Genomic DNA, 144,179 nt, shown 5'->3' with positions numbered 1-144,179 from the left:
CTAAAGTAGTAGTGTATGTATGCTCTTTCACTGGTGAGATTTGCATTTTAGGAAGCTCTCTCTGGCAGCTGCATGAAGAATGGGCTCAAAGCAGGTGGATACTAATCTGTTTGAGAGGATCAAATTAAGATGTCATCGTAATGTAGAGGGGAGAACAGACTCACGAAATTCTTAGGTAATAGAAATAATCTGATTTAGTGGTTAATTATAGAAGTTGGGGGAAGTGAGAGAGAGGGAAAAGAGATGAGGATTGGCTCACTGGTTTCTGGCTTTGGCTACTAGAGGTGAGGCACTAACGAGGACAGGCAATAACTACAGTAGTAGCAAAACAAGAATATAAAACATTAGTTTGATTTTTGATATGTTTTTAAAAATACTATGGTTTCTATGAATAAAGTGAATTCATTTTTGAATTTTAATTTGTTTCCCCTTCTAAAATTTTTGCTTTGTTTTTTTATAGTATAATTTCTCTTTTTGGCTAGTTCAACTCTAGATGTGCTTACATATTTTCATTCTTGAACATTTCTTCTCTCCCACATAATATCTCTAAAACCACAATACTATTTTCATTTCTCTTGTCAAAGAATTTCTATCTATAACTTGTCCATTCTTTCCCATACATTTTTCTACATGTCATCAACATCTTTTTCTTTCATATATCGAGAAGTTTATATATTCTGTCTCTTCTTTAGCTCTTCTTTTGCAGTAAAATATTATGTGTGAAAATTCTGTATTCTTTTAATTATCCTATAGTTTCTGAAAAATCTTTTAAATTTCCTCCTCTTACCACCAATAAATTCCTATTTTGTGGATATATAATTAAAACACCATCTCCTATTATTCTCTTTCCTTCTTTAGATCTGCACCTGTATTTTCTACTCTAATAGATATAAGTTCATTTAACTGTCAAGCCATTTTTGCTTGATTTTACGTAGAGCCCCTTCTACTGGGGAATGATATGAACTATCTCTTGACACAGATCCCTGTATAATTCCAGGTCATAAAAAGTCAAAGAATTATCTATGTATCTGGTTGAAAAAATTTATATAAAATAAAACATAAGAAGACTTATGGCAGAAACAATTTAATCTGTGTTTAATTTTTCTAATGAATTAAAAATATTTCCCATGCTTCTTACATATGATCCTTTAATTTTAATTTTCTTCCTTTCTGTGTCTTTTTCCTATTTGACAAAAGTTATCCAGCCATATGTCTACCTTTACATTCTTAATATGTTCATTTTTGTGCTTTTGTTGTATTCTTAGGACTCAGAAAAAAGGTCTCTTTTAATTTACCATGAATTATATGCTCAATATTTTCAATATTTTTTCTATATTATCAAAATAATATGTCTGCATATGCTATGTCAGGATCAGCTTACACATCTCTTTTTTTTTAGCATCCAAATGTCTGGAAATCCAAAAAGTGACGTTCTTGATGTTTGATATGATTGCCTACAGCTGGAACTATATTCCCTCTCATGAGCGCTTTTACTTTTCTCAGTCACAGCTGATAACTTATTGAAAGCCACAGCTCTGTCTTAACTTTAATGCACCTGTAATGGTTTATTTTGAACATTATAAATGTAAATGCCCAAGATAATAAATTAAGTTCAAAATTGATATCAAGTAAAGGACAGATGTTCCTTTATATTGATGTGGTTTAATTGATGCAATATGTAATTGTATCTTTATTAATTAGATAAAGATGGCCATGGGGATTCTCCATTATTTTTCCTTAAGTCTTCCTTTTGGTCCAAACATCAAAATACTCATCATGAAATCTTTGAGAATGAAATAAATTCTGAGCATTCCTCTGATGACTCTTTTGAACCAGTTTCTCCAGAATTCCATGGAAAAGAAGCCATAAGGTAACTAAGAAATTATGTACACTTATAGGTAAAAGCTTAATAAATGAAGCTGCAGGTCAAATGTTGATACAGATGATGTGTTCTTTTCTTTTTTTTTATTCTCTGCCATCATCTTAAATTCCTCTCATTCACCATTTTCAAAGTAAATACTGTTGATACTATCAACAGTAAAATTTGAGAGACCTATCATTTTCTTGTCTCTCATCTTCTGTCTTCCATCTTATCATCTCCCACCACTTATACTCCCTCTCTGCTTTGTCTTCTAACACACACATACATCTGTGTTATGTATATGTATACATATGCAGTATGTAAGTATATATTATACATGTGTTTCAAACAGGCTATCTTCCTTTAGGGAGTATAGGGACTGAAATTTCGAAGTCAAAAGGTCTCTTCACAATTTAATAGCTTTGTGACTTTCAGTTAAACTATATGAACTATCTAAGCTTCTTTTTCATTCATTTCTAAGAATATATGGCCAGGTGCAGTGGCTCACACTTGTAATCCCAGTACTTTGGTAGACCAGGTGGGCGGATCACTTGAACTCAGGAGTTTGAGACAAGCCTGAGCTCAACATGACGAAACTCTGTCTTTACAAAAAATACAAAAATTAGCCAGGCATGGTGGTGCATGCCTGTAGTCCCAGCTACTGGGGAGGCTGATCGTGGGAGGATGGCTTGAGCCCAAGAGATGGAGTTTGAGCCGATATGGTACCACTTGCACTCCAGCCTGGGCAACAGACCCAGACCCTGTCTCAAAAATAAATAAATAAGTAAATAGAATATAATGCCTCTCTTTCATCTTTAATAATATAAATAATCAATAAGATAATTAAACGTATATGCCTGTTACATTATAGGGACTGCATAAATGTTAGTTGTACATTCAAACTGGTTTGATTGACTGAAAGTATACAAATAAGAAATAATGCAGGGAGAACTATCAGTAAAAGATTCTGCTGTAATTTAGTGCATACTTCCCTAGGTGTTTGCTTATTTTATTCAAGATTTTTGGGCAATATTCTTAAGTGGCATTCTATTTATGTAAAGGTATCTTTTTAAAAGTATTTTTTCAGGAGACAGTAGATCATAGTGATTATGATATAGTCTGTAGATTTAAACCAACTGGTTTGAATCCTGGCTTTTCCCCTTTGCATCAGTTTCTTCATCTTAAAAATGAGCATAACAGTAATACACAATTTGTCGGTCGGGCACGGTGGCTCACGCCTGTAATCCCAGCACTTTGGGAGTCCGAGATGGGCGGATCACGAGGTCAGGAGATCGAGACCATCCTGGCTAACATGGTGAAACCCCGTCTCTACTAAAAATTAAAAAAAAAAAAATTAGCTGGGCGTGGTAGCGGGCGCCTGTAGTCCCAGCTACTGGGGAGGCTGAGGCAGGAGAATGGCCTGAACCCGGGAGGCAGAGCTTGCAGTGAGCCGAGATGGTGCCACTGCACTCCAGCCTGGGCAACAGAGCAAGACTCCGTCTCAAAAAAAAAAAAAACAATAATACACAATTTGTCATAAAAAGTCAATGAGCTATCACATGTAAAGCTTTTACATGGCTCATTGCTAGGTATTCAATAAATATTAGCTATTAGGAATATCCCAAATATACTAAATCAGTTAGACCAATATCAATTCACCTTATTTTGAAACAGATATGTAGGTGATTGATGAAAGTATCTGGGAGCAGTGGGAAATGAGGAAGGAGACAACAGGAGAAGGAGAATACTATAACCTAACATGAAAAGATCAAGGTGAAAGTTCTCTATTCCCTGGAGTTGAGGAAATTTCTCAAATTCTATAATTTTTAGTAGTCTTTCAAGTCCTATCTCCTGCATGAAGACTTTTACAGTTATTCTGTAGCTATAGTTTATCACTTTCTTTGCTATTAATTTTTTTTTTTTTTTTTTTTGAGACGGAGTTTCGCTCTGTCGCCCAGACTGGAGTGCAGTGGCCGGATCTCAGTTCACTGCAAGCTCTGCCTTCCGGGTTTACACCATTCTCCTGCCTCAGCCTCCCGAGTAGCTGGGACTACAGGCGCCCGCCACCTCGCCCGGCTAGTTTTTTTGTATTTTTCAGTAGAGACGGGGTTTCACCGGGTTAGCCAGGATGGTCTCAATCTCCTGACCTCGTGATCTGCCCATCTCGGCCTCCCAAAGTGCTGGGATTATAAGCTTGAGCCACTGCACCTGGCCAGCCTATTAATTCTTATAGTAATTACATTGACAACAGAAAACTTAGTATTGTTGCACATAACAAATTAAATTAGGACTAAATTATATTATTTCCTCCTTTGTCAGGCCAAAAGCTCATCTTTTAGGGCATGGTTCAATAAATGCCCAGGATCATGAGTTTGATCCATATTCATCCAGTGAACAATGGAGATGGTGTGGTTGTATGGTGTGAAGAGAGGTTATTTGGGTCTCCTAAGTGGTTGATGTTAGCCATCCTATTCAGTGGTCTTAGGTCTAATTTGCCCTTGTGGCGTTAATGTGAATTGAGTATATTTTCAGGTAAATGTGACAGTTCTAGCCTGTCTAAACCTGCATACAGTGTCATCTACCTTGATTTTCCCCCTGTCTGTACCTAGAGATACAGGGAACATCCTATAGGAAGTGGCCTAACATACCTGAAACTAGCAACTCTTTGATCATTCTGGACCAGACTGTTCCTGCTGACAAATTAATTACTTTGTTAATTTATTCATCATTAATCAACCCCTCTGCTAGAATTAGGATACAGAGATTAATGATAGTCTTTAACCTCAGGAAGTGCAGAGTCTAGGGAAATAGATACTAAAATAGATAACTGATAAAAGAAGTAGTAGAGATGGACACAGATAATTAAAAGAAATAAAGAAGGATCATCCAACCCAGTGTAGTGTAATGGGGAAAGTCAAAAGGAGGTGACTCTTAAGGTGAGTCTTGTGAAAGAGAAAGATCTTGGTCATATAAAGTATGGTGGGGTATGTGAAGGTCCTTCCATACATGGGATATGGCATAAGCCACCTAGTAGAGCAAGAGACAGTGTGTATGTCTAGGGAACACAAGGAACTGACATTTCTGACCTTAAAGTACAAGAAAAGAGAGAGGTAAACTTTAAGAGGTAGGGACCAAATCAGATCATGGAAGATTTTGCTTGCCAAGGTAAGGAGAGTAGGCTATTCTGTATAGTGTGGGGAATCACTGAATGATTTTTAAGGAGGCAAATTAGGTAACCAGAACTTTGATAGATCACTTTGGCAGCTTTATGAAGAATGGATTTGAGGGTGATTCAACTGGAGAAATGGAAATATGTAGGGTATTTTATCAGTCTAGGTCTGGTCAGGAAAAGTGAGTTGCTGAAAATATTGTGGGAGTAAAGTGGTTTAATACAGGGACTAGGGATTCACAAATATACAAGAGTTAGAGGAGAGAAGGTTAAGTTACAGCCAGAAAGTCGGGAAATAGCCACCGAGGACCTTACCCTGATGCACAGAAATGGGTGTTTTTCAAGAAGTTTGCTAGTATTACTGCTGCAAATGTCAGGGATTTTCTGGGAAATCTCTCACCAGTTATCTTAATCTGCAGTAGCAAAGCAGTACTTGTCAAGAAATCTGAGAAGCTGCTGCAAACCTCAAGCCTGCAAATATGCGCTTGGCTCACCTGAACCGAGAATAATGACCTTGCTTCATTTCTGCTCTCCAAATCTTGCCCACGTCCTTCTCATTAGCAAAATCTGATACTGAAAAGAGGGTTCTGTGAAATCTAGTCCCTGGTATGTCCTCTGCATTGCAGAAGAAAAGAGATTGTTGCTGATAGAAAAGGGATAATTAAAAATCCAGCACAGAGGTCATAGCCCTGGTTGAGGTGAAAGATGAAAAGAGCCTGGGCAAGAAGGTAAAAGAAAAGTGGTAAAGAGGTAAATTCAAATAGATTTATAAAGTTAAATTCCTAAGTTCTTGAAGTTAAATTGTAATAATTTTGTAGGTCACAGGATGGGGTGAAAAAGGGAGAGAGAGAGTTAAGGATGCCTCTCAGGCTGTTAGCTTGAGTTCCTGGGTAGACAGTAGAAATGCTAACTGAGATAGAGAATGGCAGTGGGCCGGTTTAGAGGAAAATATAATGCATTTAGTTTGATATCCAAGTGCAGATATATAGTAAAAAGCAGAATATCTGAAACTTTGAAGAAATCTCTAAAACACAAATTTGGGAATCATTAGAATTTAGGTAGCAGTTGAAGCCACGAGAGTGGGTAAGATTGTATGGCAAAGGTTTGAGAATAAGAAAAATAGTTGGTCAAGTATAGAATCCAATTTAAGGAGTCCATAAAGTATGCCAAAATGGAATAGTAAGAGGAAGATGTGGAAGCCAAAGTGTAGAAGCCAGGGAAGTAGAGACTTATGAAAAGAGTGAGTAATAGTTTAAAACAGTGATAAGGGATATCAAATAAGGACTAAAAAGTGTTCATTAGATTTGATAACTAGAATGGTCATTGATGAATTTCACTGTGAATAGTTTTTTGTGGAGTGGTAAGGTGAGAAGCTCTATTGTCTTAGGCTGGGAAATAAATGTGGGATAAAGAAATGGAAATAGGGAGTAAAGATTATTATTTCAACGAATTTGCCTGTGAAAGATAATGATTGAGAGGGTTTCAAGATTGAGGGAAAGCCTCTCTCCCTTTTTTCTTTCTCTCCCTTCTTGCCTTCTTCTCTTTTTTTTTTCAATTTTAGCTTTCCCTTATTCATTTGATAACTTAGAGAAATAGCTGGAATATATGAAATGCCAAGTTTTATAAGAGTATTAGCAGGTCTGTGTAAATCTCTTTTGGGAGTGGTGAGGGGAGGGCTTTTTCTACTGCCCTCCTTAGATCCCATTGAGAGTGATACTCTTTACTGTGAAGGTCAGACTTAGTTATGAACTGTAATCTGTGTTATTAATATTAGAAAATGCATTTACCTCCAAATTACTTCATCTTCTTTCAGAATCAGAAATGTTAAAAAAGAATATAATGGAAAGACTGGAAAAGTAGAAGCATTGCAAGGTAAAAAGAAAAACTTCATTGCTTGATAATGTTTTAAATTAAAACACAAAGACATTTTTGTGATCTGAAAATATAAATAATTATTGTGGAACATTAGAGAATAAATATGGAGAAGATAAAAAAATTAAAAATATGTTTCTACCATGAAGGATAATCACCAATAATATATTATCTTTTTTCTTACATTTATATATAAAATATTTTTTCAAAAATAGGAATGCACGGTTTATACCGGTTTATAATCTTTGACCTGACTTTCTCAAACTAAGCTTGAAGTATCAGTGAAATTGGTTTTACTTTCATAGAACTCTTCATTGTCTATTTTGGGCTGTGGTTTGCCTGATTTTTGACTCTCTGACAATCTTATTCCCTCTGTTTTCTGTCTTCAGAGAATCTCCTAAAATTTATGGCATGCTAACTGAATTCTTGTTTTCTGATGGAGCTAAGTTTTCAAACATTAAAGAAAAAGTTGTCAAGCCTTAGGCACATATATGTGAAAATGCCTGTGACATGTCTTAGATCCCAGTAGATATTTCTAAATATCATGTCCATACTTTTGTGATATAAAGCAGAATGATGACCAGTACCAGGAGATAGTTCACCAATGTTCTCCTTACCAATTCTACCTCCCTCCAAATATGAAATAAACTCACCCCCTTTTCTCTACACCCAGACTTTCTGTTTCTAGCTCTGCAAACCTCAGGGAGACAATTTCTTCTTAAGCCACACTGCTTTCCTTTGCCTAGGAAGCAAATAAACTGTTTTGTTTTTATTCCTAGTAGTCTTTGCTTTATTAAATATTAAATGTACAGATTATTTGACATTCAAAGGATTTGAAGGAAGCAAGAAGGTAGGAATTTATATTCCCAGTCTTGATCCAATTTCTCAGACAAATTGAAGCTTTGTCTTCATGAATACATCACTTATACAATTCAATGTATAATTTAATAGGGGATGTATTAAGATACCAATGAAATGAAATGCTGACATATATTTTACTTTTCCAATTTTAAGGTCCATTCCATCTGCATATAATCCAAAATCTAATTTCCACATTTTATTCTAAAACAGGCATATTTTTTGACATATATGAAGGACAGATCACTGCAATACTTGGGCATAATGGAGCTGGTAAATCAACACTGCTAAACATTCTTAGTGGATTGTCTGTTTCTACAGAAGGTGAGAAAATAGTTTTACAAAGTAAGTTGGCTGAAAAAGCAAGTTGTAAATTGATTTGATTGTGTAAAAATTATTTCTGTATATTGGACTTGTTACACAATTGAATAATTTAGAACAGGAAATATTTATCTCATATGTACATAAATTCATGAAAACATTTGTATCTATATTCCACTATTACTTGACATTCCATGTCAAGTCCATTGCTGTGGACACAGATATTTACGTTAAGAGTAATCTGAATTATTCAATGTATTAATTATGCAATTGGAAAATGTGAAGTTTCTTTAATAAAAACAAGTTTTTTGAACAAAATCTAAATACTGACATATATTATCACTGCATAGAATTAGCATTCTGGCAGTAAAGCCTTTTAATTTTCTATTTATAGGATCAACCACTATTTATAATACCCAACTCTCTGAAATAACTGACATGGAAGAAATGAGACAGAACATTGGATTTTGTCCACAGTTCAATTTTCAATTTGACTTCCTCACTGTGAGAGAAAACCTCAGGGTATTTGCTAAAATAAAAGGGATTCAGCCAAAGGAAGTGGAACAAGAGGTAGAGGAACACATTAAAATTGATGGCTTTGGAAATAATTTACTTTTGACTATATTTTTTTTGTTCAGCTATTACTTTACTCTTTGATAGGTAAAGCTTAATCAGTGAAGTTCTACAATAAATTCTTTTCATTTTTAGAGAGTAAAAACTGCTTAAAGTAAAATATTTGGTATTGCTAACACAGAGTTTTTTTTGATAGGTAAAAAGAATTATAATGGAATTAGATATGCAAAGCATTCAAGACATTATTGCTAAAAAATTAAGTGGTGGACAGAAGAGAAAGCTAACATTAGGGATTGCCATCTTAGGAGATCCTCAGGTGAGAGAAAAAATGTATTTTTATAATTAATTTAGATTGGAGGATATGCAACTATTATTAAAGTCCAACTTCTACTGTAGTTACCAAATGTGAGGGAAAATTTATAATAAAGTACCAGTCAAGCTTGTTAGGTGTCCGTGTGAAGAGACCACCAAACAGGCTTTGTGTGAGCAATAAAGCTTTTTAATCACCTGGGTGCAGGCAGGCTGAGTCTGAAAAGAGAGTCAGTGAAGGGAGATAAGGGTGGGGCCGTTTTATAGGATTTGGGTAGGTAAAGGAAAATTACAGTCAAAGGGGGGTTGTTCTCTGGTGGGCAGGAGTAGGGGGTCACAAGGTGCTCAGTGGGGGAGCTTTTTGAGCCAGGATGAGCCAGGAAAAGGACTTTCACAAGGTAATATCATCACTTAAGGCAAGGACCGGCCATTTTCAATTCTTTTGTGGTGGAATGTCATCAGTTAAGGCAGGGCAGGGCATTTTCACTTCTTTTGTGATTCTTCAGTTATTTCAGGCCATCTGGGTGTATATACGTGCAAGTCACAGGGGATGCGATGGCTTGGCTTGGGCTCAGAGGCCTGACATTAGGGATCTGGTGGAGGACTGTATTTGAGTCTAGAAATCATACTAGTTTTCATGGTGCTTTCTGAAGATCCTCACTGTGAAGAGGAAGATGCTTTCATATGTTTCCTCCTCTGTAGGTTTTGCTACTAGATGAACCAACTGCTGGATTGGATCCCTTTTCGAGGCACCGAGTGTGGAGCCTCCTGAAGGAGCATAAAGTAGACCGGGTTATCCTCTTCAGTACCCAATTCATGGATGAGGCTGACATCTTGGCTGGTGATTCTTGGCTTCTTTATTCCAACTAGTTATTTAAAGATTTAACATGAGAGTTATTTTTAATAGCCTGTTTTCAAAAGAAGAAAATCTTGTTTGCAGTTTATTTGCAGGAGCCCATTTCAAGCCTCCACATGTCATTGACTACAACAAGTCACATGGGGTGTAACCCTGCCGAGTTACATAGCAAAGTATGTAGACAAAGGAAGAGGCGAAGAATCAGGCCATCCTTGGAAAGTTTTGTGGCACTTGATTAGCTATGGGGAATGCAGTGAATTTCTGAGGCCTGTTTCACAATAGGCATGGGGATTAGAAATGATACTGCACCCAGGGGCTTAATGACATTACAGTTGTATTGATCTTGCAAATTTCATTCAGTGTTTTGGTATCCAAAGTAGAGAATATACCATGTAAGGAATTTTCTTCACATAATTTTTTGAATCTTCCTTTCTGCTCAGATAGGAAGGTATTTCTGTCTAAAGGGAAGTTGAAATGTGCAGGATCATCTTTGTTTCTGAAGCGAAAGTGGGGTATTGGATATCATTTAAGGTATGTATTCTAGGTGTGGTTATTTCTAAATGAGCATATTAATATGAGGGTAACATTTTATAGAAGCCTTTAGAAATGTAAGAAAGGCAAGTTAACTTTTGGTAGAAATTGTTTTGCAATAAACAGCCCAAAATGTCTCCCTCATTAACATTTCCTTTGTTGGTTATCTCTTGGTTTTAAGCATGCTAATTAAAAAACAAAGTATACTTCTCAAAACAATGTTTTTGTTTTTTTTTTTTTTTGAGGACGGAGTCTCGCTCTGTCGCCAGGCTGCAGTGCAGTGGCTGCAACCTCCGACTCCCTGGTTCAAGGGATTCTCCTGCCTCAACTTCCTGAATAGTTGGGATTACAGGCATGCACCACCACACCCAGCTAATTTTTTGTATTTTTAGTAGAGACGGGGTTTCACCCTGTTGGCCAGGATGGTTTCGATCTCCTGACCTCGTGATCCACCTGCCTCGGCCTCCCAAAGTGCTGGGATTACAAGCGGAGCCACCGTGCCCAGTCTGTACAACATTTTTAAGCCAATATTTATATAGAAAAAATTATCTTTATGTCCTCAATAAGCCATTGATTAATTTTAGCAAAACACTTTGCACTAAAATTCTGTAGTTATATTCCAAATCTCATTGATAGAATGGCAGAATATCACATGGGAACATTTTAGAAAGCATCAAATACTCACAAATAAGCTCTGCAAATAGAAGTTGTTGACATTAAGAGAAACCACTTACTGCATAGAAAACAACTGTTTATTAAAAACCTTATTAATTTTCCATTTATTAAGAAGCAGTGTTTCATGTATTTTATATCCTATCATGATTTTTTTATGTATATCACACATATAGCACAATTGTGATAGTTTTATATATGTATATATATGTGTATATATGTGTGTGTTTGTGTATGTGTGTATGTATGCTAAAATGTCACTGCTTTAATTACATTTAGAGGAATTGGTGTTGATATGTACTGTGATTTTTCCATTTAAAATAATGCAAAATAGGCTACCAATTAGCACTTTGAAGTTGAATTAGCAATTTGAAGTGGAGTATGTGATTTGCAGGAAACAATTACTACAGTTAAGTAGAATATGCCTGTAATACATATAAACTGTTTAATAAAAAACTATCTTTTCATGAGTAGTGGTGTTGGAAAAGAATTCAAGAGACTTATGGCTCTTTTGAAATAATAGTTTACACAGGAATGAAATGTGTGACACAGAGAAAATCACATCCCTTATTAAACAGCACATTCCTGATGCCAAGTTAACAACAGAAAGTGAAGAAAAGCTTGTATATAGTTTGCCTTTGGAAAAAACGAACAGATTTCCAGGTAACTTACTGTGTAATCACATAGAATATATGCAAGTGTTCATGATTATGCTGACTGCATTTTCTGTTGTTCTATAAATCGAGTTCTAAAGCTTATAGAAAAGGTTTCCTTGGATTATTGTGATTGCTTTAATATGAAAACATTTGTAGACATCTTTTTTGAGTAACATTTAGACATTAGTATTTTAATGTACTCATTGATACTTTTAATTGCATTGACTTATTATTATTGGCCTTTTAGATCTTTACAGTGACCTTGATAAGTGTTCTGACCAGGGCATAAGGAATTATGGTGTTTCAATGACAACTCTGAATGAAGTATTCTTGAACCTAGAAGGAAAATCAGCAATCGATGAACCAGGTATAAAAATGTGTGTCTAGCAGAAAATTAAGAAAAAAAAAAAGAGAAGAGAAAAAGATGATATTCTAATTCATGTTTGTAGATTTTTATGTGGATTTCTACCTATAATATGCATTAGACAGAAAATAGCACTGTCCACTTTTAAAAGTATTATAATCATTTTGTATCGAATATAATCAGTCTTGGTGCTAGGCAAATTGCTTTCCAACATCTGTCTGCTTTCCATGTCAGTGACAGACGCATCTCTTTGCAATGACCACTTCTTCCTTATCATCAAAACTCTCTGCTATAGTGATGAGTTCTGATACTGCCTCTTACGTGCCATTCCTTATAAAAATGTGCTCTTAATTAGCTAATAAACTAATTATAATTAATGTATTAACAAGAAGTAATAAAATGTTATTTCCTTAGTTTACTTTGTAATAATAATTAGAAGAATTAGGAGGCTACTATACATAGACCAATGGAACAAGTTAGAGAACACAGCAATAAAGTCACACACCTACAATCATCTGATATTCAACAAAGCCAGTAAAAACAAACAATGGGGAAATGACTTCCTGTTCAATAAATGGTGCTGGGATAACTGGCTAACCACAGGCAGAAGATTGAAACCAGAGCCCTACCTTTCACCCTATACAGAAATAAACTCAAGATGGATTAAATACTTAAATGTAAAACCTAAGACTATAAAAACCTGAGAAGAAAACCTACAAAATACCATTCTGGACACTGGTTCTAGCAAAGACTTCATGATGAAGACTCCAAAAGCAATTGTAACAAAAAGAAAAATTGACAAGTGAGTCCTAATTAAACTAAAGAGCATCTGCACAGCAAAAGAAACTATCAACAGAGCAAACAGACAACTTACAGAATGGGAGAAATTATTTGCAAACTATGCATCCAACAAAGGTATAATATTCAGAATCTGTAAGGAGCTTAAACAAATCAACAAGCCAAAAACAACCCCATTAAAAAATGGACAAAGGACATGAACAGATACTTCTCAGAAGAATACATACATGCAACCAACAAGCATATGAAAAAATGCTCCATATCATGAATGAATAGGGAAATGCAGATCAAAACCACAAGACACCATCTCACACCAGTCAAAATGGTTGTTATTAAAAAGCAAAAAAATAAATGCTAGTGAGGTTGTGGAGGAAAGGGAATGATTATGCTCTGTTGGTGGGAATGTAAATTAGTTCAGCCACTGCAGAAAGCAGTCTGGAGATTTCTCAAAGACCTTTAAATAGAACTATCATTCGACCCAGCAATCCCATTACTGAGGATATAGCCAAAGGTATATAAATTATTCTACCATAAAGATATATGCAGATATGTTCATTGCAGCACTATTCACAATAGCAAAGACATGGAATCAACCTAGATGCCCATCAGTGGTGGACTGGATAAAGAAAATGTGTTGGCGGGGCACGGTGGCTCAAGCCTGTAATCCCAGCACTTTGGGAGGCCCAGACGGGCAGATCACGAGGTCAGGAGATCGAGACCATCCTGGCTAACACGGTGAAACCCCGTCTCTACTAAAAAATACAAAAAAAACTAGCCGGGCGCCTATAGTCCCAGCTACTCGGGAGGCTGAGGCAGGAGAACGGCGTGAACCCGGGAGGCGGAGCTTGCAGTGAGCTGAGATCCGGTCACTGCACTCCAGCCTGGGCGACAGAGCCAGACTCTGTCTCAAAGAAAAAAAAAAAAAAGAAAGAAAATGTGTTACATGTACACTATGTAATACCACGCAACCATAAAGAATGTGCTCATGTCCTGTGCAGCAACATGGAGTAAGCTGGGAAGCCATTATCCTAAAGAAATTAACACAGGAACAGAAAACCAGATACCATATGTTCTCACTTATAAGTGAGAAGTAAACATTGCGTACACACGAATGCGAAGAAGAGAAAAACAGACACCAGGGCCTACTTAAGTGTGGAGGATGAGAATTGAAAAATGACCTCGTGGGTATTATGCTGATTACCTGGATGACAAAATTGTCTGTACACCAAACCTCCAAATCCCCATGACACACAGTTTACCCATGTAACAAGCCTGCACCGAAAATAAAAATTGGAAAGGAAAAAAAAAAAGAATTTAGGAGACTACTATATACCAGCCATTGTGCTCAGTTCTTGAATTATATTGTTTTTAATTCCCATAATAACATCAAGCTGCCCATGAGAAAACTGATATTTGAAGTTATGTCATTAGCCAAAATTGTACAGTTAAAGTGTGATGTATGTGGGACTCAAACAGGAGGACTTTCCGTGGACTTTCCATCGTTTGAAAGCACAATGTCTTGAACTCATTACTGAGATGTCAATCATCAGTGTTGAACTAATCCTGTAGGGGAAATTCCAGATGGCAGAGGAGGCCTTGTGGAAACTCAGCTACATAAATTTGTCTTTGTGCTTCCGCATAAAACTTGCTCTGCAAAAGTATCCCTTAGTGAAGAGCTGCTGTTATTGGTATGAAAGAATAAATGCTTGTTAGGAAGCCTCAATCATCCTCAAAAATTAATTTACTGTCTCATTGGAATTGAATCCATTACATATGTTTGAAGGAAAGATTTTTAATGTAAATTTTGATTGTGGATATCAGTAGCTGAACTTGTTAGAAGTGCTGTTTCAAATAGTCAAACATCATTTTCAAAGTTTTTAAAGAGAAAGTGCAGATAACATAGCCTATTAAAATGTTTTATTACATGATTGTAGATTTTGACATTGGGAAACGAAAGAAAATACATGTGACAAGAAATACTGGAAATGAGTCTAAAATGGAACAGGTTCTTTGTTCTCTTCCTGAAACAAGAAAGGCTGTCAGTAGTGCAACTCTCTGGAGACGACAAATCTATGCGGTGGCAACACTTCGCTTCTTAAAGTTAAGGCGTGAAAGGAGAGTTCTTTTGTGTTTGTGAGTATCAGATTATATCTATTTCGTCAATATATGAAAAAACATTCAAATATTAAGAAAATAAATACATTAATTTATTCATTCATTTAACAGTTTTTAAATATCTTTACCTATCCTGCTGTTACTGAGGAAAATGTCACTGCCTCATGTGCTAGAAGTCAATACTATGACACTGGATTTTTGAGAAAAGATTTTTATTGCAAGTTGACTCACAAGGAGACAGGAAGTCAGCTCAAATCTGTCTCCCTGTGCTGACTTTAAGGCAATAATTTTATTAGAAAAGGTTTAGAGAGTGAATTCTGGAATTAAGCATGATAGAAGAAAAGGAGAGGTCTGGAAAGTCCTCAGGCATGCACAGATATCTCTTCGTGCCTCCTCATGTATCCCTTGTGCAAATTCAAGTGCAATTGGTATGAAATATATGGTGGAAATTCAGACTGTGAAGTCAGCAGGATGATTTTGGACAGACTGTAATTGGCCATATTGGTTCCAGCGGATTTCAGCCAGTTTTATTATCTTACAAGCTGAGGGAGTTTCAGTGTTTCAGCAAATTGTTTCTTGTTTTTTTTTTCTTCTTTCAATCTGGCACCCTACGAACTCAATGATTTCTGCTAGTCATTGGTTTCTTTAACTCTTTGGGGCACAGTTTTACTGCTGTAGTGAACAAAATTGATAAGGCCTTTAAACTTGTTCAATTATATCACAAATCTTTATTGAAGCCTGCTATGGTATACTAGGCATTGTTCTAGGAGTTTGGTTGTATTAGTGAATACAAATGGCACAGATTTCTACTCTCATGGTGTTTACATCTGGTTGGGTGGAAAAGATGAAAAATACTGAATATAAAACTAAATAACTTATATGCCAGGTTATACAAAATAGAGTAGAAAAGGGGATAGGAAGGGATGACAGGAGTTAGAGGTACATTACAATTCTAAATAGGTTTGTTGGCATTGGTCTTATTGAAATTGTTACATTTGAGCCAAGATTAGAAAATATGGAAGGCTAATAGCAGTTGAGAAACAAAAGCATCCATTGAATTTGGCAAAAGGGAAGTTATTAAAGGTTTTATCAAGAGGTCTGAAAGTAGGCAACTCTTTTGTGGTGCTTGACTATGGAGGGGAGTAGAAAGAGCAGAAGCTAAAAGGCAATGTGAAGTCGAGAGGAAAGTTGATTTTATAATGAATGAGAGATACACGGAGGGTGGAGAGTTTGGATTCATTACAGTATTGACAAGGACTGACCTCTTTGTTAGGAGCAAAGATCTATTATGTACTTCAACAGAATAAAAGAATGAGAGGATGACTGAATCTGTGGATGTTTTCTTTTCTTTTGGCAGCAATAAGATGAAGGAGTTTCTGTCCTATTCCTTTTTTTTTTTTTCCTATGAACTATAAGGCTGATAGGGAGAAGAAGGTAGAGTCTCAAGTCTGATGGGAAAGTAGTCATTGCAGAGTGGACTCATATGCTTATTAGAGAAACAAAGATTGCTTGGAAACATTTCACTTGCAGTTTGAATTGGTGGGATGACTTCTAGATATAAAAATAGTGTTTTAAATGTTGCATTTAGTTTCATGAAAATTAAAATATTTGTAAACTAACAATTGAAGAAAGTTAAAATTTTACTTGCAATTGTGCACATAGCAAGCTTGAGGCTGCAGTGTAAAATAGGGCTTCTTTCTCATCAAAAGTACCCAAGCAGGCAGTTTGAGGCCCCTGTTATCTCATAAAATCATTTCCTGTGTTGTCCTGGTAAACCAGCATACTGACAGAGGATTATCCCTGGGTTCCACCTTTTCTCTTGATGCTCTGTTACCCTTGAATATCTTCCAATGTGATACAAATTATGTAATTTTTTTGTGCCAATTCTCAGATTACTGTCACTGTATGTTTCATTTTATCTAACTAAACACCACACATGCATGTGGAATTTCCATAGTTAGCACTTATATAGCATCTTTGTGACTTAAATAATCAGAGGAAAATTGCTTCAGACTCATGTTATAATTTTGTTTTACTTAGGTCACTAGTACTTGGAGTTGCTTTTATCCCCATCATTCTAGAAAAGATAATGTATAAAGCATTTCGTGAAACTCATTGTTGGGAGTTTTCACCCAGTATGTATTTCCTTTCTCTGGAACAAATCCCGAAGACGCCTCTTACCAGCCTATTAATCATTAATAATACAGGTGAGAAACGGGGCTGAAATATAGTGTCAATTTTTATTATCAAAGATCTTTGGAAAGCACATACCTGAGAGACAATTGAAAACAAAAATGGTGTCTGTCCAGCTTGCTCCATTTTCAAGTGAAGGAAACTAATGGGTTAATTTTCTTTTTAAATATTTTTTATTTTTTATTATCTTTATTTCAATAGGTTTGTGGGAAACAGGTGGTGTTTGGTTACATGTATAAGTTCTTTAATGGTGATTTCTGCGATTTTGGTGGACTCATCACCTGAGCAGTGTACACTGTACTCAATGTGTAGTCTTTTATCCCTCAACCCCATCCCACCCTTTCCCGAGTCCCCAAAAGCCATTGTATCATTCTTATGCCTTTGTGCCTTCATAGCTTAGCTCCCACTTATGAGTGAGAACATATGATGTTTGATTTTTCAATTCCTGAGCTACTTCACTTAGAATGATGGTCTCCAACTCCATCCAGGTTGCTGCAAATGTCGTTATTTCATTTCGTTTTATGGGTTAGTAGTATTCCAAGGTGTGTGTGTGTGTGTGTGTGTGTGTGTGTGTGTGTGTATGTTTATAACTTTTTTAATCCACTCATTGATTGATAGGCACTTGGGCTTGTTCCATATTTTCACAATTGTGAATTGTGCTGCTATAAACATGTGTGTGCAAGTATCTTTTTCATATAATGACTTCTTTTCCTCTTGGTAGATACCCAGAAGTGGGATTGCTGGATCAATCGGTAGACTTACTTGTAGTTCTTTAAGGAATCTCCACATTGTTTTTCATAGTGGTTTTACTAGTTGACATTCCCACCAACAGTGTAAAAGTGTTCCCTTTTTTATCACATCCATGCCAACATCTATTATTTTTTGATCCATCTTCAGGTCTCGCAGCCGTGGGTACCAGCACCTGTTCTGGTGGAGGTAGCAGGGGAGCGAAGTGGACTCTGTGAGGGTCCTTGGTTGTGGTTTTGTGTAATGTGCTGGTATTGGTCAGCCTCCAGCCTGGAAGTGGCAATTTCAAGAGAGCATCAACTATGGTAGTATAGGGAGAATGCAAGCTTCCCCTAGGGTCGCCTGGATAAGTATTCAGGTTTCTCAGGTGGTGGGTCAGGGCCATAGAACTTCCAAGAGATTATGTCTACCAGAGTGGGTGGAGAAAGACCAGCAGGTGAGGGTAGGATTAGGCATGTCTGAGCTTAGACCATACTTGGACAGGGCTTGCTGCAGCTCCTGTGGGGCGTGGCGGGTGGAGTTATGATCCCATGGAGATTATGGCTGCTTCTGCTGCATCATGTAGGTCGCCAGGGAAGTGGGGAAAAGCTGGCAGTGACAGGCCTCACCCAGTTCCCACACAGCCCACAAGGTGGTCTCAATGCCCCTACAACAGAACTGAGTTTGTTTCCAGGCAGCTGGTGAGCAGGACTGAGAATTCACCCTACTCTACAAGACTCCCTTTGAGAAAGCAAGCAAGGCTCTCGGGTTATGTGCCTTCCCCCTGCCATGGCTTCTGTGCTCGTGTCTGCACTCCCTGATGATGCCCTCCCCCAAGATTCTGTCTAGGAAACTATGCATTTGGCTGAAATTGTTACAAAGTTCAGCTGGAAGTTTCCTTCTCCCTGTGGTCTTTCCCCAATTCCACTGGCAACCCTCCCCAAGGACCCCTCTGAGACAAAGTCAAAAATGGCTTCCCTAGGGGCTGAGAGTGCCCACAGGGTTCTTCCCACTGCTTCCTCTCCCACTATATTTCGCTTGGCTTTCTAAATTCATCTTAGCTCCAGGTAAGGTAAAATCCTCCCGTGATCTGGACCTTCAGGTTCCCCAGTGAGGATGTGTGTTTGGGGTGGACATTCCCCTTTCTCACCTAGGACACTCAGTTTTTCAGCTGTCTCATGGAGCCTGCAGCTGCAAGCCGCCTCTTTCAAAGCGTCTGTGGATTCTCTCCCTGATGGGTCATTTTAAATCCAGAGCTCCCTTGGTGGGGGGTGGTTGATTCACATGTGGAGGCTGCATCATAGCTTGACTTCTCCCTCTGACCAATGTGACTTCCTTTCCATCTATGATGGAAGTCAAGTCACAAAACTTAATGGGCACAATGGCAAATATCAAGTTAACTTAATTTCGTAAAGATATTTTGAATGGGTTACTTGTACTTTAAATATCATGGCAAGGTTAGTGCCATTTAAGGTTGATAGGATCACTAGGACAAGCCTGGGTCATGAGGTATATTTTGTATGTATTATTCATAATTACAAACATTACACGGTTCTGGTAAAGTTTATAAAAGTCACTACTAGCAAATTTCCTTCCTGTGAGAATTGCAATCTTCTTTTCGTAAACTCTTTTCACCTGGTGAGAATTGTAAGCTAAACGAATATATTTCTGAAAAGAATGAAGGAGCCCGTCACAGTGAAGATGGTAAATGGAACTTAATGTCGTAGCATCAGAATGAATAGTATCGTACTCCTAAAGAGCAAGACTCTTTACTAAGCTATTCTGGGCTTTTCTTAACACGATTGGGAATCATTATTTTAAGCTTTGACTTTGAGTTTCTTGCTTTTTTTTTTTTTCATGTTGCCTTTCTTCCACTACATTAGGATCAAATATTGAAGACCTCGTGCATTCACTGAAGCGTCAGGATATAGTTTTGGAAATAGATGACTTTAGAAACAGAAATGGCTCAGATGATCCCTCCTACAATGGAGCCATCATAGTGTCTGGTGACCAGAAGGTATGTTTGCTTCAATGCACTGTTTTATGATGAGTGGTTTTTTTTTTTTTTTTTTTTTTTGGCCACATCCTAATACTTGGAACGATAGGGAATTTAAATATGTTTTCCAAATTGGCATCATATTAGAGGAGGCTTGAAACTTTATTTGTCACATAAAATGTAAATATTTGACATCTTTTCATGTTAGTAAATGTTAATCCATTTCATTTACAAAACAAGTCACTTGAATTACAAAAATAATGCATCCTTGTCCCAATTCAAAGGAGGCAGAAGCGTCAAAGAAAAATTATAGTCTCCTTACTCTAATTCCACTCTGGTTATATACAAAGTATACAATAAATATATTTACTCTAAGAATTTAGAACTTATATTTGTGTACTTTTTTTTAAGGATTACAGATTTTCAGTTGCATGTAATACCAACAAATTGAATTGTTTTCCTGTTCTTATGGGAATTGTTAGCAATGCCCTTATTGGAATTTTTAACTTCACGGAGCTTATTCAAACGGAGAGCACGTCATTTTCTCGTGTAAGTAGAGTATTGATTTATATAAGAGGCAACACAGCAGAGGGATAAAGGATGAGGGCTCTAGAGTCTACCACGTGAGTTCAAATCCTGCTTCTGCCACTTAACAGCAAGTTTGTTAGCTACTCCTTGCCTTTGTGTCTTCATCTGCAAAATAGGGAGTGTAATAGTACCTACTTTATAGAATTATTATGAAGATTAAATGAATTTACTGAGTACCTAGAACATAGCATGGTGCATATATATATATATATATATATATATATATATATATATACACACACACACACATATACGTATAAATATATATACCAATTTAAATTTATTCAATAACTACTTCCCGAGTGTACTATTTGCTGGTACTTCTGATGTTGAGAATACAGCATGAATAGAATAGACAAAAATCTCACCCACACAGAGCTTACATTCCTGTAAAGGAAAGAGGAAACATTCAAATACACGTTTGCTATTACTTATTCTGAAAGATCAAGAGTCTTTCAAGTACTTTTATGTTTAGTCTAATTAAATTTTTAAAATTCAAAAGTTTTATGGAAAAATTTAAGTATGTAATTCTTAGTAAATTAGATGTAACCTATCACTTCCTAACCCTTATCCTGATCTATTTTTTCCATTACATTTATTAAGACTTTGTATTCTGTTGAGTTATGTTTTATGGCTGGCCTCAACCCTCTAGTTTAAAATCTTGTCTGATCAAGAATTACAGCCCAACACGAATATTAGAAGAACCAAGATCCAAAAGGACACTGCAGAATTTAAAATAAAAGATAAAATATCACAGGACTGTTGAAAACTCATAATTTTGACTTTGGTTTACCATATACAACTTACTAGGTACTCAATGCATGTTTACTGAAATCAATGAATGGATTTGCTTGGAAATGAAGAATACCAGAGATACCTTAAACCTAAATCCTTAATTTTATGTCAGATTGTCAGATTTCCCTGGAGAATTAGATGAATATAAGACATATACACTGATTAATGCAAATGCAAAAGTGTGACTGTATTTATAGACACCCACATATGTCTATGTATATCTCTACCACAAAGGGATTTATGATAAAATATGGTCTAATCCTGAAATTATGATTTTTTAACAGTTCTATTGTTCTTCATTTTAAATTCTGCAGTGCCTTTTTGGGTTTGGCTTCTTTATGTTTTACAACTTAGGGTGTGAAGTGCAATTTTTGATCAGATGCAATTTGGTTATCCTTTCTAAATTGTCAAATAATTCCTAACCGATGTGTTTAATTATGATAGATAAAAAAGGGAAAAATTATAGAAATCATGTGGATGTTAGCGAGAATATGCATAGTGGTTTTAGATAATGAAATTTTATTGGAAAATTGCATAATAAGAAATTAATACTGTATAATGCAAACTCTAGTTTTCTGCAAATGAGATAGGGTGATTTAATTGTAAGTGCAGAAACTATCTAATATAAAACAGTACACTGTCTCTCTAGATGGTAATAGCAATGTGCTACCAGTTCAGAGCAAAAATAAGAAAAATACAATCAAAACTTAGTTCTAGTAATTCCTCAAGAGTGATATCTAATATAATTTCATCTATTTCCCAATACTTCCAGAGTTAATCGTGCCTTTATTTAGTCTTGTTTACTTTTAATATAGAATCAATGTTGTCTCGCCTTTTTTTTTTTTTTTTTAATCAACCTCCTTCTAACATCCTCCAGGACTTTTCAGCAGATGCTTTAATGTTTAAAGACCTCCTAATTTATTTTTCAGTGGAACTGAGTTCAGACTGAGTTTGTCATTGTTTTTCAAATATGAACTTCTTGAGAGTAATAAATATACTTGACTTATTTCTAGCACAAAGGATGATGCATTGTATGGAGCAGAAGCTCTATAAGTGTTTGTTGAATGGATGAATGAGTGGGTAGACTGGATAACCAGTCATGCTGTGCACCGTTTATTACCATTACGGCACAGCTTTCTCTTCTGCAAGATGGGAACTACAAGCAGATAATCTGTAATAGTCCTATTTAAAAAAATTTTTTATTTTAATACTTGTTTTTTCTACCTCATAAAGTAGATGTAACATTCAACTAAGATATTATTTTCAAAAGTGTTTAATGTATCACACAACCATGAACCATTATTATAATTACTGTGAAGCATGTTACAGTTAGCCTTTGTCAGACAAACTCTTCACTCCATTACAGTAAAGACATAAAAATTATCTTGCAGCTTTTAAGTAATATTATATAAAGGGTTTTTGGATTTTTCAGAATTAAATGTATTCTGGGTTTACTGAGTGCAAACCGCTGTAGTTCACCCTGCATTTAATAAAAAAAACTTTCCCTTTCTGTAGGGAAAGTAGGTCTGGCTGAGCATGAGACAGCTCTGGAGGAAGAAAGACAGTATTTGGCGTTTTCCCCTCAATGGTAGCAGGAAGCTTGCCGGGGCCTCTGGGTGCTGCCAAAGAGAATTCCATAGAGAATATCAAGATAAAGAAATTCTGCGGCCGGGCGCGGTGGCTCACGCCTGTAATCCCAACACTTTGGGAGGCCGGGGCGGGCGGATCACGAGGTCAGGAGATCGAGACCATGGTGAAACCCCGTCTCTACTAAAAATACAAAAATTAGCCGGGAGCGGTGGCGGGCGCCTGTAGTCCCAGCTACTCTGGAGGCTGAGACAGGAGAATGGCGTGAACCTGGGAGGCGGAGCTTGCAGTAAACCGAGATTGTGCCACTGCACTCCAGCCTGGACGACAGAGCGAGACTCCGTTTCAAAAAAAAAAAAAAAAGAAAGAAAGAAAGAAAAGAAATTCTGCTCCTGCAGAAAGTAGCCTGGGTTGACCCTCCTTATCACCTGCAGTCTGATAGAGGGTACCTTTCCTTTTGACTCTTCTGCTTCTGCTTCTTCCTTCTTCCTTTCTTTTTCCCAGTGTTTTGGGGAATGTTATGTTAATCCTTTGGTGGAGTAAATAGAAATGGAGCTGAGGAAAGAAGTTACTGTGGAGGCTTTTGCTTCAGATGCAATGAGACACACATTTATCTTTTCCAGGTAGACTTTCACCCTGCACAGAGCTGAATGGGTCTCAAGTGGCCAGTGGGCCCCAGGGGGACCCACCAGTTACCTGAGTTTAGTTTCTGAATCTGCTTACTAAGATTATTACTCATGAACTCACAGAATATTTGTCTTAGCATATTACCGCCAGACATCAAATACATTCATTGTTGATTGCTCCAACATGTTAGGTAGGTCTCTTACATGGGGTTCTTATTCTTCCCTTTTGACGAGGTTCGGATAGAGCTCTCTCTCTCTTTTTTTTTTTTTCTTTGAGATAGAGTTTTGCTCTTGTCACCCAAGCTGGAGTGCAATGGTGTGATCTCGACTCACTGCAACCTCCACTTCCGGGGTTCAACAGATAGAGCTCTTTAATTTACTTTTTTGCTAAACCGAATCAGAAGACAGAGGAGACAATGCATAGATACATAACTTTCTTCTCTTGCAATGTATATCAATCTAGACAAAATTAATGTTAGGAGGGCTTGTCAAGGAAGCAATTTGGATATTAAATTGTCTCCTGTGGATCCAGGGAAGCTGAGTTCTCTCTTAGTCCCTCATGAATAACTTTTAAAATATTCAAATGGAAATTATGTTTCTTTAGGAAAGATAAGAATTTCAGTCTTTTTCTAGTTGTTGCATTTTTGCCAGAAACAGGTATTTTCTTTTGAAAGAAAACCATAATTATTCATTCTTTTACTCATGCATAGCCAAACAAAATAATCAATTATAGTAAGAATAGGGATTAGTATAGTATATTTTATTGCTCACCCACTGTGGAGGATAATTTATTTTTATTTTCAGTCATAATTTCCCTTTTACTCAGATTTAATAACTTCCTTTCTCGGGGACAGCTCGAATCTTGGGGCTGATTTATATCCCAGCAGAAGTCATAGACCAGAGGTGCTTCCACTTTAACATACACTAGTATCACCTGCTGGGCTTGTTAAAACAGATTACTGGACACCATCCCCAGAGATTCTGATTTAATGAGGTCTGAGAACTCACATTTCAAGGGAGTACCCAGGTGACGTTGATGCTGCTGGTCTGGGACCACACTTAGAGAACCACCAGCATAGAAGAGTCACTAGCTCCACAATTCTGTGAGGCTCCCGTTCCTCTAGATTTGGCTGTACATTGCCTCTGATTGCTGCAGGTGTTCTTCTAAAGCTGTCATGACTTCTTTTAATAACCTCATTTTCACACTATTTTAAAATTATGCCATTTTTATTTCTTATTATCCTTCTAGACTTTGAAATGTATACTTCACTAAGCTAGTTGTCATCTGTTCCTTAGCTACTTGTTGGTTCTTGCCTGATATTGCTTCCTGGTCTGTTTTAAATTCTAGTGCTTTCATCCTTGCTTTCATCTTCAAAATGACTCTTCTTAGTTATTGAGCACCTCCCATATAGTAAATGCTACATGTAGCAAATAAAAATATTAGTATTTCACTATATATATAATATATAAAAATATATATATATGTATATACACATTTTGTTTTTGTTTTTTTTTTGAGACAGAGTCTCACTCTGTCACCCAGGCTGGCATGCAGTGGCAAGATCTCGGCTCACTGCAACCTCCGCCTCCTGGGTTCAAGTGATTCACCTGCCTCAGCCTCCCAAGTAGTTGGAATTACAGGCATGCACCACCACACCCAGCTAATTTTTTTGCATTTTTAGTAGAGATGGGGTTTCACCACGTTGGCCAGGCTGGCCTCAAACCCCTGACCTCAGGTGATCCACCCGCCTCAGCCTCTCAAAGTGCTGGGATTACAGGTGTGAGACACCGCATCTGGCCTCAGTATACATTATTTCATTTAGTCTTCACTAGTGCCTCTGAAGTTGATATACTTAAGTTGCAAATAGAAATATACTAAGGAATGTAATTGGACATTCACAAGTTAAGTTCTAATATGGCATTGGAATCTCAATGATGAAGGGTTCCAATGTCTGTATTAGAACTCTGCCTAATAATGACTTTCATTGGTTAGCTCTGACCTTCTGTGTATCTGGACCCCCAATCTTCCTATCATATATTAATATTCAAATGCCAGTCAAGGACCAACAGAAGCTAACAAAAATGTCTGAACCAGCATACAGGAAGAGGAGTAAGTGACAAAAGAAAAACTCATGTGAATTTCATAGAATAGTAGCATTAAATGGCAGATTGAAAGAAGTGTAAAAAAGAGTTATGCATGTAAGAAGACAATTTTGTAGCTTAGGAAATTGAAACAGTAACAAAACTGATAGAAATGGGGAAGTGGAAAAGGAAAGTTTATTTGGAGGAGATGCTAGTATTAGTTTTTGACTTAGTATATTAGATAAAGCAGAGTATACCCAAATAGATACTTTCTGTAGAATATTTTAAAAGCAAGGAACCCAGAGAAGTAGATAGAGATGATGCATACTTTGGGAATCATTAGGATGAAGGAGAGGATACGCAGAAGAGAGATGGGGGAGCAAAGAAAAGCAGAGATTTAGGGTAGCAAATTAAGCTGTACCCCCAAGTAGAGAGTACAGGATATAAAGGAGGAAAAATGTATCTATTTAGTTGGACCCAAACTGCTTGTACACTGTAAGTACAGTAGTCTCCCTTATCCCTGATTTTGCTTTCTGTGGTTTCAGTTACCCTTGGTCAACTGTGGTTGAAAAATATTAAGTAGAAAATTCTAGAAATAAACAATTTATCAGTTTTAAATTGCACACTGTTCTGAGTAGCACGATGAAATCTTGTCCCATTCTCAGAGAGGAAAACAGATATGTGCATCAACCAATGACATTGGTCCATTTAATATCAGGCAACAGGATCAACAAGATGGGTAATACCCCTTCCCAGGGGTGATACTGGGAAGCAGGGATATGGAGTCTCAAGTGTTCCCCTTCCCTTACACTGATGATTGTGCATTTGTTTAGCCCCTGGTAATCTGGTTCTTCCCACGTCTTTACTAATGCTCTTAGAACAACCTTTTCATTGCTTCTTTTTTGCCCTTCCACCCGCACCTGCATTTATGACAAAAACTTATCTTTTCTGCACTCCTTTTCTTTAGCTTTTTTTTTTTTTTGTCATAATAATAATAAATTACAGCGTCTGGAAAAAAACGTAAAGACCCCTCAATGCCTTGACAATTGTTTAATTTAAACAATTCTAGAAGTCAAATTGTTTAGGCAGGGAAGATTTGCTCTCTTCTAATTACATCTGGCACGTAGGTAGGCATAATGCCTAAGCGAAAGTCCAGCTTCACAACAGTTACTATTAGAGGCCAACTTGGAAATAGAGAACTGGAACAAATGACAGTTTAACTCAGTGCTTCAGAGATGATAACTGTAGCTCCCTAAAGTATCAGATGCAAATGTAGAAGAGAAACTGCTCATGCCCTGTAAGTACAGTAGACCCCCTTCACAGTGATTTTGCTTTCTGATGTTTCAGTTACCTTTGGTCAACTGTGGTTCTAAAATATTAAACAGAAAATTCCAGAAATAAACAATTCATATGTTTTAATTGCATGCCGTTTTGAGTAGCATGATGAAATCTTGCCCTTCCTGCTTCACACCCAGGAAGTGAATCATTCCTTTGTTTGGTGTGTCCACACTGTATAGGTTACACATTAGTCACTTAGTAGCCATTTCAGTTATCAGATTTAAAAAAACATAATATGTATAGGGTTTGGTACTATCGAGGTTTCAGGCATTCACTTGGGGTCTTGGAATATATCCCCTGTGGAAACAGAAGACTACTATATATATACATATAAAACTGAGATTTTGAATTTCTTTTATATCATCCTGTTCCTGGGAATGGAACCTGCCACTAAGTTTAACAAAACATGTTTGCTTGTCTCTTTGCTTCTTAAATCAGGTGAATGCTTCCAGAGTTTTTCATTATTTCCCAGAAACGTATCGTATAGTGTTTGTATAATTTGTAACAATTGCAACAACTTACTGATGTGTTTTCATTTTTCAGGATGACATAGTGCTGGGTCTTGATTTTATAGATGGGTCCATATTTCTGTTGTTGATCACAAACTGCATTTCTCCTTTTATCGGCATGAGCAGCATCAGCGATTATAAAGTAAGAAAGAGAGAGAGAGAGGAAATCAGAGAGATTGAGATTGATTTTATCAGACTTTAGTAATTGGAATTTTATTGTTTCATACACACAGGGTTGTACTTTGGTTAATGTGTTTACACATACATTAAAATCTAATATCATTATAGATTATAGTAAACACATGATTTCAAAGAAGTCAGAAAGTTTACCATTTAGCACAATAAAATTGCCTCAGCTGTAAGGGAAACCATGCTAAATAAACTTCAGAGATGAAGATGTGGTACTGTTTGATCCATGCAGTTATTTCACAGTTCCAAAGGGAATTTAGATTTTTAACTATGGCATGAAATGTCAGCCATACAATGTTTCCAATTATTTAACTATGCTTTAATAAACTGGGCTTTAAAAATATATAGTATAGTCATCTTCATTAATCTGTACCAATGGGTAAATGAACTTTAAAAATAGCTGAGACTTTCATGTTGAACCAATAACTACACATTTCCATTGAGGATGCTAGACACTTAGGAGAATGCTTTTTGTCACACAGACACTATAACATACTATTTCTAAAATTTATTAAACTTTTTTTTTTTTACATAACCACAAAATCTTTTCAAACTAAGATCCCTTTCTCTATCCCTTCTATTTCTTTGTCAGAAAAAAGTTCAATCCCAGTTATGGATTTCAGGCCTTTGGCCTTCAGCATACTGGTGTGGACAGGCACTGGTGGACATTCCATTACACTTCTTGATTCTCCTTTCAATACATTTAATTTACTACTTCATCTTTCTGGGATTCCAGTTTTCATGGGAACGCACTTTTGTTTTGGTAAGTCATCACTTTTTCCCCAGGCCAATTATAATAGTAGAATCAAAATGAAAATTCATTTTCATGAATGTTTTCTCATTAGCAAAAGGCATGTAATATGCAAGAAAATAAGAAAATTGCCTTAGGCAGCTTTATGACCTGATTCTCTCCCCTTCTCTTTCCGTCTATGACTTGCCATTTCTAATCTTGCCGTTGATCCTTATTCTTTGCAGGTGGTATGCATAATTGGTTGTGCAGCTTCTCTTATATTCCTCACATACGTGCTTTCATTCATCTTTCACAAGTGGAGAAAAAATAATGGTTTTTGGTCTTTTGACTTTTTTATTGTAAGTATATATAGATGCATGCACATTTATATTAAATTTTCTTAAAGTTTTTTAAAATGCAAATTCAAATATAAATACTTTGCCTAGAAGAGAATGGTTTTTTGTTTGTTTGTTTTTCTTCTGTACTTTCATTATTGTTGTACCATGTTTATGGGTTCAGAATGTTTTGTTCATTTTATTTCCTTTATTTTCCATTTGTTCTTTGAGGTTTCTCTTTCAGAACTCTGTTTCTTTGGAAATAAGTAAAATATTTGTAGAAACCATGGCATGTCACAGCTGAAAGACTAGATCATTTGGGACGGTTTCTTCATTTTACAGAGTGGGAAAAACTGAAAAGAATCAGACTTAAACCCAGGCCACTCAACTCAGTGAGGTTTTTCTCTTAAATAATTCTCTTTACTTAAAAACAAACAAACAACAAGCATGATAGGTGGCTATATAGACTAATAACATAAATAATAAACTGTTTTCTTAATAATTTACTTATTACTTCAGGCATACGCTACTGCATCTCCTTCCCTATCACTAGCTGATATCTTGAGCAGTTGCTTATAGCTTTCTGACCATTTCAAACATTCCAGTTTGTTAAGTACAATTCACTTAAAGAACTAAAAAAAATCTGAAAGATTGGTCAATCCAAATCATAACTTTCTTAAGCAGTATAAAACTCTCTCCCCAGGCTCATCTTAGGCATGCCCTTAGTTTGGGGATCAGCGGTGAGAAAACAAGGTCTACACTTTGACTCTGTCTTTTTATTTTCTTCTGGATTTTCCTTTCTCTTTCTGTGGACAGGGTGGAGGGATTAGGGTAAAGGGACCAAAGTTTAACTTCACTGGAGCTGTTATAGTTACATTAGTTGACCTTTGTGAGTAGTATCTAAAAGTTGGATTTAGTATAAACAGGAATATCACAAATACAACCAGTTGTAGAATTCAGTATGCCAGCAGAAATCCTAAAGGCTATTAAATTGCTTCTAAGCTTCTAAATCTCATCCCTGTGACAGCTAATCACATAATTCATTGGGCCAGTTTTATCAATGGCTGTTCTGCAATGGTCAAATGTCATAACCAAGGGTAATGTCTTCTGAACCATCGGTATTAGTCATTGATCTTTACTTTTTTTCTCTTCTAATTCCATTATAAAGGTAGGCTTGTCAGTTTCACTTTTTAATTTAATCCAATTTTGCTTTGTATATTTTGAGACTATTTTGTTTGGTGCATTGAAATCTGGAATGCTTATACACCAACCCTATTTATTCTTACGGTTTTTGGTCATAAAGTCAAATGTGTCTCATATTAATATAGGTACACAAGATTTCTTTTGTTCAGTATTTGCTTGATAAATCTTTTCTGCCATGTGTGTTTTCTTTTAACTTTCATTGTTCTTATGCTTTAATGCCTGTCTCTCGTAAAAGAAATATAGTTGGATTTTATTTGTTTTTTAATTCAGTCTGACAACCTGCTTTTAATTTAGTGAGTTTATTGTGATTTTTGATATTCTTGAAGTTACACTATTTTACTTTTTGCTTTGTGTATGTGATTTCTCTTCTTTCTTCCCTTTTTTGTTTGATTTTGTTTTTATTCCATGTTATTCTTTTTTCTGGTTTGAAAGTTATAATCTATATTTTATTACTTTGTATTAATTTGCCAGGGCTGCCAAAATAAAGTACTACAGACTGGGAGGCTTAAGGAACAGAATTATTTTCTCACAATTCTAGAGGTTAGAACTCCAAGGTCAAGCTATTGGCAAGGTCGATTTCTTCTGAGGCCTCTCCCATTGGCTTATAGAGGGCCATCTTCTTCCAGTGTCTTCTCATGGTCTTCCCTTCAGATGTGTCTCTGTTCTAATCTCCCCTTCCTACAAAGACAATAGCCATGTTGGGTTAGGGACTCCTGCAATGGCATCCTTTAAACTTAATTACCCATTTAGAGACTATTTCTAAATATAGTCATGTTCTGAGCTACTGGGGGTTAAAATTTAAACATATATATTTTGGGGAGGCAAAACTCAGCCCATAACACCCCTGAAAATTTTTTTACATGCTAAATTTAACAAAGCCTAAAGTTAATAAATATCCTAATTACTTCCAACACTGTATTTTGGGGATTTTATTATTAATAATTTCTTACCCTACTTACATGCTGTTGTCTAGTGTTTTGGTTTTCTTTTTTTAATCCCTCAAATAAGCATTTTTATTAACATTTTAAGAACTTAAAAAAGATTTGTGTACATTTTAAATCAATCCATTTGTTCACTATTCATAATAGGATTTTAGTCTTTTTTTCCTCCCTTTTGAGATCAATCATTTTTTTTTGTTTCCCAAAATGCATCATTTATACATTCTTTTAAGCAGGTCAGTTAGCTATAAATTCTCGTAGTTTAAAAAAAACTTTTTTCACCCTCATTCTTAAAACATAATTTAGCTGCTTATGCATTTCTAGGTTGACAATCCTTTTCTCTTACCACTTTGAAAATTCACTCTCTTATTGCTTACATTTTAACTGTTCAGATGTCTGCTATCAGTCAGTTGCTATCCTTCACAGGGGCTCTCTCATTGACTAACCTTTGACGTTAGCTTTCATTACAATGTTTCTAGGTGTGATTTTCTATTTATCTTTATTTTTATATAAATTCTGCTGCCTGGAATTCATTTCTGTCTTCAGTTTAGGAAAATTCTCAGCCAATACCACTTCAAATATTGCCTCTCTGACGTTAAGTCTCTACTGAGATAATATTAGCTTTTCATACTATTCTCTACATCTGTTAGCACTTCATTCAAATTTTCCATGTGCTTGTCCTTGCTGCCTTCTGGGGAAAGCTTCAGAAGTTTCTTCCAATTCACTTGTTTTAAATTCATCTGCATCTAAATTATCTTTACTCATTGACTACTTAAAATTTCCATTTTATTTTCCAAAACTCTTTTTGGTTCTATTTAAAATATGCTTAGTTATTTCTCATAATCTTTTTTTACTTGCTATTATTTTATATTTCATATTTGATTTATTTCAACATTTCATTGAAAACAATATTTCTACTTGTTGACAATTCTAGTCTCAAAAGTCATCTAGTGCTTATTGCCTTGTATGTTTGATAATTTTTTTTGTCGGGGAGAGGAGCTCATTCTTGGTTGACCTTAAAGTGTGGAACTCCCAAGACACTATATTAGAGATGTTTCATCCCCCAAAAATTTTCAATTATTTTTGTGAGAAGTGCAGTATAGAATCCATCTAAGATTATCTAAGCTAACTTAGAGTTTCATGCTTCAATATGGGATTTACAAGGCGCTCCCATCAAGAGGGTTCATTTGAATCTCTTAAAGTTCTTTGCAGGGAATGACTTTAAAGAGAACCCAAATCATATCTTCCTAACCCATGGTCTGATATGGGAACTTGTCCTCAGCGCAAGCAGATTTTGTGTTTACTTAATGGCCCAAGTTGGGTTTCAGACTTTGTTTTTGTCCTTAAAGAATTTCCTCACTTTTTTTTCCCCCTGAAATTAGCAGTGTATTTAAGGGACAGTTGTTTCAATTTCTCAAAATTTAATTGTACAGTATGGGTAAGACCCTTTAGGGTATCTGTTATGCCATATCTCTACATACAGATGTCTACAACTAACTTTGAGACTGCAGTTTTATAAAGCAGTGAATGTAGAATACAGTTTGTAGCAGATGGAAGAATAAATATAGAATGCAGAAGCAGAAACAGGAAGTATTTAATTACTCCTTACAAGGCCTTGTTGTTGCTATCATTGCTTGCCAGAAGGAATGGTTAATGGAAGACTTTTTTTTTTTTTTTTTTGATGAGTAAAACAATATAGATGGGGTAATTAGTGTAGTAAGATGACAAAAAGGAATGGAATAAAGATAAAAGAAGCAAGATGGTCAAAGATACATTCTTCACTTGCATAGTTAGATTTAGAAAATCTAACTTAATTTTTCCTTTTTTTTTTTTGAGATGGAGTATTACTCTGTTACCCAGGCTGGAGTACAATGGGGCGATCTCGGCTCACTGCAACCTCCACCTCCCGGGTTCAAGCGATTCTCCTGCCTCACCTTTCTGAGTAGCTGGGACTACAGGCATGTGCCACCACACCAAGCTAATATTTTTATTTTTAGTAGAGATGGAGTTTCATGATCTTGGCCAAGCTGGTCTCGAACTCCTGACCTCAGGTGATCCGCCTGCCTTGGCCTCCCTAAGTGTTAGAATTACAGGAGTGAGCCACCACGCCTGGCCAGAAAATCTAACTTAATTTTTACACAATACTGAAGACACATTGCTATGTATTTTGTTAGAGCAATACCTTTAATAATTACAAATACTATGACCTTTACATCTTTGAGGAGATTCTGAAATATACACAATGTTTACAAAATAAGCTGATGAAACCCTGAACTTATTTCAGTTTATATTGTTTATTCCTTCAGAAATATGTAAGAAACACTGTTTATATGCCTTTTTGATATGTATCATATTTATATATCCACTTGTTCATATCATTATTTCACTGCTTTGCAGTGCTACCTTTGTTATCAATCGAGACTATTTCTGGCCTTTCTGGTTTCTTCTGTTAATCTGTTTTTCTATTTATACATCAATACCATGCTGTCTTAATTATGCTAGCTTTATTTGAGAGAGCAAACCTTCCCACCTTGTTCTTTTTGAAGTATCTCAGCTATTTTTGATTCTTTGCATTTTCATGCACTTTTTAGAATCTGCTTGTCAAATTCCACAAGAAGTGATATTAATTGGGATTGCATTGAATCTATAAATTACTTTGAGGGAGAAATGATATCTTTACATAGTGAATCTTCCAGTTCACAAACATTGTCTGCTTCTCCATTTTAGGCTTTTAAAAACACCTGTTTTGTATATACAAGTTCATGGTAACCAACACATTATATATTGACTTGATGTATGGAGAGTTGACTGATACAGTATCTCCTTAGGAAAGTAAAGTGATTAAGAATTTTGGCTCTAGAGTCAGGTAGCCCCAGGTTTTAATCGGTAATGGTCTGGCACTTAATAGCTATAAGAAATTGAATACATTATTTCAGTTCTTTTGAGGTTCAGTAATTTAAACATCAGAATATATGTATAATAACAGTAGTACTTTTAGTGTTTTAGGATTGAGATTTTAAAAGAGTGTAAACTATTATAGTGCTGGTAAACTGCTCATTAAAATATTTGATAAATAGTAAATGCTCATGAGGAATTATTATCCTCTTCTGTATTAGTCTGTTTTCACACTGCTGATAAACATATACCCAAGACCAGGCAATTTACAAAGAGGCTTAATGGAGAACTCACAGTTCCATGTGGCTGGGGAAGCCTCACAACCATGGCAGAAGGCAAGGAGGAGCAAGTCCATCTTACATGGATGGCAGTAGGCAAAGAGAGAGCTTGTGCAGGGCAACTCCTGTTTTGAAAACCATCAGATCTTGTTGGTCCCATCCACTATCATGAGAACAGCACAGGAAAGACCTGCCCTCATAACTCAGTCATCTTCCACTGGGTTCCTCTCATAACACATGGGAATTATGGGAGCTACAAGATGAGATTTGGGTGGGGACACAGAGTCAAACCATGTCATCTTCCTTTTCTTCCTCCAAGTTTATTCCTGTAACTACAATAACTATTTAACAAAATGTTTTGAATAAGCTGGGCTCTTAATATGCTTAGTTTTTGATTATTTGGTGAATAAAAACAGAAAAATAGAAATCCTCCTTATTCTTTGTCCTTCCCAATATTTATTCGTGCATTCGTATTGATTGTATCTTCCTATGTGCCAGATACTTTGCTTGGGATATAACCATGAACAAAGCAAATTTTCTGCAATCAGAGTACTTACATTCAATGGAATATAAAAGAGAATGATTCCTGTTCAAATAAAAATATATTTGACCCCTGAACAATGTCGGAGTAAGAGGCACCAAACGCCCTGCCCCATGCAATTGAAAATTCATGTGTTACTTTTGACTCTCTAAAACTTATACTCATAGCCTATTGTTGACTGAAATCTTACTGATAACATAGTTGCTTAACATGTATTTTATATATTTATTATATACTGTATTCTCACTATAAAGTAAGCTAGAGAAAAGAAAATGTTATTAAGAAAGTCATAAGAAATATATATTTACTAATCCGTTAAGTAGAGATGGATTATCATTCTTGGTCTTCATTCTTGTTGTCTTCATTTTAAGCAGGCCAAGGAGGAAGAGAAGGTAGAGCAGGGGTTGGACTTGCTATCTTAGGGGTGTCAGTGAAGGAGGTGGAAGAGGTTGAAAGGGAGGTGGGAGAGACAGATGGACACATTTGGTGTAACTTTACAGAAATATATTATAATTTCTGTCTTTTTGCTTTTTTATTTCTCCAAAAATATCTCCATATAGCTCCATTCCTTTTTCCACTGTTTGCTTTAGTTTCAGTGCCTGTATCATAGAAGATTTCATGTCAGAAAATAAGTCAAAATAAGCCTTGAATAAACAGAATCCTTCATTCAGATTGTCTAATTTTCGGATTGTCAGTTCTTTTTCTGACACTGCTTCTTCTACATCTTCCTTCTCATCATCTGGCAATGGAAACCCTCCTTTCCATCAAATCGTCTTCTGTTAATTTCTCTGGTGTGGTGTCTATTAGTTATTGAATTTCTCCAAGATCCAGATCTTGAAACCCTTCACTCCCCAACCTATTTGCCCTATTTACAATCTCTTTTTTATTTCCTTGATTAGTTCTGTTGTAAATCCTGTGAAGTCATGTACAACATCTGGACACAATTTTCTTCAGCAGCAATTTATTGTTTCAGGCTTGATGGCTTTCACAGCTCTTTCTATAACAATGGCGTCCTCAGTGGTGGAATCCTTCCAGACTTTCATGATGTTCTCTCTATTGGGGTTCTCTTCTATAGTTTTGACAATCCTTTCCATACAGTACTGTGTGTAATGAGCCTTAAAAGTTCTTTTTTTCTTTTTATTATACTTTAAGTTCTAGGGTACATGTGCATAACGTGCAGGTTTGTTACATATGTATACTTGTGCCATGTTGATGTGCTGTACCCATCAACTCGTTTAAAAATTCTTATGACCCCTGATCTAGAGGTTGGATTAGAGATGCTGTGTTTGGGAGCAAGCAGACCACTTTGTTGCCATCAGTGTTGAACTCATGTTGTTCTGGGTTACCAAGGGTGCTGACCAATAGCAAAATAACTTTAAAAGGCAGTTCCTTACTAGCAAGGTACTTGGTGACTTTTGGGACAAAGCATCGATGGAACCCATCCAGAAAAAGGGTTCTCATTGTCCAGACCTTCTTGTATAACCAAAAGACTGGCAGTTGGTGTTTATCTTTTCCCTTCAAGGCTTGAGTGTTAGCAGCTGTATAGATAATGGCGGTACTGATCATCAAGCCAACTGCATTTGCACAAATAGCCTATCCTTTTCTATCTTAAATCCTGGTGCTTGATTCTCTTTTCTAATAATCACTGTCCTTTGTGGCATTTTTCCCCCCGAGAATAGGGCACTTCCATCTGTATTAAAAACGCATTCAGGCAAATATACTTACTCTTCAATGATTTTATTAATAGCAACTGGGAGCTTGTCTGCTGCCTCTCGATTGGCAGAAGCTGCTTTCTCTGTTATCTTGACATTTTTTAAGTTAAACCTCTTTCTAAAATTATCAAAGCATCCTTTGAGGGCATTACATACTCCAGCTTTAAATCTTTAACCTTTACTTTAAGTTGTCATATAATGACTTCACTTTTTCTCAAATTGTATTAAAGCCTATAGGTATAAAAGTTGGATCATCAATAGGAGATAAAAAGGTATTTCAAAAAAAGTGCAAGGTTTTTGTGCCTGCTGGTTTGGCTACAGTGGCAGATGCATAAACATCCTTTTCTTATTTTTACAATGGTCCTTACACTGGATTTATTTATTTTGAAATGGCAGGCAGCTGCAGCTGCAAACCCCAATCTGTGGTACATATCAAGCAATTCACCTTTTTTCTTGTAATGTCATGACTTTTCTCTGTTTCTTGGGAGAACTTCCAGAATCACTAGTGGCAATTCCAACTTGGACAGGTCCTATGATATTATTCAAAGTTTATGGTATTGCACTAAACACAGTGAAAGATCTGCAAGAACCATGAGAGGCCACTTTTAACTGTGATATACCATTTGCTTGAGAGTAAGGAGATGATTAGACTCACACAGCATTTTAAGGGAATATTCACAACACTTGAGCTCATCACAGTAGCAACAGGAGGTGACTACAAAATTATTACAGTAGTACAGCATGTTCTACAGTTAATTTTATGCAGTCATGATTTAATTCTGCATCTTTATGTTTATATTTTTCTTGATTGCTAATGGCAACATGTGTGGTATGTAAGAGTTTCTCTGTGTGGTATGTAAGAGTTTCTCTGTGAGTTTTGATACAGTTTAACTTTTAATAATAGATTTGTTTATAGGTTACAGTAGTAAATGACAAAATAGACTAATATCTACATATATTTTATGTATTCATGATATACTTAACTTTTCTTTAATTTTTTTCAATATATCTAGACTATGTGGTTCATCTGTGAGGTTTTTAAATTGTCACAGATCTTCTCCCAAATTTCTAACATATTTATTGAAAAAAATCCGCCTATAATAAACTAATGTTGTTCAAAGCCAACTGTATGAATTGTCTCAGAATCCCCTCTGGAATTCATAAACCATGGTTGGACTTCCTGCTGCATTTCTGCATGGATTGACCCTCTTCCAGTCGTATGAATTTTGAATGGCAGAAGAACTGGAGCCAGGGAGCCATTTTTGGAAACTACTAACAGTCTGAGTGGGGATAGGGCTGCCCTTTAAAGTGACATCCATATAATTTACCTCTAAGAGTGTTCTAAACTGTTCAATATTCCTACCTTGGATATCAAGACTGATAATTCCTACATTTCTCTGACTGCTTAGATATGACAATAAACACCAACCTCAAAGTTTATTTTGCCTTTTAAGTTCCCAAGTCAAATCATCAGTTAATTCTTCACTGTATCCCTGTACTGAAAACGTATTAAGATTTACTATAATAGACAAAATAAATAATGTTATATCACCTTCTTTTATTGTTGTTGTTTATCTCTACTGGGTAGTGCAAAATCTTCATGACATTTATGTCAGGACTTATTGTAATCCTGTGTTTTAGTTGCTGTGAAAGTTTGATACTTCCTAAGGAGGATATCCTAAGAATATTTCTATCTGTAAGGTGAAAGTTGAAAATGGCAGTATCTCCCAGGAAAACAGGTTATTCATAGGAAATATCTTAAGATATCAAATATAACAGAGAAAATTATAATACCTCTGGATTTTTTTCTAGATCTTAATATGTGTATCCACAATTCTGGTATCAACTCAATATGAAAACCTCAACTTAATTTTGTGCATGATTTTCATACCTTCCTTCACTTTGCTGGGATATGTCATATTATTGATCCAGGTAAGCAGTGATACCTACTGTGTCTCTGGTCTTGACCTTGTAGCCCATTAATAAAATCCTTACCCATTGTTGGAACAGGTGCATTTATAAAATTTTGAAGTTATTCAATGCTTCTAAATTCTAAAAATAAGATTTTAAAGCTGTATAAAATTGAAAGCTGTCAAATTTGCTGAGATCACTACTCATACTAGCAGGAAGAGGGTCAATCCATGCAGAAATGCAGCAGGAAGTCCAACCATGGTTTATGAATTCCAGAGGGGATTCTGAGACAAGACTAAAACTTTTTCCATTGCTATAAAACATGCTCTCTGTGGTGAATCCATCTTGCCCGGGGATAGAAGTTTTTCATTTCAATGTTGATCAATGTCTAATATCTTGTTGGGCTTATTGATTGCATACTGCTTAGTGTCAATAAATTGCTTTTGGAGTATATGACTTGCAAGTGAGGGAAAGAAAACATGATTCTATTAACCACTTCTGACAGAAACTAAAGACCACTGGGAATTTTGGGGAACTGTGGACAAACCTTGCCTACTTCATAGTTCTGTACTTTGTCACTCCCACTAAAAAGAAAGTTGGAAATCCCTGTTACATACAATTGGAAAATAAACAGTGTTGGAAGTTATAACTAAAGAAAGATGTCAGGTCATCAATAGACTTTAGCATCAGAAAGCAACTCTTCTTATCTCAATTCGTGGAATACCTACTGTTGTCCCATAGAAAGTCAAGTACAATTACAATGTGGTTGTATTTAATGTGTAAGTTTTATATTTATAGAGAAACTTGCATTTAACTCTTGGTGTGTTTTTTTTCAGCTCGACTTTATTTATATGACAAACTTGGACAGTTTGGACAGTATAATAAATGAAGTCAATAAAACCATTCTTTTAACAACCTTAATAGTAAGAAACATTTTCTGCCTAAATATATATATGTTGCATAAGATTCATAGCCCTGTGAAATCTTATTCAAGGTATGCCAAATTTAAATGTCTTTAAATACCCACTCTTCCTATATTTTCCATTCCAATATAATGGCAGTAAAACCTAAAGATATTTTTAAAATAGAGTCACAGATAATATAATACATACTACAACATTTAAAGGCTTGGTTGCTGTTATTGTGATAGACATTGTTGATATGCATCCAAAGACAATTTGAGGCGGTATGTAAGAAATGCAGCATATGGTGTATGGCTCAAAATCAAGTAAATATGTATTAATAACAACTAATTTGAATAATGAGGGGGAAAGGAGAGAAATTAAATGAAATTTTATAGTGGGGAAAGATAGTGAAACAAAATATAAATGTTATTTCTGTCTATTATGGTAAATGAGACAGAAGGAGGAAACATATTCTTGTTTGCATACCTCTTGTTTCCTCTTTAATAATAGAACAGCAGTTTATCAAGGAAGAAACCTCTAAATTTGTTTTGATTCATAAACTTCTATACATTTTTACCTGGGTCTTTGTATAATGAATGTGTATCTTTCCTGTTTTGTAAATACCTGCAGAGATGTCCCATATATAGTCATTTTAGTTGACCATTGAATTTTAAAGGCATACAATTGTCCAACTGAGGAATATGTTCATTTAGGTGTGCAACTCTGACACAGCAAACAAACCCTGGAACCTTCAAGACTTAATAGGGTTTTATTTTTCAAATAAATTCTATTGTGTATTTGGCTGCCCACCTCCATTTGGTGGCTATGCTTTTTGAAACCCCTCAATCTTCAGGGTTGCCTCTGCAGTGGAAGGAAAGGTTAGAACATTAGACAAGATGGGACTCCGAAAACCTCATGGGAAAATGTAACTAAAAGTTGAAAATGAAAATATATAAATTTTGGCCAGGCGCGGTGGCTCACGCCTGTAATCCCAGCAATTTGGGAAGCTGAGACGGGTGGATCACCTGAGGCCAGGAGTTCAAGACCAGCCTGGGCAACATGGTGAAACCCCATCTCTACTAAAAGTACAAAAATTAGATGGGTGTGGTGCCATTTACATATATTTTAAGATTAGAACTGTAGGTGGATACCCCTCAATAATTTCCCAAAGGAACTCTCACAGAATTGCCCTTGTTTGATGAGAAATGAGCAGGAACATTGCCATGATGGAGAAGGACCTCCTAGTAAAGATTTCCTGGATGTTTGTCTAACTTTCTCAAAACACTCTCATAATAAGCAGATGTTATCATTCTTTGTCCCTCTAGAAAGTCAACAAACAAAATGCCCTAAGCATCCAAAAAACTGTTGCCATGACCTTTGCTCTTGACTAATTCACTTTTGCTTTAACTGGACTCACTTCCACCTTTTGGTAGCCATTGTTTTGATTGTGATTTGTCTTCAGAATCATACTGGTAAAGCCGTGTTTTATTTCCTGTAAACAATTATTTAAAAAGAAAATGCTTCAGAGTATCGGTCCCATGTGTTTAAAATCTGCATTGAATGCTCTGCTGTTGTCTGCTGCTAACCTGGGCACAACAGTTTAGGCCCGCACTAAGTAGAAAGTTTGATTAACTTTAATTTTTCAGTCAGAATTATGTGAGTTGAATCAGTTGAGATGTCTATGATGTTGACTATTGTTTCTGCTGTTGATTGTCAGTCCTTTTCAATTAGGAGATGAACGAGATGAATTTTTTCCTCTGAAATTGATGTGGATGGTCTGCTGCTATAGGATTTATTTTCAATATTGTCTTGGTCTTTCTTAAAACCACTTAAGCATTTGTAAGTTGCAAATTTCTTTGGGCCATTGCCCTCATAAAGTTCTTTACATCATCGATGATTTGACCATTCTTCCTTCCAAGCTTCTCCATACATTTGATGTTTGTTCTTGCTTCAGTTTTAGCAGAATTCATGTTCTGATAAGGGCTCTTTTCAAATGAATGTACCTCTTTTCAAATGAATGTACCCTTCTTAGTACCTCAAACCAGATCCTGTTCAAACATGTTATAAGAAGTTAGGATAAGTTTATTTTGTTGCCCCCCAAGTTTGAAATCCACACATAGATTTTTCATCATAGGCATTTTTCATGATATTTTTGAAGTCCCCTCGTTTTAAGAGCCAGGCCTAGAAGCGGCTTTCATCACATCGCACCACATTTTACTTCATGGCTACTTACCTATTTGCTTTTAGTCAGTGACCTGACTAAAATAACTGCAGTTATTTTTTACATATAAGTTTTTTCAGCTTTTCAAATTGTAGTAAAAAAAGTAACATAAAATTTATCATCCTTATGATTTTTAAACGTATAGTTCAGTTTTTTAAGCATATTCACATTGTTGTGAAAAGAATCTCCAGAATTTTTAATCTTGTAAATCTGAAACTCTATAGCCATTAAACAATTTCCCTTTTCCCTTTGCCCAAACTAGTAATCACCCTTCTACTTTCTGTTTCTATGAATTTTACTACTTTATATATCTTATATACATGAAATTATAAAGTATCTGTCCTTTTTGTGACTAGCTTATTTCACTCTGCATAACGTTCTCAAGGTTTATCCATGTTGAGGTGTATGACAAGATTTCACTCCTTTTTAAGATTGAATAATATTGAATTGTATATATATATACTATAATTTTAAAAATCTATTCATTCTGTCAGTGAACATTTGCATTGCTTCTACCTCTTGGCTATTGTGAAAAGCCAAGCTATGAACGTGGGTGTGTAAATCTCTCTTCAAGATGCTACTTTCAATTCTTTTGGATATATACCTAGAAGTGGGAGTGCTGAATTATATGATAGTTCTAGTTGTATTTTTTGAGGAATCTCCATACTGTTTTCCATAGCAATTGCCCCATTTTGCAGCCTCACCAACAGTGTACGAGATTTCCAATTTCTCCACATCCTTGCCAACACGTTTTTTTATATAGTAGCCATCCTAATGGATGTGAGGTGGTATACCATTGTGGTTTTCATATGCATTTCATTGACTTTTAAAGTTGGCCATTTATATATCTTCTTTGGAGAAATATTTATTCCAGTTATTTGCTTTTTTAAAATTAAAAAAAAAATTTTTTATTTTTTGGAGTCTTGCTCTGTCACCAGGCTGGAGTGCAGTGGCATGATCTTGGCTCTCTGCAACATCCACTTCCTGGGTTCAAGTGATTCTCCTGCCTCAGCCTCCCGAGTTGCTGGGACTATGGGTGCATGCCACCACAGCCAACTAATTGTTGTATTTTTAGTAGAGAGGGGTTTCACCATGTTGGCCAGGATGGTCTCAATCTCCTGACCTCGTGATTCACCCGCCTCAGCCTCCCAAAGTGCTGGGATTGCAGACATGAGCCACTGTGCCTGGCCATTGTTTGCCCATTTTTAAATTGGGTTATTTGAATTTTTTGTTGTTGTTGAGTTGTAGAAGTTTTAAAAATGTATTCTGAATATTAGCTCCTTATCAGATATATGATTTGAAAATGTTTTCTTGTATTCTGTAGGTTATCTTTTCACCATGTGAGTTGTGTCCTTTGATGCACAGAAGATTTTAGTTTGATGCAAACACATTTGCCTATTTTTAGTTTTGTTGTTTGTGTTTTTAGTGTCGTATTGAATAAATCACTGTCTAGTCAAATTTTATGAAGTTTTTTTCTGCAAGTTTGATTTGTATATAATATAAGGCCCCCACTTCATTCTTTTACATATTAGCATTAGTTTTCTTAGCACTATTTGTTGAAGAGACTGTCTTTTTCCTATTGAGTGGTCTTGGCACCCTTGTTGAAGATTATTTGAGCATATATGGGAGGGTTTATTTCTGGGCTCTCTATTCTATTCCATTGGTCTATTTTAAAATAAAAGTTGTATAGCTGATTTATTTCTTTATTTTCTTGTCTCCCTTTTCAATGTAATAATGGCCACATTAAGTCAGTTTGGAACAACTTGGGGGTGATCATCTAAAATTCATTTTTTTTTTCCTGTGGGCTTGTTTTATTTCTATCTTTAAGGATGTTCAGTTGTCCCAGCAGTTGAGACAACTATTTATTGAAAAATCTGTACCTTTCTCATTGATAGAGCTACTTCTGTTCATATATCAGATGCCTATATATGTAGAGTCTGTTTCTGGGATAACTATTCCATTTTGTTTGCTTTTGTGAAGTTCATAGGTGCACTACCAGTCTGGTACCACGTTAAACCACGTTCTAGGCTTGAGGTTTTGTTTTGACCATCCAGTGATGTGAATTTGGACTCCAAGTCTGTGTAAAAGCTGGCTTGTATTTCCACCTTCACTTTCTCTTTTCATGATGAGCACTCAAGGCAATGATGTTAGCAATATCCTGAGGGTTCTTTTCACCCCTCACTAAAAGTATAACCCTTTGAGGTCCATCCTTTATTAGAGAAAGAGTGACCTATCTACTCCTTGCTTGGGGAAGACTCTTGCTTCAACAGTTTCTTCTGTCTTCTGCCCCTGGACATGGCATGAAAATGGAAGTTTGAGTATTTCAAGGATAAAGAATAACTCTAGGACAAGATAACTTTGGGGCTAACCCTATCTCCTGTATTCACTTAGATTTGGCTTAAAAAGTCCATATTATTTTATTAGCTCTTCTATACTTTTTTAAAGTTTTAAAAAAATTAATGTGGAATTTTTAATTCCTTCTCAGTGGGAGGGTGAGTTTGAATAAACCTTTCTTCCACATAAGAAGTATTTTACAAGTTGTTTGTCAAATTTATAAGAAAATGATCAAATCTTCTGTGACAAAAAATGGACAAATATTGACCATTGAGTATGAATGCCATTGTGCTGCTAATTCTAATTATTTTTCTTTTCTTTTAGCCATACCTTCAGAGTGTTATTTTCCTTTTTGTCATAAGATGTCTGGAAATGAAGTATGGAAATGAAATAATGAATAAAGACCCAGTTTTCAGGTTGGGAAAATATTAACTGAAACCTGAATGTAATTTAAATGTTTAGTTTTTTTAAATTTGTAATTTCATTTATTTATTTATTTATTTGTTTTTATTTTTGAAAATAGAGACAGGGTTTCAGGTTGAGAGAATACTAATTGAGATCCGAATGTAATTTAAATATTTAATCTTTTTAAATTTATAATTTTATTTGTTTTTATTTTTGAAAGTAGAAACAGGATCTTGCTATATTGCTCAGATTGGTCTCAAACCCCTGGCCTCAAGTAATCCTCCTGTCATGATCTTAAATATTTAGTCTTTATTAAGGTACATTTAACATCAGTTTATTAAAATGGATTTACTACCCAATACTTGGCTAAGCACGTTGTACAGTGCTATTTTCAGAAAAAGAAAATAATTAAATTGGATGCAGGGATATTTAGTTTCTAAGTCATAGATTCTGATTTTAGGCAAGATGAGTTTTTGTCCTATACATCTCTGTCAGTAGTGTTTAAGCATCGAAGCTTGCTTTTCTCCTGGTTATGGCCTTTATGGGTGCCTAAGGAGAAGGTATAGTAAAAACTGGTTCCATATAAAACCAATTAGAATGATCTTTTATGAGGAAAGTGGTCATGATCTGACTGATGACAGACTAAAAGACTCATATGTCTACATCTGAGTGACTTAAAAGAACGAAGTGAAGGGACAGAGCCATTTGACAGATAGGATACAATGTTTTAAAGAGAAGAAATAGTCAAAGAAGATTTCAAGAGACTTGGCTACTGGAGGTGTTATTACTGCCAAGAAGAATCTTGTAGGTAATAAATTAATCATGTGATAATCTTTTTTAAAAAGGATAATAATTTAATTATAGGTGTTTATATTTTATTAACTGTTATTGTAAGCCAAAATTGCATTTCTATGTTATTTTATTTCTTCTGTAGAATCTCTCCACGGAGTAGAGAAACTCATCCCAATCCAGAAGAGCCCGAAGAAGAAGATGAAGATGTTCAAGCTGAAAGAGTCCAAGTAGCAAATATACTCACTACTCCAAACTTGGCGGAGGTGGACAACAGTGATTAGACCCTTAATAAAATGCTCAGATAGTTTGTCCTGTAGAATGGATGAGGTGTTGGTTTTTATTTTGAAAAACTGCTTTTGTTTCTTTAATATTTCTATTTATAGCTTATATTCAAATTATTCTCTTTAAAAGTAACTACCCTGTTCTCATTCTTTTAATTTTTTCTTCTTCAGTTTTCTGTGAGTCTTAATCTTCCAGCTCCTCATTCATCAGTGTAATCAACAAGTTCTCTGATTTTTTAAATCAATTTTAACAAAATCGCACATGTTTCTCAAGAATTGCAATTTCATTTTGTATTATAGTTTACTTGTAATATTAATAACTGAATAGCATATGAAAAAGAACAAATGAATTTACAATGCATGGAAATCAATAAGGAATAAAGTAGGAATGAAATTAGTGGAAAGAGCAAGGATAGATGCTAGCATATGCAAAGGGAATGTATTTGATTAGGAATTAATTTTATTAGTAGTTGATTAAGTAGCCCTTATTTATGAACATACATTTGGGCATTTTATTTGAAAAAAGAGGCTAAAGCTCTTCAGCCTGACATAAAATTTAGTTCGGTTTATAGACTAGGGAATTGAAAATAAAACATTAATTCATAAAGTATCTGAAATTTAACAGGGAAATCATGCTTTGTCATGTTTTTCAGGAGCCAGTCATAACTGCAAGCTGTTTACACAAGGAATATTATGACACAAAGAAAAGTTGCTTTTCAACAAGAAAGAAGAAAATAGCCATCAGAAATGTTTCCTTTTGTGTTAAAAAAGGTTTGAATAATTACTTCTTTTATTATTATTATAATGTTTCTTATTCTCTAGATTTAAGACTATGAAGGGGACAACTTTTTATTCTTTGAGACTGTTCATATATCCTGGTTAATGTGTAATTATAAAAGTTCACATGTCAGCAGATAAATCTTCTACTTCAAAATCATATCCCAATTCAAATGGCAAGAAACCCAATCTTGGATAAAGAAGACCCCAATTCTCTGTATTAATGTTGTAATACAGGAGATTTTTCAAGGTGCTAACTAAGCTTTTGTTTCAGAAATGTTATTTTGGGGTGGCCATGGTGGCTTGTGCCTCTAATCCCGGTGCTTTGGGAGGTTGAGACGGGAGGCTTGAGGCCAAGATTTCGAGACCAGCCTGGGTAACAGAGCGAGACTCCATCTCTACAAAAAATTTTAAAATTAACTGGGTGTGGTGGTGCATGCGTGTAGTTCTAGCCAACTGGGAGATTGATGCAGGAAGACCTCTTGAGCCCAGGAGATCGAGGGTGCAGCAGGCAATGATTATACCACTGCACTCCAGCCTAGGCAAAAGAGCAAGACTCTGTCTCTGGAAAAAAAAAAAAAAGTCATTTTGTTTCAAAATGTTATGGAACCAACCAAGCAATTCTGGATAAGTCAACCTTGAAAATTCAAATATTCATGGTGACACTTTCTTCCAGGTGAAGTTTTGGGATTACTAGGACACAATGGAGCTGGTAAAAGTACTTCCATTAAAATGATAGCTGGATACACAAAGCCATGTGCAGGAGCGGTATGTGATATGTGAAGGAAATTTTATTTTAAATATTGATGACATCCTTCTATTATTCCTATCAGTAAATCAAATATCTTTTTAAAAAATAGATGAAATAATTTATAAAATTTCTCTTGCGTATTCAAAAAATATTGTAGCTTAATGGCCACTTCTATCTCCTTTAGTAGAAAGGGGATTGGAGCAAAAACCAAAGGTGGATCTGACATTCATTGTCTTCTGTAGGTGGTGTTACAAGACAGCAGAACATTGGTAAGGCAACAGCATGACAACAGTCTCAAGTTCTTGGGGTACTGCCCTCAGGAGAACTCACTGTGGCCCAAGCTTACAATGAAAGAGCACCTGGAGTTGTATGCAGCCGTGAAAGGACTGGGCAAAGAAGATGCTGCTCTTAGTATTTCACGGTACAGAGAGAAGTCTCACAATCTGTAGCTGGAGGAAGGGGAAAATATGTCATTTCTTCATTATATATAAAAAGGAAATTATAAACAATGTCTTTAAATTTTCATGCAAATAAAATGATTGAACTACCTGAATAAGGACCAAATCATAAGATTTAGCATGTATGAAAATGTTAAGGAGGCTTAAATTTACTGTCTAGAATAACAGTGCTTAGAGTTTCCTATAGTTGTTTTAGATAGGTGCATTTGCCATATACTTCATGTATAATCACGCTGTTTTTTGTCAGATTGGTGGAAGCTCTCAAGCTCCAGGAGCAACTTAAGGCTCCCGTGAAAACTCTATCAGAGGGAATAAAGAGAAAGGTATGGACCGGGCTCGGGGTTGCTCTGTGCACCCTTGGCTGGGTGCCCATGGGCTGTTCCTCCCACTGCAGCTGTGCTTTGTGCTGAGCATCCTGGGGAACCCATCAGTGGTGCTTCTAGACGAGCCGTTTACTGGGATGGATCCCGAGGGGCAGCAGCAAATGTGGTAAGGAGAGTGAATATTAAGTGTCAGAGTCACAGAATATATCTAGGTTTTTATTTTATTTTTTGTATACATTTTGCTCCATTAACCTTTGACGGGCACATCTTCTATTTTGTAATTCAGTGAAAGCTAATACAGCATTCAAAATTCCTCCAGGAAGGAAAAAATAGATATTTTAAGACCCAAATAGACTCTTGATTATATTTGTTTGGATTTTTCTTCTCTTATTCCTCTTCCCCCTGTCTTTTTATTTTTCCATTTCATTTTTCAATTATTGAAAGTCATATAGTGTGATGTTTCTCTATTTTTTACTCCAACTTTTCTGCTTTTCTTCTCCAATAGTGCATTATTTTAACCAATACTCTTCTTTTTATGAAGCCTATTAATATGGTACTATCATTAAGTAATGTAGCACAATTTTTGTTCTTTTTCTCTATGGCAAGGATTTTCTCTCATAGCCTTGTTTATTTATTTATTTATTTGTTTGTTATTTTATTGTATTACTTGACACAGAGTCTTGCTCCATCTCCCTGGCTGGAATGCAGTGGTGTGATTGCAGCTCACTGCAGCCTCAACCTCCTGGGCTTAAGCGATCCACTTATCTCAGCCTCCCAAGTAGTTGGGACCACAGGCATGTGCCACCATGCCTGGCTTATTTTTAAATTTTTTTTAGAGATGGGGTTTCACCATTTTGCAGAGGCTTCTTGCATCCTAACATAACATCTTCTCTTTAGATTTCCTGCTTTTTTCTATTTATCTATTTTCCCAAATTACTTTCTAAATGTAAACAATCCCTTACTTTATCTTTAGGCAGATACTTCAGGCTACCGTTAAAAACAAGGAGAGGGGCGCACTCTTGACCACCCATTACATGTCGGAGGCTGAGGCTGTGTGTGACCGTGTGGCCATCATGATTTCAGGAACGCTAAGGTGGGTGCCTGTCCTGAACCAGCATGAGACTAACGCGTTCTTATAGAGAGAGTTTCAGTTTGCTATGAACAGCTGATGCTCTACAGCTCCCTAACCTATAATTAAACACCTTCCTCTACAGTGAGAACCAAGGAATAAATTAAGAGACAAGTATTTTTTCTTTATTTCCCCTGAACTAGGTGTATTGGTTCCATTCAACATCTGAAAAACAAGTTTGGCAAAGATTATTTACTAGAAATAAAAATGAAAGAACCTAGTCAGGTGGAAGCTCTCCATACAGAGATTTTGAAGCTTTTCCCACAGGCTGCTCGGCAGGAAAGGTAAAGGATGTTTTTGGTTTGAGTGACAAGTATGAGTGTTTTCCAGTATTAGCATCAATTAGTTTTGTGCTAGTCTAAACAGGAAGAGAAAGGCAGAGTGGATTTATTCATTACATAACAAGCTGTTTGAGGATTGCTAAGATGCATTACAAAAACTAAACAGTTATTTTTAGTGAGTGTTTTAGACCTCAGAAAAGGTGAATGTTGTGTGTGTGTGTGCATTCATATGTATGTGTGTAAATGGTGGAATGGCTTGGAGATCAAGAACAAAGTTCAGACAAATTAAACTATCAACTTTTAAATGATTTTTAAAAAATAAACAATGAAAACAATGCTTTCACCTACAGGATTTTGCTGAATATAAATCGCATCAAGAGTTCCATAACACAGACTTCCATGCTTGAGAAGGATTGACTCTATCCTATATTATTCAGTTATAAATCATTTGATCCTCCCAATGTTTCTTTTAAAGTTGTATGTGGTCAGCCATGGGTTACAAGTAATTGTAATCAAATCCTTGTGAATAGCAGAATAAGGCTGAATTTAATTGAAAGATGAACAGAATTTTCTTGTATACCACTTCTATTCATTTATTTTTATAATATTTATTATATTTATTGAACACCTATTATCTGCTGCAGGCTATGTATTGAATAGTCAACAAAATAGACAAGGTTCTTCTCTTTTGGAGATGAGGATATTAAGCAAATGAAGATACAAATAAATGAGGATATGACATTGAGGTAGGGCTTTAAGACTGAGCAGGGTTCGGTCAGCTGAAAAGTGGGAGTGACAGACACTGTTTCCAGGAAACAGCTCGTTTAAAGAACTTAGGTCAAGAATGAATTCTACAAATGTGAAGGATGAAACAAAAGCTCATGTAGTTGATGTGTAAAGGGATATCCAAGTGGAGATGCCAAAATACAGAGATGTAACTCACAAGAGAAGGAAGAGGTCATTGAGATCCAGTCTGGCAACAAACAAAGTGGAGGATTTTTTAGGAGAATATTGAGGCTAACAAGAGAGATAGGAAGTCAAGAGAGTCTAGGATGAACCCCAGGAGCTCTCAGCTTTGAGATGGGATTGAGGAAGAAAATAAATCTTCCTGTGTGGACAGTACCACCGCAACCATACCAACAAATACTGAGGATTATCTAGAACAGCGCTGGCCAGTAGAATTTTTGGAATAATGAAAATGTCCTATCTGTGCTGTCCAGGATGGTAGTCAATACACATATGTAGCTATTGAGTACTTCAGATGTGGCTAGTGTGAATGAGGAGTTGAATTTTCAATTTTATTTATTTTAATTACTTTAAATTTAAATAGCCACATGGAGTTAATAGCTACTCTATTAAGCAGTGCAGGCCTAGAGAATTAGAAGGAAAATCATAAGTGTGGTTGTCTCAGAAGCTAAGAGAGAAAGAGTGTGTTTGTTTTAAGGAGGGTGTGTACAATTTTATTTAATGCTTTTGAGAAGTCTGCAGAATGAGGATTGAAGAGTGTTCATTGGATTGTGCACATGAAAGGGGGTCTGAAGGTCAAGAAAGAATTTTTTTTTAGCAGGAGAGGGTTCAACATATTTTAATTCTTATAGGAGAGATTGAAAATTAAATCTCAATCTCTCCTATGAGAGAAGGGAAAGGTAACACAAACGTTCTAGAAAGGTTGCTTTTTGAGAGTAAGAAATACAGCACAATAAGAAAGTGCAGGCTGAGTGGGAAAGATTCTTGATCAGAGCCATTTCTCAGAATTTATCTTCAACGTAAAATTAGAAGCAACTAGATTTTTGTTGTTATAACATTTTTTATGGTTGAATGTAAGTTATTTCACATCGATTCATGCTGTATCAAGTGAGACATTTTTATTTAAAGAACACTTTGAAAAACTATTTTACTTTGCCTGTTAATTCCTCCCCAGTGTTATCACACTGAAACTCAGTGGTCAATCTCACTCTTCTTCCTGACAGATACTCCTCTTTAATGGCGTATAAGTTACCTGTGGAGGATGTCCACCCTCTGTCTCGGGCCTTTTTCAAATTAGAGGCAGGTAAGTTTGGATATATATAAATAAGACTTTATGTATTGTTTGCATTATTTTTATGTAGAAGATAGACTATGTAATTTCAAGTAGAATAATTAAATAGTCAATCAAAACTTGAAAAATCCCTACCAGGATAGTCATAACAATCTCAAAGGAAGTGAAGTGGTGGTCCTAGATGTGAATTTACTCCACCTAATTCTTCCTGTGCTGACCAGGAAGCCCAGCCACAAGTCAGTCAGGTTACTCCATCCGGCAGGATTGAATTGGGGTACCAGGGCTATTTCTTACCATGACAACAGTGCATAGAATTGAAGGATAATTATGAGAACGTTGTCCCAAAGAATATCAAGGGGAGCTTTTGGGGTCTGTATGTTTCTAAAAGCCAAGGTACCAGGAGCAAATGTACAGAAGTAACAATTGGAGGACTGAGTGAAGGTCAGCAAAAGAAAACACAGAAGGATGAGGTGTAACAAGTCACAATTGAGGAGGGGCTTCTGAACTAGTTCCAGAGACACTGCATATTTATGGCTATTGATGCAGAATGTACAAATATGGGATTTGTTAAAAGGGAGCCAGCATGGAGTAGACTCCTCTGTAGATTTATAAATATAGAATAAATTATTCTCGACAGCTGATTTGGAGTCCAAAGCATACATGTGAAGAATAAAAAGGATAATACTAAAATAGGAAACAAGGAGCTTTTTAGAGAGAATTTATAGGAAACTGAATGTGTTCATGCATGGCTATCTTTTATTAGCCATATCAGCACTCTTGTTTAATTTATCCTTCAAGGAAATATAATTATTTGGCCTATATCTTACAGTATCTAAACAATTTGAAGTTATTGTCTCTGTTGTATGACTTTACAAACACTTGGTGAAAAATATATAAGCCACTAATGTCAGTCTCTTTAAATGCAGTGAAACAGACCTTCAACCTGGAGGAATACAGCCTCTCTCAGGCTACCTTGGAGCAGGTGGGTTTTCATTGAACGAGTGAGCACCATCCAGATGACCTCTGTGTGAATCAGTCTTTCAGAAACACCCTGACTTTTTTGTATCTTTTTTATTTTCTCTTACTTAGGTATTCTTAGAACTCTGTAAAGAGCAGGAGATGGGAAATGTTGATGATAAAATTGATACAACAGTTCAATGGAAACTTCTCCCACAGGAAGACCCTTAAAACGAAGAACCTCCTAACATTCAATTTTAGGTCCTATTGCATTATTAGTTTCCATAATTCTACAAGAATGTTTCCTTTTACTTCAGTTAACAAAGGAAAACATTCAATAGTTTAAACATTCAGTAATGATTAAAGTTTTCATTTTTAAAAATTTTAGGATGAAGGAAACAAGGAAATATAGGGAAAAGCAGTAGAAAAAATTAACAAAATCGGACCTGTTATTCCTTCCCAACATGGTCTATTTTGTGCTTAAAAATAATTTAAAAATCATATAATATTAGGTTGGTTTTTGGTTATCATCAATAAAGCTAACACTGAGCACATTTTACAAATAAAAATATGAGGTTTTTTTAGCCTGAACTTCAAATGTATTAGCTATTTTTAAACATTAGTTACTCAGATTCTAATTTAATGTGACATTGACTATAAGAAGATCTGATGAAATGGCACAACATAACATTAAAATGACATTCTGATTATAAAATAAATACATGTGAATTTTAGTACATATTGAAATTATATGGAAGAAAATAACCATAATCTGTAAGAAAGTACCACAGTTAATATTTTATTTAGCCAACTTATATTCAATGTATTTTTTATGGATCCTTTTTCAAAGGTAATATCAGTAGGCATAGTCATTTTCTGTATGTTTTCACCTCACAGTTCACGAACATTTCCCATGTCATTATAACACTTTTGTGTTATATAATTGCTGCATTAATGTTAGAGCTGTAGTGATATAATACCAGAGTTGTTAAGTTTGGGTTATATGCAAATTTACTTCCTAGAAATAAAACTTTGATGGACTTTTCTTATGTTTTGTTTACTAGAGTCTTAAGGTAAGTGGTTCAGATATCAACTGATGGTTCTCTCTCTTCCATAAGATTCATGTAACTTTATTCTCTGACCTGAAGAAAAAGTTATTATCCATCTGCTATTGTTTGGGTATTTGACCCTCTGAATCTCATGCTGAAATCTGATTCCCAGTGTTGGAGGTGGGGCCCAGTGGGAGGTGTTTGGGTCATAGGAATGTATCCCTCATGAATTGCTTGGTGCTGTCCTTGCAATTATGAGTGAGTTCTCACTCTGTTAGTTCTCAGGGGAACTGGTAGTTAAAAAGAGCCTGGCATCTCCTTCTCCCTCTCTCTGTCTCTCTCACCATATGATCTTTGCACATGCTGGCCCCACTTCACCTCTGCCAAGTAGAAGCAGTGTGAGACCTCAGCAGATGTAGATGTTGGCACCACGCTTCTTGTACAATCTATGGTTTCAGAATCCCAACTGAAAAAGTCAGCCTAAAAGTGTCCTGTGAAACACCTAGGAAGACAGGACGTCAGGCAAGCAACAACTTCAATGGAAAATGTGTCTTGTTCCAAAAGCGGCAGGAGGACCACTGCCACAGAAACCACCCTAAAGTCAGAAGTGGCGGTAAGAAGATAGGCCTGGTGGAAGCAGAGCTGACATGCAGTTGCTGACTTTCACATGCTTCCAACAAGCAGCGTTTGCAGCAGAGCAATAAGAAACATTGATTGGATGAATACAGAAGCAAATGAGTCAGAAAATTTAGCAGGATTGTGTTGGATTGGGTAAAAAAAAAAAAAAAAAAACTGTTGCAAATAAAATGAATGTACATTTTTTGCCCATAAAGTCTCAGTGTCTCAATCCATTTAATTTTTTTTATTGTGGCAAAGATATAATAAAACAAAATTTGCTTGAAATAAATCAGATACAGAAGGAAAAATATTGTATGCTTGCACTCATATGGAATATCTATCTATAGATTAGGCACATTCCCTGAGGCAGAAAGAAATTAAAGATTACTAGTGGCTCGGGGGAGGAGAGAGTGGGAGTTATCACGTAATGGTTACAGAATTCCTGTTTGGGTTGATGAACAATTTGAGAACTAGACAGTGGCGATGGTTGTACAATTTTGTGAATGCAATTAATGTCACTGAATTGTACACTTAAAAATTGTCAAAGTGGATAATTCATTTAATTTTAAAAAATAAAAATTTTTAAATTCTTATATGTTTTGCCATAAAAATTATAGTGTCTATACAATCTAAATTGGAAAATACTCTTTCTTAGCTAATACGTTTTTCTATCATATACACACAGGATAATATTATATCTACTATTATATAAATACTTAACATCATACTATGAACATCACACTTTCCTAGTTTATTGTATACCTATGTCAGTTTAAGTCAGGTTTTTTTTTTTTTTTTTTTTTGTAGTGCGTATCTAGTATTTCAGTGTTTGGATGCACCAAAACTTTTTAGTTAAGAATAAATTGAAAGATATACAGATTGTTTTTCAGTTTTCCTGTTAGAAACAATGCTGCAGAAGTTCTGTCCCTCTAGAGAACCCTGCCAAACATACACATGCAACATTGTTCATATATATATATATATATATATGAGTTTATTTAGTAGTATTAACTCATACAATCACAAGGTCCCACAATAGGCTGTCTTCAAGCTGAGGAGCAAGAAATCCAGTCCGAGTCCCAAAGCTGAAGAAACTTGGAGTTCCATATTTGAGGGCAGGAAGCATCCAGCACAGGAGAAAGATGTAGGCTGTGAGGCTAAGCCAGTCTAGCCTTTTTATGTTTTTCTGCCTGCTTTTTATTCTGGCCGAGCTGGCAGCTGATTAGATGGTGCCTACCCAGATTAAGAGTGGGTCTGCCCTTCCCAGACCACTGACTCAAGTGTTAATCTCCTTTGGCAACAACCTTACAGACACACCCAGGATCAGTACTTTGTGTCTTTTAATCCAATCAAGTTGACACTCTGTATTAACCATCACAGCAATTATCTATGTAATCACTTCAAATATATTTCTAGAATGTCTGGGTGATTGTGTGGAGTTGTACCAATCCTTTCCATCCCTAGCAGTCCAGAAATTTACCCAGAAAGGAAGGAATTAGAGACTGTTGGCAGTAATGCCAAGTGAAGTGCCCATTTCCATAAACAAAAAAAGAGGGCAGAAATATACAGCTAACATGGAACCAAGAAAGGTCCCAGGCTTTTATTATAACATTGTTAGCATCCCAAATAATTATTTGCTACATGAAAGAAAGATGCCAGGAGCTAGCACATCTGTGATTAGATTGGGAAAGGTGGAAAGTGAAGAGAAATTTGAAAGCCCATATTACGTTCTTCAACCTTGCTGGGGGACTTAAGAAATCATGATCCAGCTAAGGGAAAGCCTGTTATATCACTGAACAGAACAGAGAGTTTAGTCAAGGAAGAAAATGCTCAGCCTCATGATCATTCTACCATGTGGTTTCATTTTGTTGTCGTGTTTTTTTCACTTGTAACCAGTCTAGGGGGTCACTCAGAAAGAAAAAAGTCCTACCAAGAACCCTGGCTACACAGCCAACACCATCTCCAGGCTGTGGTAGTAACTGAAGTGAAGAGGACTTTTGTTTCTGGTGAATCTTGTGTCTGTCTTACAGAGAGAAATGAAGGGGAAGGAAAAAAAGGGGTTAGCTTGTCAGAAAAAAAAAAGGAAAAAGAAGAAAAGGAAGGAAGGAAGGGAAGAAAAGTAAAGAGAAAAGAAAAGAAAAGAATTACTGACCTAATCAATTGCCAACAGAGTCCAACCACCATGCTGATGAATTAGACTTCTTTAATATAAGTCATTAATGGGAAAAAATCATTGGCCAGATGAGAAAACTTAAGACTACGGAATGATTAAATTCAAGTGCAACAATCAGCAAAGTTCCCAAAGAAACACACATAATTATAAAAAAAAGGGAAGATCTTAAAAATGCTACTACTTAGAATTTTGCATTAGTCACATTTGACAGAGCTTGCTTAGTTCACAATAATTTCCTCCTTAGTTCTTGAGTTTTCTAATAGTCTCATTTGTTTGTCCTACTGATTTGTTTTCATGGTAGACTTTTGATTACGAGTTCATCTTCTGGGAGGAATATTTCTTTTACCTCTGTTGCTTTATGTTCTGAAATTTGGATGTATCTTTATGGAATTTTTTGTGTTTTCTCTGTGACACTCCAGGATAGTAAGAGGAGGAGAAGGAGGGAGGAGGAGGGAAAGTAGCAGCACATAACATTTTTTGAGCTTTTACAATTTTCCCTCATTGTTCTATGTACTTACTACATAGATGAATTTAACCCCTATAATAACCAAATATATATATTAATGCTGTTGTTTTTCCACTTTTTGGGGGTAGAAAAACCTGAGGGGGTAAGAGTTAAATGGATTGTGCAAGGTCACACAGCTAGTACATGGCAGAGTCAGAATTTGAACACAAGTTTGGCTCCAGAGTGTATACACTAATGCCTATAATACATCTCTGGACATGTTATTATGCTGGGAGAATAAATTCAGATTATTCTCCTGTCTCTTGTACCTGATACATGCTCTACATACTTTGGGGTTTCATTTTCTATGGGTGATTATCTATCTATCTATCTATCTATCTATCTATCTATCTATCTATCTATCTATCTATCTGTCTTACAGAAATTGGGCAGAGAATACAGCTTTACCCTTCCCTGAGGTTGTAGGTAAAATTTTCCTAGTCTGTTTTTAGCACTGGACAGTCCTATAAACCCTCTGGATTCCCAGGAATATGAACTCCAGCTTACCAACGTTTCAAGGACCAAGTTCAGGACAGAGGGTCATTAAAACACCTGAAGTTCGGTTTTCAGTCCAATATATCCTTCAACTGCTGGAGTGTCTAAAGTGCCACTCACAACTTTAGGGAAACTTTAAATTCCTTTTCAGTTTTAACACCTGGAAACATGTCTTTCTGTCTTTTTTGGTTTGTTTGTTTCTTCCATTGTTTACATTCTTCATCTTTTTTCTTCCTTTTTTGAATTTGGCTATATATTGGAAATTCAATTTGGGGATCTATTTTACCCAGCATTCCCATGCCCTTCTAGCTGGAGGGTGGGCACTTTAGTATATTAGGTCACCATTTGTGGGGAAATTGTTACATTACATAAGGAGCATGGCCTCCGAAAATGAAAATAAATTAGAGGAAACAGGTCAAGAAAAAGGAAGAGAAAGCATACACAAGAAACAATGGTAAGAAATGAAACTAATAAATATATTTAATCTAAATAATTATCATTGATATTGTAGCTGTGAATTTTAATACAATTATAAGAATGGTAGAATGAAAATGATTCCTAAAATAAAGTATAAAGGGTCTAAAACAATGATAACAACAAAAACTTTCATAAAAACCTTAACTGTATTCCAGGTGGTTTAAAAGTAACTTTGAGTTTTGTTATATTACTAATACAAAATGTTAAGAGTGTTTATGACCTCCCTTCCCACACCCCATGAGAACTTTAGAACACCTATATTAGCAGTGTTTGTGCCAGTTTTCAATGTAAAAGAAGTGGCATTTCACTGTTAACTATTTTTAAAACAGAAGTAATTGCCAAGGAGAGAAATTATACACACACACACACACACACACACACACACACACGTATACACATAATAGTATCATGGCTGTAGTTGTCGTTGTCATCTAAATTATCTGCTTTGCTTCAGAAAGTTTCTCAGCTTTATGATCATTAACATCTGTGGATTGGGAGCCATGTCAAATATTTGAGATTTCCCAATTCATGGACTTTGGTTTCCTGTTTTGTCATTCACTGTGGCAGGTCAAGAAAAGTTTGCAAGTCTTTACAGAGCAGAGGGAGACACACTATGCTGTATGAATTGAACACATTTCAGTTTGTTACAGTCTTCATGCACAAAAATTTATCTGAATCTTTTTATATGTTTTGTAGACCTTGGCAAACCACTGGTTTATTTTGTTCATGTGTGTTATGAAATCCTTCATCCACTGTGAAGAGGGTGGGAGAGATAAATTTGTGGAAAAGTCTTCATTTGTCTATCCTAGGAGTTTCTCCAAAGCATACTATGGATTGCTTAGCTTTATTCGGAAAAAAAATCAGCTCCAGAATATTCTGCTAACTTAGTCTGAATTAGTTAAATATCCAACTAACTGGTAGTTGTGTTTATTCATCAGTAGTGAAAAGAAAATAGATACAGATTTCTCATACAAATGTAACTGCTTTGTTTGATTAGTTATTGTTTTTACTCTTTCTTGTTCCTGCCTCCATCTTGGTCTCATCATTTCGGAAGAACTAGTTCCATTTTCCTCGTTTACCGTTTTCTCCCTTATCCCTGTAGTTGAAAGGCTAAGTGAACAAACACAGAGTTTTTTTTATTCCCAACCAACCACGGAACAGTCATCTCCTCGCAGAATAATTGGCTTAGGGAGAAAGAGACACAGAAAACAAAACAAGTTCATCATGTACAGCTTGGTCTGGCTACACCCCTTTTCCAGAAACCAGGCTGTGTAAGAGCTGCTGGAGTAGGCACCCATTTAAAGAAAAAATGAAGAAGCAGCAATAAAGAAGTTGTAATCATTACCTAGACAAACAGAGAACTGGGTTTGACAGTGTTTCTAGAGTGCTTTTTATTATTTTCCTGACAGTAAGTAAAGTTCTATTTTGTTGTGCTATGCCAAATATGTGGGTGGACACTGCTAAAATCAATCTGTTTTTCAGATGTTTCCCAATTCTTATGTGTTTTATGTTAAAGATCTAAGACTAAATTTTTCTGCTTTTTCCCAACCACTTTTTATTGGGTAGATTGTCACAGTAAGACATAGAAAAATGGAAAAAATTTGCTTCTGTGCTAGAGAATTATCTGAATATTTTGATGTAAAAATATGAAAGAATTTCATTTTGAGGTTACAGAAACTAAACAAATTATTTGTGTTTCTTTATTTGCAAACCTTTGGGCAAAATTACTTTCCCATGTGATTTCTTTTTGTTTCTTTTAAAACTAATTTTGTAGTTTCCTGAGTTATTCAGGGACTTCTGAGTTCAGCAAATTGAGAGAAATTGCTTTATTCTTCCTGTATCTCAGAACCAAGTTTCAAGTAGTTTGAGCCTGGATTATGGTTTACAACGTAACTCTTTTGATAAAAGTTGATTCAATCTGAAGGTAAAATTACAAGAAAACACTTTATTGAGGTTGTATCTAGTGTTTATTTATTATTCAGACAAATTTAAGTAATCAGACTTTTGGTGTTAATTTGATTAGCTCTGAGATTTCTGTTTAAATGTAAAGAACAAGAAACTGCTATTAACAGGATGAAATTAATTTAATTACTCTATTCATGTACTTAAAGTTCCCTTATACAAGGCTAAAAATGTGAAATCATCTTATAGGTTCTGAACTTGAATTACAGCTTTTCCATTTCAGTTCTCCAATTTATTGCAAAATTGTGATAATAATCACTCTGTCTTCCCACCATCACCCACTCCCCTAAAAAGCTTAAGGTGAAATATTTGAGGTGAAATTTTACAGTCATAAATTATGGAAATAGTATTTTAAATTTATGTTTACACTTTTTAAAGGTAGTAAATATTTTCCTCAACAGTATGATCAAGGGTTTCCTTATTACACTTATTTTTTTTCTAGGTTGTATTCCACCATGATTACTTTCTCCTTCAGTGAATAGGCTAAATGAATATGAAACAGAAAAGTGTGTATCAGCAAACTAAAGCACTTCTGTGCAAGAATTTTCTTAAGAAATGGAGGATGAAAAGAGAGAGCTTACTGGTATGTTTAAAAATTTGTCTCTTTCCACAGTTAGCACTCTTACAGTGTTTCAATACCTATTGATTCTCTTATGTTCTCTTTTGACTAGCAAATGGGATTTATTGATTTTACAGTTCTCTCTAGTTATGTTTGTTGAGTTGAGAGACTCACCAGTCTCTGAAGAATAACATAAAATTATTAAAGACTAAGAGAATTACTCATATAAAAAGAGATTAAGTGAACATTTAATTATATGGTAAATTACAGCAACTGCTAGAGCTACTACCAAATGTCATACACTTACAGCCAAGAAGTACAAAAAAAAATGTTGCCAGGAGAAATGGAGACATTTTAATTCTGTGGATTTATTTTCAAGGACATGTATTTTCTACACAAAGATTGTTTTTAAGAATTATGATCAACTAACACCACTGATAGTGAGTTTGCATCAAGCAGATGGGCTAATCATAGACGACTAGCCGAAATCTCAGTGGCTTAACACAGCAAATGTTTATTTTTAACTCCTCACGGTCTAATGAAAGTTGAGAGTGGAAGTAAAGTAGGTTGGGTGGGTGAAGAAATCTCCACACAATCATTCAGGCACCTAGGCTTCATCTAGGGCCTCCACCACCATCCTGGACCTTGAAGACCTCTCGAGGATCCTCTGCATTCAGTCAGAAGATCAGGAAACAGTGGGACCAAGACAGTGAGAATATAGAAATTTGTATATGTCCATGAACCAGACCTGGAAATGGTACATATAACTTTTGCCCACATCCTGTGGGCCAGGAAATCATTTGGTTCCACTTAATTTCAGTAGGCTGAGAATGTAGTCTAGCATAGTGCCAAAGAGGTAATGATGATTGACACTGGTGAACAGCAATAGTAGCAGCCTCCACCAGCCAGTTCCTTTTCACATTCTTTAGTTTACAATACAAGGATATGACAACTGGCAAAAATATTGCTATTTGCCAACATAAACTCTATCTAGGATACTCCATGTCTTATAAATTCTATAGTCAGCTGTCCATGCATATAGACATTGTTATCCTGTTATTTACTCCATTAGTTTCTATGAGGGCTTCTGCAGGAATTCATGATTTAATGTAAAAGTTTTGTTCTAGTATTAGAGAATGATAAATGTGGCTACTGTCTTAGTATTTATCTTTCATTTGATTCTCCATGCTCAGAGGCTTGGAGAGCAGAGAGAACATAACTGTATAGCACAATTGGAATTTGTTTTCAACAGTGTTTGGTATTGACTGAGATCTTTAAGTGAATGCAACCTTAATTCCTTATTTTTCTTTTTTTGTGCATTACAGGAATGGGGACTCTCAATACTTCTAGGACTGTGTATTGCTCTGTTTTCCAGTTCCATGAGAAATGTCCAGTTTCCTGGAATGGCTCCTCAGAATCTGGGAAGGGTAGATAAATTTAATAGCTCTTCTTTAAAGGTTGTGTATACACCAATATCTAATTTAACCCGGCAGATAATGAATAAAACAGCACTTGCTCCTCTTTTGAAAGGTAGGTGTACTCATGGCAAAAAAAGAATTACTGATAGAAGTGTATATACTATTGATAAGTTGTCAACACATTAATTTGAAGTTACAGTCATATGTTATGCTAATAACTTAAGTATTAAAATAGCGTACAAATCTGGTTAGATTATTGCTTTCTCTCACAACAATTAGTCTTTGAAATATTTTCAGCTTGATGGGAGTCCAGTTTAGGGAGGTCCATATTTCTATTGGAATATAACTAAACCCAGATTTATACTTTTAGATTTGCAGGATAGTATCTAGAAGGAATATAGTCATTGAAAATTGTGTGTGTTTTTAACATGTCATACAATGATTAAGATTTGTATCTCAGGAGAAAAACATCTAAATAAATAAAATAGGTCATGGTTATTGAACAATATTTCATAACTTTGAAAAGTAGAAATGAATAATCTGATGATTATTCTGTTCTGAATGTAGTACAATCAGTAAACATCTTTAAAAGTCTTTATTCTAAATGAGATCATTATGTTGTAACCAAAATAAGCAAAATGCATATTTTATTCATGGGCAAATTGGGTGCAGTTTGGCTATTTACTCTTTAATCCTCCATTCCTGACAAGTGAAATTCCTGGCTATTGAAAGTAGAGTCACTTTTTAAAAATCTTGTTTTCTGCAGAAGGCAAAGGTCACGTAAATTGTCTTTGCTTCAGTAAATCTGAAATAAGGAACCCCTGACTGTATAGTAACTACAACAATTACTTCTGTTTTTGTACTCTGATTCTGTTATGCATACTTAATCTGGCACAATGTTTTTGTATGTACCTAAAACTTGCCCTGATACTTGTCATTATGAAAAGAAAACATGTAATTCTTATGCATGTCTTCTGATTGTAGAATCTAAACCATTAAAAGAAAATTTCCCCCCTCGCAGTTGGGTTCAAGTTTGATTTAAATGGAAAATGATTTTAATTTAAGTCTAATGAAATTATATGGGGAAACAGCTGAATATCACATTATGTTGTAGCAAAACTCTGTTACAATTTCTGTCTATTTTTACCTTGTAATTCACAGGAACAAGTGTCATTGGGGCACCAAATAAAACATACATGAATGAAATACTTCTGGAAAACTTTCCATATGCTATGGGAATCATCTTTAATGAAACTTTCTCTTATAAGTTAGTATTTTTCCAGGGATATAATGTTCCACTTTGGAAAGAAGATTTCTCAGGTGACTTTCCATATCAAATATCATTATGGCATTTTTCATGTTTTCTGCATAAAGAACAGGTGAGGGTGGGCAACAGAGATGCTTTCAATGATACATGAGAAAATAAAGAAAGCCCATTTCATTACTGAACTTATTTCAAGGTCAGTTGTATGTTCCTGCTACAGGATGACTGCAAAAATTGTAGAGTCATCCAACATATATGTTTTGAGCACGCAGATGCATGTGTCAAAGGGCGCATGAGTAACCAAGACTGACAGGCCCCAGCCTCAGGTGAGATTCCAGTTTAGCAGCAAAGACAGACATTGAACAAGTACAAGAAAAAGTGTTTCATGGGCACTCAGGCCAGGGGTTCCTAATAGTGGGATTAGAGAAATCTTACCTGGGGAAATGATGTTTAAAGGGAGACCAGAATATATAGCAGGTGTGAGGTGCTAGCAGCATTGTGTTTCAGATAGAACAAAGGTAATTGTGAAGGCCCTGAGGTGAGAAAGGACATCTGTTCCTATATCTGGAAGAAGAGCAGTATAAGTGAACAAGGAACATGAAAAGGAATGTAATGGGAGAGTGAAGCTGAAGTCATTCAAGTGCTACCTCCTGTGGCATCTTGTAAATCTAGGCAAGGAATAGCCACCGAAGTCATTTAATCAGGGCAAAAATGTAATTTGGTTTCCAAGATTAGGGGAGCACTCCGGATATAGCCCAGAGAATAGATTGCCGAGAGGCTCTGGAGAATGTCAAGAAACAAGGAGTCCATTATGGCTGGAGCAGAGTGTTTGCTTTCATCTCCTTTTTATTTTCTAAGACTTTCTAAGCAGGCTGTGGTCTGCAAGAATAAAATTGCCTTATTAAAAACTTTCATTTATTTTCTTCCTTTTTCTGTGTGGTTAACAGTCTACTGGTGAGCCAGGCATGGTGGCTCATGCCTGTAATCCCAGCACTTTGAGAGGCCAAGGTGCGTGGATCACCTGAGATCAGGAGTTCGAGACAAGCCTGGCCAACATGGTGAAACCCCGTCTCTACTAAAAATACAAAAATTAGCTAGCAATGTGGCCTGTGCCTATATTCCCAGCTACTCGTTGGGCTGAGGTAGGAGAATCACATGAACCCAGGAGATGGAGGTTGCAGTGAGCTGAGATCACACCACTGCACTCCAGCCTGGGCAACAGAGTGAGATTTCATCTCAAAAACAAAAACAAAAACAAAACACCACCACCAAAAAAGTTTACTGGTAGAGTCTCCTCTAGATTGTTTTCTTTCCAATACTTGTTTCATATTCTCCAACTGCCCTCATCCCGTAATGTTGGCTGTGCTTTTCTTTGTGCTTACAGCTCATTGCTGGGATGGATATGGTGAGTTTTCATGTAAATTGACCAAATACTGGAATAGAGGATTTGTGGCTTTACAAACAGCTATTAATACTGCCATTATAGAAGTAAGTGCTTGATTGAAAAATTCTACTAACTAATATCAATTACTTCCAGAGACCTCAAGATTTTGATGAAAGATAATTGTCTTAGTCCGTTTGTACTGCTACAACAAAATACTTGAGATTGGGTAATTTGTAAAGGACAGAAATTTATTTCTGGAGGCTGAGAAGTGCAAGATCAAGGTGTTGGCAGGCTGAAAGACTGGTGAAGGTCCATTCCTCATAGATAGCACTGTCTAAGTGTCCTCATGTGATGGAATAACAGAGAGCAAAACCTGCCTCAGCTAGTTCCCTCTAGCCTTTTACAAGGCACTAATCCATTCATGAGGGCTACACCCTCATGACCCAACCACTACCCCAAAGGCCCTCCCTCCTAATACCATCACAATGAGAATTAAGTTTCAACAAGAATTTAGGAGGGGCCACTTTCAAACCATAGCAATGATACATAATCAGATTTTCCTGTGGTTATATAATGAAGTAGATATTCAGACCAAGGAAGACATTGCATATCTATTTGAAAACTTTAAAGCTAATGTTTCTGGTTTTAAAACTAATTTTGAAGTGGTTGTAGAGTCACAGGAGGCTGCAAATACAATGTACAGGGAAGTCCATGTAGCCTTCATCCAATTGCCTTTACTGGGAACATCTTGCATAACTACAATACAGTAAGAAAAATTGGAGAACTGACATTAGTAAAATACACAGAGCTTACTCATAGTTCACCAGTTTCTATCTTTTAAATAATAATTATGTTTGTTTAAACTACTTTAGATCACAACCAATCACCTTGTGATGGAGGAGTTGATGTCAGTCACTGCTATAACTATGAAGACGTTACCTTTCATAACTAAAAATCTTCTTCACAATGAGATATTTATTTTATTCTTCTTGCTTCATTTCTCCCCACTTGTGTATTTTATATCGCTCAATGTAACAAAAGAGAGAAAAAAGTCTAAGAATTTGATGAAAATGATGGGTCTCCAAGATTCAGCATTCTGGTGAGTGACTAATTCAAGTAGCACAAATTAATAAACAGGAAAATTAAGAAGCAGTGAAAAAGTGTTATTGTTGCAGAGCATCATGGTTTAAACTTGATGCATTGGCTACTTTTTCTTTTGTTCTGAGTTTTTTATTTAGTCTGTTAAATTTTGCCATGCAAAATAGTGCTTATAATGTGCTGAGCACTTTTTCTGTGCCATGAATGTGTTAAGCCAACCTTGACAGAGAGGAACTGTCATTCATTTTATAAGCAAGGAAAATGAAGTTCAAAGAGAATAAGAGAATTGCCCAATGTGAGAGGAAGGGTAAGTGCTGGAGCTGAGACTCCAACCCAAGTGTCCTGAATGCAACTTGTTTGCTCGCGTGGCCTCCTTACAGTTAACAGTTGATTTCTCCAGATTTTCTCATGTTGAAGAGAGTGTAATCCTATAATCCTATAAAAGTTGACTTGTGTACAGGGGTTTGGCCACAAGGCATAGATTTTTTTGGAGCAAGTAAATGCTATATGTTGGAATTAAATAAGAGAGCTCACACAATATACCTAGGACATACAACACAAAGGCTGGCATGTAAGAAGGCCTTAGTAAGGGCATTTGCTTTATATATTGATATTTATATCTTGCCCCCAATCCACATATAATTTAAAGTGATTTTGAAATAATGAGTGTGCGTACACATATATATGTGCTATATGTACATATTTACATACATTACATATGTATATATACATGAGCAGGTGTACACATACATACACATATGTACACACACACTCATGTATGCATGTAGGTAGACAGATATGTATTTGTATTATAATAAAGACAAATAATTAGGAGTAGAAATAAAGACCTAGCAAATAGGCCAGGCACACTGGCTCACACCTGTAATCCTAGCACTTTGGGAGGCCCAGGCAGGTGGATCACCTAAGGTCAGGAGTTCAAGACCAGCATGACCGACATGGTGAAACCCCATCTCTACTAAAAATACAAAAATAAGCTGGGTGTGGTGGCGTGTGCCAGTAATCCCAGCTAAGAGGCTGAAGGAGGCTGGGAGGCTGAGGCAGGAGAATTGCTGAAACCTGGGAGGCAGAGGTTGCAGTGAGCTGAGATCACACCACTGCACTCCAGCCTGGGCGACAGAGTGAGACTCCATCTCAAAAAAAAAAAAAAGAAGGACCTAGCAAGTAATCAGCAAGTAAGGTTAGCAGATAGGAATGCAAATCATACAAGCTCTAAGCTTCCAAAAGGCTTTTGCAATACTATCAGTGACAAAATTCATACTGTCTGCCTAGAGAAAGTAAAAAAGGAAAAATAATTTTTTAATTTTACCCCAAAAGAAATATAACATTTGTTATATTAAATCCTGGGAGTTTTTTTCTATCTACTCCCCGTATCAAGCAAATACTCTTTATGGTTTTGGAACTACCTGGAATGGATGAGAAATTATGAATTGAACAATTCCTTGTGAGCCACATGTTACCTGAAATGAAACTATGGTCCAGTAAATTTTTAATTTTCTATAAAATATATTTAATTAATGGAGAGAATCTTAATTCTAATATACATAAATTGTAAGATAGAAAAAGAGGAACCTGTGTTTTCAAATAAAAAAGAGAGAAGGAGAAGTTTTTGCAGTGGAACTTCGGGAAATACAAAATAATGTACATAGAGCCTCCCATGGAGTCAGGAGGGAACCTCTGTAAAAGGGACCTGCTTTCTGTCCAGGGCATATCCTATGGGACAGTGTCCCTGCAGTCACCTGAGACCAGGCAGGCATGAGTCAACTCTATATTAAAGTCAGAAAGGTATGGGACATTTAGGTGTGAATTCATTCTCAGGATAAGTGATTCTTAGTAAGTATGCGACCTAAAAACTTAGCAAAATAAATTCGTATATGCATCCTTAAAATTAAGAAGAAAAAAGATTCTGAAATGTTTCTACTAAGTGCAGGGTATCTAGTGGAAATAAACTTTATGACAAGTTCTTTTTACTAATGTAATACATGTGAAATGTAATCAGTATTTATTCTTTAAGTATAATGCCTGAATTGCTTTGTTTTTAGCAAGATGGTTTTTATACACTTATTATTCCACTCCACCCCTGCAAGTGGTTCCTTTTTCTAAGTACTGGCAATTTCTAGGTAATTCCTTTCATTTGTAATTTTCATATCCTGTGGTTTTTCAATTCCTACCTAAAGTAGTTCCCTTCTGGATTCAGGAAGTGGGCTTTACAGAATGTGATATGTTTTTTTAAAATGCTGATGTTTCTAACACAGGCTTAATCATTGTAATGGCGTGAAATTTAAAGAGAAGTCAAGTAACCAGTAAATCCAGTGTAAGCATGTTCTATTGGGACATGTTGATGCAAAGTCCTGATTTTAATACTTGTGCTATATGCTTCAGCTATTGAATTCTCATTTTATTGGTCAATGTTAAGTAGAGGAAAGGTCTCTTGACAGAGATAAGGCCTACATCTTCATGAACTTTGTTACCAATTTATTTTGTGACCTTAGATAAATCCCTTAACTAATAATAGGGATTGCAGTTTCCTCATTTGTAAAATGAGACATTTGGGCTAAAACACACTATAGTCTTATTAGATCTAAGATTGAATACTCTTTCTTAATAATCACTTCATAAAAATGTCAACACTAGCACCTCTAAGGCAAAACCATGCAAATATTTAAGGGTGCAGCATACTTTATACAAATTTAAGTGAAGAAATCATAAATAGGAATAGGGAGAATAGAATGGGCTTAGTAGAGTTGTGAAATTTCGATTTTCTACTACGAAAGAGACTGGAGGTGCTGCCTGCTGAGATTCTCATGGACAGTCAAATTATCAACTTCCCCAGTGTTTTTAGAGGTACTTGATTGATCAGAGGCTTTTAAGTTGCTTACAATTCTACAATTAGGATGGTATGGCAATATCTAACAAAGCTGAAGTTACAAAATGCTTTGAAACACTCTTGTACATTTTTCTCAAAAAAGACAAGTACGAGAATGTTCTTGGCGTTGTAATAAAAAAAATGGAAACAACCTAAAATTCCATGGGCAGCAGAATTTTGGGTCATATTCTCATAATGAAATATTATACAGCAGTGTATAATATTGTTAATGCTGATTGATAAAGACAGCTTGCAGAAGAATACATACATATGATATTGTTGATACTGTTTAATACAATAGTCATACTATTTATATACAACACATGCACACAGAGCTGTTGCCCAACATGTAGGTACAAACAAGGCACAAGGGCCCAGCTGTGCTTACAAGTAGCTTAATTAATTTTGTCTTTTTTTTTTGAGATGGAGTCACTCTGTCGCCCAGGCTGAAGTGCAGTGGCGTGATCTCGGCTCACTGCAACCTCGGCTTCCCAGGTTCGAGCGACTCTCCTGCCTCAGCTTCCAGCGACTCTCCTGCCTCAGCTTCCTGAGTAGCTGGTACTACAGGCATGCACCACTACACCCGGCTACATTTTTTTGTATTTTCAGTAGAGATGGGTTTCACCATGTTGATCAGGCTGGTCTGGAACTCTTGACCTCAAATGATCCACCTGCCTTGGCCTCCCAAAGTGCTGGGATTACAAGCATGAGCCACCGTGCCTAGCCTTGGCATCCTTTTTTATTGGTTGGTGCCTGTAGCAGTGTTCAGTATATATCATCTCTGTGTGCATATGTGGTAAAGGCAATGAAAATGCATGGCAATTATAAAGAAGGAGAATTGCGAATGAAAAAGGATATGCAATGAGCTTCTGCTGTAGGATTAACAGTGTAGTTATTAATCTAGAAGGTAGAAGGGTAGTCATACATTGTTCTTTAGATGCTTTTGTTTATATTAACTATTTTGTAAATAAGTTAATATAATTTATATAACTTTTTGTTTCTATTTAGGCTCTCCTGGGGTTTAATCTATGCTGGCTTCATCTTTATTATTTCCATATTCATTACAATTATCATAACATTCACCAACATTATAGTCATGACTGGCTTCATGGTCATATTTATACTCTTTTTCTTATATGGCTTATCTTTGGTAAGTTCATACATTTATTACCACTTTCTCTGCTTTATATCTTCGCTATATGTAGCTAATATTAATGCCCTAGTAGGTTATTGCAATCACTACTTTCATGTCCATTGTGTGTGCATGTGTGTGTCCTTGTGTGTACTCGAGATAGTTTCTATGGAGTGAAAAAATTATGTAATCCAAATAAAATTTGACTTGCCTTTTGCATGAAGGTCTGAACTAATGAAATGATGTATCAAAAAGGAAAAACAATGCTGACTCTAAAATATCAAAGGCTTTTCTGTATGATTATTGAGGTTATTTTTTAGGGGTGGACCCCATTTTTTTTCCCTTAAGGGTGCCCCTCACATGGTAGCTGATCACCATATCTCTTCTCCCTCTAATATTCTGTCTCATGCTCACTTTTCATTTCACTCCCCTCTCCCTTCTCTGAACAAGGTCCTCTAATTTCCACCTACCAGGATGTTTTCTGCAGAAAGTATGTAGATGCTCCTTCCTACATTAATTTAGCTTCATTACATTAATTTAGACCCAAGTCTGCATTTCTACCCTATCCTCAGCTCTTATTCCAGCTTTTCCCCCACCCTTTCCTCAGCAACAAAAGCCCTGCATTTGAGTAGGACAAATAAGGATCCTCTTTCAAAAGAAGTTGAGGAAAGAACAGACTCATTATACCTTAATATTTTCACCACTTTCTCACTGATAAATACTTATGTTATGACATAAAAATCCTTATTTGATTGGGCTGCCAATGATTCTCAGTGAGTTAAATATATTTTATAGCAGTTGAACGTCTTCTCTCTCCTGCAGGTAGCTTTGGTGTTCCTGATGAGTGTGTTGTTAAAGAAAGCTGTCCTTACCAATTTGGTTGTGTTTCTCCTTACCCTCTTTTGGGGATGTCTGGGGTTCACTGTATTTTATGAACAACTTCCTTCATCTCTGGAGTGGATTTTGAGTATTTGTAGCCCTTTTGCCTTTACTGCTGGAATGACTCAGGTAAGAGCCTAGTTAATTGGTTTATTACTGAAATGTCAAAAGAAGTAGATAACTTCATACCCTGTAGGATCAGCACTATTCAAACTAAGAACTTTTATTCTAAGCAATTTTTCTAAAATTAAACTTTAAAATGTTATTATTACATTGTAGAAAAAAGTCACCTTACAAAGAAACTTAAATTTAAAAAATCCTCCAGATTTCACCTCTCAGATATATTTTCATTTTGAAGTGTTTTCTTCTAGGTTTTATTCCTATATACAAATACTTACTTTTATTACTATTCATTTAACATAATGAAAATATCTGCTAGTTTATTAAAATTTTTATATGAACCTACTTTTATTGTATAAACTATGAATATGAAAAACTTTCCAAACACAAATATAGTTTAATAGATAATTAAAAAGTAAATCAAAGTATCCATGAACTAGATCAAGGAATAGAATGTCGCCACCAGTCACAAACCCCTCGGAACACTCCTTCATAAAGGTAAAAATTTTATGATATTGACTTCTTTACTTTTCATTACCACCTAAGTATGTATTCCTAAATAAAATTTTTGGTTTTGCATATTTTAAACTTCATAGGAGTGATGTTGCACAAAGTGTATTTTTGAAAATCTCTCGTTTCATTCAACATAACGTTTTTCGGTGGCAGCAGAGTTTTTGTGTAGCTATAGTGTAGTGTTATGTAGCATCCTATTGTGTTAATATACTATCAATTTTCTTATCAATAGATTATGATAATTTTTAGTTTTTGAGCATTTTTAATAAAGCTGCTACAAACATTCTAGTACACATTTCCTACTGAATATGGACATTCCATTCTGTTCATTATGTTAATATAACAAACAGAATAGTGGGGCTGAGAGTATACAAATATTAATCTTAGTAGTTACCACCAAATATTTTTCCAAAGTGGTTGCATCAATTTAGTTTTACATCAACAGTGTTTCAGAATTCCAGTTTTTCTAACACTTCACCGGGATTTAGTATTGTCAATCTTTCACATTTTAGTCATTCTGATGGTTATGCAATGATACATCATTGTAGTGTTAATTTGCATTTTCCCAGTTATTGATGACATTGAATGCCTTTGTATATGCTTAGTGGATTACGAATTTTCTTTTTTATAAATTACCTATCCAGGTCTTTGACCCATCTTTTCCTCTGAGTTTTCTGTCTTCTCCTGATTGCTTTTTAAGGATTCCTTATACATGTTGAACATCCGACATTTTTCTGTTATTTGTTGCTAGCTTTTGTCCTCTCTTAATGGTACCTGTGATGAACAGAGATATGTAATTTTGATAAAGTCCAATTTTTCAAGTTTCTCTTTCATGTAGAATGCTTTTTTAAAATCAATTTAAGGAATCATTGCCTACACCAAGTTTACAAATATATTTTCTGGCTGTTTTTCTAGAATATTGACTGGTTCAGCTTTTACATTAAGATATAAAATCCATTTCAATATAACTTTTGTGTGTGTATAGGTAGAGACAATATTAATTTTGCTACACAAATATCCAATTTCTCCAGCTCAATTTATCAACTAGACTATCCTTTCCCTGAATGAATTACAATCTTTCTTTTATTATAACTCAACCAATCATGTATTGGCCAAAATGCCTATCCTTGCACTGTGGCCACATTGTCTTAATTGTTTTGCTTTATCATATGTCTTGTTATTTGGCAGTAACAGTTTTACCTCTTTAATCTCTTTCTCAAGAGAGCCTTGTCTATTCTAATTTCTTTGCAATGATGTAAATTCTAGAATTAGCTTATCAAGTTACATAATCACACACTTAGATGCCCATGCAAAGCTATTAAGAGTGTGATGCAGTTGAATTTTTTGATCAGTTTGAAGAAAATTGTCATCTTTTTTTCAGCCATGAACATAATCTATCTTTGCATTCATTTAAGTGATCCTCAATTTTCTTTAATAATTATCTTATTTTTAGTTTTATTTTTATTTTGAGACAGGATCTTGCCCTGTCACCCAGGCTGGAGTGTACGAAGACAGCTCACTGCAGCCTCAAACTCCTGGGCTTAAGTGATCTTCCCACCTCAGCCTCGCAAGTAGCTAGGACTATAGCCATACACCAGCACACCTGGCTAATTTTTTATTTTTGTAGAGAGTTGGTCTCACTGTGTCGCTCAGGCTAATCTCAACCTCCTGGGTTCAAAAAAGCGATCCTCCCAACTCAGCCTACCAAAGTGCTGGGATTACAGGTGTGATCCATGCACCTGGCCTGTTTTAGTTTTCACTGTAGAGGTCTTACACGTTTTTATTTGATTCGTTCCAATGCTTTTGATATTTTTCATACTATTATAAATAGCATCTATGTTTAAATTCTTATTTTTAAACATTTGTTGTTAATGTAGAGAGATGCAACTGATTTCTGTACGTTGGTGTTATATCCAGCATTCTTGTTATATTCTCTTATTAAACCCAATATTTTTCTGAGTTTTATACTGGAATTATATATAATCATGTTGTCTTCAAATAATGATGGCTTATATTTTTCCCATCGCAATCCTTATGCTTTCTATTTCTTTTTCCTACTTTCCTGCACAGGTCCGGACCTCTAGTACAATAATGAATAGAAATACAGGCAAAATAAAAGCTTTCAACGTTGTGCCATTAAATATGATGCTTATTGTTGGTCTTGGTACATGTAATTCATCAGCTTAAGGAAGATTCACCTTCTTAGTTTGTGAAGATATTTTCTTTATTATGAATAGATATAATATTGTACCAAATTGTTTTTCTGTGTCTATTATATTGATCACATTATTTTCCTATTTAATCTGTTTTATGTTGAATTACATTGATTGATTTTCAAATGTTGACCCAATTTTGGATTCCTAGAATAAATTCAACTTTATCATGAAAATGTTAACATTTTAACATAGACTGAGAAGCTGTATAGTGTGCAGGGTAAGGAACTGGACTTAGGAGTAGACTTTCTCTGTTCTAATTTCACTTTGCCACTTTTGGCTACTCAACTTTGCTGTGCCTTAGTTTTATCATATGTAAAATGCAGGTTAAAATCTTACTATTTTTATAAGCTTTATTGCTTATCTGATAGAGTTTTAAGGAAGATTAAATGGGATAATATATAAAACACTTAGAACAGTGCCTAGAACATAGTTGCTGTTATTATATAGCAAAATTCTAAATACAAACTTTTATTTGAAATAATAACTGGAAAAGGAGGTAAGTTCTCTTTTTATCTAATTAGAGGCTTCCAAGAATTTATTATATTCTTTCCAACATTTGTATTTCCTTTGTTGCCCAGAATAGATATTTGTAATATTGCAATGATTTTATCAAAACAAACAAATGAATTATAATTTAAATTCTTATACTTAGAACATTGTTTTTATTAAATACATATTTATTTCTAATTATTTTTCACTGTAAAATAGAAATATTTTGACCAATACCTTTATTTCCTTATTTATATATTTGACTAGTAACTACTAAGTGCCTCTTGAAAAAGCTAGTTAATAAATTAATACTTTTTGCTGCTATGCCAAGCTATTTATTTATTTATTTTAAACATTTATTTTTATTTTTTGAATCTTAGATTATCAAACTGGATTATAACTTGAATGGTGTAATTTTTCCTGACCCTTCAGGAGACTCATATACAATGATAGCAACTTTTTCCATATTGCTTTTGGATGGTTTCATCTACTTGCTATTGGCATTATACTTTGACAAAATTTTACCCTGTAAGTAATAGTGAGTTTTTCTCTGACCTCTATAGTTATTAATTACATTGAATATATTTTTTAAGATTATATAGACTTTAAAAATGAATATTAAATATTTCCCATTTCAAACTAATAAGTTCATTATTTCTACTTCATAGTTTTTAATGGTCTAATGAAATTTTTATGTAAAAACAATTCTTCTTATGACTTTACTATAACAATATATTATAATTATATGACAACAATAATTATAATACATCTTATAATCATGTGGTAATTAAATAATGTTAGGTATTCATGGATCCCTGAAAGTGTTTTGAAAGGGTCATGTTAGGACTTGTGTCAGAACAAGATAAAATAAATTAGTTCTTATGGTGGTTTGGCTGGTGGGAGGCCATTATACTGTGGAAGTGCTTTCTCATGAATATTTGTTCAGCATCATTCTCAAAATGTTTTATATATTGTTCATATTTGCAGAACTATATTGATTACCCTGTTAGATTATCTTGCAAACAACCAAAAATTTCACGTAAGCCCAGAATTTTTTCACACATTCTAGAATCAGAAAGTTTTTTTTCTGGCACAATCTTCTTGTTTATCCTCTTATTTTATACCTTCCTTCCACTATTTAAGGTTGTCTTATAGGTTTTCTCTGTATTTACTTGTACATATTCCTGTCTTTCTGTGACTTCTGGTTGATATGTGAAGGCCCTTAATAATAAATTCAACCTCATTTTTTAAACTGGAAAAAATATATTTAAAATATCACTATAAATGTATTCTAAACAAATACAGTTTCTCCATGTATTCATGCCTAAGCAGAAATATATAGATTTCAATATTATGTTCAATTATGTTGCTGCGGTCAAATTATTTAAGTTCACAAACATGTCTACAATTATTTTTATGTACTATGCTAAGGCTTTGTGTTTTCCCAAATATTTGGTTTCATTCATTCACCTAAATACCTTTTAGACCATATTAAAAAATTTTTAATAAATATATTTATTGGGTGATACAAATCTGTCTCTCATGAGTCTATTATCAAGGATAATGCAACCCATTGTTAAGAATGGAAAAAAAGGAGATATAATGGGTTTCCTTATTGGGAGTCCTTTTCTACAGATGTAGACAACAGAGGCTCTAAGATCTGTACTAATGTCTTGATCAGGGAAAAGCTGGAGTCCAACTCAGCTGGTCATATACCTAATATTTTACTTGAACCTCACTTTCCTATTGACTTTCTTTTTTTTTAGATCACATTTTATTTATACTTTGTTGAAAGCTGTATTATATTGTTTAACTTTTGCAATATGTTATTTCCTTTGAATTCTCATTGTTTACTTCGTTATCAAGTTTTCTTCTTAATAATAAATAGGGTTTTAGAAGAAAAAAGTGTCTCTATGATGCTTAAAACTTCAAGGCATTCTGCATTGTTGTGAGCAAGGCTTCTTTGCTCATTGTTTTACTATTACTGATCCTATTTTATTGCCTCTTGGTTACTTAGATGGAGATGAGCGCCATTATTCTCCATTATTTTTCTTGAATTCATCATCTTGTTTCCAACACCAAGGGACTGATAAGAAGGTTATTGAGAAAGAAATTGATGCTGAGCATCCCTCTGATGATTATTTTGAACCAGTAGCTCCTGAATTCCAAGGAAAAGAAGCCATCAGGTAATCACACTTATAATTAATACTAATACATGAGCACAAAGCTAAAGAATTATTAACCAAGAGCATCAGGGTGAGCTTGAGGCAAAATATTGAAGGAGAAGATATTTGTTTTTGTCAATGTTACTTTGAATTGCTCCATTTCCATCACCATCAATTTCTTCTGTTACTTGAAAGGAAAATTCTCCTTGATTATCAGCTCCATATCATATTATCCACCCACACTTCATCTTGTCCCCCTTTCTGCCTCTTTCTCTTGTGTCTACCTCTCTTTTATGCTTGCTCCTTTCATTCTGTGAACCCCTCTCTCCGTGATTTCATCTGGGTTTATACGGTAAGTTGGAAGAAGTAAGAAATTCTGAATCAGAAATTCTTAGATCCTAATACTCTCGTCTCTCATTTGATGTGTAATCTCAGAAAAATGAGTAAATTTTATGAGTCTTAGTGTCTTCTATGAAACAAGATTAATATTGACTTTGTAAGGTTGTTATGAGATTTAGCATATAACAGAATTGTATGAGGAACAGTTAGAATATCTGTTTTTAGCCAGGGATTCTAACTCAGCAGTTTTGGGATTGAACCCAAGTATCATGGATTTCAAAACAGCTTTGTAGATTTTTCTACAAAGTTTGGTACAAAGTTAATGAATCAGAGCTTTAAATAGCAATCGTTTATTTATTAACAGGTGTTTACTTAGTGCTGACTATGTACCTGACTTGCACATAATTCGCACAAAAAACTTATGAGGCAGGTATCTTTATTTTCCCCATTTTGAAAATACAAAAAGTGAAGTAATGACAGCTTAAGCCTTTTACCCAATATCACACAACTCACAAGTGGAGAACTGGAATTGTAATCCACATAGTCTGGCTCTACAGTCTATGCTCTTAACATACTATTGAGATGTCAGGAGGCAAAAGAAAATGAATAAATAACAGAACCATAGCTAGGAAGTGAAATCTTTCCAAGACAAAGAGGCCTAACCCATATACCTAGGCTTCCTCCGTCTAGTTCTTAACCAGTTTTCTATTTAAGTTTTCTGAGTAGGGCAACAGCCATTCCTCTGCTTTAGCTAGGAGTATACCAGCTCTATAGAAAATATCCATCCAAATGAGAAAGGCCAAGTGAGGAATAATTCTGTAAAACTCAGTTCCAGTGTCATCAATCCTTCTTTACCAGTTGAGGGCACAAAATCATATTGTATTATATTATTATTCAAATTATAGTAATTCTCAGATCCAATCTTCTAACAAAACCTTTTACTTACAGAGACCTCAAAATTTTCTTTGTTCTTCTACTGCTGCCTAGTGGCCTAGGAAAAAAAGTAAAATGTCCTCCACCCCCACCTTCTCCTGACTTCTCCCCTCTTCTCCCACACCCCCACTGTGCCTCCAAACCTAGCCAATGTATACAATGTTGACTAGGCATACCTGTCACTTGGTCTGGATTCTTAGCTCAGGTGGAGACCCGAGGCTACTGACAAACCAGGGAAAGAAAGTCATTTGATGCAAGTACTATTCACTAAAGCTTTTGGCTCCATTGTGGGGTACCTCACCCCAGATCCACACCAAAGCAAGAAAGTAGGCTTAGGCGGTCAATGTTGTAGCTCTTTAATGACAAGGTGGTACACACTCACTGACTGTTAAAGCAGGTCTGGGTCTGCAAGGCAGTCTAAAACTGCCTTTCGACCATCCAACAGTAGATGCAGTTTCCAGTCCACAAGTTTTATCTCTTCTTTCTTCACAGTGATCATTTCTTAGTAGCATCATTACTCTTCCCCACCTCTAGACAATGTCAAATCTTTTCCAATCAGTTCCAACATGTGAATTCTATTTTGTATGAATATAAAAGGCACTAAGGCATTGATTTTTTTCTTCCTATGTGGTCTGCTTTATATAAAAATGAACTCTTCTCCTTTATATACAAACGCTTTATATACAAAGGAACTTTTCCCCTAAGATACGTAGAGCTTACAGGATATGTAACCTTTAAGCTCTATGTATCAGGGATATGGATGAAAGCTTGTAGAATTCTAACCAGAATCATGATTCTGGATTTGTAAAAATATACAGTTTTTATTCACAACTGGTTCTTCCTTATTAATCACCCCCAAGTCACACTTTCTCTGGGGGCAACTGTGTGCACATATGTGCATTCCTGTAACTATAGACCATTCAGGCAATATTCCCAGAACACAGGTAGGATGTCTGCCTGCCCCAAATGTAAATGTCTGATTTCATGTCTAAAATCTGGAAACACCAGCTCCTCCTAAATGGAATTTTCTTTATTAAAACAAAACATTAAAGTTTCACTGCAACAGGGATTCCATTTTACAAAGAAATGCTGAAATAAAATGGCTGGTGAGACTCATCACCTTTTAACTTTGCTTAATTAATTCATTCAACAAACATATTGCTGCTGGGTTCTTTACTAATCTTTAGGGCTGCAAAGATGAACAATAAACTGTCTTTCAAGGAGCACACAGCCTAGGGAAGAAGATAAATAGGTACATGAAATTCAATGTGATAAATGTAGGGATAGAGATATTAACTACTGTTATTTAGTCAGTAGAAGTGTTAACTGCCCAAGTTTAGGGAAATCGAAGAAGAGAACATCTATTTTTCTTTTAAATAGTTAAAAATTACTGAATAAATTTAGGCTTTTAAAGCTGACATATTCACCATCCAGGTTGAACAGATATAAACATTATTGTCATATTAAACAGATATAAACATTATTGTCATATTTGCTTTGTATTTTTGATAGATATATTATATGTTTATTTAAAGTCCCTTTTGATCTCTTTAAAATATTTTCTCCCTCCTTCATCGGGATTGACCTTTATAATGGATTTGGTGTTCCCACTTTCCATTCATATATTTACATATTGTACCATACACTTATAGCCCTAAACAATATGTGATATAGATATATGTGATATAACTCTGTGTGTTTTTATCTCCTATAATCTATAAATAGTATCAGACTGTACTTAAGTTTCTACATATTGCTTGTACACTCAGCATTTTGCTTTTTGGGATCTATTCATAGTGATAACTATGGGCTAATGCATTGATTTTAATTTTTATATAAAAATATTCCAAGATATGAGTCTACCATTTTTATTTATCTTTTCTTACATTAAAGAATATTCTGGTTGTTTCTAATTTTTTGCTCTGACAAATGATGTTGCAATGAACATTCTTTTAAGAATAAGACAGATAAAAAGGTTCATTTGTGCATATGTACATATGTGTGTGTGAGTGCATGTGCATATGTACATGTGTATGACACACCCAGCAGAAAAGACAAAAAGCGCTAAACTTTGTGCAGGATATAAATGGTGGTTTGGTGATCCTGACACATAAAACATAAGGCTGAGGATGCCGAAAGATGTCACTGTACAGACCATGAGTGGCTGCTTCATGTGGTACAAAGTAGCCTTGACTTTCCCTTTGAGGCTGATGAGGAACATTGAGGAGTAAATAAAATGGATTTTAAAATATCAATTTTTAAAATGGACCCAAGACTTGAACTGTTTTAGAGTTAAATTTTACAAAAATGATACCAGGTTGGATAAGTGATGAATCTGAGTGAGAATCAAGAAGAGAGCAGTTGAATGTCCATGCTGCCAAGTAAGATCCAGTGTGATGGGGGAGTGGGTTTAGGTGACAATGCAATGAAGTCTGTTCTGGATATGCAGTTTTAGAGCAGTTAATTCCCAAACTTGGCTTCACATTAGACTCATTTGGAAGAACATTTAAAACATCCCAATCCTCAGCCTTTACTGCTATGAAAAACTCATCACCCCAGATCAATTAATGTGAATCTTTTTTCTGTGAACTCTGCAGAGAAGTAATTAACGTGAATATAATATGAATCTCTGAGGGTTGTTTGCAGGCATCAGTTCCCTTTGGAATTCTAATTTGTATTCACAATTGACAACCACTGATTAAGAGCAGTGTGTGTGTGTGTATGTATGTATGTGTGTGTGAGAGAGAGGGAGACAGAGAGAGACTCTCTATCCAGCAAACTATTAGATATGTGAGTCTAAAGATCAATGAAAAGGGTGGGGTCAATATTAGGTTGATGCTAAAACAAAAAATCCAATGAGAAAACTTCTGGAGAGAGTCTCGAATGAGAAGATCCATCATATACATGGAGAACCCTGTGGAACATCAAGCTGACGTGTCTGATGAAGGAAGAGGACTTTATTAGGAAACAGAAAAGGAACATTTAGAAAAATAAGAAGCAAAGCAATTAAGTCACCACTAACAAAGAGATAGTCATCAACAGTGACATACATAATCCAGTATGTAAGAATGGAAAAGTATTTGTTGTATTTTATAATTAGGAGGTCACTAACGATTTCATTATGAAGTGGTTCACTGGAGTGGTGAGTTCAGAAATCAGAGTGCAATTGAAGAGGAATTAAAGGTCAGGAAATGAAAATGGCAAGTTTATTTTGAGAATTTTGTACAATACAGGGAGGAGAGAAATCAAATTATGTCCAAAGTAGAGCTGAGTTCAAAGACGAGCTATTAGGGAGGACTGTAAAAGATGCAGGTGCCAGAGTGTCTGACTAATAAACTAATAAGCAAGACGTGGAGAGGATGCAGGATGCCAGTTCAAGGCCCCAAGTAAATGAGCTGATCTTGAACAGGAGGAAGAACCAACTATTCTAAAACTCGAGGAAGAAAGTGAGGATAATTACACAGCATTCTACTTTTCTAGACAAAATACTAGTAGTTTAATTGTAACTTGAGAGAGACTCCTTTGTTTTCTACTTCAGGGGAAATGATTAATCAAAAATAGGTATTTTTCTTTCTGAATAGACTATGCCATCCCTTATTTCACATAAAGTGGTTGGCTGCAGCTGTCACTATGACTAGGGCTATTAATGGCTTGTGCTATTTTCACTTCTGTGTTGGCTAAGTAAGCACCCTTTTTGTTATTTCAGAATCAGAAATGTTAAGAAAGAATATAAAAGAAAGCCTGGAAAAGTGGAAGCATTGAAAGGTAAAGAAAAACATTGAAACATTTCATTTTTTCACTTTTTATTTTTACATAGTTTATATGTACTGGTGAGGTTAACTAAAGCAAGATGAGTAAAACCATTGACTATGAATTAAATTTCACAAGCCAATATCCTATTACAAACATAATTTATCATTTGAAATGAAAAAACACATTTTGATACAAAATATTCTAACATATAGTTTTCTATAACAGACATTTAAGCAAACATCAAAGTGAGTAGCTACATTTCATGGAGGACAATTTGCTTTTATTAAAAATAATTTTTAGGAGGAATAAAAATGATTTTGTTTTTAAATAAAAGGAGCCTTAAAAGCTGAAAAAGAAGAGCCATGAACCTTCCAGAAGTGGAGAGTTCTCCAACCATTGTGTTTATATTGCATGTATTTTGTAATAAATGCAGCATCCTTTAATTCAGTCTTATTCATTACTTTTAGATTAGGTCTTTGAGAATTTAATGTATTCGTATGAGCAATTTTATTCTCTCTCTAGGTTTCTCTCATAAAATACCATCTAGATCTGTGATTTCTTTCTTTAATTTTAGCTTAGGATATATTGAAATAATTTTGAATCAATTACTTAAAGTTTTGGAACACATTTTGAACTACCTTTGCACTCCATCAAGTCATGAACCTCTTTTTGCCTAAACAAAAAACTTCTTTAAGCATTTTGTTCATTTTAAAAATAGCAGCACCTTAAAAAATTAAAAGCATTGGATGTCAATACATTAAAAATGTGAATATGAATTCGAACCATGTGAAGCTACTCTTTGGGAAACCAGGGAAGTGGTTGCATTCCCTTAGCCTCCCCTTCCTTCCTCATGGAGTTAGTTTCTGGAGCACATCTGCAGCACCTTTGGGACACACTTTTGAAATCTTTTATCTATGGCCTATTTTTCAGAAGCCAAATAGCATTCCATTATATGGATACCAGGATTAACTTATTAACACACCAATGTATGAGATCCAGTTTGTTTCCAATTTTTAGTGTAATAAAAAATACTAGAATGAACAGCCTTGTTCAGTCTTTGTAAATGTCATAAATTGTTTCTTGAATATAAATTTCTAGAAGCAGAATTATTCAAAGGAAGCATACTTTCAAGATTCTTGATTCATATTTCAAATTATTTCCCACTAAAATTATAAAAAGTCATACTCCCAGAAGCAATACATAATGAATAGTAATGACAATGACAACAATAGCAATAAACACTTAGATTTCATTGAGGACTTGGTGTGTGCTGGAAAGTATGCTAAGTGATTTACATGTACCATTTTACATTCAGGCCTGTGAAGGACATATTAATATATCTGTCACTTTGCAGATGAGGAAACTGAGGCTTCTATTTTATTTTTCCAGTTACTATGTGTCAGTCCCAACAGCCAGTATCACTTCCCTCTTACCCTGGAAAACACTGTATACTTTACATTTAAAAATTACAGGCCAGGCATGGTGGCTCATACCTGTAAATCCCAAAGTGGGTGGATTGCTTGAACTCAGGAGTTTGAATCCAGCCTGGGCAACATGGCGAAACCCTGTCTCTACTAAAAATACAAAAATTAGCCAAGTGTGGTGGCGTGGGCCGATAGTCTCAGCTACAGGGGGCTGACATGGGAGAATTGCCTAAGCGTGGGAGATTGAGGCTGCAGTGAGCTGTGATTGCTCCACTTGCTCCACTGTACTCCAGTCTAGGTGGCAGAATGAGATTCTGTCACCAAAAAAAAAAAAAAACTACAAACATACAATTTGTTAATTTATTTGTTTCATTGTCCCAAAATTATTTATTAAATAAACCATCTTTTTAATAAGTTTGAAAGGTCATTTTATTAATCTCTATTTTTATATTTACATTGGTCCACATTAGACTTCTATTCTGTTCCATTGGTCACTATATCCTGCACCAGTAACATATTATTTTAATTATTACAGTTTTGTCACATATTATTTTGTCAATTAGGAAAATATTGAACATTGTGTATTTTAAATTATTGAAATGCTGAGAAATACACCACTAAACTAAATAACCTTGTTCCATATTGGGACCAGACCGGTCTAATGCCTTTCGGTTTATACTGTTAATAATTTGTTAACAATTTGTTCTAATAATTTGTTCTAAAAATAGGCTTGCTCTTTGACATATATGAAGGTCAAATCACGGCAATTCTGGGTCACAGTGGAGCTGGCAAATCTTCACTGCTAAATATTCTTAATGGATTGTCTGTTCCAACAGAAGGTGAGCAAGAAGAAATTTCTCAAAGGCGAGATGTCTTATCATAAAATGAGGTCAAGCATATGCCTTTCATTTTAAATGTTAAATTTGATGGCTTAAGAGAAATAATGTTTATCTAAAGTTGTTTCTAAGAGCTACATAATTTTGAATATGCTTCATATTTCTGCAATATTTATAAAATTATTTTATTTGTTCCATCGTGTGATATTTCAGGGTAAATGTGCAGTTCTATAAGCGTATGTTTGTGTCAAGAATAATTAGTAGTTCTTCACAAATTGTGTTCACAAATATGCAGTTCTATAAGCATATGTTTATGTCAAGAATAATTAGTAGTTGTTCACAAATCATTTTAGACATTTGTGAATATATGCCAATATTTTCTTAAATGAAATCTATGAATATTAATAAAATGTATTATCTTGCCAATTTTATTTTTAACTTCTATTCTTAGGATCAGTTACCATCTATAATAAAAATCTCTCTGAAATGCAAGACTTGGAGGAAATCAGAAAGATAATTGGTGTCTGTCCTCAATTCAATGTTCAATTTGACATACTCACCGTGAAGGAAAACCTCAGCCTGTTTGCTAAAATAAAAGGGATTCATCCACAGGAAGTGGAACAAGAGGTAGGAGGGCATGCTTGGATTAACTGACCTGCCAACCACTTACCAAATTAAATCATGACCACAGAATTCTCTTCAATGATTTATATGCCTTGTTATGAATAAAATTTAGGCAAAGAGGTCCCATAACAAACATCGACTGCTTTAATGAGCGGTTAAAATAGCATAATATGAATCATTTTGGATTTTAAAAGTTGTGTATTTTCTCATATAGGTACAACGAATATTACTGGAATTGGACATGCAAAACATTCAAGATAACCTTGCCAAACATTTAAGTGAAGGACAGAAAAGAAAGCTGACTTTTGGGATTGCCATTTTAGGAGATCCTAAAGTAAGTGAGATTATGCATGGGGAAGGAAGCAGGTTGAATGTCTGTAAAATGTCAAGTTCTTTTACCACTAAAGGTGATAGAGCTTTCATTGTAATGTATCAAGAGAGAGCCTGCTATGTTTAACTATAAATAGATATATGTTGGAGAAAAATGACTGGATGGTTATTATTTTATGGTATTTATTGTTTTTCATGCTATCATCTGGATGCAGTTAATATGAGAGACATATTTTATGTATCTTCATTCCCTGTAGATTTTGCTCTTAGATGAACCAACTACTGGATTGGATCCTTTTTCCAGAGATCAAGTGTGGAGCCTCCTGAGAGAGCGTAGAGCAGATCATGTGATCCTTTTCAGTACCCAGTCCATGGATGAGGCTGACATCCTGGCTGGTAATTATTGGTTTTATCTCAGTATTACCATGATGCAATTGGGGAATTTAGAAGCGAAGTCTATTATCAGGGTAAGAGCCCTGCTCTCATGATGGCACTGTTCTTACATTCTATAGCAGTCAGGACGATGATAGGAATCTAATTCCACTGTGGAATTCCTTTCCGGTTGTACATTTGCTAGGTAGTGACAACTAATGAAAAATTCTGATTGCTCGTTTTTTTTTTAGGTCAGCTATCAGTTAATTTAAACATTCAAATCTTCTTTTATATATATTTAGTTGAAAAATAGCCACTCATTCTTTAGCATCAGAGTATAGAGTATACCATGTAATTTATGTGGTTTTATTTTTCAGAAAGTATTGGAAGGTGCAGATAGACTGGTGTTCATGAGCTTATTTTATTTTTAATTTAATTTATTTGTATAAATTTAATGAGTACAAATACAGTTTTGTTACATGGATATATTATGTAGTGGTGAAGTCTGGGCTTTTGGTGTATTCATCACCAAATAATGTACATTGTACCCATTAAATAATTTCTCATTCCCCATCCCCCTCTGACTCTTCCATACTTCCAAGTCGTCAGTGTCTATTATTCCATACTGTATGTTCATGTATACCCATTATTTAGCTCCCACTTATAAATGAGAACATGCAGTATTTGACTTTCTGTTTCTCTGTTTCACTTATGATAATAGACTCCAGTTCCATCCATGTTGCTGCAGAAGACATGGTTTCATTCTTTTTTATGGCTGAATAATATCATGAGTTCATTTTAAATGCATCAATTTTAATGTATATTTCAAATATTAAAATGCACACTACATCTAGTTATACCCTGTTGAATACTTCTTCTTTGCACTTCTGAGCCTTGGCTCCTCATCTTTCTTTACTAGAGAAAGAAGAAATGAATGACCCCCAATGTCTTTTCTCACTTGATTTCTTTCATTCAGATAGAAAAGTGATCATGTCCAATGGGAGACTGAAGTGTGCAGGTTCTTCTATCTTTTTGAAAAGAAGGTGGGGTCTTGGATATCACCTAAGGTAAAGGCTTTGGGAATAGATTGGATTTATGTGTTTTCAATTCTGGTATATGAAAAAGGTGGACAATTATGAAACAGAACTGGCCTCATGCTTCTTCTCTATCATACTGGATTGATCAGTGTTTCCTGAATACTTTTCCTACTTTCCTTCCTCCTGTGTCTTTACAATGTTAATCGCTGGCAACATTTCAACATGATAAACCAAGCCTGACTTTTCACAGCAGGACTACTTCGTGTGCCATTTTTCCAGGTAGCTGTTCTGTGTAGCCTAAACCTCTACCTTCTTCCTACCATCATTTTCCTCAGCCGATCCATATAATTCTGGAATGTGTTTTCATTCTTTCATAGGGCAAAAAGACAAATAATTTCAGAAGCCAGTATCAACAAGGAAAAATCTAGGGGCAGAGAGTAATGATAACTGTGGCTAACAAAAAAGCGTATATATTAGTCTGTTCTCATGCTGCTAATGACATACCCGAGACTGGGTAATATATAAAGGAAAGAAGTTTAATTGACTCACAGTTCAGCGTGGCTGAGTAGGTCTCAGAAAACTTACAATCATGGCAGAAGGGAAAGCAAACACATCCTTCTTCACATGGCGGCAGCAAGGAGAAATGCAGAGTGAAGGCCGGGAAAAGCCCCTTATAAAACCATCATATCTCATGAGAACTCACTATCATGAGAACAGCATGAGGGTCACCACCCCTATGATTCAATTACCTCCCACCAGGTCCCTCCTATGACATGTAGGAATTATGGGAACTACAATTCAAGATGACATTTGGGTGGGGACACAGCCAAACCGTATCAGTGTATATCCAGGCTAAAATAATTGTTTAAAAAAACTCTATGGCCAAACAAAGCATGCAAGTGGGCCAGATTTTCTCTACTAGCTAATGATATGGTCTGGTATAATAATTATTTTCCCTAAGAAGTCTCTTCTTCCTAACATTCTCACCTTCCTACATTTATCTATAACTATACATATAAAACTCTATATTGTTTAATTTACATTATATATTTGTATATTTGTAATTGTTCTGAGCTTATACATTTTCTATATATAGATTATAAAATTTTCAAACTGATAGATTACTATCATGTTATAATTTACTCATCTTTTTGTTTCATAAAGCCAAGCAAAGTAGTGCTCTACAGCTAGGTGTTCAATTAAAGCTCTTCTTTTGTGGTAGTGGTGGAGAAAATGCAAATGACTTGTCTTTTCTTTTAAATATTAGTTTACATAGGAATGAAATATGTAATCCAGAACAAATAACATCCTTCATTACTCATCACATCCCCGATGCTAAATTAAAAACAAAAAACAAAGAAAAGCTTGTATATACTTTGCCATTGGAAAGGACAAACATATTTCCAGGTAACTCAACTATGAGTACAATAAATGAAATTTGGGAAAAAATGTTCACTTTATTATTATAGTAATTTTCTTTGTCTAATTAATTTAGACTTTTTCTTAGTTTTGGCCACTTGAGAAGCAGGACTTGAGAGGAAGGATTGAGTGCCATTGATTTATTGGGTAGTTGCTTCCTTGAAGCACCAGCAGATAATGGGGACAGGTGAGAGGGAAGGGAAGGCAGCCAGAGAAGTCTGAATTCTGGAGCAGATTACTGTGGTAGGCAATTGAGGTGCAATGCCCATGGGAGGGAAATAAATGAAATAAGTGGGTTCAGCGTTTTGTCACCAGAGGGGTGAATAAGCTGGGGTTCTTACCCACTGTTCCCCATCCATTGTTGATTAAGGGATGCCTACAAGAGCATTAACTTTCTCATCCATTTGGCTTACTCTGAACATGAGCTTAGAATACTTCCAAGTACAGAAAAAGGACCTCAGGCAGGTGCTTTTAATAAGTAGATTTACCGTGTCCAGGTGAATCCAGAAGAGATGTTGGTGGGGCAGAAAGGTTTCTGCTACAAGTTTCTCTTTGTAAGCTAGCCCCCCATTATTCACAAGGAATAGATAGTTCCAAGATCTCCAGTTCACGCCTGAAACCGTGGATAGAACCAAACCTAACTGCCATCGATCCAAAAACATTTCTGTTCATGTCTTCCACCTACACATTGAATGCCTTTTCCATCTTAAGTAAGCACTTAACATGCATTGTGGCTGTAACTTTTGCAATTTGAGGTGCAACCGCAAAAGTAGCATGAATTTCTTTTGCCTTCTTCACAATTTCACAGACAGAAGATTCATTCTTACATTAGATCTTAGCATCAGCGTAAGATTTTTTTTTTCCTTGTTGAGGACTTTCACCTTTTCACTTACAGGAAGCATTTTATGGCTTTTCTTTGGCATATCCAAATTGCCAGCATCATAACTCTTGCACTTTGGGAGCCTTATTAAGTAAAATAGGGGTGCCTTGTACTGCAATACTGTGACAGTTGCTCTAATATCCCAGAGGGCTACTAAGTGACAGGCAGGTATAGCATGGTTCTGCTGGACAGGGGATGATGCATGTCCTGAGCCTGAACAAGATGGAGTGGGATGGTGAAAGATTTCATCACACTACTTACAAGGGCACACAACTGAAAACTTATGAATTATTTCTCGAATTTTCCATTTTATGTTTTTAGACAGCAGTTGACGGTAGATAATTGAAACTGTGGAAAATGAAACTGTGGATAAGGCAGGATTTCTCTATTTTAATTGTGCATGTGTTATTTTGCAGAGAAAAACAACTTACGTAGTCTACAAAAGTGTCCAAACCTCGGTTCCCTGCCAGCTGGGTAGCCGCACCCATTCAGACTTTGTTTGATAAGCAATCCTAAAGATTATTAGCTCTTTGTGTAATGTTTTCTACATGTTAGGCACTGTTCTAATGGTTTCATATATATTAACTCCTTTAGTTCTCACAACTGTTTTTTCTATGAGATGGGTGCTATAACTTGCCCTATCTTACAAATGAGGAAATGTATTTCAGTGTCTTTTGATTTAAATAGCTTCCCTTTTGTTTAAACATTTAGTTAGTTAAAGGTATAACTCCCTATATACCTGCCTTAAATAAGCTCTTTTACATAATTCAGTTTCATTAGGCAAATATGCAGGAATTCCCAGATTTTAGCTTCACTCCCCAATGTGGCAGCTCTCTATGTCCTTGCAGTAGCATAGAAGATGGTGTTCTTCTCAGATCAGTGGACTATCATGTCATTTTGTTCTTGGACTAAGGCCCTGTGAGGTGCAACTGATCCACTTTCATTTTTGGTCAGAGAAGGAGAAAAAGGAATTATATGTTGGTACCACTACTGGAATATGTTACTTTGCCAGAATTACTTTGTTGACCTCCTGGCCCATGGCAGCCTTTACACAGACCTAAGGCCTCTGCTAGTCGAATGGCATGCTTATATCCTTTTCAGGACATGGGACTCCCAGGTCCCTTGCTGCCATGTGCAGGTCATAGGGAAACAGTGTGTATGCTACAGTCTCATCCACCTAGTTCCTCTCAATAATGTCATTGGCCCATCCTCCCACCCAAAGTAGAAAGTAGCATCTAAGAGTCTTCTAGAATCCTGCCATCTCATCCAAGTATCTCCATGAAAGAGTTACCCAATAAATGTGTACTGGGAAAGTATTATATAAAAGGCACTGCTCCAGCAACTAGAAATACCACAGCCTACATCTAACTAGATAGGGAAAAGTAGACACACAACATATACAAATTTTTCAACAATTGTACACTAAAATAATAAACAAGGCCAGTGAGTTAGAGTGATGACTGGTGTCTGGCTGAGGTTTATATAGAGTGGCCACTGAAGGCCACAAGAAGAAAATGGTCAAGAGCACTCCAAGTCGAGGGGAAAGGAGGATGTCTGGAGGGCAATGAGTGAGGGAGCAGAATGGCAAATGGAGGTGGGTAAGGTTGTATGGATAGCCTCAGAGGTTGTGTTATTGACTTTGATTTTTATTTTAAATGCATTGAGAAACCATTGAAAGACTTATACAGAAAGAAGACCCAGAATATAGGTAGAGATATACGTGGGTTTGTAGTGTGGAGGTGAGAAGATAATGGTCTTTCTGATTGTTCAGGTTTCTGCAGAGAAATCTACAGGAAGCTCATAAACTGAGAATGGAAGATGAAGTGAGACAGTTTGAGGATGGAGGAAGAGGTCTTCTTTAGTTATTTCAGAGAAGGAGAGGATTCTCATGAAATTTTGCTTTTGACTACTGTGATACTCCAAAGACATAATTTTCTTAACAATATTATGTATCATCTTTTAAATAAGTATTAATTTACTTGGTTTAGTTCTCGATGTGGTTTTTCAAAGTATCTATTCGTATTTTTTGCCTTAGATCTTTTCAGTAATCTGGACAAATGTTCTGACCAGGGAGTGACAGGTTATGACATTTCCATGTCAACTCTAAATGAAATCTTTATGAAACTGGAAGGACAGTCAACTATCGAACAAGGTAAAGCCACTTGTGTAATTCACAGAAAACCAATTCCCAAATGATCATGTATCAATTTAGTATTTATAATTTCTTATGGGTGATTCACACTAAGAAATGTGATTTCATTCCAAATTTGGCTCTGCTGTTTGAGATGGGCTGTCATTATTTCTTAGCATCATTACTAAGACTGATCACAGATCCCTTCATGGAGTTTACCAAGTTTCCTTTTGGAAACTATTTCCTATCCTCAGATGTTCCCTGCTTCTTAGATACCTTCAGGCTGTAAAAGGCTCTTAATTAGGGGAATGAGGTCTGAACAGATTTTTTTTAAGATAAAAATTGCTCTTAGCTTGTTAATATACAAAATTCCACTAAGGTCTTAGTGGGGAGAATTCTCAGCATCCACTCTTGTATATTTTAATGGGTGATAATAATCATTGTCATTATGGAGCTCCTCTTATGCTTAATGTATGGATATACATTGATATATATGCCTTCAACATTATCTTCCTATAATAACCTTTCCAAGAAGTGTCATTGGCACTGGTTTACAAATGAGAAAATCAGACCTGTGAGCAGTTAAGTGATTTTCCCCAATCACAGATGTAAGACTCATGTACAGATCTGGCAGTTCAGAGCTGATGATCTTTCCCATCTACTACTAAATGACTGATACCTTAGTAGTAGATATTTAGGTGGTAATGATTGGCTATTTTTATGCAGAAGATTTCTTAAAAATCCCTCCAAGTAATGATACTCTTTGGAATTTCTTTGCTTTTCAAATATTGGGCACAATGAGATCACCATTTTTGTGAATTATTCTTTTGGTATGAATTCAGCATATTTTCTCACTGAGTATAGAATATGGGCATCACAACATGCTTCTTATATTGTTTGCACTGTAACCACAAGCAATCTAAAACTTTATTTGATTTAAACTTTTACTTTTTTATCACCATTGGCAATTACAAACTTAACTATAGGAAGAAAATATAGATGGCAGTGGTGAAGTATAAACTTAATAAATATTGAAAAATGTTGTCTAAATAATTCCTTTGAATTGGTTATAAAAATAAAACAAATGTAAAACTTTTTTTTTTTTTTTGAGACAGAATCTTGCTCTGTCTCCTAGGCCAGAGTGCAGTGGCGCAGTCTCGGCTCACAGCAACCTCTGCCTCCCAGGTTCAAGCGATTCTCCTACCTTAGCCTCTTGAGGAGCTGGTATTACAGGCGCCCACCACCAGGCCCGGCTAAGTTTTGTATTTTTGGTAGAGACAGGATTTCGCCATGTTGACCAGGCTGGTCTTGAAATCCTGACCTCAGGTGATCTGCCCACCACAGCCTCCCAGAGTACTGGGATTACAGGCATAAGCCACCACGCCTGGCCATGTAATACTATTTTTAGTATTACTAAGGAAAATCTGTGATGCCTCCAGGATGGCATTAATATTATAATATGTGTGTTGGTGTGTGTGTGTATATAGATTTCGAACAAGTGGAGATGATAAGAGACTCAGAAAGCCTCCATGAAATGGAGCTGGCTCACTCTTCCTTCTCTGAAATGCAGACAGCTGTGAGTGACATGTGCCTCTGGAGAACGCAAGTCTTTGCCATGGCGCGGCTCCGTTTCTTAAAGTTAAAACGTCAAACGAAAGTGTTGTTGACCCTGTGAGTAGCAGAGTACTGTGGTTTTGTTAGATCATGAGTTTCAAAAGAGGTTCAAACTAGAAGATAATTTTGAACACAGTATCTGACATTCCTGCCACGGGGTGGACAAATTCAGCATTTAAGTTTTCTGACAGTGGGAATACTTGAATGTTCACACTCGATTAGGCTTATACATGCAGGTGTGTTTTGTTTTCATGGTTTCATAACCTGGTGTTTATATAGTAATGCCTTCTGGTACTGTGTAGCATGCTAGGGTATTACCTTCAGAATTTTAGTACCAAATCATGATAGGCATAAGGCAGGCTTGGCACTCAACAAATACTTGTGGAATGTCTTACTAAATAAATAAAATTCCTAGAGATTCATATGCTAATGTTTCTTTATTGTTTAGATTATTGGTATTTGGAATCGCAGTGTTCCCTTTGATTGTTGAAAATATAATGTATGTTATGTTAAATGAAAAGATCGATTGGGAATTTAAAACCGAATTGTATTTTCTGTCTCCTGGACAACTTCCCGAGGAACCCCGTACCAGCCTGTTGATCATCAATAACACAGGTGAAAAGAAAAATAAAATTTAAATCCAGAAATAAGTTATTTTTATTGTTGAATAGCGCAGGAGGAGGGGAAAGTAAATCATAAGAGAAGAAAATGGGTATTTAAACTTCATTTATAGAAAACACCTTATGAGGAACAGTGCATATTTACTCTGATTTTGGAGACGCCAGGGATGATGAGGACAAGAGAAAAAGAACTTGGGTCACTGTATAACCTGGAAAAGTAAAGATATCTATCTACCTGACTACCCTAAGCTATTACGTGACAAATACATTTCTATTTTGGCGCACCCATTCTATTTTGAGATCACTTTGTTACACAGCAGCCTAACCTATACCACAAAGACAATGCACACTGGTCACCATGTGAAGATGGGCTATCTATCCCCCAAGCCCCTTCATTAAGTACAAGATACAGGAAGACACCTTATTTTGTTATCCCAAACAATGGGTAGTTGGTTTTGTTTTTGTTTTGTTTTGAGACAGAGTCCTGCTCTGTTGCCCAGGCTGAAGTGCAGTGGTGTGATCTCGGTTCAATGCAACCTCCACCTCCCAGGTTCAAGCGATTCTCCTGCCTCAGACTCCTGAGTAGCTGGGATTACAGTCGTGTGCCATCACATCTGACTAATTTTTTTTTCTTGTAGTTTTAATAGAAATGGGATTTTGCCATGTTGACCAGGCTGGTCTTGAACTCCTGGCCTCAAGTGATCTGCCCTCCTTGGCTTCCCAAAGTGCTGGGATTATAGATGTGAGCCACTGTGCCCAGCTGGTATTTTTTTTTTTTTCTAACCGCTTAATTAACTTTGAAGAAGGAACTTTTATGTTAGTACCTCAGACGTTAAAAAAAAAAAAAAAAAAAATTACAGTAAGAGTCTTCCCTTGCTGAGTTCCTCACTCATTTGATTTTCCCATGGATTTGCGATTCAGGCCTGTGGTGTATGGTCTTTAAACAAAGATGGTCTTTTCCTTTCCATTTCTCATTCTTCTTCTTTTCCATTTGGGTTTTGGAAAGTAAATTTTATTCACCTCACTACCTTAAATACTAATTGTACGTCTAATTTCCGAGATCTAGAAAGGTTTCTTTACCTATGAGCTCATAAGATAAGTAAATCAGGTCTCTCTTTTCCTCTTTGGTCACTCTTGAGGACAGTGGACTTGTGTTAATTAATTTATTTTTTTGTCTCTGTACTTAGGTATTTTATGGTTTAAGTTGGAAGCTTCTGTGCCATTTTGTTCCTCTTTTCTCAGAATCTGACAATTATTGGTAACATGTTTATCTTTTAATGTGAGAATCCCTGTCTCCCTAGGTGGATGTGGGTCAGTATATGGCACTGCACCTCAAGTGACTGTGGAGGTGGAGTGGGGTGTGTGGCTGCTCAAGGTGTATGGAAAGCTTATTTTCTATGTGCATGTCCCTGTATCACTTGGTGGAGGGATCCTAATTCATCTAAGGTTTGGCCTTATTTTTCCAATCCCAGAGCCCACTATAAACTCCCATTTCAAAGGCAAAATAAATAAATAAATAAATAAATAAAGTCCTTCTTATCCTCTTATTCATTCCATCTTGCCCGAATTATTGTCTGCAGTTACATCAGGTTTGCCCAGCTGTGCTCCTCAGATAATGTCTCTTAGTAAGTAAATATGGGACTCTTACCCTGAGGACAACTGCGGCTGCTGTGTGTTCTGTGCCAAATGTGGGGAGGGGCCTGACAGGTCATCTTTTTTCAGGTATAGTTCACGACCCTGACTGTAGCTTCAGAGCCCACCTTACCCTCTTGCATTCATCCACTCTGAGTTCAGATATCCTGGAAATTGGTTTTACCTTCAGTTGTTTGCTCCGGTGTGCTCTAGGCTGTGAATTTTTCTCAGCTCATATTTCTCGGTCAGATGTTCTCATCTGCTTTCTTCTTTAGGGTCATATCCAAAACCCTGATCTGATTATGATATCCTCTTTCACTTCCTAAGAAAGATTATATTTATACAATACACATGTATGTAATATGTATGTAAATGTTTAAAATAAAGTAAAGCATATGTATGTGTTATACAGACACATATATATTTACCTGTCCATTCTTTGGAAGAAGAACAAGGGAGAGAGAAGAGTGTTATCATTGGCTGTTTTAGGCTGGACAGTCTGAAGTACTCCTCATAAAATTATTGTATCTCCACAGATTATTCAATTCAAATGTTGTTGTTGTTTACCAAAAGTTATACAATAGAATTAGCTTATTTTTATGATTACTTGTTAATTTGCATTAAACAGATTTATAAAGCGAATTCATTATGGTATAAAATTTGCTAAATAGAAGATGGTAGAGTGTGGGTCAATATTATTATTGTGATACCCAAAGAAAGATATTTATACATAGTATTCCATAAATATTAACTTTAATCATGTGTATGATTTATTTTAAAAGTTTGATATGTGTTTTCTTACTTTTCTATGGCCTTCTCTTATTAACTTCATATTAGAATCAAATATTGAAGATTTTATAAAATCACTGAAGCATCAAAATATACTTTTGGAAGTAGATGACTTTGAAAACAGAAATGGTACTGATGGCCTCTCATACAATGGAGCTATCATAGTTTCCGGTAAACAAAAGGTATGTTTGCCTTTTTGCTTTTATGAAAATAAGCAAAAAGTACTACATTTTAGTTGTTTTAAAACTGCAGAAAATTAGTGCTAGTATACAGCAACTTAGAAAAACATTCTGGGTTGTTATTTAATAAACTGTGAAGTTTTCCCAAGTTTTTGTAAAACATTTTCTATCTGAGCTTTGTTTTGAATTAGATAATTTTTACATTTGAAAGGATCTAAATTTAATTGTATTGTTTAAACTCAATAAAAATATTATAGCTTATAATTATCAATCAATATAATTATGGATCTAAGGAATTTTATTCAGTAGCTAACTACCTGAATATTGTTTGTTTTTATATATTGAGAAAATACATTAGATACTATAATATCTACATGAAATCCCTGAGAAAAAATTATTCTCGATCTGCTACCTTAGCATATGTCAATTTGGGTAAAAGAGTCAAGCCATAGAGATTCATCAGAGAACAAGACTATTGAAAATACTTTTTTTGAGACAGAGTCTTGCTCTGTTACCCAGGCTGGAGCGCAGTGCCACGATCTCGGCTCACTACACCTCTGCCTTCCAGGTTCAAGTGACTCTCCTGCCTCAGCCTCCAGAGTAGCTGGGACTACGGGCAGGCACCACCATGCCCAGCTAGTTTTTGTATATTTGGTAGAGAGGGGGTTTCATCATGTTGGCCAGGCTGGTCTTAAACTCCTGACCTTGGGTGATCCTCCTGCCTTGGCCTCCCAAAATGCTGGGATTACAGGCCTAAGTCACAATGCTTGGCTTCAAAATACGTCTTAATCTTAAGAACTCTTCAGTCTTGTTTGCATTCTAATAAAAGCAAGGGGCCTAATTAAGTGAAGCTACCTCTTTATTTCTTGCTACAAAGTAAACTTTTTAAAAAGAAAAGCCTTTGAAGATGTATTACTGAATTCAGTTCTGTGTAAACTAAATATGCTATAAAAAATGTAATCCCTTTGTGCCAGTTTTGGGAAATTACTGTGTCAGTTACTATGTTACCTACCTCACATATTTACTATATGAACTAGTGGTAAGATTTAAACAGTAAACCTCCTAATAGACGCATGAACATTTTCCTAAACATGAAGTACATAAACATAAAGATTAGGAAGTGGGGAAATGCTTCTTTGGCAGGGTAAGCATGAATATTTAATGAACTCCATGCTTATCTCCTGTCCAGAAGGCCAGCGTTCCTTTGCTACTGCTGCCTTTTTTTTTTTTTTTTTTTTTTTTTGAGACAGAGTCTCACTCTGTCGCCCAGACTGGAGTGCAGTGGTGTGATCTCGGCTCACTACAACCTTCACCTTCCGAGTTTAAGTGATTCTTCTGCCTCAGCCTCCCGAGTAGCTGGGATTACAGACATGTGCCACCACACCTGGCTAATTTTTGTATTTTGTAGTAAAGATGGAGTTTTGCTGTGTTGGCCAGGCTGGTCTCGAACTCTTGACCTCAAGTGATCTGCCCGCCTTTGCCTCCCAAAGTGCTAAGATTACAGGTATGAGCCACCGTGCCCGATCTTCCTTTGCTTCTTCATCATAAACTGACAGCGTCTCCTTGTCAGGGAGACTTTTAAACTCCACTAACTGAAATTTCCCCATCAGCAAATTGAAGACAAAATTATCTAAAATTAGTAATACCAATAAAAATTCATATTGATTGTATGCTGACTCTGTGCTAGCACTTAATGTACATGAATAGAGTGTCATTTAAGCCCTGTAACAATCCATTTAGTATCTCCTTTTCATAGATGAGGAAGGTAAAGCTCAGAAAGTTTAGTTAACTTGAAGATGGACACACAGCAAGCATGTGGCACTGTTAGGATCTTTTATACATAAACCTTGCCTTTGTTCTTGAAGAATTTAGTATTAACATTATTTATTTGTTTCTGTTTTAAGGATTATAGATTTTCAGTTGTATGTAATACCAAGAGATTGCACTGTTTTCCAATTCTTATGAATATTATCAGCAATGGGCTACTTCGAATGTTTAATCACACACAACATATTCAAATTGAGTCAAGCCCATTTCCTCTTGTAAGTATTGGATTTACTGAGTCTAAACAATTAAGAATTGGACAAATAGCCTATATTTTCTCTGTTTAGCTTTTAAATATCCATAAGTGATTGTTAAGCCTGAAAATTATTATTTTGTCCTAATATTTTAAATGAGTTATAGCAAACAAAACAGGATTTCTTTTTCTTGCCAAGTTATCAGATAATTATCATGAGGGAATACTTTTCAATATTTTGTCAGTCTTTTAGGGAATGTTTTGAAAAGTTGTACATACTTGATTGTGGAAGTGTATGAGAGAGAGAAACAGAAGAAAGAAAACACCGACTTGGAAATCAGGAGCACTTGTAACCCTGGTTACTTACAAATCTATTATAATTAGTTAGTGGACCCTCCATTGACTAAATGTGTAGTAGACAGACTAATATGAAGGGGAATCTGCCAGTTCTGAGGCTATCTGTTGATTTAGTTCTTCACCTACTCATAGCTGCTCTATGTTGCGAGGGAGTCTAATACACACAGGCTGCATTGGATTCTGTGTCAGTTGGCTATAGTCTGGCTTCAGACAGTTTAGACACCAGAAAGCAGTGGTGGGAGACAGAAAAGCAGAGGACCCCCTATGCTGGGCTCCAGTCACACCACCTCCTTCTGTTGTTCCTGCAGCCCAGGAGCAACAATGGCTTGCTTCTTACTTCACCGTCCTTGTGGGATGCTCATCACCCACCTAACCATGTCATTAAGGAATTGCACTCTAAGGACTTAACGTAGTCACGGTTTTCTGGTTAGACCCTGCCTGATACCAACAGGGGTCTCTCAAAGCTGACTCTAACTGTTTCACACCAGAAGTTTAAAACATCAAGAAGCAGGATTAGAAATGGAGCCATCCAAAGCGAAGTCCATTGTGTGACAAAAGTGTGAAGTTCAGTTTTGGCTTCACTGAATCAGTGAATCAGTGGTGCTGGGAGAATATGCAAGCGCAGATTTTCTGCAAGCCGTGGGGACAATGGGGATGAAATATACAGTACTTGAGATGTTCGTGACAGACGTATACCTCTGTGAGTTGAGTATGAACAACTGATCACGTAAATGGGTCTGCTGCACAGGGTGACTTGAGGGAAGGGGTGTCTGAAGGGAATTCTCCAGAAAGTGGAACCAGAGGAGTAGCAGAAAGAGACAGTGATTACCCTTCCTCTTTGGAAGGATAGCAGCATGAGCCTGTCTCATTGCAGAATTATTTTGAGACAGGCTCATGCTGCTATCCTTCCAAAGAATACATCCACCCAGCTACTGAGGTTTCCATCTCTGGGTTTGCTCAGGAAGACGTGCTGCTCAGGCCTGAATTGTGTGTTCATCAGAGGTCCTAACTTCTGAATTATTAGCTTCCTAATGCCATTGTGTTTGCTCAGGATCGAAAGGGACTGAAGTCGATAGCCACTCTATTAGGAACCTGTTCCCCACTCCCACGTCCCCATGGCACACACCTTTCCTCCCTCATTCCTATGATGAAAAATGGAATTTGCAGACATAGCCCTCAAAACCTGAAATAAAGTTAAAGAATTACAGAATTATTCTGAGACAGGCTTATGCGGCTGTCCTCTAATTATATCCATGAGGTGGTCCTAGATGCTGCTTGAGTGTCCACTTGGCCTAGCCTCGAGTGGATGCTGATTTGGGGGCAGTGATTTAAAGTTCCTTTCCCTGAAGTTAAGACAAGCAGCAACAAGTTTTCTTCTTAGTTCTGTGCTTCAGAACACACCCACCCAGCTACTGAGGTTTCCATCTCTGGGTTTGCTCAGAAAGACATGCTGCTCAGGCCTGAATTATGTGTTCATCAAAGGTCCTAACTTCTGAATTATTATGTTTGTGTTGTGGTAATAATGCACGATATAAAATCGACCATTTCAGCTGTTTGCAAGTGTACAGTTGAGTAGTATTAAGTCTACTCACATTGTTGTGAAATGCATCTCCAGAACTTTTCCGTCTTGTGGAATTGAAACTCGACGCCCATTAAACATTTCCCCCTCCCCCATCCCCTAGAAACCACCATCCTACTTGGTTCCTATGAATATTACTAGTTTAGATACCTTATATAAGTGGAATATTTGTCTTTTGGTAACTGGTTTATTTCACTTAGCATGTTTTCCAGTTTCGTCTATGTTGTAGCATGTGACAGGATTTCCTTCCTTTTTTCTTTTTTTGAGAAGGAGTTTTGCTCTTGTTGCCCAGGCTGGAGTGCAATGGGGCGATCTCTGCTCACTGCAACCTCCGCCCCCCAGATCCAAGCGATTCTCCTGCCTCAGCCTCCCAAGTAACTGGGATTACAGGCATGCACCACGCCTGGCCGAATTTGTATTTTTAGTAGAGACGGGTTTCACCATGTTGGTCAGGCTGGTGCGGACTCCTGACCTCAGGTGATCCTTGTTAAGGTTGAATAGTATTCCATTGTTTGTATATATATATATATACACATTTTGTTCATCCATTAATTTGGACTTTTGGGTTACTTCCCCCTGTGAGTATTGTTGGTGTGAATATGAATGTGTGGGTGTCTCTTTGAGATCTTGCTTTCAATTCTTTTGGAAATATCCCCAGAAATAGGTCCTAAATGACTTTTTGACTTCTCTTTGTTCTTTGAGTTGAAGATCAGAGTCATTTTCCTTCCCACCTCTGTACATCGATGGTGATGAGCTACACGTTTACTTTGATTTTTCAGCATTTCAAAAAAGTGCATTTTTGTGGCTATAATTATTTGTTTCATTTAACAAACATTCACTAGTTTAAGCTACGCTTTATATTTTCAGAGCCACATGGGACTCTGGACTGGGCTGCCGGATGGTTCCTTTTTCTTATTTTTGGTTCTATGTAGCATTTCTCCTTACATCACCATGGGCAGCATCAGTGATTACAAGGTAAGAAAAAGCGGGGAAAAGAAGAAATTTCAGGAACTTCAGTATCTGTATTTTGAATGCTATGTGTTCAAAATGTTTTCTTCTGAGAAAAACGTTTGAATGTATGTTTAATTTAGATATTGTAGCTAAACCTTATTCTTAGCAAATCAGATAATTTACTTACAAAAACTCAAAATGCTTTTTTATTCCAATGTCACCTGAAAAGTACAATGATTTTTCAGACTCCAATTAGTCTAAACCTTCAAAGGGAAATATTATAAATCTTTTGACCACATTATTTCCCAACCACAAGAAGGAAATCATTGATGTTGAAATTGAAGGCCAAATTTAACACTTGAATTCCTTTTCCACTCTGGAAATTGCAATTTTATGTTACTTTTGTATTCAATTATGCCCATCATTCAGACAAAACAGTTACATATATCAGCGTTCACCATCCTGACCTAGAAACTCTCCAAGATATTTAGGCAAAGGGAAATGTATTATGTCCTCCAGGTCACAAAATAATACATCTTTTTTTGAGACGGAGTCTCACTCTGTTGCCCAGGCTGGAGTGCAGTGGCACAATCTCGGTTCACTGCAACCTCGGCCTCCTGGGTTCAAGCAGCTCTCCTGCCTCAGCCTCCTGAGTAGACGGGATTACAGGCTTGCGCCACCACGCCCAACTAATTTTTGTATTTTTAGTAGAAATGGGCTTTCACCATGTTAGCCAGAATGGCCTCAATCTCCTGACCTTGTGATCCACCCACCTCAGCCTCCCAAAGTGCTGGTATTACAGGTTTGAGCTACCATGCTGGCCAATACTTCTTTTTATAGAGTTTAATGCCTTGAACATTATGAGGTTACTTTTCTATTCATTAGGCAGGAGCTAAAGTAGTGTTGCGAGTCAAGCCTATCACAATGTACTTTTTTTTTTAAATAGACAACTTGTAAACCATGGAACTGGCTCTGTAAGCCTCAGGTTACTAAGCAGTATATGCATAATTTTTTTTTATTATTAGAAGATTAGATTATATTTATCTTAAAATTTCTTCCAATGTGTTTGTGTTTGTTTTAGATTTACATTTTAATTGAGTCTATATACATTTCTTTCTTTTTCTTTTTTAATCAGAAAAATGCTAAGTCCCAGCTATGGATTTCGGGCCTCTACACTTCTGCTTACTGGTGTGGGCAGGCACTAGTGGACGTCAGCTTCTTCATTTTAATTCTCCTTTCAATGTATTTAATTTTCTACATAGAAAACATGCAGTACCTGCTTATTACAAGCCAAATTGTGTTTGCTTTGGTAAGTAACACAGTACATAAACCAAATTTCATAAAGTAATTAATAATAAATTTTAACATTGTTATTTTATGTAGTTAAGACGTTTTAATTCATATTTTCTAATAAACCAAAACATAAAACATGGAAAGTTTTATGTATGATATAAATGTGTTTTAGATATTTGTATGATAAAATGTGTTTTAGAATTTGTAATCTAATTTTTTCCTCAGTAATATTTTATTTTTTGACTGTGTTATTATTTGTATTATCCTCAGGTTATAGTTACTCTCGGTTATGCAGCTTCTCTTGTCTTCTTGATATATATGATATCATTTATTTTTCGCAAAAGGAGAAAAAACAGTGCCCTTTGGTCATTTTACTTCTTTTTTGTAAGTACATATATATATATACAAATAGAGAAATAGAGTTATTTTTTAAACTTCTGATGTAATCTTAAATACAGATGTCTGCCTTAAGCAGTAGGGAAAATTAATAATACTTTAAAATTACACCATAGAAAAGAGAGGGAAGTGCAACACGGTTACTGAATCAATAATATTTCTAAAGAAATCAGGTGCTACCCATTGAACAGAAGTTATGGAGAATCTTACAGAAGACCTGACATCTAAAACATCCTGTTGAGTTTATGTCTCCTTCAGAATACAGGGCTTCCTGCCAACACTAGAAAATTGGCTTCCTGACAGTTGACAGTACAACTCATCTCTACGGTCTTCAAGAAGGCCTCTCTTAACCTTAGCTGCTGATAGTTTCAGATACCAAAGACGTTTTATACTTATGCCAGGTTACTTATTAGTATAAAAGTAAAGAGCTTGTCCAAGATCACGGAAAACGTTGCTGGAAATGTTTGCTGAAACTCTAGAGACACCAGAGTGCCTTGGGTGCTACACTTCAGGCCTGCATTAACTGATATCCTCAACTGGTGACTGAATGTCTGTCTGGAAAACAGCTCTCAACTCTTGGAATGGGAAGCTTGAACCCATGAGAAGAACCCAACCAAAGATCATCTGTAAGAAATGATATATTTAATATTAGATTGGTGCAAAAGCAATTGTGTTTTTTTGCTATTTAAAGTAATGTCAAAACTGCAATTGCTTTTGCACCAACCTATATCACCCACTGACTTCTACAAGAAATTAGTCTGGGACTCTTTTGGCCAGCAGGTAGCTATTGTTGCTACTCAGTGGACAGCACTTGGGTTTGACTTCTCTGGGTTGTATTTCTTTGTATTCAGCAAATAGTGTCTATAACTATATCTCTCACCACCATCAGCACAATCCAGTGGAAGTACAGAAGCTACAGAAAGAACATTAGGGTTACCTTACTCAGAAAAACTGGCTTTCAGGCAGCCATGAGGATTTGGTGCACCAAAGGTCTTTCCATTTATCCTTTCCATGACTATTTTTTGTTCAGCCAACAGTCTTACTGCCATGTCCAGGGCAATCCCAGGTGCTAGATCAGATGTCTGTAGAAGAGAGTCTTACTGACACTCAGTTGGTTTCTTTTCAGCCAGCACTCTTGCATCTGTCTGGCAAAGATGAACAAAGAATTCACATTCATTCTTTGTGTTTACCAGTAGTTTTAGCTCTGAACGAAGTCTACCTTGGAGGTGATAGCCAAGAAATGTCAGGGTTATTGTCCAACATGGTTGCACTTGGGTCTGCTCCTGCCAGCCTGAGTGATGCTGCCGGTGCCCTAGTGAGTGCCCCTCATAGACGCTCTTTCAGCAGCTTGTGCTTCAGTCCTAGGTAAACAGCGTACTAGAATCATGGTTCCTTCTGTGGCTTTTGCCACTCTTTGTGTTGACCCTTATTACACAGAAATCATTACAAACTGGAACAAATGCACATCTAGATGGACACATTTTTTTGCTACGTGCCTCATGAAATAGTTGCCCCTGGTTTACCGTATACTCACAACTTATCCCAGTTTGTATAGAGCTGGAAATTTTTCAGACAAGGGAGCATTCAACATCAGTGGTAGAAACATACCTCAGCCCTTGCCTTTTAGCTTTTAGTGGAGAAGCTGATCTGGTTTGATTTCCTCGTGGCTGCAGGCTCTGTAGTGATGCTTTGGGTTGGAAAACATTATAGACAAGATTTTCTCAGCCAAGTTCCAGGAGCTCAAACCTGCGCATCAATTCCATAGACTGTGACAGAACTTCTAGAACTTAATATGCCAGAATCTTCCAAAACAATAAGTTTCATCTCTAGACTTAGAAAGCAGAAACCATTTTCCCATTGTAGAGTAAGGAATGAGAGTCCAGAGAGAGCAATTTTCCTTTAAAACACAGCAGAAGGCAGAATCTGCATTATCATATTATGAATTTGCCTTGTATATATGGCAGCAAATGAATAGATGAACAAAAGAAGAAATTTAACTTTGTTCTTTCTAAAGTAAGATGATAATGCAGAACTGCTTCTTAGGCTTGTGGACTAAGGCAGTGATTAAGGTGTTCTCACTGTGATTTGGAAAAAATTGTCACAAATAAAAGATCACAGCAGAAAATCAAACATGACACTGAAAGACACTGTATTTTAAAAATCAAAACACATATACATATGATTGCATGCCTTTTATCCTTTGTTGCCATTTATGCTTAAGTTGTTATGGATTCAGATAAGGCAAGACAATATTCCAGAGGCAAGGTATGTTTTGTAAAATACAGACTGTCCGAAATGTAAAAACAAAATTACACCGCAGTGTAATAGTAAAATGTGTATTTGTATATTTGTAATTTCTGATTATTTTTCCTTTGCCCTTCTTATGCTTATCTATTTCAGTGTATTTATTTATTTATTTCATTTTTCTGTCACTGGAAGGAATCTACATATTTCTAGAATGGTGGAATGTCAGACTTGAAAGAAATTTGAAATTGTCTAGTATGATTTACCTAATTTTATAGTGTTGCAGGAAATTAAGGAAACAGAGAGACTGATCGGGATGCAGGAGAGCTTTTGTTTTAGGTGTGTATCGGCTCAGCGGACATGTGTCCTGAAAGTCTGAGCCCCGAACAAAGAAAGTGAGCAACTTTAAAGCATTTTGGGGTGGGAAAAACGTGAGGCAGGAAGCAGATTTGCAGAAGCGAGAACAAACGCTGTTAGTCATTTATGCCATGACTTACATCTTAGGAAAAATATGAGTTGCAACTCAACTTTCACTTATTTATCTTGTGACCTTGCAGCTGCACACCAAGAACAACAGGGACTTACAGAACTTACAAATATGTGGGAAAGAGATATGGTTAATGTTTCTTGGGACAGACAGTATTGTCTCTTAACTTTAACTTCTGGGAGGGAGGCCACTTAAATTCTTTTCAGCCTTGGTTAATACAGCAATTCATTCTATGCGTCATTGTTATTTTTCTTACTATTACTATAATTTTTACCATTATTACTTTTACTATTATTCTGTTATTTTCTTAATTTCCTACTTCAATAGAGGAAAGAATTAAGTAACTTGCTCAGAAAAACATGAAGAATAGTGACAGGCTCAGGAATAAACTTGAGTCTCAGACCTTATGTCATTCCTCATGTTAAAAAATATGAGACAGTAGCATGGTTGGAAATACTGATTCAAAACTTGTGCTGATTAACACATCTTGATTTCAGTAGGCTAAAAAGTTTCAAAATTATACCTCTTCACAAAGACCTCAAGCAGTTTGCACTAAAATTTGCATTTGCATACAGATAACTTATAATTTATTCCTAAATATGTATTGAAAATACATGTTGTGAGAATTTGTCTTTCCTCGTACAGCTAGTATCAACTTAAACCAAGCTTGTCCTAGGACTGAGGTAATTTGTTTACTCCTCACAGGATCGTATGTCAGAAGGTAGAGTGTGTTGATATTCAGTGCAGTTGTCCTTTGGTGATCTGGGATCCATTTGGAAGGACAGTGCAGGCGATGTCTCTCCATCGTTGAGTGAAGCCACAGTCAGCAGTTAATTTGTTTCTAGGCACCCCAGACCCCTGTCTGATAAGGAAGTACCTTTTCAGCCTATTATGCTCTGTGGTGGAGGTATAGTAGCACATCTTAGCACATTGAGTCCTGGAGTAATCTCTCATACTGTCAAAGTTTAGACTCCTCTCTTGTTCCAGTGGATGAGAAGAGAGGAAAGATTGTAGAAATGTGGAGGTCTGGTAGAGTAAGAGAAGTCAGCTAAGTGAACTAAAGGACTTAGAGTAAACCCCAGATTTCTCATTTGTAAAGGGAGAGATAATAAAAATATCTACATTATGGAGTTGTGAGGATTAAATAATTCCTGCTAAATTATTAAAACCTGGCATTTATGTAATATTTAGTGAATTTAGCAATTATGATTCTGTTTTTATTATAATCAGTACATTAATAAGATCTGGCAAAGGGTAGTGCTCAATACATACCTGGCTGATCAATTGATTCTTAAAACAAAAAAATAATTATCCTTATTTCTTCCCATTTGCCAATAAAAATTTATAAAATAAATCCATCACAATAAAAATACACACTCTCAGAAAAGTCCTTTGTTTGGTATGGGGAAGAAATAGAACAGGAAGGACAATGAGAAAGCTCCACAGTAGTCTGGTTGAGAGACAGTATGGATTGTTCATTTTCTTATGATAGCCATGTAACTTTCAACATATACAGGTTTTTATTCATTAGCAATATTGTTACCTTAGCCATAAAAAGGTAATCCCTCTATCCTCTTGTCTTGGATTAAATTTAATAATACACTAGCAAGAAGTCTATTTGGTCATTTTAGCTTTCACCTTAGTCTCCAATAGAAAATAAGAATTTTCTATTGGGGATCATATGTATTCTTGTTAACAAAAGCTTCTTCCCTACTCTCTCTAAAAGTAGAAACTATCATTGCCAAATGAGTATATCTGCGTATAGGAACATTATGATATACATCATGAGAACACCTGTATCTTAAATGTTTTACGAAATACCAATGGATTGAATATGTCTGATACAATATATTTGAACTTCCCTTGTAGGCCTCCGTCATCATGTTTGTTACCACTTTAATCAGTAATTTTGACCTAAGTATATTGATTACCACCATGGTATTGGTTCCTTCATATACCTTGCTTGGATTTAAAACATTTTTGGAAGTGGTAAGAAATGTTACCAACTGTGTCATTAATTTTGAATACGTAGCTTATTAAAGTCCTTTTCCCAGATCAAGAGAGACAGACAGTAGTGGAACTGGGAAGTAACAGCAAATGGGCATAAGAGATTTTGGGGAGATGATGAAAATGTTCAAAAGGGGAATTGTGGTGATGCTTGCACAACTCTGTAAGCTTACTAAACATCCTTGAGTTCTACTCTCAGAATGAGTGAATTTTATCACATGCAAAATTAAATCTCAATAAAACATTTAAACTTTTGCCTTATTCACTTTGCCAAATATAGGCATTGTCAAATGCCATTCAAATATGGGTAATGCCAGATTGGGGGAAAAATGTGCTTGGTTTGACAGGTATTTGTTAGCCGCTAAAGATAAACTCATATGCGATTCCATTCAATCATTCAAAAATATGTATCAAATACTATTCTCTGTTAGTCACTGTGCTAGTAATTGGGGACACCTGATGAGCAAGATAGCACAGTCCTGACTTTCCCAAAGCTTAGTGGAGGCAAAGACAGACCGAACTTACTCACGTCAATACAAGGAACCTAAAGGTTACAAAGCACAAGGGCAAAGGGCCAAGGGAGGACACACAAAGCACAGCTGGTGTGTTCTAGCAAGTCAGACAGTTCTTCTGGGGACATTATATTTAAATACATGGCTAAAGGATGAATAAGAATTAGTTAATGGGACAGGAGGTAAGCATGTTCTGCAGAAGAAAGCAAAGGCACCAAATCAGGAAAAGCCAGGAGGCATTAAAGAAACTGAATGTGGTTCAAGTGGAGAAAAGTATACGATGAGGCCAGGGCAAGATAGTTCAGTGGAGGACACACTTTTTGGAGCTCTGTACCACCCAATGAAATGGCTTTAAGGAAAGTAAAGAGGGCTTCCGTAATCGGGGATGTCCTTGGCGAACTGGAAAAGCCTTCCATTTGCAAAAATACATCTCCATTGGCTGAGCAATGCCTGAAGTTCTTGATTAGAAGCTAATCCCTTTGCTTAAAGCATTTTCCTCCTAAGTAGACCTGCAAGGTGAAATACACTCATCTAGATCTGTCATGTATTCTTTAGGAGGAATGAGTAACTTTCTGAATGAATTGATTGATGAAAAAAGAATAACATGCTGGAACTAATTATCATTATAGGCAAATAGTCACCACTGGGATAAGAAGGGGCTCTGAAAAGGCTTGTCTGGGGCACTTAAGAAAAATATTGTTAACCTCCAGAAATTTTACCAGTGCCAACACCTCTCTCTGCTATACTTTCAGTAGACTTTCTGAAAATGTTAAAACCAAATTAAAAAAAAAAAATGGAAGAGAGCAACAGACAGGCTACTTGGTTATTGAGAGACAGCAAGAGTTGAGTAGGAGATTCTCCTTCTCTGTGGGGAATTACTTTGTCACTAGTGCACACAGAGAAATTGAGCTTGATAAGGAAAATAGTCAATATGTGAATTTTATATTATTTAAATGCAAATCATAAAGCAGGTGAATTATCATTAGTGTGTGTGTGTGTTTTGTTTTGTCTTTTCAGAGAGACCAGCAGCACTACAGAGAATCTCCAGAGGCAAATTTCAAATTGAGTGCCACTGATTTTCTAGTTTGCTTCATAGTAAGAAGACCTTTCCACCTCAGCACACATTCTTTTGGATGACTGTCATTCACTATAACGATTTGATCTTGTCCAAAATGTGCCACTTTAAAAATGTTTTTATATGATCTTGATAAAGCAATTACCTTCAGACATGTTTCTAACCCTTAGAGTTACTTTTTACATGCTTGGATTAGCTATATATGTCCAAAATTTAATATTAAATTAATTTTTTGTTTACTTATCCTGTTTACTGTCCCTCCTCTAAATTTGAGAGAGCTTGTAAAAGACAGAGATGCAATATAACTTACTTTCTTTGAATAATAGATAAAAAGGCAAAAATTGAATAATACAAGTGAAAGGGAAAATGATTATTTTGGTGTATTTAGGCTGCAGGAAACTACTGTCTTTGAATCCCATGTGTCAGTACTTTTCTAGGCACAGGAGAAAATAAAGACAGAAGTCCCTGCCCTCATGGAGCTTATATTCTAGTGGAAGGAGACAGATAATAAACTAAATGGATTATATGTGTGGTATCAGATGGGTGGTCAGGAAAGGCTTCGAGAAGAGCACTTCAGTAGGAAGTAGTAAGAGTGACCCTGGCTCAATCCAGGGTCAGCCAGGCCAGTGTGGTTTTGACTGAATGACCAAGGAAAAGAGTGATAAGAAAGATGGCCACAGAATTCATGGGATAAAGTGAGAGGCCAGGAGAAAGGGTTGCACAGGGTAATCTAGATTACTCTAAAGGCTTTGACTCTACTCTGAGTGATGGAGGAGGAGTCATTGGAGGGTTTTAAGCACAGTGGTAAATTCAGACTTATGTATTAAAAAAGTAGCTCTGGATACTGTGTTCAGAACAGATGTTTAGAGCAAGAGGGGCAGAGATAGCCCAGATAGGAAGGGGTTGCAACCTTCCAGGTGAGACATTATAATGACCTAGGCCTGAGTAGGAGTACCATGAGTAGGGGTGAGAAATAATTGGGCTATGGATAATTTTGAAGATAGAGAAGATAGAATTTACTTACAAACTGAATGTGGGTGGCAAGAAGAAAGGAGACAGGTTTCACTAACCTGGATTGTGAATGTATAGCTACATTTCTCCGCCAACTTATAAGAATGATTCACAACTATTTACCCAAAGACAAAATACCACCAACTTAATTCAAATGTTTAAATAATATTTGTGAACCTATGCCTAAATATAACTGTATTTCTTTGCTCATAGCCCTACTTTCAGACTTTGCTATTCGTTTTTGTTCTAAGATGTATGGAACTAAAATATGGAAAGAAAAGAATGCGAAAAGATCCTGTTTTCAGGTTGGGATGAAATTTAACTTTATACTTAATATCATATTTTAACATTCTTAGATGGTGTCTGCGCTATCATCTTGTTAATACAGATTTACATCTACAAGGGAAGCACATGTTGATTGTCATGAGAGAAGGTGGATTGCTGCCTTACTGCCAAGAGATAGAACTCCCAGGCAGAGTTCTGGCTGTAAGCAGCTGTAAGAAACCTTCACTCCATCCAAAATTTAGTAAGCACCCAAATATGCCATTCTCTCCTCCGAGATAATTGTGCATCCTTGAAGAAAAAAGATGGGAAGGAATTGATGTAGCAACATAGTTGAGTGTTTTATAAATGGAGGGCGTAGAAAGGGTGAGCAGTAAATGATGTTGAAAAAAAATCTGGTGTGATGAAGATGGGCTCAGCCTGAGTAGAGAAAATGAAAGTGACATGGATTTTAAAGAGAAAGGAGCAATATCTGCTGACAGATTTGAAAGGGTCAAAGATTCTTACTGGAAGAATGGCAACAACACCAAGAAAGGGATTCTGGCTAGTGGGACAGGAGTTCTTGGCAAAAGCAGAAGCGATGTTGACAGTCATCATCACATCATCACCTGCATGTTAGAGAAGAGGACAGTACTAAAATCACAGGAATGCTGATTTTTGACACATCTCTTAACAGCTAGAATACCACCTGTAAAACATTTCATTTTCTCTGTAGAATTTCCCCCCAAAGTAGAGATGCTAAACCAAATCCAGAAGAACCCATAGATGAAGATGAAGATGTTCAAGCAGAAAGAAGAAGAACAGCAACTGCTCTGACCACTTCAATCTTAGACGAGGTAAAAAAACAAGGGGCAAAATGGATGTTAATGGAGATATTCAAGAACTGTCAAGAACAGGATTTGATACACTGGGTTTCATTTTGAAAGTTTGGAGTTTGGTGCATTTCTATGTTATGCGTCCAGGACACTCCAAAGAAGCGCCTGCACAATCAAGGCACTTCACTTATTTGGAGTCTCCTATAAGCTAAAAAGAAAACAAAGCCTAATGGTTTTATTTTTCTTTTGAGAAAAGTGGGCTTTCATAATTAGGGCTGTAATTGCAAGACCAAACAAGACCTCATGAGTTAAAGAATTTAAGTTAGATTTGTCGTAGAATGCTAAATAGAGATTAAGATTTTAAGGGTTACTCTATCTGACTATTTGACATGGTTCCATGAGGTTAGCCATCCCTCTTCTGGCAAGACAATGAGCTGCTTCCATGAAATTTAGTCTATTTAGAAGCAAGAAATATTTTCTACATTAATGAAAGGGTATTACATTTAGCAGCATGAATTACTCTCAACTCAAAATATGGTTTGGTTTATGACATAAGGCATGAGTGGTTCCAGCAGAGAACTAAAGTCTCTGAAATTTAAGAGGAAAATCATGCTGTCGTCTCTTCTAGAAACCTGTTATAATTGCCAGCTGTCTACACAAAGAATATGCAGGCCAGAAGAAAAGTTGCTTTTCAAAGAGGAAGAAGAAAATAGCAGCAAGAAATATCTCTTTCTGTGTTCAAGAAGGTCTGTAATAATCCCTTTTACAATTCACCATTATTTTTAGAACTACCTGTTGAGCATCTATGTCATAGGCACAGTTTTACTTGCTGAAGCATTTATTCAATATATATATATATATATATTTAGTGTGCCAGGGAGTGTTTTAGACTCTGGAAATACAATTGTGAAGGAACTAGACAAAGAGAATCCAGGTAGAGGAAACTGTGAGGGCAGGGACTCAGACACATTTGGAAAGATCTTCAGCCAAGAGGCCACTGGATGCATCCATAAATGGAAGGGATAAAGTTATAGAGCTGAGCAGTGCCAGATTAGGTACAGCTTTTGAAAACAGCAATGAGTTTGTGTTTTGTACAAGTTAGTGGAATACCATTGGAGAGTTTTTAGTGGACTTGTGTCATATTTAATTTATATTTTGAAAAGATTACAGATTGGCTATTGTTTGTTTGTCAGTTTGGTTGTGGGGGGACAAGTTCAGAGGCTTTTTATATCAGTTGGGATGAAAGATGATGGTAACTTGAACACAGGTAGTTGAATTTGGGATGAAGAAAGTATCCCTAACTTCTCAAGTTTGAGAATCATTCATACACATACTCAGTGCATCAGCCATCTATTATGGAAAACAATTGGGCACATTTCCAACTGAAACAAGTAATCCGGGGGGGAGGGGGAAGGACAGATGTATTGACATCAAATTCACAAGGTTTGCCGTAACATTTGGCATAATTACAGAAAATAAAGAACATGCTTTGGTGACGTGGATTACATGTATGTTATCAATCTCAAAATAGTACTAACTGAAGGGTACAGAGATCTTAGAAGATTTCACTGGAGCAAAAGATTTATGTTGTTCAGTATTTCACTTCCAATATTGATAGTCTGATTCTTTCTTTCAGGTGAAATTTTCGGATTGCTGGGACCCAATGGTGCTGGGAAAAGTTCATCTATTAGAATGATATCTGGGATCACAAAGCCAACTGCTGGAGAGGTAGTGAGGAAATGGTTTCCATTTCCAAAACAGAAATTTCATGATACATACAGAGTCCATCTTTGAAAGACTATACCCCTCTTGAAATTTTTACTGGGCATCAAGTGTTTATAACAGGACTTGGAATATTACCAGAAACCAATTACCTTCTCCTCATCGGTTTCTCAGAAACTACCTGAGCTTATTAGGTCTCTTTTCTCCTTTGCATGTAAAACTGTATTTTTATGTTAGTACTTTAAATCATTTTCTGTGATAAATATATGAAGTAATTTCTATAGTATTTATTTGATGGTTAAACAATGTAGGTGTTTATATATGTCAGTTTCTGGAGTAATTGCACTATTGGAAAAAAGGCTGCATGCCTTTCTAAAGCTCTTTTATTTTTTTAGGTGGAACTGAAAGGCTGCAGTTTAGTTTTGGGTCACCTGGGGTACTGCCCTCAGGAGAACGTGCTGTGGCCCATGCTGACGGTGAGGGAGCACCTGGAGGTGTATGCTGCTGTCAAGGGGCTCAGCAAAGCGGATGCAAGGCTCGCCATCGCAAGGTACAGATGGGATCTGCGATTCCTTTGTGTCAGAATGCAGGGAGACTGTTGCAATGATGATGAATTCACTAATAAAGAACGGAGAGTGAATATGATATCTCCACCCTTCCAGAGTGTCAGTGGCAGAGCAGGGATGAGGGACAAGACCTGACTTCCTGCATCCCTGAATGAGAGATCTTTAAAAAATGATTGTATAAAATAATTGACAAGGAATAAGTGAATGAATCACCATAAATCATCATCCATTTCAGTTTTCTAATTTAAAAATCCTGCACATGAAATAATCATCCATTTTCAGTTTCTCATTCAGAATTCTAGTTTTTCCTAAAACTGTTTATGAGATAAAAGAAAAAATCTTTCATGTTTCAAAATCAATCTCTTTTTTAAAATTGTGAGTTAGGATTTTGACAATAATATTGCTAAACTTCCCTCCAATGCCATTACTGTTCTGTGTGCTTGGATTTTCCAAAAACCTTCTCTTGACCAGATGTCCTCATTCTGTTTTCTATCAGATTAGTGAGTGCTTTCAAACTGCATGAGCAGCTGAATGTTCCTGTGCAGAAATTAACAACAGGAACCATGAGAAAGGTATGTGTGGTGTGTGATGCTCTGTGGAGAGCTGGTGTGGTGTGGCAGCAAACGGGTGTTTTTCTGCATTGCAGTTGTGTTTTGTGCTGAGCCTCCTGGGAAACTCACCTGTCTTGCTCCTGGATGAACCATCTACGGGCATAGACCCCACAGGGCAGCAACAAATGTGGTGAGCATCATTATACCCCAGAGCTGCGAGATGCACATTAGGGAATGTTGCATATTTTAAGTGGTCTTGGAAAATCAGTCCTCAAACCCACTGGTTCCTGATTCAGTGGACATAATTTATATTATCAGGAAAACAAATATTTAACCAATAGATAATCTAATCTGCATGATGCTCACATGGTATTCAGGTTTAAGAAACCTCACATTTTCTTGGGGTTTTAGGTTTTTAATGTGGACTGTTAAAATACAAAAATATTTTGCCTTTTAATTATTGAGATGTCTATAACTGTTTCCTCTTTTTTTCCTTCTACTTTGTTTCCTTGGAGACTATTAACTTCCTGACACAATTTTCCGATTTTTTTTTTTCCTTTTTAATGTGACCTGTCAAATTTGTTCCTCCAGTTTTTCTCGGGTTTATTCTTTTTCTTACTTTCCCATCTAGGATTTACCCTTTGGAATAACAAAATCTTCAATCTAGTTTCATATTTTTCACTGTCCAGTACTTTTCCAACTTTAACAAAAACTTTGTTATGGCAATTTTATACAAATGTAGAGAATTGCTTATGAATCCATTATTCCCATGGAGAAGTTTCAGCAGGTATCAATAGAACCAATCTCCTTTCATCTATATCTTCACCTACTTCCTTTCTCCACCTTCTGATTATTTTGAAGGAAATACAAAGCAGCATATTCTTTAATTTATAAATATTTCAGTTAGTATCTTCAGAAGATAAGGAGTTTTGTTAACTCTTAAAAAAAGGTTTTTAACTCAACTACAATATGATTAGCATATCTAAAAATATTTAATAATTTTTCTTTTATGTTATCAAAAACCTAGTTGGTGCTTACATTGCACTATTTTTTTTGAATTAGGATCTGAATGTGATTCATATATTGTATTTTATCTTGTTTTTGTTCTGCACTTAGTTATTTTAAATACTGTTAATTTTTTTGCTCACTTCAGGCAGGCAATCCAGGCAGTCGTTAAAAACACAGAGAGGGGTGTCCTCCTGACCACCCATAATCTGGCTGAGGCAGAGGCCTTGTGTGACCGTGTGGCCATCATGGTGTCTGGAAGGCTTAGGTGGGTGTCTCTCCAGAGCCTGCATTTGATGCCCAAAATGAGATTTCCCATGGAAAGAGCAAAATCCCTGTGTAGCTGGAGCCCTTCCGTTTGGCTTCCTTGGTGACACCTTTTCTTCTACATTTGAAATTTAAGAATAGCATTAAAAACTTAAGGGCAATATTTTTTTCCAACATATTCTCTTTCTTGCCCATAGATGCATTGGCTCTATCCAACACCTGAAAAACAAACTTGGCAAGGATTACATTCTAGAGCTGAAAGTGAAGGAACCTTCTCAAGTGACTTTGGTCCACACTGAGATTCTGAAGCTTTTCCCACAGGCAGCAGGGCAGGAAAGGTGAGACGGGCTTTTGATTATGGAGAAATACAGAGGCTTTATCCACTCAGTGGTTTCCTTTTAGCTGTGTGAGAAATTCATAGTGATTTTACTTCAAAATAAAAGTTAGGGACCGCAGAAACTGATTTGTTCAGTATTCCAGATTATAAGAGATTGAGACCTACTCAGGAAGCTGTGTCCCTCGGGGCAGCCCAGGCACACCCTCCTTGGCCATCCCAGGCTGATTCCCAGCTCCAGAGGGGGACTTGGAAAGACTTGGGGAAAGGAACTTCTGATGACCGAAACCCACACAGGACCACAGTGGTGTCCTTCCTGGGCCTCCTTATAAACGCTTAACATATATAAATATTTAAAATGTAAAAGATGTAAATATTTAGGGTGAATTTTCCCCATAGGAAACAAATGGCAATTGAGATCATCAAAGAGTCTCTCTTTAATGGAATTTTCGTACCTTAAAATGGAGACTGGAAGGGGGTGTGTGTGTATGTGTGTGTGCATGCCCACATATCTGTGTGTGTGTGTGTGTGTATGTGTGTGTGTGTTTGTGTACGTCTGTATGTTGTTTGGGGGAGGGCAAGAAGGTGGAGCAGAAACTGAATTTGAAATTGCCGTGGAGAGATAAGCACATCAAAAAATAGGACATAAAAGCTACTATTTTATTTTAGCCCAGTGTAAATGTAATTAAATTTCCTAAGATAGATATCAGAACATGTAACTTCATCCCATTCCCAGACATTTGGTGTCACAAATCAGAGAAGCGGTTTTAATATAAGTGGGAAGATCAAAAATGATAAGACAGAAAGAGCAGGGGCTGGTCTGAAAAGGGCCAATCCTGGACGTCTGGTCAACCTTAGTGCCACCCGGGAGCACCAAACCCCTGTTTGGGAATAGGGCATGAGAGTTTACAGCCAGAAGTAGCACCCAGAAGCAAGATGCCCCAAATCAATTACGGCTCTTCCTTAGAGGTCAGGGAAGTATTTAGTTAAAGTATTTTATGTCCTTCCTCTACTGCTAACTCCAACTCTCCCAACCTCATGTTATTCTTTACAAGTTAGACTTCTGGGAGGAGGGGGAATCAAGGAGATTCTGAGGTTTTTTGATTGGCAGCCCCAGCTCTATCGATTTCCTTACTTCTGGATGGCCCTAGGGCCTAGAAAGCCTTCAAAGTAAGTATGTCTTCCCTGCAGATCTTTTGCCAATATCAACCTCCATCTCCAAGATTTGCCACTATTTATGGTTTTACAAAATAGTCCTGAATTTACTTTTATTTAAATGTTTATATTTTTCATTGTAAATGTAATGCAAATTGCTGGAAGTGTAAGAAATAAAGAAAAAATTCATTCATTAAAAAAAGCAAAACAATGAATTAGCTTTCTGATGACAAAGATGAACACTTATTTTGGGTTAATTGCCAACCTAATTTGAACTAACCAGAGGGAATAGTTCAGCATACCAGATTTTCAACAAGCAAAGGTTTTGCATAAGCTAAGCACATATGTAATTATGCTGAGTTATTACCAGGAGAGCTGTCTGCAACAGCCAGATACCAAAAATCATTTCAAAACAATGCTATGATTTCATATTTAAGCCATACATTAATTTGCATTACTTTTAAGAAGAAAATTGTTGGTAATATCAATATTTATTCTGATGCTCATTTTCTCCCCTTGAAACTCAGAGTTGAATACGACATCTTCCTGTTTTCAGGTATTCCTCCTTGTTAACCTATAAGCTGCCAGTGGCAGACGTTTACCCTCTATCGCAGGCCTTTCACAAATTAGAGGCAGGTAAGAGTGACCACATTCAAATAAATCTTTTGAAGAATTAACTAACACTAAAATAATAATTTAATGGAAGCTAATTGGGTAACAATGTTTTAAAACAGGCCCGTAGGGCATGATTTTTAAGAATCCTAATGGTAGGTAATGGTGCGATTTAACCCCAATTTAGGTTAATCTGATTCTATGAAAAGAGGTTAATCTCCAGTGCAGGAACTGAAGCTGCAGGAAACACACATGCTTGACTGTTCTTACTGTGAAGCCATGGCATCCCACCCTAAAAGCCCCTGTGTGTGGCCTGTATAATCCATTCACACCAAGTGTCCCAAATTATTACTTTACTCCCTTTCTTTCCTTACATATCCACCTCCTTCCCACTTTTCTCCCTCAGTAGATGCCCTTGCTTTGTATTTCACTAATAAAATAGAAGCAACAGAGAAAGTTTCCATCTATCCATCAACCTCCTTGTGTCTGTGCACGTGTATTTGGCCTTCTTATTTGAATGATAGCTTCAACCGTCCCCTGGATTGTGTGTAACTCCTCTTGCTAATTGAAATTGTCCTCACTCACTCTCCTGTCATCATTTTCTCTGCTTTCGACCCCATCATTCCCAACAGCAGACCATCGTGGTGTAGTTTCTCAGCACAGCATAATGGTGAAGAACTCAAACTCTAGAGCCCATCTTTCTGGGTTCTCAGACCAGGCCTGTTGCTTACTAGCTGGGTGACGTTGGGTGAGGTACTCAATCCCTGCATATTTAGATGGTTCGTCTCTACAATGATGGATACTGTTAGTGCCCACTTGGCCAGGTTGTTAGAATTAAATGAGTAAATATTTTAAGCACCTAGAACAATGCCTGGCTCATTATGTTTGACATAATATGTCATAATGTATATCTCTGCTTTGTTCCTTCCACACTAGACGGATGACTTTCTAGTTCTTCCTAAATGCTGCCAGACATGTAAGCTCCTGCCTCAGGACTTTGTACTTGCTAATCCTTCTTCCTGGAATTCTCCTTCCTAAACATCCAGGCCTCTTCCTCCCATTTTCAGGTGTTGGTTCAATTATTACCTGATTACTGTGGCCTTCTCTGACTATCTGGTAAAAAAGAGTGCCTAGTGCTCCCTATTTATTTTAATCAGCTTTATTTTTCTTTAAAGCCACTATCATCATTAACTTTATCATATATTTAAGTGTTTGTGTATTTAATGTCACTAATTCCTCCCACTAAAATGCAAACTACATCAAGGCAGGAGTATTTGTCTATCTTCTTGACTGTTCTATTTCTGGCATCTACGAGTGCCTTACACCTAGCAGATTCTTAGTGTATAAATGGTGAAGTATGCACACATGGATATGTGAATCTGGTAACAACTGTCACACAGACTTTTTGGTGGGGAAGTCCAGCAGAGAGGTGATATAACAGATGAACTGAATGAAGGGAGTTTTGAGTTATCTTAAAGAGGATGGCATAGGATCTTCCTCATGTGTAACAATATTTTGACCGATGATTAGTTCTTCAAGGAACATATGTATCTTCCAAATACATATGCATGCAATACCAAAACAAATATTACTGAAACATATGAGAAAATGATAACATCAATATTAATATAGTATGTATTTACATTAAATCTGTATGGCTTTCATTATTTCATCCTTACATCAAGTATTTGCTTATTCAACTTTATCTATTTATATTAATGATTTACATTTTTATTCTTTGTGATTTTGAAAAAATTATTGGTAATAAATTGTAAGCATCTACTCTTAATACTAGTCTTTTTTTTTTCCATCAGTGAAGCATAACTTTAACCTGGAAGAATACAGCCTCTCTCAGTGCACACTGGAGAAGGTAAGCCAACTGGTTTGACTTTGTATCATCCTGGTAAATTTCACATGAAAGCAACATGCCTTTTCCTATTCGTTTGGAAGACCAACAACTTGATAATCTCTCTTCCTTCTTTCCTTCTTCTTTGTCTCCTAATTAGGTATTCTTAGAGCTTTCTAAAGAGCAGGAAGTGGGAAATTTTGATGAAGAAGTTGATACAACAATGAGATGGAAACTCCTCCCTCATTCAGATGAACCTTAAAACCTCAAACCTAGTAATTTTTTGTTGATGTCCTATAAACTTATGTTTTATGTAATAATTAGTAGTACATTTAATTTTAAAGATCATTTAAAATTAACATCAGGTGTATTTTGTATATTTAGTTAATAAATACATAAATTTAAAAATTATTCTTCCTCTCAAACATAGGGGTGATAGCAAACCTGTGATAAAGGCAATGCAAAATATTAGTAAAGCCACCCAAAGAGTCAGGCACTGAGTATTGTGGAAATCAAACTATATAAACATAGAATTTTTTAAAAAATGACTTTTTTACGTTTTACTAAAAACATTCTCTTGCTGAAATATGGGAAGGATATATTCAGTAGCCAAGTTGCATGACTACTTCACACCAGTTCGTGATACAACAGGTATACAGATTTTCTTTTATAAGCAAGTACAATTCAAGAGTCTTCTGAAAATGTTCCAGAAATTGCTTTAAAACTCACAAGTATGGGGCCAGGCGCTGTGGCTCACGCCTGTAATCCCAGCACTTTGGGAGGCCAAGGCAGGTGGATCACGAGGTCAGGAGTTCAAGACCAGCCTGGCCAATATGGTGAAACCCCGTCTCTAATAAAAATACAAAAATGAGCCAGGCGTTGGCATTTGCCTGTAGTCCCAGCTATTCAGGAGGCTGAGGGAGGAGAATTGCTTGAACCCAGGAGGCAGAGGTTGCAGTGAGCCAAGATCATGCCAGTGTACTCCAGCCTGGGTGACGGAGAGAGACTCTGTCTCAAAACAAAAATAAAACACCTCCCAAGCATTGGGAGGTCCTTAGACATACAATAGACAAGCACTCACATTGAAAAGTAGTTCCATGATACCTTTTGAAGATAAAGGGAGTCACAGTAGTATTTGAACAACATTAACTTATTGTTTTCAGGGGGTGCTAATTTTCCTTGTCATCTTTGAATAGTTTTATGGGATTTGATATTATTTTAAAATCATTTCTCCCTTATATAAGTGTATGTGCATGTATGTATATCTATATATTTTCCACATATCTTTTATATTATTTAATTTTAAAATATCTATCAGTTTAACATATTACTTTATTCTGTCCCTTAAAAATAGCTATTTAATTCTGAATATTACCGCCCAAAAATTCAAAGACCAAGCAGTATTCCTTCTCTGATTTTTTGGTGTTCACATATTGTACAAAATGATAAGGGGTTCAATTCAACAAGAAGAGTTAATTATCCCAAATATATATGCAGCCAACATTGGAGCACTCAGATTCTTAAAACAATGATTTCTAGACCTATGAAAAGACTTAGCGAGACAAACAATAGTAGTAGGAAACTTCAACATCCCATTGACAGTGTTAAACTGACCATTGAGGTAGAAAACTAACAAGAGATTTTGGACTTCAATTTGACACTTGACCAATTGGACCTAATAGACATCTAGAGAACACTCTGCTGATCACCACGGAATATACATTCTTCTCATCTGTACATAGAACATACTCCAAGATTGACCACATGCTCAGACATAAAACAAGTCTCAATACAGTTTTAAAAGTTGAAATCATACCAACCATACTCGCAGACACAGTGGAATAAAAATAGAAAGCAATACCAAGAAGATCTCCGCAAATCATGGAATTACATGGAAATTTAAAAACTTTCTCCTGAATGACTTTTGGGTAAATGATGAAATCAAGGCAGAAATAAAAAAAATCTTTTGAAATAAATGAAAGCAGAGATACAACATACCAAAATCTCTGGAATGCAGCAAAAGCAGTGATAAGAGGGAAGTTTATAGCACTAAATACCTACCTTAAAAAGTTAGAAAGATGTCAAATTAACACTCTAACATAACACCTTGTGGAACTAGAAGAACAAGAACAAAACCCCAAAACTAGCAGAAGAAAAGAAATAACTAAAATCAGTGCAGAACTAACAAAATTGAGGCCCAAAAATCCACACGAAGAATAAATGAAACCAAAAATTGGTTTTTTGAATGGATAAACAAGATCGATAGACAACTAGCTAGACTAAAAAAGAAAAAAAAAAAAAGAGAGAGAAGATCCAAATAAGCACAATCAGAAATGACAAAGGCAACATTACCACTGATCCCACAGAAATACAAAAGCTCCTCTGAGACTGTTATGAACACCTCTATGCACACAAACTAGAACATCTAGAGGAAATGGATAAATTCCTGGAAACATGCAATCTCCCAAGATCCAACCAGGAAGAAATTGAAACCCTAGCAGACCACTACCAAGTTCCAGAATTGAACCAGTAATGAAAAACCTACCAACCAAGAAAAGACCCGGACCAAATGGATTCACAACTGAATTCTATCAGACTTACAAAAAAGAGCTGAGCAATTTTACTGAAACTATTCTAAGAATTCACAGATGAGGGACTATTCCCTAACTCACTTTATGAAGCCAGCATCACCCTAATACCAGAACCTGGCAAAGACACAACAACAAAGAAAGCTACAGAACAATATCCCCGATGAATATAGATGCAAATATCCTCAGCAAAATGTAAGCAAACTGAATTTAACAGCACGTCAATAATTTAGTTTACCATGACTAACTTGCCTTAATTCCTGGGATACAAGGTTGGTTCAACATACACAAATCAATAAATGTGATTTACCACATAAAGAGAATTAAAAATAAAACCATATGAGTATATAATTAGGTGTGGGAAAAGCCTGTGATTAAATCCAACATCCCTTCATGATAAAAACCCTCAACAAAATAGGCATTGAAGGAACTTACCTCAAAATAATAGGAGCTATCAATGACAAACCCATAGCCAGCATTATACTGAATGGGCAAAAGATGGAACCATTCCCTTTGACAACTGGAACAAGACAAGGATGCTCACTTTCACCACTCCTGTTCAACATAGTACTGAAGTTCTTGCCAGAGTAATGAGGCAAGAAAAGGAAATAAAAAGTATGCAAATAGATGGCCACACAAAAAATAAATACCTAGGAATACATCTAGCTTATCTAATCAAGGAGGTGAAAGATCTCTGTAAGGAGAATTACAAAACACTGCTGAAAGAAATCATAGATGACACAGAAAAATATAACATGCTTATGGACTGAAATAATAAATATAGTTAAAATGGCCATACTCCCCAAAGCAATCTACAGATTTGACACTATTTCTACCAAACTATTAATGTCATTTTTCATGGAATTAGAAAAAATATTTTAAAATTTATATGAAAAAGTCTAAATGACCAAAACAACCATAAGCAAAAAGAACAAAGCCAGAGGCATCACATTACTTGACTTCAAACTATACTATAAGGCTACAGTAACCAAAACAGCATGATACTTGTACAAAAAAGACATATAGACCAATGGAACAGAACAGAGAATGCATAAATAAAGCCACACACCAATAGCCATCTGTTCTTTGACAAACAGACAAAAATAAGCAATTGGGAAAGGACTCCTTATTTAATAAATGGTGCTGGGATAGTTGGCTAGCAATATGCAGAATAATGAAAATGAACTCCCACCTTTCACCATATACAAAATTTAACTCAAGATGAATCAAAGATTTAAATGTAAGGCTTCAAACTGCAAGAATCCTATGAGAAAATCTAGGAAACACCATTCTGGACATGTGCCTTAGGAAAGAATTTATGACTAGGTCCTCAAAAGCAATTGCAGCAAAACAAAAAATGGACAAATGAGACCTAAGTAAACCAAAGAACTTCTGCACAGCAAAAGAAACTATTGACAGAGTAAATAGACAACCTAGAGAGTGGGAGAATATATTCATAACCTATTCATCTGACAAAGGTCTAATATCAATAATCTATAAGGAACTTATTTCAACAAGCAAAAAACCAATAATCCCATTAAAAAGTGGTAAAAAGCATGAATAGACGCTTCTCAAAGGAAGACATACAAGCAGCCAACAAACATGAAAAATGCTCAACATTGCTAATCATCAGAGAAATGCAAATCAAATCCACAATGAGATACTATATTATACCAGAGAGAACTGCTATTATTAAGAAGTTAAAATACAGCAGATACCAGCAAGGCTGTGGAGAAAAGGGAACACTGCCACTGTGGAAAGCAGTTTGGAGATTTCTCAAAGAATTTACAATAGAACTACCATTTGACCCAGCAATCCCATTATTGGGTATATGACCAAAGGAAAATGCACACAAACTAGAAAACCTAGAGTAAATGGATAAATTTCCAAAAAATCACATGACCTCATATGTTCATCACAGCAGTATTCACAATAACAAAGACATGGAATCAACCTAGATGCCCATCAGTGGTGGATTGGATAAAGAAAATGTAGTACATATATACCCTGGAATAAAAAGGAACACCCAGCCATGAAATATACTCAGCCATAAAAAGGAACAAAATCATATCCTTTGCAACAACATGGACACAGCTAGAAGCCATTATCCTAAGTGTAGTAATGCAGGAACAGAAAACCAAATACCACATGTTCTCACTTATAAGTGGGAGCTAAATATTGAGTATTTATGGACATAAAGATGGCAACAGTAGTCCCCCAGGGGACTAATAGACAGGGAAGGAGGTAAGGAGAAACTAACCATTGTTTACTATACTCACTGTCTGTGTGACTAGATCATTAGTATTCCGAACACAGCATCATACAATATACTCATGTAACAAACCTTCACATATACTTCCTGAATCTAAAATAAAAGTTGAAATTATAAAAATAAAAATATTTTTATGATCAATGAAGAAAATTTGTATAATAGAGAAAAATATAGAAATTAAATAAAATTGAATAAAAGAATCACCATGATGTCAAGGAGAGAATGGAGCAAGATGGTAGAATAGTTCTTACCACTGATTCAAACATCTATTTGAGTAACTATCTATCCGCAAAAAGATCTTCACAAGAGCTAAGAAAACCAGGTGATAAATCACACTACCTGGTTATAGCATAATAAGAAAAGAGGCCAGGTATGATGGCTCTTGCCTGTGATCCTAATGCTTTGGGAAGATGAGGTGGGAGGATCACTTGGGACCAGGAGTTCAAGACCATCCTGGGCAACATAGCAAGACCCTATCACTGCAAATTCCAAAAAAAAAAAAAAAAAAAAGTGAAAGTTAGCTAGGTGTGGTGGTATGTGCTTGTAGTCCAAGCTATCCAGGAGGCTGAGGTGGGAGAATTGTTTAAGCCCAGGAGTTTAAGGCTGTCTCTATTTCTTTTCAGTTTTGCTCTAATCTTAGTTATTTCTTGTCTTCTGCTGGCTTTTGAATTTGTTTGCGCTTGCTTCTCTAGTTCTTTTAATTGTGATGTTAGGGTGTCAATTTTAGATCTTTCCTGCTTTCTCTTGTGGGCATTTAGTGCTATAAATTTCCCTCTAAACACTGCTTTAGATGTGTCCCAGAGATTCTGGTACATTGTGTCTTTGTTCTCATTGGTTTCAAAGAACTTATTTATTTCTGCATTAATTTTGTTATTTATCCAGTAGTCATTCAGGGCAGGTTGTTCAGTTTCCATGTAGTTGTGCAGTTTTGAGTGAATTTCTTAATCCTGAGTTCTAAGTTGATTGCCCTGTGGTCTGAAAGACTGTTTGTTATGATTTCCATTCTTTTGCATTTGCTGAGGAGTGTTTTATTTCCAATTATGTGGTCGATTTTAGAATAAGTGCTGTGTGGTGCTCTCAGGATGTATATTCTGTTGACTTGAGGTGGAGAGTTCTGTAGATGTCTGTTAGGACTGCTTGGTCCAGAGCTGAGTTCATGTCCTGAATATCCTTGTTAATTTTCTGTCTTGTTGATCTTTCTAATATTGACAATGCAGTGTTGAAGTCTGCCACTATTATTGTGTGGGAGTCTAAGTCTCTTTGTAAGTCTCTAAGGACTTGCTTTATGAATCTGGGTGCTCCTGTATTGGATGCATATATGTTTAGGATAGTTAGCTCTTCTTGTTGCATTGATCCCTTTACTATTATGTAATGCCCTTCTTTGCCTCTTTTGATCTTTATTGGTTTAAAGTCTGTTTTATCAGAGACTAGGATTGCGACCCCTGATTTTTTTTTTCTTTTTTTGCTTTCCATTTGCTTGGTAAATATTCCTCCATCCCTTCATTTTGAGCCTATGTGTGTCTTTGCATGTGAGATGGGTCTTGACTCTTCATCCAATTTGCCAGTCTGTGTCTTTTAGTTGGGGGCATTTAGCCCATTTACATTTAAGGTTAATGTTGTTATGTGTGAATTTGATCCTGTCATTATGATGCTAGCTGGTATTTTGCCCATTAGTTGATGCAGTTTCTTCATAGCACTGATGATCTTTACATTTTGATTTGTTTTTGCAGTGACTGGTACCAGTTTTTCCTTTCCATATTTAGTGCTTCCTTCAGGAACTCTTGTAAGGCAGGCCTGGTGGTGACAAAATCCCTCAGCATTTGCTTGTCTGTAAAGGATTTTATTTCTCCTTCGCTTATGAAATCCAGTTTGGCTGGATATGAAATTCTGGGTTGAAAATTATTTTCTTTAAGAATGTTGAATATTGTCCCTGACTCTCTTCTGGCTTGTAGGGTTTCTGCTGAGAGATATGCTGTTAGTCTGATGGGCTTCCCTTTGTGGGTAAACTGACCTTTCTCTCTGGCTGCCCTTAACATTTTTTCCCTCATTTCAACCTTGGTGAATTTGACAATTATGTGTCTTGGGGTTGCTCTTCTTGAAGAGTATCTTTGTGGTGTTCTCTGTATTTCTTAAATTTGAATGTTGGCCTGTCTCGCTAGGTTGGTGAAGTTCTCCTGGTTAATATCCCAAAGAGTGTTTTCCAACTTGGTTCCATTCTCCCCTTCATTTTCAGGTACACAAATAAAGTATAGGTTTGGTCTTTTCACATAGTGCCATATTTCTTGGAGACTGTGTTCATTCCTTTTCATTCTTTTTTCTCTAATCTTGTCTTCATGCTTTATTTCATTAAGTTGATCTTCAACTTTTGATATCCTTTCTCCCACTTGATTGATTCAACTATTAATACTTGTGTATGCTTCAAAAATTTCTTGTGCTGTGTTTTTCAGCTCCATCAGGTCATTTATGTTCTTCTCTAAACTGGTTATTCTAGTTAGCAATTCCTCTAACCTTTTAGCAAGGTTCTTAGCTTTCTTGCATTGGGTTAGAACATGCTCCTTTAGCTCGGAGGAGTTTGTTATTACCCACCTTCTGAAGCCTACTTCTGTCAATTCATCAAACTCATTCTCTATCCAGTTTTGTTCCCTTGCTGGTGAGGAGTTTTGATTTTTTGGAGGAGAATAGGCATTTTGGTTTTTGGAATTTTCAGCCTTTTTGCACTGGTTTTTCCTCATCTTCGTGGATTTATCCACCTTTGGTCTTTGCTGTTGGTGACCTTTGGATGGAGTTTTTGCGTGGTCATCCTTTTTGTTGATATTGATGCTATTGCTTTCTGTTTGTTAGTTTTCCTTCTAATAGTCAGGCCCCTCCTCTGCAGGTCTACTGGAGTTTGCTGGGGGCCCACTCCAGACCCCGTTTGCCTGGGTATCACCAGCGGAGGCTGCAGAACAGCAAAGATTGCTGCCTGCTCCTTCCTCTGGAAGCTTTGTCCCAGAGGGGCACCTGCCAGATGTCAACTGGAGATCTTCTGTATGAGGTGTCTGTCAACCCCTGCTGGAAGAGGTCTCCCTGTCAGGAGGCACAGGTGTCAGGGACTCACCTGGGGAGGTGATCTGTCCCTTAGCAGAGCTTGAGCACTGTGCTGGGAGATCCACTGCTCTCTTCAGAGCCAGCAGGCAGAAACGTTTTAAGTCTGCTGAAGCTGTGCCCACAGCCACCCATTCCCCTAGGTGCTCTGTCCCAGGGAGATGGGAGTTTTATCTATAAGCCCCTGGCTGGGGCTGCTGCCTTTCTTTCAGAGATACCCTGCCCAGAGAGGAGGAATCTAGAGAGACAGTCTGGCTACAGTGGTTTTGCTGAGCTGTGATGGGCTCCACCCAGCTTGAACTTCCTGACAGCTTTGTTTACACTGTGAGAGGAACCTATTCAAGCCTCAGTAATGGCAGACACCCCTCCCCTCACCAAGCTTGAGCATCCCAGGTCGACTTCAGACTGCTGTGCTGGCAGTGAGAATTTCAAGCTAGTGAATCTTACATTGCTAGGCTCCATGAAGGTGTGATCTGCTGAGCTAGCCCACTTGGCTCCCTGGCTTCAGTCTCCTTTCCAGGGGAGTGAATGATTCTGTCTCACTGGCATTCCAGGTGCCACTGGAGTACAAAAAAAGTTCCTGAAGCTAACTCAGTGTCTGCCCAAACGGCCACCCAGTTTTGTGCTTGAAACTCAGAGCCCTTGTGGTGTAGGCACCCAAGGGAATCTCCTGGTCTCTGGGTTGTGAAGACCATGGGAAAAGCATAGTATCTGGGCTGGAGTGCACCGTCCCTCAAGACACAGTCCCTTATGGCTTCCCTTGGCTAGGGGAGGGACTTCCTTGACCCCTTGTTCTTCCTGGGTGAGGTGATGGCCCACCCTGCTTCTGCTCCCCCTCTGTGGGCTGCACCCACTGTCTAACCAGTGCCAATGAGATGAACCGGGTACCTCGGTTGGAAATGCAGAAATCACCCATCTTCTGCACTGATCTCACTAGTAGCTGCAGACTAGGGCTGTTCCGTTTTGGCCATCTTGCCCCGGAGCTGCATTTTATTTTTTAAATTTTTATATTTTTTGTTCATTTATATTTGTGCTTTAATCTTTTTCTTATCTATTATATAAGCATTTTATGCAATTAAATATTTTATCTGTATATTTTACAGATATAATTGTATCTGAAACGTTACATTTCCAAACCTGTGATAAATAACCTATAATTTGTTCATTCTGGAACCATTAGTGTTTTATAAATGTGTATTTGTTTTATAGTGATAATTGAATGTATTTAAATTATTTCTAAAACCCAAGCAATACATTCTCCTGTCTTGCTCAAATGAATAACATGACAATATATATAACCACTTTAGATAACAATATAGTGAAATATTCACTTGTATTTTTGATAAACTCTGAGTTTTCTTAAGTGTTACGGAAATATTTACAAGATACCTAATAACCAATATCAGATATAGTATAAATGTTTTAAAAGTATTAAAATGGACATAATTTGCAAAAATATCATAATATGGTTGTTTTCGAAGCTATTAACTTGGATTTTATTAGGATTATATTTAGGAGCAGATTCATGAATATGAAAACGGAAGATCAGAATAAAACAAAAGAAGGGACCAAAAGAAAAATGGAAAAAGAACTAAACTATTTCAACTCTGTTGTAGAGAGATTTAGTGCTGGCTTTACTCTCTATTTCACTAACACACCCCTTGTAGAAGAAGCTGACCACTGTGTATTGCATCATCAATTCTCTTCTTTGATGCCTGGATGCCAGTTGGGTTTGATTAATCCAACAGGAAGTAGCAGCAACAGATTGAGGATAGAAGAATGGGGAGGTCAGACCCTCCTCCCCTGCTTTGGTGCCAGATCTAGTGGTGAATGGATCCTTGATGCCCACAGGTTTTGCCCTCCTCCAGTTACACCCACCTGCCTCTGCCCCTTAAGGGTACTGACCCCAGGAATGGCTCCCCCCACTGCAGGCCACACTTGACCTCCAGCAGTTCATCAAAATTACCATTTATGCATTTCGTCCTACCAATTTCTGGCTCTAGTGACTTCTGCTCCAAGTAAAATGATCTTGGCTGTGATTCTCTGTATTCACTTGTTTCTCTGGATTTTGGGGTTATAGTTTGCCCTGAAACCTCAGTCCCTGATGGGTCCAAGAAACATCACTGATTTTCAGTTTGCTTAGCTTTTTTCTTATTGCAAGAAAGGAAATAATGACTTCCAAGCTCTTTACATGTTGGAGGTGAAGAAATTGAATTTTAAATTTTATTGATTTTTAATTAATTAAAAATTACATTTAAATACTCACCTGGGCTACCTTATTGAAGAACGTAGTTTTGAAGTTAATCATATCTTTGTCCTCTTCCAAAACTATAAGATTTTTAGGGAACTTAACTCTGATCATGGCTCTCTCCTCCCATATAACTGTTGTTTGATACTTAAGTTGTCCATTGTGTTTGACACTGCCCCCTGCACACATTAGTCATTATCATCATTAGTTTGCACAATCAGTATTTATTTAGTTCACTAATATATTTATTAGTTGCTAGCATTCAACTACTTCTTTCTGGATTCAGTTTTTTTTTTCTTCTTGGAGGATATTTATTAGTAGTTCTTTCAGATATGTCCATAAAATAGAAATCTCAGTTTTTTGGGATAAAGATATATCTATTTTATCCTTACACATGAATTATATTTTAGCTGGTTTGTCAATCAGCCTTTGCCAAAACACCCTAAAACTTACTGGCTTAAAATAGCAATCTCCTTTTAGCTTTGTTTTCCTGTTTCATTTCTGGCATCTGGATATTTATTTTTCTTTGGATGTGATCTCTGTTTTTGTTACTTCTTATTAACCATTTTATTTATATCCTTGTTGAAGGAGCATTCACATTAGCATAGTTCAACAATAGAAATAGAAATAGCAATAAATATTTTGCTATTATCTTACAAAATCCCACTGTGAGGTATTTTGGTACAAGTGAACACAAAGTGCCATGTAGGACAAAACCCAGAAAACTATACCTGAGCACACGGTTGTGAAATTCCCTACACTTGTGCTTAAAGAGAAAACCCTAAAGTGTCTTCGCAAGAAAAACAGAAAACCTCAAACTTACAAGTACCAAAAGCGCTTTATCATCATAGCTGGCTGAGAAAGCAATAACCTGCTATTTTTAAAGTGAGAAATATAAGACAGTTTCAGTCAGAGCATAAACAAAAACAGAAAACAATAATAGAATAACACAGTAACAAAAATACAGATGGAGAAAATGGACAGATTCGTTATAGTAAAACAAATTTACAAATGGCCAAAAATTATATTAAACTATGCTTGACAACACTAGGAAATATAAGTTATCAAAGTGGTATTATTATTATTTTTTTGTTTTTTTATTTATTTATTTTTGAGACGGAATCTCGCTCAGTCGCCCAGGCTGGAGTGCAGTGGCCCGATCTCGGCTCACTGCAAGCTCCGCCTCCCGGGTTCACACCATTCTCCTGCCTCAGCCTCCCAAGTAGCTGGGACTACAGGCGCCTGCCACCCCGCCCGGCTCATTTTTTGCATTTTCAGTAGAGATGGGGTTTCACCGTGTTAGCCAGGACGGTCTCGATCTCCTGACCTCGTGATCCACCCGCCTCGGCCTCCCAAAGTGCTGGGATTACAGGGGTGAGCCACCATGCCTGGCGAAAGTGGTATTATTTTTTATTAATCAGACTGGTAAAATTTACAAACACCTATAATGTCCAGTTTTGACACCGCCGTGGAGAGTATAGTCTCTAACATTTGGTGAGTCATCCCTCATTGCAAGGTACTGCACTCAATACTTTACATATGTTATTTCCTTTAATCCCTACCATCTCCCCTCCACCCCAATCCTAAATTTCTAAATTCTAAAACAACCCTTGTTAAATACTATTGTGTCCTCTGGATCTCACAGATGAGAAAACTGAAGCTCCCTGCATAAATCATTGGGGCTCCATGGTACGTTACTTCCCCTGCATGGCAGTTAGTAAGGAGTAGAGCTAACGTTTTAAGTTCAAATATGCTAACGGTTGTATCCTATAAGGAGCAGGAAGATGGAGGAGAAAGATGGATAGAGATATAGGCTGATTTTTTGTATTGCCAGAGTAGTGTAGATTCTGATATGTTTGTTAACATTTGAGGGTAATCACTAGTAGAACAAAATACTGATCCAGAACTTTATAGATGACAGGTGGGGAAAAAGGAAAAGGGGAACCTGAAAAAAGGAACAGAGAAAACACAGTCACAATAGAAATGGATACATGGGAAATAACAGGAAAGCATAATTTAAAGAGACTGTAAAATAAGATGACTGAAAGAAGAGGACTGGGTAACCTAAGGACTTACATTCCCTTCCCTGCCCTGCCCATGGAAAGTAGAAGATTGGCAGATAAGGTAAAAAGAGAAATGCAGTTATACTATTTCAACAGGCATCCTTCAGGCGTGTAATAAGAGTTTGTCAAAATATATCTGAGAAATGCAAATTGCAAATAAAAGTGGAGGGCAGGAATATATCACACAAAGGGTATTTCAAGGCAAAAATAAAAGCACAAAACAAGACCAAACAGAATTTATTACATTTTTAAGAAACAAAGAGGGCCAGGTGCGATGGCTCACGCTTGTAATCCCAGCACCTTGGAGGCCGAGGTGGGTGGATCACGAGGTCAGGAGATCCAGACCATCCTAGCTAACATGGTGAAATCCCTTCTCCACTAAAAATACAAAAAATTAGCCAGGCGTGGTGGCGGGCACCTGTAGTCCCAGCTAGTCGGGAGGCTGAGGCAAGAGAATGGCGTCAACCTGGGAGGTGGAGATCACGCCACCAAAAAAGAGAGAGAGAAAGAGAGACAGAGAGAGAGAGAAAACAAAGAGAAATGTTTGGAGGATATCTGATAAAACTCACATGCAGTCAGTGCAGCCGGATCTGAGAAAGAATTGAAAGCAAGAAGATAAAAGCCCCTGGGAAACAAGCAGACATTCTCAGTCTTTATCAGGCAGCTGGACCCCTTCATCCTTCTCTCTTTACAGACCAAGTTTTCTGTTTTTGCACAGTGTTGAGAAGGGCAACACACAGGTCATGGGATGACAAGTCCTCCTTACAAATAGCCAGCAAGGATTCCAAGAAGAATGTTTTAGTGTGGTGCAAAACACATCACATGAAATTTGTAAGGTTTCTGGCACTGGAGAATACTGCTGCAAAATAAATGAAACAAAAGGCCAGGAAAATTGTAAAATATGTGCACATAAAGTAAGAATAATGGAATAAACAGAGACATATGCAAATGAGACAGCATAGAATTTGTAATTTGAGCTCATAGACTCTACAGATGGTCTGAGTTTTAACTTGGTTTCCGCTACTCACCATCTGTGTGAATTTGGTCAAGTTACATAACTCCCTGGGCCTCACCTTTCTGGTTCGTAAAATGGGGTGATTAGAATAATGCCTACCTCTTGGGATTATTATGTGGATTAAATGTTTTCATATTTAAGTATGTCTTAGACACAATAAATGCTCTATGTAGTTGCTAAAAAAAAAAGTATACATTACGGTATAAAATCAGTGCCATTTCATTTTTGAACTTCCATGGGATTATTTTTGAATTGGTAAACTGATTCTAAAGCTTCTTTAGAAGAGTAAATAGGTCGGGCGCAGTGACTCACGCCTGTAATCCCAGCACTATGTGGGGCCAAAGCAGGCGGATCATTTGAGGTCAGGAGTTCCAGACCAGCTTGACCAAAATGGTGAAAACCCGTCTCTACTAAAAATACACAAAAATTAGCTGGCTGTGGTGGCGGACACCTGTAGTCCCAGTTACTGTGGAGGCTGAGGCAGGAGAATCGTTTGAACCGGGGAGGCGGAGGTTCCGTTGAGCCAAGATTGAGCCACTGCACTCCAGCCTAGGCGACAGAGGGAGACTCCGTTTCCAAAAAAAAAAGTAAATAAATATTATTTAATCTAGAAAATATTAAAAAGAAGATCAATGAAAGAGAGCTTGCTCTGTTATAGCGCCACAGAGATTACAGTGTGGTACATTGAAAGAAATATATTGAAAACAGAATTCAGAACCGAAAGTCGAAGTCCACTAGGGCCAGAACTCATAAGCTCTAACCTAGGTACAAAGTTCTTCTAGGAAACAAGTTACTGAAAAAAAAAAAATTCCTAAATTATATTCTCTGTGCACAAAATGTTGGCGATGTTATTAAATGTGATAATTTTGTATTTTCTGCAGAAAATACAACCATCCAACCTTTTCTGTAAACATACGGAAACAATCAGAAGTCTTTTTTTTTTTTTTTAAAGTTTGACAGTCTCATGGATTCAGGAGTTCAGCCTACTTCCACAGACTGCTTGCTGAGCAAATTCTGGATCCCATATAATTAGGAAAAGGATAAATATAATTGCATCAATATTGAGAGAATGGAAAATGGGTGAGGAAGATTTCATTTGGTTATCATGGTCCATGGGACACAGATAAGAGGCTGATTTAAGAATTGCATGCATTTATTGTTTCCCTTTCAGCTGTGTGTTCGGGAAGAAATTACAGTACAGAAGAATTTAACAGACTTACCGGCTGTAAGCAGAAAGATAGTGGTCCTTTACCCCATCCTCTTCAGCCAAAGATAAACTCCATGAATTTTAAGAATTTTGGAACAGTCTTTTCTTCTACTTACACAAGATGCTCAAAAATAGGCAGAGTGGCATCTATTACCAGTTAAAAATGTTTCTCTAACAATACTGGAAAGCAGGACATACTAAAATTCAGTAGTTACTGGTGGAGAAAGTAGTTTGTTTCATGGGAACTGTTGCAGAAGTGACAAACCTGGAGGCTTTGGGAGCACAGATAATTGTTATGTGAGATTTCTTTAAAGATTCTCCTTGCTTCAGTACCATAAAAGATGCTATAATTAATATGCACACAATGAAACTGAGGTGCAGATGAAAACTCAGTTTCCTTGGTTACCCTGAAAAAAATTACATTGCTTTATTGCTTTATACATATAAACATATGTATGTATGTATGTATTTTCCACTTTGCTCTGCTCTACTCTTCTCTGGATTGGGTTCTCACTTATCTTTGTTTAAATCATTGTGTTGGGGTCAATTCTCCCATTAGGGCCTTGTATGAAAAGACCGATTGAGAAAGGCTAGATTCTTCTTGGTTTGATAGTTCCTGATGTTTTGATATGTCCAGCCAACCATCTGCAACGACAAACTCCCTGCTGAGGAACTAGCAGGAAACAAAGAAATGGAAAACAGCAAAGAAATCACCACGTGAGCAGAAGATATTTTGGCAGCCTGGCTGAACTGAGACCAAATTCTCCTTGGAAATCAGTATAAAACAGAAACTGTTCACAATGAACATGAAATTAAAAGCATGATGTAGTAGTGACCCAAAAGGAATGTGAATTCTTCTCCAGAACATGCAGAGACCCGTGGATGAACTGTGTTTCTAGATTTTTCCTCCAGTTTTCCTGAGAGTAAGTTAACCTCTAAAATTGTGGCTATTTTGCATATAGAAATATAATGTAAGACTATAAATAGGAATGCCAGACATTTAGGTAGAAACCATTAAATGTAGTAAGTTATTAACGAGTCATTTTGACTTTTCAAATCATCTGTTTTATTTTGTGTGACTAAATAACCAATTGAAGAACTAAGAATTTGTATTTTTACCCCATAACTAAAGCATGTTTGGACAAATAGCGTACATTATCTAATAGGCTATTGAATAAATAAAAATAAATATAACGTTATGATGTTTCTTTATAAGTATGAACTATTTCCAAAGTTATTGGAATTACTTACTCTTCTTTGTTTTTAATTTTACTGCCACAGGAATTGTAAGCATTGCAGGATGCACAATTTTCTGAATTTTGAATTGTTTTTAAATGGCTTGAGAATATTTTCATCAAGAAAACTTACAGAAAGATTTTCACTGATCTTATTTATTATAGTTTTTTAAAATTTTGATCTAATTTGTTGCCTAGTGCAACAAATTAGAAAAATTTGTTCTGTGAATAACAAGAATTTTATCTGACTGGGAAATGATTGGCTTTTTATAACCAATTTATTATTTCCAAATTATACAATTTCCTATTGAGAACAATTTAAGCTAATTAGATGTTTTATATTATTACAGTGGGTGGTATATTTTTTCTCTGATATTTACACCAAGATGTTCAGTGGGGGAAAAAAATCAGTCTTAACGCTCAGAGACAAATAACCACATTCATGACAATGGGATTATGTAATTGTTTTTTATTCGCAAATATTTTCTGGCACACACATTAATTCACAGAAAGAAAGAAGAGTAGTCACGTGGGTACCATATTTAACCCTTTCAGATACTGAGATTTTTCACAGCATTGATTTCTTAATTGGAAATGTAGCAGTTTGGTTTCAGTCAGAATTTCCAGGCTATTACAGCCTGCTCTGATGGCATGATTATCAGGAACTCATCTGCATCACTGGTGAATCTCTTTGGTCACTTTTGGACAGTTTTTAACCATAAGTCCATGCCCTCCTTTGTTATGCTGATGAGGAGCGTCACAAAAGGAATGTCCAACAATGTCTTCCCGTCTTGTTCTCAGGCCTCAGGCTCTCGGACTCCTTTCCCCAAACCTGTCCCCATATTAACTTTCTATTGCTGCTGTGAAAAAAAAAAAAAAAAAGACCACAACCTTAATGGTTTAGAACAAAACAGAGTTATCATCTTACAGCTCTGGAAGTTAGAAGTGTGAGGTGGGTCTCGCTGGGCTAACATCAAGGGGTTGGCCAGGCTGTGTCACTTTCTGGAGGCTGTAGGGGAGAATCTGTTTTCTTACCCTGTGTAACTTTTAGAGGTTTCTTGCATTCTTTGGTCCATGGTCTTCCTCCTCCATCTTCAAAACCAGTAGCAGCAGATCAAACCCTTCTTCCACTGCCTCACTCTGATCTCCTTGTGTGCCTCCTGTTTTACTTTTTAGGACCCTGGTGATTACGCTGGGTCTACCCAGATAATCCAGGATGATCTCCCTATTTCAAAGTAAGCTGATTGCAACCTCAATTCCATCTACTGCCTCAATTCCCCTTTGTCATATATTGTAACATATTCACAAATTCCAGGATTAAAATGCAACTATTATTCTGCCTATCACATTCCTCTTCAACTATGCCTTGTGATATGGTTTGGCTCTGTCCCCACTCCAATATCATCTTGAATTATAGCCCCCATAATCCCTATCTGTCATGGGAGGGACCCAGGGGGAGGTAATTGAATCATGAGGGCAGGTCTTTCCCAGGCTGTTCTCATGGTAGTATTCAAGTCTCACAAGATCTGATGGTTTTATAAAGGGGAGTTCCCCTACCCAAGCTCTCTTGCCTGGTGCCATATAAGATGTGACTTTGCTCCTTATTTGCCTGCAGCCCTGATTGTGTGGCCTCCCCAGTCATGTAGAACTGTGAGTTAATTAAACCTTTTCCTTTATGAATTACCCAGTCTCAGGTATGTCTTTTTTTTTTTCTTTCTTTTTCTTTTAGACAGAGTCTCACACTGTCACCTAGGCTGGAGTGCAGTGGCGCGATCTCAGCTCACTGCAACCTCTGCCTCCTGGGTTCAAGCGGTTCTCCTGCCTCAGCCTCCCAAGTAGCTGGGATTACAGGCATCCGCCACCACACCCAGCTAATTTTTTGTATTTTTAGTAGAGATGGGGTTTCACCATGTTGGCCAGGCTGGTCTCGAATTCCTGACCTTGTGATTCACCTGCCTCGACCTCCCAAAGTACTGGGATTACAGGCGTGAGCCACCGTGCCCGGCCTCAGGCATGTCTTTATTAGCAGTGTGAGAACAGACTAATACACCTTGCCCTTCAGACTTCAATGGCAGCACAATATTCCCTGCAATAGACCATGGATAGGCTTCATCTCTGGTACTACCTCCTTGTGGCTGACTTGAATAAATCATCTTCCCACTTGAGCTGTCTCTTGAATACTAGAAGGGGTCAGCATATTCATGGCTTTGCTCTTGCCATGAATATGGCAGGATGAACCATGAACCTGGGATCCAGGAGCACCCTCATCCATAAAACCATTGAACGGGCAATGCAATCTTATGATTGCCATTCCTGTTCAATATGGCGCCAAAAGAAGATAAAAGGAATGTCCAACACAATGGTATTGACGTGAAAACACAGGACTTACTAGTCAACTGGCCTTGTGCTTCACTGTACCAAGGCTTGAACTACTACCTTTGAATCATTTCCTGGGTGAGTTTCCCATCCTAGGATGTTGGGTTTCTTAGCTAAGATTAGGTCTTACATTTTCTTTATCAGTTATCTTGGTCATTAAAGCTCTACAACTTTCAGACCATTTTTGTTATTCTGCCTTATATACGGCACCATTATGTAAAATGGTGTCACATTTGCATTTAACCTACATATATTGTCCCGTGTACTTTAAATCATCTCTAGCTTACTTACAATACCTAATGCAATGTAAATTCCATGTAAATAATTGTTATACTTTATTGTTTCAGGAATAATGTCAAGAAAAAAAAAAGCGTCTACATGTTCAGTACAAACCCAGACATCCTTTTTTCTGAGTATTATCTACCGGCAGTTGGTCGAATCCACAAGTGCAGAACCCACAAATAGAAATGGGTGACTATAGTTTTTGAGCTGTGCTAACATGAAAGAGTATAAATAATTACATTATACCCGCACTACCAGACTGAAATTGTCATATCTGAAATAAGTTACCTTCATGATGTTGTAGTAGGTCAGTTAATGACTTTTGGACAGACATGTCCTGAATTCTTTGTTTGTTCTCTGAAAACAATTCTATAAAGACTTACTAAAGCCTTGGTCCATGTTTTAGAAAGTGAAAGTCTGGCTGACTGGTGGATCTGTGTGCAAGCCTGAAGGTCACTCTCTCTCTCTCTCTCTCTTTCTCTCTTGCAAGCCTAGGCCCTTATGTGGATTACCCTCAAGGCCAAGGCTGAGCCCATAAGCAGGCAGGCATGGGTGACTGTCTCTCATTGAAAATAGCAGAGCAACATTGGTGCCTACAAATAATTATCCCTATATTGATTTAAATAATACAATAGTAGAATGAGGTATCTATTTAAGTACTTTCAAGGACAATTTTATGTGCTTTTGTTTATCTCTATTCAGCTGATTCATTATCTCTCACTCCACCTCCCGCCTATCCACATATGTGTAGACAGGTTATAGCCATCATAGATGTGAAGATTAGTTTGGGTGCTCTTTTCTACCAACAGTAAAAGTGGGCTATCTACTTTGCAAGAATAAAGTTTGTCTATAATGACACGAAAACTGTTCCTTGACTCAATAGTCATTTCTACAATAATCACATTTTTATCCCCATACTGTCCCCCCAAAATGCATTTTCACACCACTGAACACTAGTTAAAACTATGAGTTCCAAGTCTCCCTACCTCTTGGAATATTTCATAGGAAAATCTCCACTGACCAAGTGGCATAGGTCTGGATTTTATTTCTGTGCCTCTTCGTCACCACATATTCAACTATTCCAAAATAATTACTACCACCATCACTCTACTCGAGTTCCTTCTGCTCATTATCTCTTACACAGTATATCCTATCTAATTAGGCTTCACCTTATGAAGTAGGCTTTGTAAATATCCCAGGGGATGAAGGACGAGGAGTTAAAAGATACAGAACAAAGATTCAGAACTTTATTCCATTTTCTGCTTCTAGCATCTGAAAGAGATTGTAGAGTGTTGATACAATTTCTTCCTTAACAGTCTGATAGAATTTCCCAGTGAACCCATTCACTGGGGAACCACCAGTGATGCTTTCTGTTTTGAAGATTATTGATTATTAAATTAGTTTCTTTTACAGATATAGGCTAATTCAGATTGTCTGTTTATTCTTGTGTGAGTTTCAACAGATTGTCTCTTTGAAGGAACAGATTCGTTTCACCTAGGCTATAAAATTTATGAGCATAGGGTTGTTCATAATATTCCTTGATTGTCCCTTAATGTCCATGAGATCTGTAGTGATGCCCCCTCTTTCATTTCTAATATTAGCAACTTGTGTTCTCTCCCTCTTTTTTCCTAGTTAGCGTTGGTAGAGGCCTATTGATTTTATTGATCTCAGAGAACCAGCTTTTGGTTTTACTGATTTTTCTCTATTGATTTCCTGTTTCCAATTTCATTGATTTCTATCATAATTTTTACTATTTCTTTTATTTTGCTTTCTTTGGATTTAATTTGCTTTTCTTTTTCTAATTTCCTAAGGTGCAAGCTTAGATTGTTTACTTTAGATCTTTCTTCTTTACTAATGTATGCATTGGATGCTGTAAATTTATCTCTAAATAAAGCTTTCACTATATGCCACAAATTTTGATAAGCATTTTCATTGTTTTTTAGTTCAAAATAAGTTTTAATTTGTCATTAGATTTTTTCTTTGACTTTTATGTTATTTAGAATTGTGCTGTTTAACCTCCATGTATTTGGGGATTTTCCAGCTATCTTTCTATTACTGCTTTCTGGTGTCATTCTACCATGGCCTGAGAGCATGCATTGTATGATTTCTATTCTTTTAAATTTTCTAAGATGTGTTTTATGGCCCAAATTTGGTTTATATTGGTGAACATTCCATGTGAGCATGAGAAGGATGTATTTTCTGCTATTGCTGGGTGAAATAATGTGTAGAAATGTTCATTTTATCCAGTTGGTTGATTATATTGTTGAGTTCAACTCTGATTTTATTTGTTTTCTACCTGCTGGATCTGCCTATTTCTGCCAAGACAGGTGCTGAAGTCTCCAACTATAAAAGTGGATTCATCTATTTCTCTTTGCAGTTCTCTCAGTATTTTGACACTGTTGTTAGCATACGCATGTTAAAGATTGCTATGACTTCTTGGAAAATTGACCCCTTTATCTTTATGTAACTTCTCTCTTTATCCCTGATAATTTTCCTTCTTTTGAATGAAAAGTCTGTTCTGTTTCAGAAGTCTGCTCCATATGAAATTAATATAGTTATTCCAGCTTTCTTCTGATTAGTGTTAGCATGGTCCATCTATATTTATGCATCTATTTTTAATCTATATGTGTTTTTATATTTAAAGTTGGTTTCGTGTAGACAACATGTAATTACATCTTTTTTGTCATCTACTCTGACAATCTCTGTCTTTCAATTGGTGCATTTAGACCATTGATGATCAAAGTGATTATTGACATATTGGATTAGTATCTACCAAATTTGTTACCATTTTCTATTTATTGCTCTTGTTCTCTTCTTCAATTCTATTTTTGGGCTGCAATTTTTCTGCCTTGTGTGGTTTTAATTGAGCATTTAATATAATTTCATTTTTCCTTCTTTCTTAGAATGTCATTTATTTTTGCTTTTAGATTTTACTTTCTTTCATGGTTGCCTTAGAGTTTGCAATATATATTTACAATTAATCCAAGTCAACTTTCAAATATCACTATACCACTTCACCGTTAGTGTATCTTATAGTAATAAAATAACCCCAATTCCTCCCTCCTGTCTCTCATACCATTACTGTCGTTCATTTCACTTATAAATAAGTATACATGAACATTATATATTAATGTAATACATATATTATATATGTGGCATTTATATACATGTATGCATGTAAGTATACACAATTGAATACATTGCTATTATATCCTATTATGTTTCAGATCAATTAAAAATAAGAAAAAGTTTTTATTGTACCTTCACTTATTATTTCTTTCTCTGATGCTTTTTCTTTCTTTATGTAGAGCCGATTTTTGTTTTGTTTTGTTTTGTTTTGAGACAGTTGCCCAGGCTGGAGTGCAGTTTCGCCGTCACAGCTCACTGCAGCCTCAACCTCTGAGGCCCAAGTGATCCTTTCTACCTCAGTCTCCTGAGTAGCTAGGGCCTCAGGCATAAGCCATCATGCCTCACTAATTTAAATAATTTTGTTTTTGTAGGGACAGGATCTCCCTACTTTGCCTAGGCTGGTCTTGAACTTCTGGGCTCAAGCCATTCTCTCACCTCAGCCTCCCAAAGTGCTGTAATTGCAGGCATAAGCCGCTGTGCCCAGCCTTATATATAAATTTGTGACATATAATTTTATTTCTTTTGAAACAACTTCTTTTCATATTTTTTCAAGGCATGTTTACTGGCAACAAATTCTCTCATTATTTGTTTGTCTGAGAAAGTACTTCTCTTTAGCTTTTTGAGGATAATATCACAGAGTACATTCTGCTAAGGGTAGAGTGCTAAGTTGGTGGGGATTTTTTCTCTCAACACATTAAATACCTTATTCTCTTCTTGTTTCCATGATTTCTGAAGAAAAGTGAGATAAAATTCTTATCTTTGCTCCCCTATAGAAATGATGTTTTCTTCCTCTGGCTTCTTTAATATTTTTATTCTTTATCTTTGATTTTCTTTAGTTTGAAAATGATATTCCTTGGTGAAGTTGTTTGAGCAAATATTCCGCTTGGTGTTCTCTGACCTTACTGAATCTATGGTTGGGTGTCTAGCCATAATCTGGGGAAATTCTCAGTCATTACTGTTTAAAATATTTCTTCTGTTCCTTCCTTTCTTTTGGATATTCCCATTAGGCATATGTTACACATTTTTAATTGTCCCACAGTTCTTAAATATTCTGCTCTGTTTTGTTTTTCAGTCTTTTTGTTTGTTTGTTTTCTTTTCAGTTTTGGATTCTTTTCTCAGCTGTGTGTAGTCTACTAATAAACTCATCAAAGATCAAAAGCATTCTTCATTTCTGATAGTATTTTTTTAATATTGGGCATTTATTTTTGGTTCTGTCTTAGAAGTTTTATCTCCCTTCTTACCTTGCCCATCTGTTCTTGCATGTTGCAACATTATAAGAAGTATGTATTTTGTCTCTGCCCTCTAGTTTTGGCAAAAAGCTTCTAGAACCCTTGTAATTTCTGGAGTCATGGGGGTGATGGGAATAGCATTCGTTATAGTATTTGGTCCCTGTTCCTGACACAGAGCTTCTAAGACCAGGAATCTCTGAAGTGAAATGAGTATCTTCGTGTTCATGAGATATCTGATGGCAGAAATAACCTAGATTGCTTCAGGATAGGACTGGTTGCCAGGGAATCACCCAGGTAATTAGAAAGTTTCAGCCCCATCCCCAGATGTCCAGGGAGAGGAGAGGAGATGGAGTTCGAGTTAATCTCCAATGGCCAATGATTTTATTAATCATACTCATGTAATGAAGTCTCCATAAAAACCCTAACTGAAGGCGTTTGGGGAACTTCTGGGTTGGTGAACATCTCCAGGTGCTGGGAAGGTGGTGCACCCAGAGAGTTACTGGAAGCTCAGCGTCCCGTCCTACATACCCTGTCCTATGCATATTTTCTATTTGGCTGTTCCTGAGCTTTATCCTTTGTAATATACTGGTAATAGCAAGTAGACTGTTTTTCTGAGTTCTGTGAACCACTCTAGCAAATTATCAAACCCAAGGAGTGGATGTGGGAACCCCTAATATGTAGCCAGTTAGTCAGAAGTACAAAAGACCCAGGCTTGTAACTGGCATCTGAAGTGGGGGGCCGTCTTTTGGGACTGAGTCCTTAATCTGTGGGATCTGCTGTAACTCCAAGTGGATAGTGTCAGAATTGAAATCAATTGAATTTTAGGACACCCAGTTGGTGTCCACAGAGAACTGGAGAATTTCTTGGTGGGAAAAACCCATGCTTTTGTTATCAGAAGGGTTTTATGCAGAAAAACAGGTGTGGGCTTCCCCCCGCTCCCCGCCCCATTTTACATGTCGTCTACTTTATCCGTTGAAGCCCTTAGTATTTTGATCATAGTTGTTTCAAACTCCTAGTCTAATAATTGCACCATTTCTGCCATATCTGAATTTGATTCTGATACTTGCCCTCCGTATATATATATATATATATTTTGCCTTCTAGTATGTGTTATAGTTTTTTCTGTTTGTTTTTGAGATGGGGTCTCTCTCTGTCACCCAGGCTGTAGTACAGTAGCATGATCATGGTTCACTGCAGCCTCAGTCTTGTTGGGCTCAAGCAATCCTCTGCCTCGGCCTCCCAAGTAGCTTGTAGCTGTGACTACAGGCACCATGCCCAGCTAATTTTTTGATTTTTTAAAAAATAGAAATGGGGTCTCACTTTGCTGCCCAGGCTGGTCTCTAACTCCTGGCTTCAAGAAATCCTTCTGCCTCGGCCTCCCAAAGTGCTGGGATTACAGGCATGAGCCACTGTGTACAGGCTGTAATTTTCTCTTTGTCACTGGATATGATGTCCTGGGTAAAAGTTAATCTCTTAAGTTTGTGGCACACAAAATAATTGATTCAAACAAAGCTCCTATCTTGTTTTGGTTACTTATTTTCTTTAATTTCCAATTCCCACTTTTCACCCAACCTCCATTCTTCCTTCCCACTTCCAAAGATAACCTTTTTATTGTATTAGGGATGATGATTATTTAGTTCCTGAATATTTTTGGAAAATGTGTATCACATGTAATGTGAATTGATACCAATGATATTGTGACCTAATACTCAACCTTTGCTCTTTCTTTCTTCCTTTGAACTGGAGCTATATTTTTAAGATCTCTTCAAGTGGATGGGTGTATGCCAATCCAGTGCTCCTGAATCCTACATAGTAATCTTAGGGCTGTATCCATAAAAATTTATTTTATAACACCATGCCACAATAATCTACATTATAAAGAACATTGTTGCACTGGTCCCCTCATGAACCCATGTGAGAATCTCCTTGAGCTACATATCTAGGAGCAGAACTGATTGATGGTAGGATACTGCTAAGTAGTAATGAATTAGTAATGAATCATCCACGTGACTGGGTAAGTTTGTACCCCCAACAACAGAGCAGAAAGTTCCTTTCTCCCCATTAGACAATTTAACAACACCCACAGTTGAGGAGATAGCAGCGATTGACACTAGTCACTCTTTGATTTTTCTCAATCCAATGATGGAGAAATGATATCTGATAGTTGTTTTAATTCTTATTTCTTTCAATATTGGGTTTAAACATTGCCTCATATGTTTTTATTTTAGCCTTTTGACTTTCTTCTTTTCCAGGAATGCAACTAGAAACAGCTGTTACAATGTTTCTTTTATGTTTGATTGCACAATGTTTTCTACTTTAGAACTTCACATTTACTTCATTTTTTTCATCTTTTTAAAGGAAACAGGTCAAAATGAGCAAGAGATGCATGAGTGTGGGTCAGCAAACATGGGCTCTTCTATGCAAGAACTGTCTTAAAAAATGGAGGATGAAAAGACAGACTTTGTTGGTATGGTTCAGAGTCTATGTGTTCTCATATTTAGAGGATGAAAAAGTATTTTATCAGACAACATAAACACTTTATTTTCATTATTTAATATTGCACATATGTGTAGTCTAATTAACAAGCTAGATTTTTTTTTTTCAAATTCTAGGCTTTGCTATTTGTTCAAGTAAAATTTATTTTTTCAAATTACAATATGTATTATTGTTTTTTGTCTTACTAGAGGCATTTTTTTAAAAATTCATATTCAGAAACTCCTTGAAAAATAAAGCCATATCTCTATACTGCAGAGATAACAATTCTTAACCTCTGAGCTCATTTGAATCTCATGAACGCATTGGTATAGAGAAGTTCAGGGCCAGAGTAAAAAAGAGGCAGGGAATCCAAAATTTAAGAAACAATCAAAAGGCAAATTGTAGCACTTCTATACAATGTCGCTATAGACACAGACAATGTCAGTTTGAAAGAAATAATGGTCATGTAAATAAATGGGAAAATGGTACTGTGAAATTTTACTTCTATTAAAATAGTACTTATTTTCTTCTGATCATAAGAATGACTAGATGTGCTTTGTGCAAAAAATTTAGTAAATGCAGAAAAATATAATAAAATCACTCATAGAATACTCATAGTTCAAACGTTATATTAACATCTGATCTTATGAACTAGTGTGTGTGTGTGTATGTGTTCATGCATGTGTCAATACATGTGTGTTCATGTATGTGTCAATACGTGTGTGTTCATGTATTGAATGCTTGAATTGGCAGGGAATAAAGTATACAGCAATTCCTGCATAGGGAAAAGATTATATGAATGTAAAAGTTGAGATCCCACCCTATATAGGTGTTTTACCTTTAAACTTTTACCTCTTTTTTATATAAACATTATATTTATTTTTCTATTAAGATAGAAATTGGTATAGATATAGACCAACACACATAGCTGAAAAAGGATCATATGATGAAGATGACATATAGCTCTTTTAAAAATGACATATGTGTAGAATTATAGCTAAATAATTAACTAGTTTCTTATCACTGGGTTTCAATTGCATTCTGCTGTATTTCCAATTCCCGAATGTGGTCACAATGACAAAGACTTTTACATTTTTTGGGGGGACAACGTTTTGGGACTATCTTCTTCCACATACCAGCAACAGAAGGTAAAAATATGATCGTGCTCCTGTTGACGGAAGCTGGTTACCTATTCCATGTCTCCTACTATTTATTTATCACTGTCACTAAAGTTTTAATATGACTAAACTGTTGGGCCATTCATAAAGTAATCCAGCCTTTATCACTTGCACTAAAGTGTGGTAAACTTAGATTCCCAATTATAATTGGAATTGAAGTTACAATTCTGTCTTGGTACACAATGTGCATATTTTAAAATATGCAGATTAATGGGCAAAAGAAAATCAGGATATTTAAAAACTAGGAGAAAGAACAAATGGAATGCAAGCCGAATAACAGAATTAAGTGTTTCAAATTGTTTGTGGATGATTTATCTGTGGTATAACATCTACCAGTTTGCTTCCTTTTTCTCTTATTGCTATATAGGAATGGCTCTTTTCATTTCTTCTGGTACTGTTTCTGTACCTATTTTTCTCCAATTTACATCAAGTTCATGACTCTCCTCAAATGCCTTCAATGGATCTGGGACGTGTAGATAATTTTAATGATACTAATTATGTTATTGCATTTGCACCTGAATCCAAAACTACCCAAGAGATAATGAAAAAAGTGGCTTCAGCCCCATTCCTAAAAGGTATGTTCCCTGGTTGTTCATAGTAATTGCCTTATTTGCAAAAGGCAC

The 144,179-nt window shown here is 36.3% G+C and overlaps 3 protein-coding genes across 4 annotated transcripts in view; all 3 read left to right on the top strand.

Annotated features, from left to right (window-relative positions):
• ABCA10 (ATP-binding cassette, sub-family A (ABC1), member 10) overlaps positions 1 to 52,824 on the top strand; it is a 92,795-nt gene extending 39,971 nt beyond the window's left edge. The window contains exons 11-40 of the mRNA XM_011933821.1: positions 1,702 to 1,870; positions 6,844 to 6,902; positions 7,974 to 8,084; positions 8,476 to 8,651; positions 8,851 to 8,970; positions 9,666 to 9,804; positions 10,260 to 10,350; positions 11,546 to 11,685; positions 11,926 to 12,045; positions 14,775 to 14,973; positions 16,996 to 17,162; positions 19,758 to 19,891; positions 20,282 to 20,419; positions 27,430 to 27,537; positions 28,177 to 28,347; positions 28,560 to 28,673; positions 38,029 to 38,148; positions 38,964 to 39,050; positions 43,912 to 44,003; positions 44,927 to 45,047; positions 45,719 to 45,836; positions 46,519 to 46,610; positions 46,836 to 47,014; positions 47,299 to 47,374; positions 47,446 to 47,540; positions 48,348 to 48,467; positions 48,647 to 48,787; positions 50,755 to 50,834; positions 51,749 to 51,804; positions 51,912 to 52,824. Of these exons, the coding sequence (XP_011789211.1) occupies positions 1,702 to 1,870; positions 6,844 to 6,902; positions 7,974 to 8,084; positions 8,476 to 8,651; positions 8,851 to 8,970; positions 9,666 to 9,804; positions 10,260 to 10,350; positions 11,546 to 11,685; positions 11,926 to 12,045; positions 14,775 to 14,973; positions 16,996 to 17,162; positions 19,758 to 19,891; positions 20,282 to 20,419; positions 27,430 to 27,537; positions 28,177 to 28,347; positions 28,560 to 28,673; positions 38,029 to 38,148; positions 38,964 to 39,050; positions 43,912 to 44,003; positions 44,927 to 45,047; positions 45,719 to 45,836; positions 46,519 to 46,610; positions 46,836 to 47,014; positions 47,299 to 47,374; positions 47,446 to 47,540; positions 48,348 to 48,467; positions 48,647 to 48,787; positions 50,755 to 50,834; positions 51,749 to 51,804; positions 51,912 to 52,010 (3,632 nt within the window). The 3' untranslated portion in view covers positions 52,011 to 52,824. The remainder of the gene's footprint in view (positions 1 to 1,701; positions 1,871 to 6,843; positions 6,903 to 7,973; positions 8,085 to 8,475; positions 8,652 to 8,850; positions 8,971 to 9,665; positions 9,805 to 10,259; positions 10,351 to 11,545; positions 11,686 to 11,925; positions 12,046 to 14,774; positions 14,974 to 16,995; positions 17,163 to 19,757; positions 19,892 to 20,281; positions 20,420 to 27,429; positions 27,538 to 28,176; positions 28,348 to 28,559; positions 28,674 to 38,028; positions 38,149 to 38,963; positions 39,051 to 43,911; positions 44,004 to 44,926; positions 45,048 to 45,718; positions 45,837 to 46,518; positions 46,611 to 46,835; positions 47,015 to 47,298; positions 47,375 to 47,445; positions 47,541 to 48,347; positions 48,468 to 48,646; positions 48,788 to 50,754; positions 50,835 to 51,748; positions 51,805 to 51,911) is intronic.
• Positions 52,825 to 58,250: 5,426 nt separating this feature from the next.
• ABCA6 (ATP-binding cassette, sub-family A (ABC1), member 6) lies at positions 58,251 to 117,708 on the top strand. The gene is made up of 39 exons (XM_011933533.1): positions 58,251 to 58,504; positions 59,501 to 59,641; positions 60,943 to 61,147; positions 62,197 to 62,355; positions 63,684 to 63,787; positions 64,556 to 64,782; positions 68,674 to 68,815; positions 69,620 to 69,805; positions 73,395 to 73,542; positions 75,032 to 75,200; positions 80,158 to 80,216; positions 82,357 to 82,467; positions 82,916 to 83,091; positions 83,303 to 83,422; positions 83,676 to 83,814; positions 84,767 to 84,857; positions 86,095 to 86,234; positions 89,162 to 89,278; positions 90,745 to 90,928; positions 91,320 to 91,486; positions 93,961 to 94,094; positions 95,996 to 96,133; positions 98,912 to 99,019; positions 100,131 to 100,304; positions 100,559 to 100,672; positions 105,285 to 105,404; positions 106,952 to 107,029; positions 108,234 to 108,325; positions 109,018 to 109,138; positions 109,746 to 109,863; positions 110,754 to 110,845; positions 111,235 to 111,389; positions 111,902 to 111,977; positions 112,052 to 112,146; positions 113,110 to 113,229; positions 113,426 to 113,566; positions 115,274 to 115,353; positions 117,144 to 117,199; positions 117,336 to 117,708. Exons 2-39 carry the CDS (start codon positions 59,546 to 59,548, stop codon positions 117,435 to 117,437), a joined length of 4,854 nt encoding a protein of 1,617 aa, XP_011788923.1. The 5' UTR covers positions 58,251 to 58,504; positions 59,501 to 59,545; the 3' UTR covers positions 117,438 to 117,708.
• A 14,667-nt stretch (positions 117,709 to 132,375) lies between these two features.
• Positions 132,376 to 144,179, top strand: part of ABCA9 (ATP-binding cassette, sub-family A (ABC1), member 9) — a 78,849-nt gene continuing 67,045 nt past the window's right edge. The window contains exons 1-4 of one of the 2 annotated variants that reach the window (XM_011933433.1): positions 132,492 to 132,575; positions 141,650 to 141,864; positions 142,262 to 142,370; positions 143,924 to 144,131. In XM_011933433.1, the coding sequence (XP_011788823.1) occupies positions 142,275 to 142,370; positions 143,924 to 144,131 (304 nt within the window). In that variant the 5' untranslated portion in view covers positions 132,492 to 132,575; positions 141,650 to 141,864; positions 142,262 to 142,274. Of the gene's footprint in view, positions 132,576 to 141,649; positions 141,865 to 142,261; positions 142,371 to 143,923; positions 144,132 to 144,179 lie in introns of both variants that reach the window. The other variant, XM_011933359.1, reaches the window with a different exon arrangement.

This window comes from Colobus angolensis, unplaced genomic scaffold (genome assembly GCF_000951035.1).
Source record: "Colobus angolensis palliatus isolate OR3802 unplaced genomic scaffold, Cang.pa_1.0 Scaffold1, whole genome shotgun sequence".
Classification (NCBI taxonomy): domain Eukaryota; kingdom Metazoa; phylum Chordata; class Mammalia; order Primates; family Cercopithecidae; genus Colobus; species Colobus angolensis.
Note: the sequence above shows the minus strand (reverse complement) of the source record. Positions and strands in the feature narration are given on the sequence as shown.

What these genes read in the sequence shown, in the direction of transcription:
- ABCA6 (XM_011933533.1), top strand. Translation starts at nt 59,546, where the DNA reads ATGAATATGAAACAGAAAAGTGTGTATCAGCAAACTAAAGCACTTCTG. An exon ending in ACAGTCAACTATCGAACAAG is followed by an intron (nt 89,279 to 90,744) that starts GTAAAGCCACTT and finishes GTGTGTATATAG; the next exon opens with ATTTCGAACAAGTGGAGATG. An exon ending in CTTTCACAAATTAGAGGCAG is followed by an intron (nt 115,354 to 117,143) that starts GTAAGAGTGACC and finishes TTTTTCCATCAG; the next exon opens with TGAAGCATAACTTTAACCTG.